This window comes from Enhydra lutris, unplaced genomic scaffold (assembly GCF_002288905.1).
Source record: "Enhydra lutris kenyoni isolate GAN:26980312 unplaced genomic scaffold, ASM228890v2 scaffoldscaffold98, whole genome shotgun sequence".
Lineage (NCBI taxonomy): Eukaryota > Metazoa > Chordata > Mammalia > Carnivora > Mustelidae > Enhydra > Enhydra lutris.
This window is the reverse complement of record NW_019154182.1, coordinates 11,578-144,165: the sequence shown is the minus strand read 5'-3', so window position 1 is coordinate 144,165 and position 132,588 is coordinate 11,578. Positions and strand designations below refer to the sequence as shown.

General features: G+C 42.4%; 6 protein-coding genes across 14 annotated transcripts in view; 2 read left to right on the top strand and 4 right to left on the bottom strand.

The window, feature by feature from the left end:
* Positions 1-27,902: 27,902 nt before the first annotated feature.
* LOC111139285 (solute carrier family 4 member 1 adaptor protein) lies at positions 27,903-61,555 on the bottom strand. The gene is made up of 14 exons (XM_022491520.1): positions 60,878-61,555; positions 60,472-60,664; positions 58,589-58,711; positions 57,333-57,393; positions 56,882-57,021; positions 42,221-42,381; positions 41,149-41,218; positions 40,151-40,337; positions 36,712-36,823; positions 35,174-35,417; positions 33,304-33,390; positions 31,944-32,011; positions 30,428-30,497; positions 27,903-28,233 (listed from the first exon to the last, which is right to left on the bottom strand). Exons 1-14 carry the CDS (start codon positions 61,538-61,540, stop codon positions 28,184-28,186), a joined length of 2,229 nt encoding a protein of 742 aa, XP_022347228.1. The 5' UTR covers positions 61,541-61,555; the 3' UTR covers positions 27,903-28,183.
* A 365-nt stretch (positions 61,556-61,920) lies between these two features.
* LOC111139289 (SPT7 like, STAGA complex gamma subunit) lies at positions 61,921-69,307 on the top strand. Of its 5 annotated transcripts, none has more exons than XM_022491526.1 (5): positions 61,921-61,986; positions 63,591-64,198; positions 65,754-66,078; positions 67,124-67,364; positions 68,643-69,307. In XM_022491526.1, exons 2-5 carry the CDS (start codon positions 63,786-63,788, stop codon positions 68,903-68,905), a joined length of 1,242 nt encoding a protein of 413 aa, XP_022347234.1. In that variant the 5' UTR covers positions 61,921-61,986; positions 63,591-63,785; the 3' UTR covers positions 68,906-69,307. The 5 variants fall into 5 exon arrangements, with proteins under 5 accessions (XP_022347234.1, XP_022347235.1, XP_022347233.1 ...); XM_022491527.1 differs by lacking the exon at positions 61,921-61,986 and adding an exon at positions 62,906-62,967 and having other exon boundaries at positions 67,127-67,364; XM_022491525.1 differs by lacking the exon at positions 61,921-61,986 and adding an exon at positions 62,906-62,967.
* A 3,232-nt stretch (positions 69,308-72,539) lies between these two features.
* LOC111139303 (GPN-loop GTPase 1) lies at positions 72,540-90,604 on the bottom strand. Its single transcript, XM_022491550.1, has 14 exons — positions 90,463-90,604; positions 89,703-89,796; positions 88,521-88,560; positions 87,438-87,504; positions 86,690-86,727; positions 84,987-85,065; positions 84,681-84,775; positions 83,610-83,655; positions 82,829-82,975; positions 81,629-81,711; positions 79,914-79,953; positions 78,989-79,079; positions 74,894-75,001; positions 72,540-73,661 (listed from the first exon to the last, which is right to left on the bottom strand). The coding sequence occupies exons 1-14, from the start codon at positions 90,571-90,573 to the stop codon at positions 73,576-73,578; spliced, it is 1,125 nt and encodes a 374-aa protein (XP_022347258.1). The 5' UTR covers positions 90,574-90,604; the 3' UTR covers positions 72,540-73,575.
* Positions 90,605-90,846: 242 nt separating this feature from the next.
* On the top strand, positions 90,847-93,380 carry LOC111139300 (coiled-coil domain containing 121). Its single transcript, XM_022491542.1, has 2 exons — positions 90,847-91,190; positions 91,663-93,380. The coding sequence occupies exons 1-2, from the start codon at positions 90,847-90,849 to the stop codon at positions 92,579-92,581; spliced, it is 1,263 nt and encodes a 420-aa protein (XP_022347250.1). The 3' UTR covers positions 92,582-93,380.
* Positions 93,381-96,847: 3,467 nt separating this feature from the next.
* On the bottom strand, positions 96,848-127,731 carry LOC111139298 (zinc finger protein 512). 5 transcript variants are annotated; one of them, XM_022491537.1, is made up of 14 exons: positions 127,651-127,731; positions 127,079-127,137; positions 116,415-116,599; positions 115,693-115,788; positions 115,312-115,395; positions 114,525-114,649; positions 113,915-114,001; positions 113,407-113,505; positions 112,614-112,781; positions 109,896-110,090; positions 104,248-104,349; positions 103,218-103,280; positions 102,123-102,221; positions 96,848-98,871 (listed from the first exon to the last, which is right to left on the bottom strand). In XM_022491537.1, the coding sequence occupies exons 1-14, from the start codon at positions 127,678-127,680 to the stop codon at positions 98,563-98,565; spliced, it is 1,701 nt and encodes a 566-aa protein (XP_022347245.1). In that variant the 5' UTR covers positions 127,681-127,731; the 3' UTR covers positions 96,848-98,562. The 5 variants fall into 5 exon arrangements, with proteins under 5 accessions (XP_022347245.1, XP_022347246.1, XP_022347247.1 ...); XM_022491538.1 differs by having other exon boundaries at positions 116,415-116,596; XM_022491539.1 differs by lacking the exon at positions 103,218-103,280.
* Positions 127,732-127,930: 199 nt separating this feature from the next.
* The window catches only part of LOC111139291 (uncharacterized protein C2orf16-like), a 13,707-nt gene continuing 9,049 nt past the window's right edge, over positions 127,931-132,588 (bottom strand). The window contains 7 exon segments of the mRNA XM_022491530.1: positions 127,931-128,008; positions 128,608-128,746; positions 128,986-129,394; positions 129,432-129,770; positions 130,179-130,451; positions 130,454-130,588; positions 130,591-131,972. Of these exon segments, the coding sequence (XP_022347238.1) occupies positions 127,931-128,008; positions 128,608-128,746; positions 128,986-129,394; positions 129,432-129,770; positions 130,179-130,451; positions 130,454-130,588; positions 130,591-131,972 (2,755 nt within the window).

Genomic DNA, 132,588 nt, shown 5'->3' with positions numbered 1-132,588 from the left:
ACAGGAGTGAGAGTGAAAGCAGGGGCAGTCTGCCCCCCCATCCAAAACACCTCTAGCCCTCCCTCCTGGCCCTAACTTGGGCTCCTGGCTGACCTGCCACCCTGCGTCTTTGAGCCTCTCTCTCCACTCACACTTCCTCCTTTTCCTTACAAATATACAATGATTTCCAAGCTGGTCTCTCCTGGCCTTAATTTAAATGCCTTCACACATTTCTCCATGACCTGGAAAAATGCTTCTGATTTGGTGCTACGTGAAAAAAAAAGGGACGGCATACAAAATTGTATCTCTACGGGAAAATCTCAACCCCCAAATATAAAACACATGCATATTATATTACACCACTTAAAAATTATAGATTTATATAGATGTTTATAGAATACTTTAATGTTTTCTCTGTCTGAAGACATCCTATTTCTCCACTTGGGAAAAAAGCTCAGGTGAGGGGCATTCTGGGAGCTCTGCAGCAGAGGAGGCACAGAGCTTGGGGATACCTGCTTGGCAGGGAAAACCACATGGCCCAAGACACAGAGCTCGTAGAGCAGACACATTCTGGACCTGGCAAAGGCAGCTCATCTGCCACTGGGCCCAGGAAGGCCAGGCCTTGGAAGAAAGGTTCCAGTTGATCAGTCCCTTCCAGGCAGGATCTCGGCCCATTGGGAACAGGGGGTGGGGTGAGTGCAGGACCCAGCAGGATCCAGTCCCCTTGCAGAGGGGGTGACAAAGGCTGGGTCAGCCCTGAGGCTTGGGGCTAAGCCTTTCATGCCTGCAGACCTGGGCCAGACTAGCTCTTTCCCCAGGAAGAGGCCAGCACCCAGGAAGAGGATGGGAAAGGAAGGACTACCCAGTCTTCTTGGGAAGTGGGAAGAAGAGAACTAGAAGCCATTTTCTTCTTTCCCCTCTGCAGGCTGGCTTCCAGCCTCACCAGTTTTCTGGAACCATACTCTTCCCAGAGTCCCACAGGCCTCCTTCCAACAGCACGAGTGTTAACACTACTGGTGTCCCTCTTCCTGGAACCATCTGCATCATTAGCTTTCCTGATCTTAAGCTCCTGTTCTTCCCCTGAACCCACCTGTTCTTCCTTCACTGTGCCCTTTCCAAGCCCTTCCTTCCCTGCTGGAGGCACCCCCCAAGACTCAATCCTTGGGACTCTGACTTCGTTCTCCATGGTGGGCTCCCTCAGAAAAATGAGCCCTCTCTGGGTTTCAGCTGATGCCTCTATGTTTACCGGCGGATAATTGGGGGGACATGTTCACCACTGGCTAAGGGAGAGATTCTTCAAGATATCATTCTCACTTTGCAGATAAGGAAAGAATTCAGATGACTTAGGTGACTCCCCTAAGGGTCATCCACCCTGGGTAACCTGGCCCATTTTACCACCTTCTCTTTCACTGTGGCCCTACTTCCACAGCTGGTGAGGCTACAACACAGGCTAAGGGAGCATTTGCAAAGTGAGGAGCCTGGAAAGGAAGCACCGCTTAGTCATGAGAAGTATGAGTGCCTGGGCTGCAGACACTGCCCCTGTCCAACCCCATGCCTCTGCCAGGTCCTTGCCAAACTGGCCCAGGTGTGTGTCCTGGTGACTCCCTGGCCTTAGGAGTTCTGAGCTGGCGATTTGACTTCCTCTTCCTTTTTCCCTCTGCCCCTACTGAGAGCATCTGGGAGGAGTTGCCTCTGTCAGCTGGTCCATTGGTAGGTTACTATTAAAATAATCATAGATAATAGCGGTATCTTCATTCAACTAATATCTGCTAAGTCAGCAACTACTATATACCCTGAACTTTCACAGATTCTGGAGATAACAGCAGTGAGCAGTACAGATTCTTCTCCCGCAGCATAATAGAAATATAGTGAACAAAGCATTTCCGCCTTCGATGACACATCCATAAACCTATACAGATGATGCTGGCCCAAATGCTTTCACTACAGAAACTTACCATTTTGTCTGCCCAGAACAGCACCTCCCTTCTTTAAGGGGACGGCTCCTTCCCCACAACAATCTGTAATTATGGAAGGAGCTACCAAACACGCGTATGGTTCCAGGGGCGAAGGCATAACCCAGGTGGGGCCCGTCACGGAACCCCTGGCCACTGATTGGTCTAGGAATAGTCACATGGCCCACGTTGAACCAATCAGAATGCTTCCATCATTTTTCCTCTTCACTTTTAATTCTAAATAAATTATACAGAAATGTTATCATTGAAAAAGTCAACCCTGACTGTCTGCTTCCATTCCCACCCCTAATCTTAGTCCCTCATCACTTTTTTGTAAGCATTTGAATACAGTGTGAAATACATGTGAAAAACATGCACATAGACATATCTATTATTATCTTGAGGTTTTGTTTTCATTTTTGTTTATGCTTGAGTGATACCATACTGTATGCCTCATTCTGCAAACTACTTTTCTCATTTACCAAGATGTCTTACGGGTTTATGTCAGTACATATTTCATTCTTTTTTAACAGTTTCCATGTTTTCAGAGTATAAAATATACCGTGGTTTAAAGATGGACATTTTAAGTTTTCCCAATTTTGTTCCACAAATAACATTTCAAATAACATCCTTGCATTTATTTCTTTATGCACGTGTGAGATTTACTAATCCGAGTTTTGAGAAGTGGCACCATCAGCTCAATAGTGCCCACATTTAAACTCTTAGGACATAGTGCCACATTTCCCTCCCAAGTGGCTGGGACAACTTACGCCCCCTCCAGTAGTGTATCAGAGCATTAAGAGGTCCCCATTTTCCCATCCCTTCAACAATAGTTGAGATCATCGAAGTTTAACATTTTTGGGAAATCTGACGACCAAAAAGTGGTAGGTCGCTGTTTGCTGAGACTTTCTACCTGAAGCTGGTGGGAAGATCTCTCTTCTCTCTGGCACAGCCCTGAGAGCTGTGAATGAACCAAGGCCCAAGAGGGGAAGGTGAGTCCCAAGGGTGTCCACTCCCGGAACCCAGTTGTTCCCTCTCTGCTCCACAGTCAGCTTATGTGAGCCAACACCTTTCCCTTGGGGGCTCAAGCTAATTAGAATGGTTCCTGTTACTTTCAGCCAACAGACCAAACTTTTTTTTTTTTTTTTTAAAGTAATCTCTACACCCCAAGTGGGGCTCAAACTCGCAACTCCAAGCTCAAGAGTCACACACACTCTTCTGATTGAGCCAGCCAAGGTGCCCTTGAACTTCTGATTAAAATGTATAAATGACCACTGGGTCTGTCACCCTTGTCCCTGAGCTCACAAGGCATCTGGGTAAGTCTCTCATTGCTCCCTGTCTTTTCTCTTCTTTCCTTTTCTCTTTCCTTGCTCTCTTTACTGGCACAATGCTCACCAGAGGCACCACATTCGTTGATCTGGATCACAAGGGACCTCTGAGGGGAGGGCAGGGCGGAGCAGCAGACAAAAACCCCAGCAACAGCAGAAGGAAGGAGAGCATTTGCCAGGCTCCCCAGTGGGATTCTTTGCAGAGTGAGCACCGGCACTCTTAGAACCCAGTTTATTTGCCTTGGCCTTGTCAGACATGGCCAAAGTCAATGTTAACAGAGGGGTCAACACCTCTGTTTCAAGGGAGAAAGAAAGAAAAAAGAAGAAAAGGAAGAGAAAGCAGGATTGAAAAGACCCAGTAGAGGAATCTGCCCTCCTTTTTATCATACTCCCCAGCACTGAGTGAAAACTCGTTTTGTTACAAATCTACAATACCGTTGCAGTTTAGTGACAGACACAACACAAACACAGAAACACAGGCTGTCAATGTTTTTTGATGGTAGTGTGTGTTTATTGTTTTATTTTATCAAGTGTGAGAAAAAAGGTGCTAAACTACATCCAGTTTAAAAGCGAACCTTTACTCCCACAGGAACATCATCTCCTGAGTTTATAAAACATGGGGCCTGGTCTGCCCCTAGCTAATCTAACATTGAACAATCAAGACACCATCAAGGGTGTCTCTGGTTGACCTGACCCACAGTGCTAGAGATCCGAGGAAAAGGCTTTTCAGATATGAGCTCATTTCACCCTTGAATAATTCTGAGAAGTGGAATGGAAATGGGATATAGACAATATCCCCACATCAGAAAGCAGGGGCCCTGCAGATCGAGGCCACGTTCTTCAAGGCTGAACAGTGAGAAAGAAATGAGACAAAAGCCTTCCCTCCCAAGATTGGAGTCTGTGCAAAACTGCAGGGGAAAGGCTGGCCAGACTAGGAGCTTGGGTCGGGAGGTGGAAGGAGGGAGGTGTGCCCCCAGGACGGCTGCAGGGCCATAGGGAGCCACGGGAGGATTTGCGTAATGAGGGGCTATTAGAAGAGCCATATTGCTTCTTGCCCTGTCCCAGGAAATCTTCAGTAAAATGAGCCCCCCACCCTATGTTTGATAGAAAAGGATTTTTTTCTGGAAGCTGGTAAGGGAGCTAAATTTGCTGCGGTCAAAATAGTCAGTGCACGAGCAAGAGAGAACACTGTGTGAGACAACAGAAGTGTGCACATCTATTCTATCCTTTAGTATCCCCAGGATCTAGAATGGTGTCTGGCATGTAGTGGATGCTCAGAAGATATTTCTGGAATAAATACATACAACTCCTCACATGCGCAATTTCAGCCCCACACACCACTGTCTTCCTCCTTCAAAGTTTGGTTCAACATTCACTGCACTCTGCTGTGACGGACCCACATCCTCACTCACAGCACTTAGCAATCCACCCTCCAGCCCGAGGGAGGTCCTCTGCACTGCCCACTCCATGCCCAGGAAGGGGTACAGATAAGATGTACCCTGGAAGAGTACCCTCTCCTTCAGTGAGAGGGGCCAGCCTGCCTTTTTTGCCTATGGCCACAGTAGGGCTGCGGCCTTGCCCACCTAGTTTTTAAAGTAAGGCCTCAGGCCTGCCCCCTACTGTGAAAATGCAGAAACTTCACCTAGAGTGCCGACTCCCACCCTTCTTGGAGCAGCAGCCCCATAGACCACTTTGCGCTGTGCTGGGGAGAGCCTGAGCTCTCTGGGCAGACTTAACCTCTCAGCCCCAGTTTGCTCATCTATAAAGGAGAAGGCGGCTGCAAATGCCCTCCTTGCTCACTTGACAAGGACAGGATAAGGGTCAAATGAGGTCAGACATGTGATAGCCCCTGAACTTGATAAAGCCCAGAAAATGGTTCTGCCATTTTCTATCAGTAGGCCTCTGAAACACAAACACTCTCCCCCCAACCCTGACCCCAAGACCTTCATCCCCTAGACCTAGGGCAGAGCTTACCTGTCCCTTTTCCTCCAGTCCTCTAGTCCCAGGCCTGCTGGGCCACCTCTTGGGCCTGAATTTGACACCCTGGCAGATGCTACTGAACCCCGGTACCTCATTTATTAGGTCCCATGATCAGAAGCAGCAGGCTGTCCATCCAGGTGGGGAGCCACTAGCATACAGAAGGCCACCATAGCTTGGGTTAGAGGCCTGCTGGGCTGAGCCAGAAGCTGGAGGCTATCAGGGACAGAGCTTGTCTCTCCAGGTGACCTGAGCCCCAGGGCAGGCTGAGGGACAGAGAGGTTGTTCTTAACATGGTCTCAGACAGGAAAATCCCCAAGGCCCTGGGATGCAGTGGCAGTGAGGCACCCCCAACGGTTGCCAAATTTAGCAAATAAAAAATAGGACGGACATCCAGTTAGACTTGAATTTCAGATAAGAATGAAATACTTTTAAAATATAAGTATATCCCATGGAATTTTTTTAAAGGATTTTATTTATTTTAGAGAGAGAGAGAGAGAGAGAGCAGGGGGCAGGGCAGGGGGAAAGAGAGTATCTTGAGCAGACTCCACGCTGCGCACAGAGCCCAATGCAGGGCTTGATCTCACGACCCTGAGCCGAAATCAAGAGTCAACGCTTAACAGACTACGCCACTCAGGCACCCCTCCCATGGAATGTTTGACATATTCTTATCCTAAAAATTATTTGTTATTTATCTGAAATTCAAATTCAACTGGGCATCCCATATTTTATCTGGAAACCTTATGCTCCCTGAAATCCCCAGGGTTAAAAGAGCTTAGGGAATCCGGCGCCTTCCCAGAGCCTGTAGCTAGAGCCCACTGTCTGTTCTGGAACTCTTCTGAGAGGCCACTTCCTGGCTGTCTACGAAGGCTGTGTCCTCACTTCCTGGGTGGTGACTCGTGCAGCCCCGCACTGGGTGGCAGGAGAAGGAACATGACAGAGGGAAGAACCAGGGGTCCCCCTGGGTCATTTGACCTGTGAACCTCTGTGAGACAGGACTAATCTCCTTTACAGGGTCTTGTCCTCATGGATGGAGGTCCCCGGTTGGCAGGTGCCCTAATATTACACCAGGCGTCCTCCTGAGTACTGTCGCAGGGTCTGTACCTGCCTTTGCTCAGCTCTTAAGTGTTGGGGTCCCCAGTGTTTCTCCCTCTTCCCTGAGCCACCTCATCTACCGCCTGGCTCCAGTCACCGTCTATCAAGAGATCTGACCTTTTAACATAAAACCTGCATCTACAACCAACTCAGGGGCGATACCACCCCAGAGCTGCTGTCACAGTCAGACCATCGGCTCTCACCTGAACAACAGCCAGCCTCCCAGCCTGCCCTGCTCTCTGCTACACCACACCCAGGGGCCCCTGCTCCAAAACCTCAAGGCTTTCCCACTGGTCTCAGGATTAAGTCAAAACACCTTGTCTGTCTCTGCCCCCATACAGCCGTATTTCTTGTTGTGTCACAAACCAGTCAGCACCGTCCCTCCTCCCCAACCTCCTGTCCACCCACATGCCTCACAGTTCCCTTGCCAGCTCTGCCCCTTCCTCGGATTGCCTCTGTCCACCCAGCCCTCAGTGCCCTCCACTAATCCTTTCACCATGTCCTTCGCTTCTTTGACTTCCCATGTCCTTCCCTGCATAGTGCTCCTATTTGCCACCCTGCCAGGCTTTGTAGGTCTCAGAGAGACTCAAAACTGAGAAAAGGGATGTAAAACTATCTTGTAAACTGGAAAGTTTTGTGAGAGGTGAAGAACAGAACGGCACCTGGGTGGTGTGGAGGAGCCCTCAAGCCTCCTTACAGGCTTACCTCAGATGAAATTATGGCAGTTTAAGCAGGAAGGTGTGAGGAGGTGGGTGGGCAGTGCCTGGGTGGGGGCCTTAGCAGAACAATCATAACCTATGCATGAGATCTGGACTGCATGGGAACCCTTGGAGAGGCAGGGGTGGTGATAGGGGTACAGGATAGTGGGGCCTTGGCTCCTTCCTTCCAGCTCAGCAGGATGAGTCATCCGGAGGTGCTGGCCCCAATCTCGCCCTCCTCCACTCAAGGCTGGGCTGAAATGGCCCAGAGGATGTGCCCAGAGCGTGGAGACGGCAATGCAGAGAGTGAGTCATAGAGCTGAGTCAGAGCCCACTCAGCCCTTTTCGGGGCTCTGACGAAGGCTGTGCTAGCAGAGAGGTATTCTTCCAGCCTTGCCCCTTTCCAAACACGCCCCCCCCACACCCCTCCCCCACATGCACAGACAGGCACACTCACTACTCCAGATCCATGAACTCACAACATGCTTCCCCTGACTGCTAGCCTCACTTATTTCAAAGTTTCAGTGAAATCCTGGGTCTCCCATATAATGGCCCTTCTTCACTCTATCTCCCTCTCATTCATTCACTTACAGTTTAGATACTAGGGATAAAAACCTAGTTCTTGTCTAAAAGGAGCTCTCTACCAGGCAGGGGAAACAGTTTTCATTCAGGCCCTGCACTGCAGAGGAGTGAGCCAGTATGGCCCTGGGAGAGCCATACACAGCACTGGCATCCTGGGTCCTAGGAGGGGGAATGAGGGAGCTGGTCCCAGACACAGCCCCGCAGTGTTGGGTTGGGCCAGGAAGTGACTGCTCAACATCCAGTCCCAGGACTGTGAAATCCAGGGCTCTTCTTCCTCCCCATGAAAACACTGAACCTTTAGGACACATCTACACAGATTCAAACAACTCTCTTCTTGCAATGGGCATGGAGACTTTGACATGTGCAAGCACAGCCTAAACTAACGGTTATAAAACAGGTTCTTGTCTGATCTATCCGTTTTCAGTTGTGAAGACTGACTTTTGGCTCCGAACCTGTAACAGAAAAAACCACCTGCTTCTATCAGAGAATACAGAATATCAGAACGGGGATGAGTTAGCAGTCCTCTCCTTCTAGTCTAACTGCTTCTTACAGAAACTGAAACTAAAATCCAGAGAGAAGAAAGGAAGAAAAGTTCTTTCACAATTTCCAACCATCTTCCAGCCTTTAAACAAATATAATTTTTGCTACAAAAATAAACCACATTACAGAAAGAGTGAAAAAGAAAAACCACATTAATCCCAACACTGTAATATAACCACTGACATCATTCTGCTACTATCTCTTTATGGTTTCTTTTACACAATTGCAATCATATGGGCATGTAACTGTGTGAACTACTTTTTTTCATTGGACTTTACATTCTAAGCATTTTCACCATGTTACTAGAGTCTTCAGAACTACCATTTTTAATGAGCATATAGTATTCCCACAAAAAAAAGCTGTCATTTTTTCCTATTTATTATTTAACCATTCCCTTATTGAAAGACATTTAAGTTATGCCCAAAGTTTGGCTCTCATAATGCTAAATATTACTTTTTCATTTATTTATTTGCGTGGGTTAGACTCCCACAGGTGGAATCATTCTGAGGCAGAAAGTGGGAACATTTTTTTAAGTCTCCCGATACATGTTAACAAATTGCTTTCTCTAAGATGGTACTCATTAAAGTGCCATCAGCAACGCGAGGGCCAATTTGCACCGCAGTCACCTTTCACTGCATACCATGGTTTAAGATAAAACCACAACTTGCACATTTCAGTGAGTGACCAAAATATAAGTGTTCATAACTTCTGGCCCACCAATTCCCCATGGGCATTCTGAAATGGTAATCAAGTGTAGCCTGCCCACACACACAGACGTCCATGGAAGAGCATGCTAGTGTGTGAGACCAGGCTTCTTAAAATGCAGAAGTGTGTCAAAGCCTATGCAGAGGCACATTGTGGGGAAGGACTTCTATATTTTACTTTGTACACTTCGGTGTTGTTTTAATTCTTCACAGTGAGCATATTACTTGTAAAATAGCACGATGACAAAGATATTTCTGGGCAATTTTGGAGGAAAAAAGCTGCCAAAACTAGCACCTCCTTTTAATCTGCAAAGTCCTGGTTCTGTGCACGAGCCCCTCAAGCCCTAAGCCTTCCCCAACTTCGAGTTTTCTGTCAAATGGTGGTGATACTACTAATGCCATAGGGTGATACTACTAATAACACACGTTACTGTGTCACTTCAGTGACATCATGCCTGTAAAATGCTTAGCACAATGACTTGCATTTAGTAAGTATTAAACAATTTTTTAAAAAGATTTTACTTATTTATTTGAGAGCGCTAGAGAGAGCACAAGTAGGCAGAGCAGCGGGCAGAGGGAGAGGGAGAAGCAGGCTCTCCGCTGAGCAGGGAGCCTGATGCGCGGCTCGATGCCAGGACCCTGGGATCACAACCCGAGCCAAAGGCAGACACTTAACCGACTGAGCCACCCAGGCGCTCTGCATTTAGTATTAACAAATGTTAACTGTATCATTATTTTTTTCTGACATTTCTTTTAGTCCCCTTCCTACAACCTTAGCCTATTTCTTACCACTTATTCAAATAATTCCCAGTCTCCAGGGAATAAAGTCCATGGGAAGCCATGCTAGCCACATAACGTTCCTGAGAATTCTGTTTGGCAAATCGTAAGCCATTAACCCCAGAGCCACACAGAGACATAACGCGGGAGGGAGGCAGTGGCGCACGCATGCGTGTGGGCAGCGCACTTGAGCATGAGTGAATGCCCGCTCCATTCCAGATGGTGATGAGGACGCACAGCATTTGAAAATGGCAAAAATGAGAGCACTTATTTTCAGGAGAGGAACAGCTGGGGGGAAAAACACCCAGTGAAGTAAAAATAAGAATATCTGATTTTTTAAAGAACTGAAATCTCCAAGCACCCATAACGCTTAGAATCTCAAATACCTTACACTTATTTTCGGGGGGGGGGGAAATTAACAAAACAAAGATCATTTTTAGAAAGAAAAGCTGTGTAGAAGGGCACTAAGCTAGGAGGCAACAGCACGTGAAATCCGGTAGAAAGGGGCCCTGCAGTCAGACCCCTGGGGCCCAAATCTTGGCTCTTCCACCTGACTATCTCCAAGAACATGGCCAAGGTAATTCATCTTTTTGTGTCTTAAGTTTCCTCATCTGGAAAATGGGGATAATAAAAGTACCTACTTTTCTAGTGGGAGGTTGTCGGGAGGACAGAGTTAGTAAGTGCCAGCTACTACTTCTGTATGTGGCTGGTGGTCTCAGGCAGTACTGTAGCAGTGGGCCCCTTGCGTGGCAAACCTCACAGCCAGTCTTTGTGAGGGTCCGCTGCTGTGGACGTGCCCACAGAGGGAGGACCAGCCCCTGTCTGCAGGCAGAGTTTATGCTACTGCTCAACCCCTCTGGAGAAGTGGTCCAGGTGAAGCAAAGCCTGCCCTGCCGGCCCTACTGCAGGCACCCCGGCTTTGAGAGCATCACAGAGATGGGGATGGTGCCTGGGGCAGGGGTGGTGGAAGGGTCACGCAGTCAGGCAGAGGGAGGCTGACCTTGAAGGCTGTTGCTCCTAGAGTGACCTCTGATTGGATTGCTTAGGAAGACACCAGGCCTCCAAGCGGCTTCCTGGGTAAGAGGGCAAGGTGCTTACAGCCCAGAGGCCAGGAGCAAAGCAGGCAGTCTCCTGGGGGAGACGGTAGAAATGGAGGGGCCGGTGTGGGAAAAAACAGGGGAGGGGAGGGGGAAAAAAAGGAAGGGTTAAGGGAAAGGTCGTGGGTGGAGGAGGAGGCTGGAGGCAGTGGGGAAAGTGGAAGACCAAAGTCAGGGAGGGGAGACTGTGGGGGAGAGGGAAGGAGGAGGCAGATGAGAAGGAACCAGCAGGGAGAGAGCGGGGCCCCAGGCCAGAAAGGGCGGCCCCACCTTCCCATCCTAGAGTGTGACTGTTTACTGAGCAGTCCTCCTTCCTCAGCAGAAATGCAGCCTCGGCCTTTCTGGCCTTTTCTGGCCTTTTCTGGCCTGACTGCATCCACACACGCCTCCAACGCACTAGTCAGGCAGCCGCTGGGGAGGACTCGGCAGGAGCCTCAAATGCCACCTACTCCCCGGCCTCTCTCCCAGTTGATGCTTCTATTTTAGGCACCACATTATTTCCTGCTGTGATTTTTTCAGCCTTCTAATTCGGGCTCTGAGGTAAGCCGTGACATCCGCTCCAGCTCCCACAGCCTCCCCCTCCCGCCCCCTGGAAGCAGCAACTCGACCCTTCCCAGGGTGGCCACCCCTGTGCCCTGCACTGCGCAGCACCCCGGAGACTTCAGGGACTCACCCCACCACAAGCGTCCCAAAGGAGGCTTTAGGAGGAGGGCCCTATACGCCTCTTCCCCACCCTGTGCCCGATGAAAGGCTTGCTAGAATGTATTTCTGGGCAAGGATTTAGAAAAAAATGACAGGGACCAGGTATAAATTATACCACTGTGTCCCTGTAGATGCTTCAGAATCCGTGATTTTCAACTCTTCTCTGGACAAAGGCCCCTTTGAGAATCTGATGAAAGCTATGCACGCTTTCCCCAGAAAGTATCTATGTGCAACGCCCTCCCCCTCAAACCCGCACAGACCCTGCAATTGTGCTTATAACGTCAGGGTTGTGCATGCAACCCTAGGAGTCCCAGGACCAGGTCAAAAGCCCCAGCTCAGAGACCCTGAGTATCCCATAGATCAGCTCCTCTTGCCAGTTTCCTCCCAAACACACTCACTGTTCCCTTCTTCCTTTCCTCCCCTCCCCTGTGATCTGCCTCTTTATATTCATTCAGTGTATGTTTTTAAAAGTGGCTTTGTATGTGCAAGGATTTCACCCCAAAGGGCCATGGGAGGTCAGTGTGTAAAGTGCTTACTTGGGATAGTGGGCATCCCTGAGCTCCAGTCTAGTTCATTCCCTGGGTCCGGCCTAACCGGTGGTGGAAAGGACGTCGCACTTGGACTTGAGAAGGCTTGCACTGGAATCCAACACTTAGTAGCTTTGATGCCTTGACTTCCCTGAGCCTCCACCTCACTGGCACAAAGGGAATTCTATTAATAAAGCTTCCCTCGCAGGACTACATGAGGCAGTGCAAAGGTGGGCAGCTCTCAAAGGGCTTTCTTTGTTAAGGGAGGGGCCAGTTTACTTCTCACTCAATCACTCAGACCTTGTCTGGTGCCCCTTCAGAACAGGCATCACCTAATAAAGTTTTTGTTTTCTTTTTTAATGCTGATTGGAAAAATGAACCCAAAATAAGTAAGCGATATGAGATGAGAATCTCCAGAATGATGAGTGAGAAGTCAAGAACCCATCCCCAAGCAGAGAGCAGCTACCATGGAAATCAGCCTTTGAAATGTGGCTGCTTCTGATTCAGGATCTCCCCTCTTCCCACAGGTGTTAAAAAAGATCCATCTTCAATCTCTTCCTCTCCATCGAAGCCTTCCCTACCACCTACAGACACGCTTCCCTCCCATCCCCTTCCCTGTTTCCTAAGGTGCCCTCTGCTTATGGTCTCAGTTCTTCCTCCCAGCCCTGTGAGATGTCTCCAGACTGCCAGAGTCACCTCTACCTCCTAAATATGCATTCTCAGTGTGATGCCCTCCTCATTGTCCACTTTAGGGACACTTACTCAGTCCCTGCTCTCTCTCAAATTCTGGACATGTTTTCTGACACCAGAGAGGGCTCTTCCCAAGCTTTCTTCTTCTGAGCTCCTACACAAATACCCTAACTTGGTTCTCTCTTCCCGCCTCTCTGATTGCTCCTTCTCTTTGTTGGCTCTCTTCCTCTTCTGCGCATTTTATTTTATTTTATTTTTTAAAGATTTTATTTATTTATTTGACAGACAGAGATCACAAGTAGGCAGAGAGAGAGGAGGAAGCAGGCTCCCCGCGGAGCAGAGAGCCCGATGCGGGGCTCGATCCCAGGACTCTGCGATCATGACCTGAGCCAAAGGCAGAGGCTTTAACCCACTGAGCCATCCAGGCGCCCCCTCTTCTGCGCATTTTAAAGGGTGGCTATTCCCAGGGTTCATCATGTTGCCATCAATTCCCCATCCTGTGCCCTCTGCCTTTTGGTGGCACTGATCCTGGTGGTGCCAGCTATCACCTCTAGGCTACCAGCTCTGACCTCTCTTGAGTTCCAGTCCCAGTTTCATCTGCCTGTTAGGACAGTAAATGTAAGCTCTGTTGTCACCTGGAAATGAATTCTTCATCTTCCCCCAAGTCACCTTTCCCTCCCAGCTTCCCTTTTCTGTTTGGGGCATGACATTCCCCTGGTCACCCAGGCACAAAGGTGCCATCAACTTGGACTCTTCTGCCCTCTCTGCCCACCTCCATGCCAGCACCAAATCCTGTCCATCCCCCCTTGGGATCTCCCTGGCATCCACCCTTCCTTCCCTTTCCCACCTCCATTCACCTAAACCTAGCTTTCAGCTCTGATGGCTGTAGTAGCTTCCTGGCTAGCTTTTCCTACTCATAGTCTCTCCATTTTTTAGAAGAGGTTCACCCGGGAGTCAAGACCCATCTCCACTAAAGCTTTCTCGACCATCTGAACTGCTTTAGCTCACCTTGCCTGTTGAATAGTCACTTTGCCAGTACATCTTCTCTTGCCAGCTAATACCTCTCCTATTCTTATTTAGTGTTTCACATTTTCACCTAAATGGAAGACCCTAGAGCTCACTCTCAGCTCCTAATCTGAGCCTACCAAGGACCAGCCAGGACCTCTGGTGTTGCACCCTGGTATTTAATACAAATGCTTCTGATTCCTCATTGTCTCCCCTCTTTGGTCTTGCTCACTGCAGCCCTCTTCTTTATTAAACGAGGAAGGTCCTTCACCATAAGACAGAGAACCCAATTCCAATGCCTGGAGGGGCCAGCAGGTCATGAAATGGGTGAGGTAGGCCAAGTACACAATGATAGGGTGATGGGAGATGGCATCTAGATCCCATGTCCCCAGTTAGAGGGGTTGCTCCTACTCGGTCCTCCTTCATTGCCACTGGGCGAGGTATAACTAGATTTTCCAGCTTTTCGAAAGAAACAAAGTTGGATTTTTATGGGAAATTTCCCAACTTTTAAAACATTGTGCAAGCCAAACAAAACATGGCCGCAGGCTAAATTCAGCCTATAGGTAACCCTGGACATAAAGGTTTCCTGCTTTGTAATTATTCTTGACACGGCAGAAACATTTTGGACTACAGGCTTCTAGTTACAGTTGTGTCAGTAACAAGGTGGGTAACCTTGGAACTCTGTTTCTTCATCTGTACATGAAGGATCCTATTAAATGATCCCCAAAGCTTTTTCAACTTGGTAATTCTGTGGTTCCTCAGTTTATCCTAAATAGTAGGAGAAATGCTGTTTAATTGAATTGTCTGGTTAATGAAGTTGCCCATACAATAAAAAAAATATGAGATTTACCATAAAAACATACTGTACATAGATTACTGCATTTCAAAGAACTGGAATACAATAAGGCATTAATTAACTGAAATTCTCCAAGGTTAACTGGAAAATCCCCTTATTATCAAGCTTATTGTTGAAAAACTTTCTGAAGTACCAGAGTCCAGTTTCCTGCCTTTCTAAGCACAGGAGATGTGGCAATGCAGGGCGAGGGGAACTGATGAGTCCATGTCTGGGATGGCTCTACGACCTGAGCTAATGGGGATGGCTGCCAAGCAGGCCAGGAGGTCCTCTCAGGCCACTCCCAGCCAAGGAGCTGCTCATGGTCTGGGACCCCTGGCTGAGGCCAGAAGATAACTACACCAGCCTCTTTGCAAGACTCAGACCCCTGGCTTTAACATCCACATTGGGAGGCTAACCTCACCCACAAGCTGGGAATTAGCTGAAAACCCAGCCCTGCGAATATGTGTTGAGGCTGAAAGTCATGACACTACCCAGAGCTCCATCCCACCAAAAAGAGTAAGAGCTCTGCAGCCCAACACATCTTAGTTAGAACCTAGACTCTTCCACTTTTTAGCTGTGTGACTTTAGGCCAATACCCTAACCTTTCTGAGCCTTAGCTTCCTCATCTGTAAATTGGAGGTAACAATGCTCTCTCTCACAGGCTTGTTACAAGGACTGGTGAAACAGCGTCTGCTAAGTGGCTCCCAGGGTGTTTGGAGTTCAGTAAGTGCTACATAAATGGAAATCATTATTCTATTAGGAAGTAGCATCTTTTATCATTTAAAATCCAGTCTGATCTCAAATCATAAGAGACTCAATCTCACGAAACAAACTGAGGGTTGCTGGGGGGAGGGGGAGTGTGGAGAAGGTGGCTGGGTTATGGACATTGGGGAGGATATGTGATATGGTGAGTGCTGTGAAGTGTGTAAGCCTGAAGATTCATAAACTTGTACCCCTGAGGCAAATAGTACATATGTTAATAAAAATAATTAATAATAAAATCCAGTCTGATTTTTTAGTTTTTTTTCCTAGTGTTAGAAAGTAAATACCAGTCATCTTCTACTTTCCACAAAGACACTTGAGAAACCCACTGTTTACAAAATTAGATGTTGTCTCCAGCTCCCCCACCCCTTTCATCCTGCCCTATTATCGTGAAATAGAGACACCAGCCTTACAATCTGAACCAACATCTCCATTTGCCATACTAATCATGGACTCAGTCAAGAATCATCAACAGATGGAAAAGTTTGGTGAGGGCAGAGTATTCACAGGCTTAAAATACAACCCCTTAAATTATTTATTAATTATAAAGGGAGATTCAAAGAGCTGGGACAAATAATCCTAAAATTTGTACGGAACCAGAAAAGACCCTGAATAGCCAGGGGAATGTTAAAAAAGAAAACCAAAGCTGGTGGCATCGCAGGTCCAAACTTCAAGCTATATTACAAAGTTGCAGTCCTCAAGACAGTATGGTACTGGCACCAAAACAGACACACAGATCAATGGAACGGAACAGAGAAGCCAAAAATGGACCCTCAACTCTATGATCAAATACTCTTGGCCAAAGCAGGAAATAACCAATGGAAAAAAGACAGTCTCTTCAACAAATGGTGTTCGGAAAATTGGACAGCCACATGCAGGAGAATGAAACCATTTCCTCATACCATACACAAAAATAAACTCAAAATGGATGAAACACCTAAATGTGAGACAGGAATCCATTAAAATCCTAGAAGAGAAAATAGGCAGCAAACTCTGTGATCTCAGCTGCAGCAACTTCTTGCTAGAACCATCTCCAAAGGCAAGGAAAACAAAGGCAAAAATGAACTATTGGGACTTCATCAAGATAAAAAGCTTTTGCACAGCAAAGGAAACAGTCAATAAAGCCAAAAGACAACCAAGAGAACGGGAGAAGATATTTGCAAATGTCATATCACATAAAGGGCTAGTATCCAAAATCTATAAAGAACTTATCAAACTCAACCCCCAAAGATAAATAATCCAAACAAGAAATGGGCAGAAGACATGAACAGACATTTCTCCAAAGAACTGAGATGCCTGGGCGGCTCTGTCGGTGAAGTGTCTGCCTTTGGCTCAGGTCATGATCCCAGGGTCCTGGGATCCAGTCCTGCACCAGGCTCCTTGCTCAGCAGGCAGCCCGCTTCTCCTTCTGCCTCTGCCCTTCCCCCTGCTTGTGTGGGCTCGCCCTCTCTCCCTCTCTCTCTGCCAAATAAATAAAATATTATAAAAAAATACAAATGGCCAAGAGACACATGAAAAAATGCTCAATATCACTTGGCATCAGGGAAATACAAATCAAAACCACAATGAGATACCCCTTTACACCTGTCAGAATGGCCAAAATAAGAAGTCAGGAAATGCCAGATGTTGGCGAGGATGCAGAGAAAAGGGGAGCCCTCTTACACTGTTGGTGGGAATGCAAGCTGGTGCAGCCACTCTGGAAAACAGTGTGGAGGTTCCTCCAAAAGTTAAAAATAGAGCTACCCTTTGATCCAGCAATTGCACTACTAGGAATTTACCCCAAATCATTGTAATCTGAAGGGGCACCCTCACCCCAGTGTTTACAGCAGCAACGTCCACAATAACCAAACTACAGAGAATGAAAGAGCCCAGATGTCCATCAGTAGATGAATGGATAAAGAAGATGTGGTATATATACATACATATATATATATATATATATATATATATATATATATATATATATATTTCTCGGACTTCAAAAAAAGAAATCTTGCCATTTGCAACTACATGGATGGAACTAGAGGGTATTAAGCTAAGTGAAATAAGTCAGTAAGACAAAGACAATTATCATTATTTCATACATGTGAAATTAAAAAAAAAACAAAACAGAGGAGCACAGGTGAAGGGGAGGGAAAAATAAACCAAGATAAAATCAGAGAGGGGGGCAAACCATAAGAGACTCTATCATAGGAAACAAACTGAGGGTTGCTAGAGGGGAGCGGGGTGGTGGGATGGGGTGACTGGGTGATGGAAATTAAGGAGAGCATGTGATGTAATAAGCACTGGGTGCTATATAAGACTGGTGCTTCAGTGAACTCTACCTCTGAAACTAATAATATGCTATATGTCAATTAATTGAGTTTAAATTAAAAAATAGGGGCGCCTGGATGGCTCAGTGGGTTAAGCCTCCACCTAAGGCTGAGGTTGTAATCTCAGAGTCCTGGGATTGAGCCCCACATCGGGCTCTCTGCTCAGCAGGGAGCCTGCTTCTCCTTCTCTCTCTGCCTGCCTCTCTGCCTACTTGTGATCTCTCTGTCAAATAAATAAATAAAATCTTTAAAAAAAATTTTTTTTTAAATAGAAAAAAATTATACAGGGAGAAAACCAGTAACTTTATCATGGAGAAACCTGGCAGACACTTCCTTAGCCAAGTGTTTGAAGCTCATGTCACCAATACTAGAACAAGCAGACAGCACGTGGTTCCTGACAGGATGCACTAAGAAGGACACAGCATCATTTCTGAGACTCCTGTCCACAAAAACCTAACCAGCATCTAATCGTGAGCAGAATCAGACTAGACCAAACAGAAAACATTTTACAAAATGACTGGCTTATACTCTGGAAAAATATCAATGTCATGGAGGAGAAAGAAAGGCTGAAGAACTGTTCTGAATAAAAAACGAAAGGGATATGATAGTTAAAAGGAATGTATGATCCTGGGTTGGATCATGGACTAAAGAAGTATCATTATAGGGCACCTGGGCGGCTCAGTGGGTTAAGCCACTGCCTTTGGCTCAGGTCATGATCTCAGGGTCCTGGGATCGAGTCCCACATTGGGCTCTCTGCTCAGCAGGGAGCCTGCTTCCCTCTCTCTCTGCCTGCCTCTCTGTCTACTTGTGATCTCTGTCAAATAAATAAATAAAATCTTAAAAAAAAAAAAAAGAAGTATCATTATAAAGAACATTATTGGAACAACTGGATAAATTTAGTATGGACTGTATATTAAGTAGTGGTATCATACTGATGTAAATTCCGATTTTGACTTTGTATAAAAGAATATCCTTGTTCTTGAGAAATTCACACAGAAGTATTTAAGGGCAGAGATGTATAATGTCTGCAATTCACTCTAAAAATCATCCAAAACAAGAAAATCGGTATAAACATGGAAAAACACAAGCTAGGAGAAGACAGAATATTAAAACAAATATGGCAAAATGCTCACATCTGGTGAACTTGAGTAAAGAGTATACAGGAGTTCTTTGTACTAGTGTTGTAGCTTTTTGGTCAGTTGAAATTATTTCAAAATAAAAAGTAAAAAAGAAGAAAAAATCAGTCAGGGGTGCCAGGCACAGAGCCTTGTGTGGTGAAGTGAAAGAGCCTTGACTCTGTCAGATGAGGTTCAAACCCAGCCCTGTGAACTACAAGATACTTACCATCCCTAGACTCTGTCCCTTCACTGCAAAATGTACATAATAATAACATCTCTCTCTTAGGGTTGTCAAGAGGATTAAATGAGGTAGTCCATGAAAAACAGCCAATATATTTTTCTCATATTCTACGAGTATATGCTGTTACGGGTCCAGAAATGATCAATGAGAACAGAACTCTTGCCCTCACGCTACCTATACTGTAGTCAAAATGGTGGCAAATAACTAAATGAACGGGCAGATGTAGAACTACAAACTACCAAAAATTCTGAGTAATGCAGTGTGGCAGGAGAGCTGGGGAACCCTACCACGTATACGGTGGTCAGGGAAAGCCTTATTGAGGAAACAACATTTAAGCTGAGACAAGGAACAAGGAACAAGGAGGGAGAGGTTGGCATTCTAGGTGGTGGGAGCAGCAGGAGCAAAGGCCCTGAGGTGGGGAACAACTCAGTGCATGTAAGGAACTGTGACATGCCCTCCTCTGCTAGAGCATTTAGAACTCCTTGAATGCTCCTTGAAGGAAGGGGCAGCAGAGCACCTAGCAAAGACTGGACACTCTGTTAAATGTTTGCTGAGTGAACAAGGAAATGGGTATCCCTTGGTTTTAGTATCTGCCAAGGGAATATCTCCCCTCTCCCAGCCCTTAGCTGTACCACATAGCAGAAAGGTTTCTTTTGAACTTGGAGCTTGGACACTTACCCCTGTGTGGGCAATCTGCCTAGATCGCAGAGCTGGAAGGGACCCCAAAAATCTCATGCTCCCACCTCTCATGTTGGAAGGAAGCAGCAGAAGCCCAGGCTCCGGAGAGACTTAACAGAACTAATGGACTGGGTTGGGGACCCATGTCTGGTGCCTTCCCCAGCCCTGCAGCCTGCCTTGTTTATTTGTTCAACAAGTTTGTTTCAGCCATGGCACAGTCTGTTCTGACTCTGGAACATTTATGAGATGAGCCAAAAAATCACAGAAAAATGGTCTGCTATTGGAGCTAAGGGGCGGGGCAGCCAGGGTGGGAGACAGGTTTCAGGCCAGTTCTGGGGCAGAATTTTGGCGTGTCCTTTGCCGTCTTTTTCCCTTCTGCCCTTGGGAACCAGAGGGACTCTAGTGGGATTTCCTGCCTCAGTTTCTCCAGGACCATGATATGGACAGACTAGAACATTTGACCCTAAGATTTCCAATTCTCATCTCCACCCTCATTAGCTCCATTCCACAACCCAGCTTCCACCCACTAAGTTTGTGTCACAGCCTGATCCATTTGATCAGCCCAAGGGTAGAGGGGGCACATACTGCAGCAACGTGGGACTCTTCTGCCCCCTCCGCCTGCAGCGCCCTCTTTCTCTCTGCTTATGAACTCTTGCTTATCCTTCAAAACCCAGTGGTTATGGTCACCATCTCTAAAACAGACTCCCCAGGTAGTCGGCCAGCCACGTTCCAAAATTTAAAGAGCTCAACTAGGATAAGCAGGATAGCTAAAAAGCTGATTACTTTGCTTTTGTTTACTCGGTGTGGTAATGCTGGTTATGACCTTGTGTTGATCAAAAACATTCACTTGCGGTTGCATAATTTATTCATGACCAAAAAACTCCGAAGTAAATAATTAATAAATGCAGTTTTTTGGGTGGCAACATAATTTATTGAAACCTTAATTAAGTCTAGGGTGGGAGAAGGGATGGGGTAAGGATGACAAAAGGATTTCTGTGCTAAAAACTTGACTCTAAGATCCTATGCAGCCCTTTGATACACATGGCTGCCTCGTTTCCCCGAGAAGCCTGGTACATAGTAGGTACTCAGAAAGTATTCAGTGAATGTATGACTGTGTGAGGATGATGATCCTTCCTGGCCCTGGGGGTCACTCCTCTTCTGCCCTTTTACTCCAGGCAGCTCCCAAGAAGCAGAGTCTGGCCAGCTATGGGAGGTGCTGTTCTCCTTCACTTCCAAGATTAGCTCAGACCTTAAAAATCACAGCCCGACGCCTGCTCCTTTCATGCCAAGGAAAACAGTAGATGTCAGAAGCCTCCTTAGGTATCTGGAAGAGAACAGCTCCTTCTGCTCCCTCCCTTCCTTGTATGAGGTCACTGAATCAGGATGACAAAGCAAACAGTGACATGTGTTGGGACTTGTTCCTGCCCTGATTCCAGGTTTCTCCAGCAACTCCTTCCTCCCAGTGGCAGACCTAGGTGTGGACAACTAACTGAACTGAACTCAGTCCTTGGAATCCATGAATGCTAATTAGGAGGAATCCTCTGCAGCAGTGAAGAGAAAGTCCTGGGGGTGCCTGGGTGGCTTAGCCAGTTAAGCGTCTGACTCTTGATTTCAGCTCAGGTCATGATCTAAGGGTTGTGGGACTGAGGGAGCCCCAGTGCTGGACTCCACACTCAGCAGGGACTCTGCTTAAGATTCTTGCCTTCTATTCCTTCCCCGCCTCGTGCACTCAGGCTCTCTCTCCCACATACATAAGTAAATATTAAAGAAAGAGAGAAAGAAAGACAAAAGGTCCTAGATAAACCTCGGTAAGACAGGGAATTGGGATATTAGCAGCACTGGACATTTGCACAGGGGTTTCCCAGGCGTCAGTGTGCTCTAATTTGTTCTCATTTGAGTGAAGGAGAGCAAGAATTCTTTTCTGACTGTGCAGATGAGAAAAATGAAGCCCATTTAGGGCCAGCAACTTAATCAGGGCTACATGGCTTGAGGGTCACGGAGCCAGACTTGAAATGAATTTTGTGACTCTAGTTACATCTTCCCATCTCACAGCAATTCCTTGAACTTGAATCACTGGTACACCTGCTTCATGGTCTTTGGCTACTGCATACCACCATACTACTATTTACTTAATACTTTTCTTTAAATAAACTCACTTAAAAAATTGACTTCATTCTAAGCAATAATACTTATGCATCTATATATATGTCTAAGTAATATATGTGCAACTGCTAAAATTAAACATTTTCATCCTCCTTCCTTAAAGTAACTCTCATAACACCAGGGATGCCGGTGCACTCTTTGAGAAACTGTCCAGCTGTCCTACATCGAGTCCACATTACTAAGGATGGATCTTCACAGACTGGCAGCCAGTGGCTGCCTTTGTAGAAATGGCCAGCCAGTGGCATTGCTCGGGGAAACCACTGCTGTTTTTAGGGCCGTGCCTCAAAATCAAAAGTTCCTGAATCGGGGAGGATAAGGGAGAGATCATGGAAGTCAACTCCCACAGGGCAGGGCCTTATACCACACACCCAGTCACAGTCCTAAAAATTAAAGGGGACACCATTCAGAGACATACAGATGAATCAGATGTAGTCCCTGCTCTTAAAAACTCAAGAGCTGACAAACATCAGTAACGGAAAGCTACAAAGAATAAGCAAAATATCTGGGATCAGAGAAACTCTAGACTTGGTTCCACCACGAACCTGGCAGGATGACATCTCTTCTTGTTACCTTTTAAGACTAAAAGGAGATTCAGATTTTTAAAATAGGCATGACATACCAAAATATCAAGTTGTGTATATTAATTATATGCAATTTTTGTCAATTACACCTCAACAAAGATGGGGAGAAATAAGTGTGAAAAATTCTCTGTAAAAAACCATAAAGCTGTAATATAGTGTGTAAGTACTAGATAGGCAGTGCCCAAACTCCTCCACAGAATATTTGCATTACTACTAGAGAGTGACTTTCTCAAGGTAAAATGAAGCACCAGCAACAACAGGTTGGGAAGAGATTTAAGGAGCACCATCTGGGGGTTACCAGCATCCCTGACTAACTTGCTGCTCTCAGGTCTTGGGCCCAGGAAGACACTGGTGAGCCAAACCAGCTTGCTTCCTCTAACTCTTTCAGAATTTTTATTTTCTTCTCTGATTTGTACTCTTTCTTCTGCTTTCAAACATGTTCTTGCTTTCAGCCCAGCGCGCAAATTGACTGCATAGTAATGGGTCTCTACTGTCCTCTTGTGGCCATTCTCTGACACCGCTGCATTGACTTTTGAAGGGGTGTGCGTGACAGCCTCAGGAAACCAGAGCCAACCCTCAGTATGAAGATTTTCCAGGGCCAGCAGAGGACTTAAAGCCCAAATTAAAGCCAGCTGCTGGAATCCAGCGCTTTCTGACGGGAAGGGGTAGTTCTGCCTGGTTTTGCCCCAAGCAGGACAGGAATCCAGGCCCTCTGCATTAACCCTACACAAATGGTCAGTTCCTGGATTGTCCAGTTTGTCTGGAGCAAGATCTTGGAAATGAAGGCAGCCCTGAGGTCTTCCTTCTCTGCCTGGAAATCCCAAGAGTAGAAAGGGCCAGGACCAGAACTTCCAACACCCACTCATTTCAAGCAACAATAAACAGAGTCCTCATTTTGTGAACTGGTAAGTGACATAGGTTAAGGGTGGGGTACAAAATAAGGTACATAATTCCTATCCTCAAGAACTCATAAAGTTTACAAATGTAACTAATTGAAGCATACATATAATTAACGGACATAGGGCCATCGGAGTAAGGGCCATCAGAGAAGTAAAACACAAAATGCTACAAGACTGGTGGGGAAGGAGAGATTCATGATGACCATGGGGATCAGGGTTTTCTGAAGGTAGTGAGACTCAAGCTGGACTTTGAAAAAAATGACATGAGCAGATGTGAACAAGGAAGACCACAGTGATACTAATAATAGCTACATTTGGGGGGAGCTGATTATGCATCAAGCACAGCTAAGGGTTTTGTAGGTATCTATTATTTAATCTCCATAATACTATGAGGCATTATTTTCTCTATTTGACAGACCAGGAAACCGAGGCTTAAGATCATGTACAGCAAAGCTTGATAGAAAATACAGGAAGAAGTAAAGGCAAAAAAATGTGTTTGGGGAAAGAATCTATTATTAGTAGAGTACCAGGTACACCTGGTGAGGTGGCAGAAAGAAAGGACAAGGGCATATGGGGTATATGATGATCATAAATTACAGAAACCCTATAATCAAGGGTTGGATTTTAAAGCCTCAAATGAACTTCAACCTCACCCTTCGGATACTGAAGAACCTTCCAGATTTCAGAGCACAGAATCCTGCTCAGGGATAATTCAGATGTGTGGAGGAGAGCACGATGAGGCAGAGACAAGAGGAAGGGAGCTCTGTAAAGAATCATGTGGTGAGGGGAGCTTGGGTCAGGGCAGTGGGCAAGCAAAGAGATGAATCTTAAAACTTTACACACGGAAATTGTTAAGAGTGACTTGGGGGATGAAGAGAATGGAGCTATCTTTGGTGGGAACCACTGTTCCCTCCCATGCTGAACCCTCCAACCCACCTCCTCTTACTGGGGGAAGGGAAACTTCAGGTCTCGCACAGAATGGAAGCCTCAATCCCACCCTGGATTATGGTTGTACCAAACCTCTAAGGCCAAACAAAGCAGGGCAAAGTCTACTCTGAGACCAGAGAAGAAATCTGGAAAATTGTTCTCAATGCCCACATCAAGTGAGGAATCTCAGGATCAAAGGGCAGCCTGTCACAGAAGAGACTACAGGAGTTTAATGCTGTGACCCACTTCCCAAAGGTCAGGGAGAGTTTTATGTCATTTCCCAGCAGTCTGTCCAACCTGGTTGGGTCCAAACAGGGCTGGACCAAACCCTGTATGGGAACACAGCTCCCCTGCCAGGGGCTTGGATTCCTGCTTTTGACTACCTCAGGGCTGGGCTGGCAAGCTTCCCTCTGGTTCCCACTTTCAGGAAGCCAGCCACAGCTGCCGGCTACTTGTCACACCCTATCCGGAAGGTGGCAGCATTTCAATGGTAAAGCAACAGATGCCCAGGAGGCGGCTAACAGCCTCAAAGTTTGTTGGGAATTGTGTCATATTTCCCAAAAGAGCTAACTCCATCCAGTTCCAATGAAGTGGTAACTGGTAAAGGCTTGGGTTACAAGGAGACAATGAGGCTTCGTAATTCCTATCCTCGACTGGGGCAATTTCAGGGAAGATGCTTAAGGCAGGCACTCAACATTTAAATGTACCAGGCACTATGCAAACTCCTTAGAAATGTCCTAAAGCAGACAAAGAGACTTGTTGTAATGTTAAATATTTATCCTTGACTTTTCTTTCTCTAGAACGCTGCTCACTGTGACACTTTTTTACCTTTTTTCTCCAATAAATGAGTACCCATACCAAAAAAAAGTGCCCCCCAAACCAAAGAAAGGGCAATCAGCTATCCAAGACTGGGGTGGCCTGCAAACTTCCTGCTTGCCTCCTGGTCTTTAACCCCTCACCCGCTGGTGCCCGGACTCCTAGGCTCACGTGGTGGAGACAGCAACTGCTCGCCAGCCCTCTCTCCTGCGATCCAGACTCCTGTATCCACCTGCGATCCAGACTCCTGTATCCACCTGCTTTCCTTACATCTTTATTTAGACGTCTCAGTGGGACATCAAACTCAACTGGTCCAAAACCGAACTTTTATTCTCCTCTGAGAACTTTTATTCTCCACCCCCTCCTCCCACCAACCCATCACTCAGTCTCAGCTGTTCCACTTTTCAAGATATTGCTAGGACCCATGTACCTCTTTGCATTTCGATCTCTACTTAGTGCAAGCTGCCACAATCTCTCACCTGGACTTCTGTAGCAGACTTCTAACCTGGCTTCCTGCATCCTCTCCCTCCTTCCTCCACCCTGTAACTTTCAGTATTTTTAAAAACCCAAATCTGATCATTCACCATCACTAACACCCAAATGGCTTTCCACTGCTCTTTACATATAAAGGCAGAGGTGGTACAGAACTCCTGGGGAGACCCAGACAGCTGACCAGGGATACCCTGCTTTTAGCTAACCGATTGTGTTCTTGCTATAACAGTATTTTTTGTAATGACTAAAAACCTTACTTTTCTGTGAAAAGAAAACTGGATTACCTTGATTTCTGGTAACATAAAACTGCAACCTCCCTGTCTAGGAGGGGATAATTAGCCTTTTGAACAGAAACTTTTCAAACATCCATTAACTGAGGCACACATTACTTCTTAAAGTTCTTGCAAATACCTTGAGCCAGTTGGGACCCTGAATATGAATTAGCTTAGAGCAGGGGTTGGCCAATGATACCCTGCAGGCCAAATCAAGCCTGCCACCTGTTTTTAGAAATATTTACTGGAACACAGCCCCACTCATCCATTTGTGTACTGCCTATGCCATTTGCCCCCCAGTGGCACAGTAGGGTGGCTGTGATACGGACTGCAGGGCTTGCAAAGCTGGTGTCCCTGGCCAGTAACGGAGAAGGTTTGCTGACCATGCTGTACAGGCTGGGCTGCACGTTAAAATCACCTGGAATGCCTCTTAAAAGGGATCACATCAGAGATTCCGATTAAAGAGATTTAAGGTCGGATCTAAGCATTAAAATGAAAAACTTAACAAATTTCTGTAGGTGTTTCTAATAGGTAGCCACAGTTGAGAACCACTGATTTCATCCCATCTCCTGCCTCACGAATGAGGGGCAGCCCCACAGGTCAGGATTTGTCTCCTGTTTGTAGTGAGGGACAACTACTAATACCTACAAAGCCCTATACAGCACATCCCTCTACACTATCTCATTCGATCCTTAGAACAAATCTGAGGTTCAAAGAGCAGGAAGCATTACTGTCCCTGCTTCACACATGACAGAACTGAGGCTCAGGGAATTTAAGTCATGTCCCCAAAGTCTCCTATCTGGTAAAGGGAGCTAAGACTCCGGCACACATCTTTTCAATCAAGGCCACCAAGCACTGATGTTAATTGTACAAGTGACATACTTCTATTTTATTTTGTCATGTGGAGTCCTATTTGCTTTCGGGGAGGTCTCCAGAACACTTAGAAATCTGCCTTCCTAAATTAGGATTCCTAAGGAATGCCGCGAGGGGAGATGGAGAGGATGCGTGCAGGGATGTATCTATCAAGCCCATTTCTGTGCCCACATTTAAACCACAGTAGATATATTTTTACCTGTTCAGACCTAAGGATCCCACATATGATTTTGATTGAATAAAGAGTTCCACCTTTGAAGACCACTGACATGGCTTGGACCTTTGCTTACTGTTTCAGTCCAAGATGGCATGGTCACTCTGCCCCCAGATTCCTGTCACTTCTTACATCAAGTTCTTCCCCATTGGTCTAAATGAAGCTCAAAATAGTAGTTTCTCATAATGCCAATATTGGTATTGTTTTTTGAGAAATCAAAGGCATCGCTTTCAGCAGACCAGACTTCCCACATCCGTCTGGGTAATTGAAGTTACTCATTACTGCTCCCTGCCTACTTCGTGCATACTATATAATGAAGAAAAAAAAAAAAAAAATATATATATATATATATACCATATATAAAAAAAGGAAAACATCACCCTCATCCACTCTCTTGCTAGGCCACAGCATTTCTCCTGCCTGCTCACTGGGTCTGCCTCCGGCCTAATCCACAAACTCGCCGCTTTGCTTCTACTCTTAGGGCTTCATTCCCTGCGGAGTGAGGTGTTCATTAATGTTTGTGGGGGAAGAGGGTGCACTGGGGGATATAAGACAACTTCTCGCACTTCTTTATGTTTCCAGAGAGGAAAACCTTTTAGTCTCCTCTCCACAGAAATGAGAAGCCCCACACTGGGCAAAACACTTCCAGCTTTTCATTCTATGACCCTATTTGCACCTTTCCTCAGGAGAAGGAGTGACTAATCTGACTGGTCAGAGTCCAGGACATTGAAAGGACTGAGTTTTTATCAGGACTGATGCCTGAGTGCACAAGGTATACTATGATCCTGACCTGTGTCCTGATAAATCAGGGTCTGTTCTCAAACCTGGCACAAGGTTATTAGTAGGAGGGAGTAGGAAGCCCCATTCTGTATCTGCTTTTAGTTCCAGGAATGACAGGGGACACCCAGGGTCACACTGTGGCTTGACCTCATATTTCACCACTTATTTGAGAAGGCCATGTCAGTGAAGTCTAGAGTCTAACTGCCAGAAGCACCCTATTCCTCAGGAGAAGCACAGTCCCTAAAACTTAATGAAAGACATCGTGGCCTTAAGCAAACATGAGACATCTTCACCTTCTCTTTTAATAGGGTCATGTCTCTCACTTTACCCATTCTCAAACTGTATGGTTTCTTTTTACATACATACACAAACACTTTAAAACATAAATGCCAAATTCAAGAGAATCAGATGAGCAGATAAATTTAGGGAGCCATGAAAGAAAAGGCCAGTCACCAGATTTTACAAAAGATCACCTGAACTCCTTCTCTGGACATTCAACTTGATATAGGACCCTACATATCCCATGTCACATGGTCCACAAGGTCTTCCTTTAGGATTCTGAAGCAGTCAATAGCCGTACTTGTCATTCAGATGGGTCCTGCCATCTCCACTTTGCCCTAGATCAGAGTATATAGAAAGAAACACATTCAATTTCCTAAAGTTGGGAGGGAAAAGATACCCAGATATCAGCGGGCTAAAAAGTAAAACAGACAAAAGAGGTTTTTTCTACTCTAGAACTCTGCCTTTTTGCATACAATTTCAAAATATGGTCCTCTTTTCATTTCTACCCTTATTATTTATTAGCCAATAAAAAGCAAACATTTCTAGTAACAAAATTCCTAAAATTTCTATTAACTACGAATATATTAGAAACCTGATCCATAGGAAAAGCAAGTTGTGATGAGCACATGGGAAACAAGCATCTCATATATTGCCTTAAGAGTGTAAGTATGAACATAAGCTGTATCCTCTCGAAAGAATGCAATTTACGATGTCTTAAAAATGTTTACAGCTTTGATCCAGCATGTTAACTTTTATGATTTTTTTCTACATATGCACCTCTATACTTGTAAAAGTATTAAGTTAGGGGTTGGTCATTGCAGAATTTTTTTTTAATTCAATTAATTAACATATAGTGTATTATTAGTTTCAGAGGTAGAGGTCAGTGATTCATCAGTCTTATATAATACCCAGTGCTCGTTACATCACGTGCCCTCCTTAATGTCTATCACCCAGTTACCCCAGCCCCCAAACCCTTCTCCTCCATGCAGAGTTGTCTGTGATGGCAAAACTGTAAATACAGCAAATATTCATTGAAGGAACTGGAAATACAGCAAATATTCATTGAAGGAACACTGAAGTAAATAAATAAGTAAAGGTATTATCTGTACCATAAAAAAGAACTATGCTACAAGGAAGGACAGGAGGGAGGGAGGGAAGGAAGGAACGAAGGAAGGAATCTATAAATAGCTATGGGAGGTTCTCCATACAGTGTTAAGTGCGAAACAGCAAGATATCGAATATGCTTCTAGGGGCACCTGGGTGGCTCAGAAGGTTGAGCCTTCAGCTCAGGTCATGATCTCAGGGTCCTGGGATCGAGCCCCGCATCGGGCTCTCTGCTCGGTGGGGAGCCTGTTTCTCCCTCTCTCTGCCTACTTGTGATTTCTGCCAAATAAATAAATAAAATCTTTAAAAAAAAAAAAAGAATATGCTTCTATTTGTGTAAAAACAATGGTGAAATATTATGTATTTAATTGCTCACACAGCATTTTATGTGACATATATAAGAAGTCACAAGAAGGTGATATTTGGCTGGCTTTAGAGGAATACACCAAGTAGCTAAGGCAGAGCCAGTAGTAGTTGTTTTAATACCTTTAAAGAAAATGTAAAAGACGTGTGGAAGTTAAAAAAAAAAATGTAATGAATCTCCATATACTCATCACCCAGCTACAACAATATGTGACATTACCCCCTCCATGCTCCCTCATCCTCTACTTCTACAGGATTATCTTAAGGCATATCCCAGATATTCCGTCTGTGAATACTTCTGTACACAGTCCTAGAAGATAAGGACTTTTTCTAAAAAATATAACATCATCCACATTTTAAAATAATTAATAATTTCCTACTATCATCACATATCTGGCTAGTGTTCAAAATTATCTGACTGGTGTATAATTTTTTTAATAGTTGTTTGTTCAAATAAGGATTCAAGCAGAACCTACAAATTGTATTTGATTGGTATGTCTCTTTAGATCTTTTACTCTGTTTCCCTAGAAGGGAGAACATTCCCACTACATGCTTTTTTTTTTTAAGATTTTTTTTTTTAAAGATTACTTGGTTATTTGAGAGAGAGACAGAGAGGGAGAGAGCATGAGCAGGGGAAGCAGTAGGGGGAGAGGGAGAAGCAGACTCCCTGCTGAGCAGGGAGCCAGACATGGGGCTTGATCATGGGGCTTGAGATCATGACCTGATGCTCAGTCAACTAAGCCACCTAGGCACCCCTATTTATTTTAGAGAAAGAAAGAGAGCACGCCAAGTGAATCGGTGGGAGGGGCAGAAGGAGAGAGAATCCCAAACAGACTTTGCACTGAGTGAGGAGCCCAACATGGGGCTCGATTTCACAACCCTAAGGTCACAACCTGAGTCGAAATCAAGGGTTGAACACTTAACCGACTACACTATCCAGGTGCCCTATCCCACTATATACTCTTACAAAACCTTTATTTTGAACCTTAAACATACATTACCTATTCAGAAATATAAATAAATAAGTCTTAGAAGAGAAGAAAACTAATAAAAACAATCTACCTTCAGGTGGGACCCACACACAGTAGTCTGGGTCATCTTCTGGATATTTGGAGGAAAGTGTTGCTGGAAGCTACAAAGAAAAGATAGGTTATTTTAGTCAAAAGAATTTTAACTCTAAGAATTATTGTCCCTATACCTGTCAGCAAATAAAAACTAAGAGGGAAAAGCTTCCATTAATTACCTTGACAAAGGTACCCAAAAAATGGTGGAACACACTCTCTCTGAACCTTGAATTTTTCCCATAAAGCCTCAACAAGCTGATTTTTAGCAGTGAGAGTGAAGTGAAGTTTTCTAAAAGGGACTGTTAACAGAGGTATGCGCTCTAATGGTATAACCCACATAGAGGGAAATTTGGCATTTGTCTTTTGATCTAGGTGCAGAAAAGAGTTAACAGGGCAAGCCTGACTATCCTTTGAAAGGCCTGTTTTAAGGCTGGCCCCTCGCCTGGTATCTGGGGACCTGGATTTCAGGAAGGTTCCTACTACCCTGATAAAAGTGGTTCACTGTGCCTAAACTGTCTATAAAAACAATACAGTTCGTGCTAAACATCTATCTTTCTTCTGGGAGAACAGAATTTGAGGGCATGACAGGCAGGAGATGCCTAGGTGATCAGTCCCCAATAAAAATCCTGGGCACTGGAAAAAAAAAAAAAAAAAAATCCTGGGCACTGAGTGTCTAATGAGCCTCCCTGGTTAGCAACATTTCATAAGATGTCACAACTCATTGTTAGGGCAATTAAACACATCTTGTGTGACTCCAGTGGAAAAGGACTCTTGGAAGCTTATGCCTGGTTTCCTCAGACTTTGCCCCTTGTGCCTTTTCCCTTTGCTGACTGTACTTGGTATCCTTTACTCTAGTAAATCATATCTATGAGTACAACCACAGGCTGAGTCCTGTGAGGCCTCCTGTGAATGACCTAGCCTGAGGGTCCTGGGGACCTCCTGACATAATCTAGCAATCCCACTTCAGGGAACTTACTGTATCCACATAAAATTATGCATACACAAGATTATTCATTATAGCACTGTTAGAGTACAAGATTAGAAACAACCCAAGTGTCCACCTATAGGGAAATGGCTAAGTTGAGTACATCCATACAGTAGGAAGCTCTTGGTAAAATGATAGACAGTGATTTCCACAATAGGTTAAAAATAATAAATCCTGACGTAGAATGTAGAACATTACATTCTATCTTCTGTGTAATAAAAATAGTCAAATAAGAATATATTATTCAAATGTATTTGTATGGCATAAAAGGATATGAACAAAGATTCACAAATTAATCAAAGAGGTATATGCAGAGTTATAGGGAACAGTGTGGATGGAGACAAGAATAGAGAATTGAAAACAAAAATTCAGAAATAAAAGAGAGCCTAGACTTCTAAAAGAGGGAGTATTAGGCAATTGGGAACTCTGCTAAGACAATCCCTAAAAATTCACTCTTCTAAGTGTGGTCCATGACAAAGGGATTAATTTTTACTTCTAGAGAGGTGAAGATTACAGCTAAAGTACTTACTTTGCCTGGACCGGGAGCTTTCTTTTTCTTCAATTCATCTCTGTTTTTCTGATATTCATTCTTTGATGCTAATTTGCGAAAAAGAAAAGCAAGAGGCAATAGCTATTTCAGAATAAGTAAAACAGAAAAAAAATTCCTCCTAAGAGATCATTATAAAAATGGAAAAAAACATGTAACCATCAAATTCTCAAAAATTCCTTCTATTATAGGGACGCCTGGGTGGCTCAGTGGTTTAAGCCTCTGCCTTCCCCCCAGGTCAGGATCTCAGGGTCCTGGGATCAAGGCCCACCTTGGGTTCTCTGCTCAGCAGGGAGCCTGCTTCACCTTCTTTCTCTGCCTGCCTCTCTACTTGTGATTTCTCTCTCTATCAAATAAATAAATAACAAAATCTTTAAAAAAAAAATTCCTTCTACTATAAAGACTATCTTAAGAGAATTTCCTCTCTGCTAATAACTCTAGTTTTCAATCCTAAGGCTGTTCTACAAGCTTGAATATAATCACACCATTTGAAAAGGGAAAGAAAAATGGGGCTGATTTTACCATTCTACAGTTCAACTGTTACAGTTAAAACAGTAGAAAAACAGTCCCTTTTTTTTTTCTGAAGGTTATTTATTGGGGCACCTGGGTGGTTTAGTCAGTTAAGTGTCCGCCTTTGGCCCAAAGTCTTGGGATCAAGCCCTGTGTCCCACTCTCTGCTCAGCAGAGAGCCTGCTTCTCACTCTTTCTCTGCCTACTTGTGCTCTCTCTCTGTCAAAGAAATAAATAAAATATTTAAATAAATAAATAAATAAATAAATAAAGGTTATTTATTTGAGAGAGCACATGAGTGAGGGGAGGGACAGAGAGAGATCATCTCCAATGGATTCTGTGCTGAGCGCAGAGCCCAATGGAGGGCTCGAACCCATAACCCATGGGATCATGACCTGAGCTGAAACCAATAGTTAGACATTCAACCAACTAAGCCACCAAGGTGCCCCCAAACCAGGCCTTTGAAAGGCCAACCTTTCAACCAATTTATCTTCATAGTTTTGGAATTGCTCCCATGATAGGCAGATTCATCTCTGGGAGATGAAAAGCTGTGGAGGGCTTTGCACAGGCAGAGGGAAGCACGAAAGTAGTAGGAATTTTGCAGATCAGGGAGACGGAACCCCAGGAGGCAAAAAAGGAATTAAGAAAGGCAAATGGGATGGCACCAAACATAACCTCTCGTATATTCCAGTTCTGTCCAGGGTCCTGGCAGAGCACCTCCCCAGTGTCTAAAAGGCCATTCTCTGGGCTGCCTCAGCTCAGCTGCCATCCCCTCCTGACACCAGCTGCTGCTTGTATGCAGAGCAGCAATGGAGCTGGCTGCACTACTTGCCTGAGGGTTCCTCACATGATGCAGCTGTTTCTCTAATCTCTTGATAATCGTTATTCTGTTCCACTTGGCTGAGTTGAGACATGTTTTCTATAAAATGCAGAACCAGAGCATATTGTTATTATTTAACTCATAGTGGGGAACCAAAAAAACAAAAACAAAAGCAAGAAAAGCTACATAAATACATAATCATCCAGCTTTGCTATCATTAGCTTCAATAACCTTAATTAGATTTTCAAAAAAATGTGCCTCCATATGTTTAACAGAGAAATCAATTTTCCACTTTAAAAACTGGCCAACTCTGAGTTAAAACTTTTCAGCACCACTTACCAAAAGCCTTAAAAATGTACATATTCCTTGGCCCAGAAATTCTATTTCCAGGAACATATTCAAAGAAAACAATCAGAGATGAGTACCAAGATTTATTATATATACAGTATGTTTAAGATAGCAAAAATAATAAATTATGTTCAGGTCTAACAATAGGGGGTGATTAAATAAATCACGGCACCAGCATGTGATGGACCACTGTGCTCCTCATGTGACTCCACATTTTAAAAGAGTATTTTAAGACATAGAAAAAAATACGTTATAAAACAGCATATACAATACAATCCTAACACTGAAAAAAGAAAAAGAGGCCTAGAGTAATCCCTAATCAACTGCAGATTTACTCAGTAATGTGTCTTTACCAAATTTTAAAATCTGCTATTTCTATACACATATTTCTTGTGGTCCCTGAACAAAAAAAATACAACCCTTATTCCTCGGCCTCCTGCTCATCTATTTATACGCCACCCTCACAAGGTATGGATCAAAGATTGGACTCACAAAAAAAGTATGTGTAAGTACCTGTTTGAAAAGGCTAAGCATTTTGCCAGTAACTAAACAAAGGAGCATGCAAAAACAAAAGAGCTCTTCACAGATGAAAAAACAGAAACTTTTCTTTCTCAAACAACTAAGAATGATTCAAGAGAAGGCCTCCATACCAGGCCTGGCCTTTATGAAGATAAGCCAGGTTTGTTTTGGAAGCAACATGCATGCATTCCCATGCATATTTCATGTCAGTTTTTGTTCTGTTTTTCCTCATGCGCCCTATTTTCTGTGAAGTCTTAACAATGCCAGACGGGTTGGCCACCCTGCAGGAAAGTAACTCCTGCAGTTGACAAGGGACAAGATACTGAAAAGATGAACAATGATCTCTGGGGGTATGACTGCAGGAGATTTCCCTTTTCTTCTTTGGACTTTTATGTGTGAGCCAAAGTTTCTAAAAATGAATACACCTTCCTCATAATCGGAAGAAAACATATTTACAAACCAATCACTTCCCTCTTTTGTCATTTGCCGTCAAATCTTGGCTGAGGTGGGTGAGTACGGTGTGCCAGGATTTCCGCTAGGTACCATGGACTAGGTACCATGGACAAAAAGATGAATAAGGCACTATGCTTCCTAAGAAGTGTGATGCTTAGCCTCTGTTTTAGGGATGGGGAAAATAATGACCAAGGGGACGTTTACCCTGAGACTACCTGATCAGGCCCCATCATGCACCCTCTTCCACTGCCCACCAATCACACAATGGTAGCAGCTCTGGGCTGTTCCACAGAAGCTGTGGTTTCAGATTCCACAGCTTTCAATGTTCCATAATTCTGGAATAGACTGGAAATGCCTGCTCTTGCTTTGCAATGAGGATAAATAATGACAAACAGTCAAAGAAAGACCAAGAAAGTATGTTTCCAGTGTCAGCTGTATCCCATACCATAAAGTGCCACAAAGTCAAAATACACAAGCAAGAACTGGCTCTGCTTTCCAAACCTAAGCACAATCAATGCAGACGCCCCATTGAACAGCATGGGAAGAAGGAGAAAAATACTACCATGGGCTTTTGTCTCTTTAGAACAGGTGAAGTCAGTGGGAGGCCTCACTTCCTGCACTGCATCTTCTGGCTCTGTCTCGCGCTGCAGCCTGCTGCTTCCAGCCTCCATTTTCCCCCTTTCATCTCCCTCCTTTTCCCCCTCCTCGTCCTCTTCCTCTTCCTCTTCCTCCTCCTCTTCTACTTCGGGCTCATCCTTCATTCTCAATAAAGCTGGAGGGAGTTCTGGACGCTTAGGGGGTAACTTCTATGAAAGAAACAAATCATGAACAAATGGTGCTACATAATGACAGAGACAAATCTCTTCAAGGAGATTAAGCTAAATATGTGAAATATCTAACCTCTCTAGGCTGATGAACCCTGCAATTCTGCTAGAGAGAGGACTTGCACATGAGATTTTGCCCATCTATGGACGCTTAACACATACCTCTATTAGTTTCTAGGGTCAAAAGAATATTAAGTATGGGACACTTGAAACAGCTTGTGGGAACTAACATTTATTGCAGGTGCCAGCTGCAGGAATTCTGTCCTGTCACCCCTCATGGTGTTAAAGGATCTTAATTCATTACAAAATCTTCCAGGGGTAAATCAGACACACATTTCTAAGAAACAGATCATTTGTGCAGCTTTTTCATTGTAGATTTAACACAATTTCAAAGAAATAAGACATGTAAATCAGTAAAATAGATCCTGAAGACATTTCTTTTTTTAAGATTTATTTATTTATTTTAGAGAAAGAGAGACAGAAAGAGAGAGAGCAGGGGGAGGGGCGAAGGGAGAGGGAGAGAATCTCAGGCAGACCCTGCACTGAGCTAGGAGCCTGACCTGGGGCTCGATCTCATAACCCTGAGATCATGACCTGAGCTGAAACCAAGAGTTGGATGCTCAACTGACTATACCACTCAGGTGCCCTCTGAAGACATTTCTTGAAGAATAAAGCCAAATATTCTAATCAAAACCTTTTAATAGGGGCGCCTGGGTGGCTTAGTGGGTTAAAGCCTCTGCCTTCGGCTAAGGTCATGATCCCAGGGTCCTGGGATTGAGCCCCGCATCGGGCTCTCTGCTCTGCGGGGAGCCTGCTTCCTCCTCTCTCTCTCTCTCCGCCTGCCTCTCTGCCTACTTGTGATCTCTGTCTGTCAAATAAATAAATAAAATCTTTAAAAAAAAAAAACAAAACCTTTTAATAAAATTATTAGAAAAAGAAAAGGTTGATTGAAGCTTAAGGAATGGAGAATACCAAAGTATATGTTGGGAATATCATTTTTTCCTCACCTGCGAGAGATGGTAATTGCCACACGTCACAAAGTGTTAGAGGGATTAAATGAAGTTAGGAATGCCATATGGCAGGGCCAGGTGCAGGGACTACATGACTAACAAATGTTAGCGGAGTCCGAATGTTACAATATCCACCCACCCGGAAAAGAGACATTTCTTAAATGCAACATTCATCACAAATTAATAAACTGATGTTCAATGTACAAATTAGTTACATGCAAACTGACTGAAGAGCGAAAAGTTTAACACCATGACCCACAACTTACCCCTACTGTTCCCGTTTTTAATTTGAATTTGCTTCCTCCTTTCATGGCACCAAAGAGAGGCAATGTAAGCTTTTTAGCTTTGTTTTCCACATCTGTAGCCTGACTTTCAGTCCTAAGAAGAAAGAACAATTATACACATCTATTCCGGTGAGGCCAAGATTTTATCCAAAACACCAGAAGAATCCTGCGTGGGTTTTAAAGACCCTTTGCCAAATACTATCCTTCACAGCCCCTCCCCAAAGGCCTCAGGAAGATTCTGGCATACACGGAAAAAGTCAAGAGCAACACAGATATTTTTCAGCTCCAATAAACAGCTTGGCTGGTCTGGAGGACAAGCAAAGACACCCCAGGGAGATGAAAAGGCAGAAGACGGGATCACAATCAAGAGCTGCTTGGGTCAGGGGAGAAAGGTGTTAGGTAGAAAGTTTGGAATTTCAATCCTCAAAAAGAGGAGGAAAAAGGTACACACATCTAAAGGCCAGGATCTAAGTAGGAAAGGGAGGAAAAACTAAGCAGACACACACACAGCAAGAGGGGAGGCTCTAGAGGACACTGACATACCCCTCTCACAGGGATGACTTACCAAGGGAAAGGATTTTGGAGTTAGAATAAAACTCACTGTTATTTGTTTACCCTGAACTATGCCTCAGGAGTTTTCATCCTTTCTCCACAAATACAATGTTACAAATAGCTGCTAGGTATAACAGAAATAGGACAATGGTGACAATAATAATACACATAGGCCAGCAGTTTGTCAAGTGCTATTCATGTCATTTTTCCCTTTTTAAGGGTTTTATTTCAGGAGCAAGAAAGAGAGCCCATGAGTGGGGGGTGGGGTGCAGAGGGAGAGAGCGAATCCCAGGACTCGCTGCGAAGCACAGAGCCCAATGTGGGGCTTGATTCCATGACCTGAAGATCATGACCCAAGCCAAAACCAAGAAACCAAGAGTCGGATGCCCAACTGACTGAGCCCCAGGCACCCCTATTCATGTCATCTTTCAACATCAATAGTACTTCTAATTTACAGATGAGGAAGCAAGGATCAAAGAAACTACATAACTTGCCTCTAAATGCCCAAAAATAATTCATAGAGCTGAGAGCGAAAGCCAGGGAGTCTAAGTTGAGTGCTAACCCGCCTCCTCACTATCAGTAAATGAAATACCACTTGGATGAGAGCCTTTGTGGACTGACCTACGAATCACTATATGAAATATCCAAACTACACATCAATCTTTTAACAAACCTGCTAGTAATTTGGGGATTTTTTGTACAGATGATCAAGGGCTCCAGGAACATTTTACCTTTACATCCCCATAAAAAAAAGTGCCGGGGCACCTGGGTGGCTCAGTGGATTAAGCCTCTGCCTTCAGCTCGGGTCATGATCCCAGGGTCCTGAGATCGAGCCCTACGTCGGGCTCTCTGCTCAGCAGGGACCCTGCCTCCACCTCTCTCTCTGCCTGCCTCTCTGCCTACTTGTGATCTCTGTCTGTCAAATAAATAAATAAAATCTTTAAAAAAAAAAAAAAAGTACCTCCCAATATCTAGATATTCATCTATGTAACACCCCCAGCATCAAATTACAGGTTTTGCACACATTTGTAAAGGGCTACATAAATGCTTACTGACAATCTAAAGCAGCACTGTCCATGGGGCACCTGGTGGCTCAGTCGTTTAAGTGGTCAACTCTTGATCTCAGCTCAGGTCTTGAAGTCAACTGAGGTCTTGATCTCTGGGTGGTTGAGTTCAAGCCCCAAGTTGGGCTCCATGCTGAGCCTACTTAAAGCAGCACCATCCAAACAGAACTGTTCTACATCTGTGCTGTCCAATATAGTAGCCACTAGCCACATGTGGCTATTGAGGACTTGAATTGTGACTAACTTGAATGAAGAACTGAATTTTTAATTTCATTTAATTTTAATATCACAGAAGACTACCGGGTGCTGTACAGGACAGCACAGACCAAAAGAAAACAAGAAACTTCCTAAGTGAGTTACTTGCCTTCATACATGAGTGATCCCACCTAGGCAATACCACTTTTTGAGATGCCTACCTGAACTGTGCTCCCTAGGAGTTGCTCATTTCCATAGCAACCTACTCAACATTTTCAAAATTTGTTGATACCACATAGAACAAAATTTGAAAATACTGTCAAATTGAAAGACTGGATCTTATTCTCTCTCTCTCTCTCTCTCTCTCTCACACACACACACACACACACACACACACCCCATACAAACATCCACACACTCACAAACATTAGCTAAATCTGGGAAAAACTATTCCCAAAATCTTGTTTACAAATTACTCAGAAAAATGGATTTAGGTTAATTTCTTCTAATAATTCTCACAAAATCAAAGTTAACTAATAAAATCAACTTTAGGGGATTATGCCTTCCCCCATTTTAAAAGAAGAAATTCCACTTTAAAAGTATTTAAGTATATTTAAAAAAAGAATTTAAGTATAGGGGCTTTTGGGTGGCTTAATGAATTGGGAAACCAGTTCTTGATTTCAGTTCAGATCATGATCGGTCCCTGTGCTAAGCTAGGCGCCTGACTGTCCCTCTCCCTCTGCTGCTCCCCTGCTTGTGTTCCCTCTCTTTCTCTCTCTCAAATAAATAAATAAATAAGATATTTTTTTAAAAAGGTATTTAAATACACTGAAGTTATCAACTGGTTCTTAGGAATGACAAACCAGGTGCAAAAATGACAATCTGCACTTGTATTTTTTTCATCTGTGGTTTTAAAATCATAGATTAAAAAATGGCATTACATTATTATATTTGTATTTCTCTTATGAACAAGATAGAGCATTTTTTAAAATACATTTAGGAGTTATTTGCATTTCTTCTCCAGTGGCCTGTCAGTTGATACCCTTTTCCCATTTTTCTCTTTGGTAGATGGTTGTCTACTTACTCAAGGTCTTTATATATTACCAAAATCAGCCTTTTGGCATGTTGCTCTTTAAAGAAATTTACTCTGCATTAAAAGAGCCTTGGGGCTCCTCTGCCCAGAGCCTTGGGGCACCTGGCTGGCTCACTCAGTTAAGGGTCTGCTTTCGGCCCAGGTCATGATCCCAGGGTCCTAGGATGGAGCCCTGCATCAAGCTCCCTGCTCAGCAGGAAGCCTGCTTCCCCCTCTCCCTCTCCCTCTGCACTCCCCCTGCTTGTGTTCTCTCACTCTGTCAGATAAATAAAATCTTATAAAAAAAAAAAAAGCCTTCCAATGAAAGAGGAATCACTAGAGTTTTCTCTAAAAGCCCTACAGCAGTCTGTATCTCACGAATGAAATGGCTTTGACTCTATGAAATCACTGCCTCCTGCGCTTTAAAGGGTTTCTTACATTTTATTTCTATTCTCTAATGATTAAGAAAATAACACAATTCAAAATGTTATCTATGCAAACATGCTTATTTAAAATTTCAAGTATAACTAAGACTTACTTTTTCAGCTCTGGAATCTCTGCTGGCTTTACAATTTTTATCAATCCCTTAAGTCTCTGTTGTTCTTTCCTCAGTTCAAAAGTTCTCAGGTGAAGTTTCTTCCGAGACACACCATCCAATGCACTCCCGGATTTCATTTCTGACATAAATGCCTCTAAAGAGTCCTGAGATGGTGACTCTGACAGGGCTGTCCAAGAAAGGAATAATATATGTTCAGAAAAATGGCCTCAAATAATTTAAAATTCAGCCAAAGTTTCCAGAGAAAAGTCACTAACAGGGGTGCTTGGGTGGCTCAGTCAGTCGAGCATCCAACTCTTGATTCTGGCTCAGGTCATGATTTCAGGGCCATGAGATCAAGCCCTGTTTCGGGCTCCACACTCAGCAGGGAGTCTGCTTGGGATTCTCACTCTCCTCCCTCTGCCCTCCTCCCCTGCTGCATACTCTTTCCCTCTCAAAAAAAACACAAATAAATCTTAAAAAAAAAAAAAAGTCATTCACATAAAACTGGTCAGAGAACACTACTCATATTGGGAATAAGAAAACAGGTTATAGCTTGAAGACCTTGAGACATCATTTTGCCTCATTGGGCTTCATTTTCCTCATCTATTACATAAAGAGTTTAAACGAAATAATTTATAATGTTCTTTCTAATACCAAGATGCTGTGTTGTTCCTTAGAAAGGTTCCATGTTGGGGTGCCTGGGTGGCTCAATGGGTTAAAGCCTCTGCCTTTGGCTCAGGTCACGGTCTCAGGGTCCTGGGATCAAGCCCCGCATCGGGCTCTCTGCTCAGCAGGGAGCCTGCTTCCTCCTCTCTCTCTCTCTGCCTACTTGTGATCTCTCTCTGTCAAATAAATTAATAAAATCTTAAAAAAAAAAAAAAAAGAAAAAAGAAAGGTTCCATGTTCTGTATATCTTATTAACTAGCTTCAGTGCTGGCAGAGGGCACTACATATGGCAGATGCCTACTACAGACTTATTTAATGGGTCATTAACTTACCTTTGCTTGAGGCTTTCAGTTTCTCAGAAATTTCAGAGAGTTCCTTTTCAGCATCATTTAACTTTGCAACCTGTAACACCCAAATTAACAGGGTCAGCAAATGTTTTTCTTCTTTCAAAACATGGTAGCTTTTCTGTCTTCCTCCTCTTATTTTCATTATTGTTACAAGGTTTAAGAGGATTCATTTAGAATTTCCAGTTGAATCTGCATCTTATGGAGTTAACAATTTTCATGTGCTTATTTAATCCGAATTGAGTTAACTTCTCAATTAACTCAGAATTAAACAAAATATATGTATAGAATACAGACTTGACATTACTCAAAAGAAAGAACTCATGGCATTTGTTTTCATTGATGAATCAAAAGAAACAGATGTTGGGTAATGTTTTAAAGCTCTCTGAATGTTACTTAATATAGTGAAAACACAGGGTAACTTACGATGGTTTCATGAAGGATATATAGTTTAAGACTATTACCAAACTATACTCCTCAAAATTCCTTTCACAATTCTTGACTGCCAAAAGTCTAAAGTTGATTTCACCTCAGAATGGCCCAATTTGGAACTTTTTCCTTTCTTTTCGTAGTTTTAACATAATATCCAAAGAATGCTCATTCATGCATCAATATCCACCTACAGGTGGACAGAGTCTCTAGCAGCAAGCCAAATTTTTTCCAACTTGGGTAATACTGTTGTTACAATCAAATTTAAAATCAAGAAAGTTGGGGTGCCTGGGTGGCTCAGTGGGTTAAGCCTCTGCCTTCAGCTCAGGTCATGATCTCAGGGTCCTGGGATCGAGCCCCACATGAGGCTCTCTGCTCAGCAGGGAGCTGGCTTCCTGCCCCACCCACGTGCTGCTCTGTCTACTTGTGATCTCTCTCTCTCTCTCTCTCGTTGTCAAATAAATAAATAAATAATCTTTAAAAATAAAATAACATAAATCAAGAACGTTATATTTCAGACCAGATTTCAATGCTACTGCTTTAAAAATTACAATTATAAAACAAATTTGAATAATACATTATCTTATTTAAAAATTAAACTACCACAGCTACTTCTATAAATAACACTTGCCAATGATTCAAAGGTCTCTGGCTTCTCATCGATCTTCCCAGCTTTTTTCATTCGGTTCAGACGCTTCTTTTCAACCAGGCCGGTTCTATCAAGAAAGGTGTCATCATCACTATCATAAAAGTCTTCATCTTCCCAGTTCTTGGCTTTCCTTTTCCGAGATACTAGGAGATAAAATAAATGGTAAAAAAAGAAAAAGGAGACAAGTAGATAAGTAGCTTAAAATATCACTATCAGGGGTGCCTGGGTGGCTCAGTGGATTAGCCTCTGCCTTCCGCTCAGGTCATGATCTCAGGGTCCTAGGATCGAGCCCCACGTCCAGCTCTCTGCTCAGTGGGGAGCCTGCTTCCCCCTCTCTATCTGCCTGCCTTTTTGCCTGCTTGTGATCTCTCCCTCTGTCAAATAAATAAATAAAATCTTTAAAAAAAATTTTTTAAAATCACTATCAGTACTGCAAGACCCAATAAGCTGTCAAACTACATATACAAACAAAGGGTTAAACCTGGAAGACATTAGGCTAAGTGAAATAAACCAGACACACAGGATTCCACTTAGAGTTAACTGGAGTAGCCCAATTCACAGAAACAGAAGGTAGAATGGTAATTACCAGGGGATGGAGGAAGGAAGAATGAGAAGTTAGCTTTCAGTGGGTATAAGAAACTTTTGAGAGGGGTACTAGTGATGGTTGTACAACAATGTGAATGTATTTAATACATTTAATGCTTACAGTGGAAAATTTTATATTATGTATATTTTACCACAATAAAAGAATTAAAACAAAGGGCTAATTTATTTAATGAGCAAGAAGTTCCCAAAAACCAATCAGTAAAAAAGGAAAGAGATAAGGAAAAGGCCAATAATCCAAAAATTTTTTAAAGGATAATGAATGCAGTTCAGAAAGAAATACAAATGGCCAAAAAAATCTTAAAGATGGGGGCGCCTGGGTGGCTCAGTGGGTTAAGCCTCTGCCTTTGGCTCAGGTCATGATCCCAGGGTCCTGGAATCGAGCCCCACGTCGGGCTCTCTGCTCAGCGGGGAACCTGCTTCCTCCTCTCTTTCTGCCTGCCTCTCTGCCTACTTGTGATCTCTGTCTGTCAAGTAAATAAATAAAAAATCTAAAAAAAAAAAAAAAAATACAAATTAAAATAATGAGATACCACTTCTTACCTACGGACTAGAAAAAACATGAAAAGATTAATAATGCCCAGTTTGGCCATGGTATGGGGAAATGGACTCTCAAACAGCTTGTGGGAATGTACATTGATACAATCTTTTTGATGATCAATCTCACAACATCTGTCAATAATAAAAATCCAACTGACCTAGCAATTCCACTTACAAGAATTTACCCCACATGTATCAGTGCAACATTGTTTGTAACAGTGAAAAATGTGGAAAGCTCATCAAGAGGGGACTATGGTAGCTACTAATTTTTGGTCTACTCTATGCCATCTTACTCCCCTTGTTCTGGTAAAAGTACCCCTTTTCTTCTAGAAAACTCTTCCCTCATTCCATCTGGATTAGGGGTAATCAAGTGACCAAAGCCAATCAGTAAGAGTCTCATATTTATATTAAATAAAAGGAAAAAAGGGTTCTCTTTCCAATGAGATTATGAAAGAGGGAAGATATAAATTCTGTATGCAGCCAGCTTTTCCAGACGAGGTAAGAATCTATCTGCAAAATAAAACCATGCACTCATGAAACAGATCACACAGATACACACATACAGCTTTTATGGCATCCTGGTGATACTGAGAGTTCTGGCTTGATAGGACCAGAACTTAAAGTTATGATTCATGCACTTCTTCTTTCAATCCTGTAAGCTACTCTTCTCAGGTTCTGGAGCCAATAACTCTTCTCCCTAAGCTAGTTTGAACTGGGTTTCCATTATTTACAACCCAAACAGTCCTTCTTAATATAAACTTCATAATTTCCAAGTTAGATGGTACACTGAACATATCTAATTTCACTTTCCCCATATCCTACTAACGCTACAATGAAAAGATCTTTTTTAAAAACATTAATCTGATAATAAATAAATGAATAAAAAAAATAAATAAATAAATACAAACACTAATCTACTGGGGCAGTTGGCTGGCTCAGCTGGTAGAGCATGCAACTCTTGATCTCGGGGTATAGAGCTTACTCAAAAATGCTGGGTACAGAGCTTACTTAAAAAATAAATAAATAAAAGTGAAAATGAACTTTTGGGACTTCATCAAAATCAAAAGCTTCTGCACAGCAAAGGAAACAGTCAACAAAACAAAGAGGCAACCCATGGAATGGGAGAAGATATTTGCAGATGACAGTACAGACAAAAGGTTGCTATCCAGGATCTATAAAGAACTCCTCAAACTCAACACACACAAAACAGACAATCATATAAAAAAATGGGCAGAAGATATGAACAGACACTTCTCCAATGAAGACATACAAATGGCTATCAGACACATGAAAAAATGTTCATCATCACTAGCCATCAGGGAGATTCAAATTAAAACCACCTTGAGATACCACCTTACACCAGTTAGAATGGCCAAAATTAGCAAGACAGGAAACAACATGTGTTGGAGAGGATGTGGAGAAAGGGGAACCCTCCTTCACTGTTGGTGGGAATGCAAGTTGGTGCAGCCACTTTGGAGAACAGTGTGGAGATTCCTCAAGAAATTAAAAATAGAGCTTCCCTATGACCCTGCAATTGCACTACTGGGTATTTACCCCAAAGATACAGATGTAGTGAAAAGAAGGGCCATCTGTACCCCAATGTTTATAGCAGCAATTGCCACGGTCGCCAAACTGTGGAAAGAACCAAGATGCCCTTCAGCGGACGAATGGATAAGGAAGATGTGGTCCATATACACTATGGAGTATTATGCCTCCATCAGAAAGGATGAATACCCAACTTTTGTAGCAACATGGACGGGACTGGAAGAGATTATGCTAAGTGAAATAAGTCAAGCAGAGAGAGTCAATCATCATATGGTTTCACTTATTTGTGGAGCATAACAAATAGCCTGGAGGACAAGGGGAGTTAGAGAGAAGAAGGGAGTTGAGGGAAATTGGAAGGGGAGGTGAACCATGAGAGACTATGGACTCTGAAAAACAATCTGAGGGTTTTGAAGGGGCAGGGGGTAGGAGGTTGAGGGAACCAGGTGGTGGGTATTGGAGAGGGCACGGATTGCATGGAGCACTGGGTGTGGTGCAAAAACAATGAGTACTGTTACGCTGAAAATAAATTTAAAAAAATTTTTTAAATAAATTAATTAATTAAATAAAAATTCTAAATCTGCAAAGAAGGGAGAATGGGAAAAGGGATAGCAACACCAAATTTCTGGAAATTAGAAAGCAGACAGACAAGCTGAAACTAAATTAGCAGAGCTAAGAAAGATAAATCCTAATCCAACAGTGAGGAAAGCAGAGAATCAGTCTGATGATACTGCAGAGTCTACAGAAGGATCTGGAACTAGGGATGGATAGTTGTGCTAAAATAAGCAGAAATGAGTAAAAGCTGATTGAGAAGCAGATCTTCCTCCCTGCCTACTTACCTCCTTCCCATCCCCAAAAAGAATCCAGAAGTTAATCTCTAGAAAGGGTAAGACAGTAAGTCTGTGCATTGTGGACTGACTGGTTGAGTTGAGGGCATATATTATTCTATTCTAAAAATAGTATTGTCCTGTGAATATCTCAGTATTGAGAATCTGCTCAGCCATCTTCCAGCACTTAACCCTAGACATCTCATGCAGGAGACTGGAAGAATATTCTCTGAGGAATCCTGCCAGCAGAAGAGGAAAAACCCAAGGAAATTTACATGAGCAATCCCCCTGCAAAAAAGGCCCACCAACATCATTCTATATTGTTGCTGAAAGTTAGTAAGTCCCACCTATATAATTCAAACTGTCAATCACCTTTTTGTCCCCAGATAAGAACTTACAATCAAGGACTACATAGCTGAGAAACACATCTAACAAGCAGGACAGAGACCACACAAACAAAAAGAAAAGACAACCTGGAGAGCACAGATTCGCAGTGAGATGAGATACTTACAATGGCATATTACATTTTAAAAATGAATATTCAGGCACACCTGGGTGGCTCAGTTGGTTAAGCATCTGACTCTTGATTTTGGCTCAAGGTCATGATCTCAGGATGGTGAAATCAAGTCCTGTGTCAGGCTCTGCTTCCCCCATGGAGTCCGCTTGAGATTCTCTCTCTCTCTCTCTCCCCCCTTCCCCTATCCCTCCCCCAAGTTGCACTCCCATGTGTGCACACGTCTCTCTGATGAACAAATCTTTTTAAAAATGTATATTTGAGGACAAAAATGAGCCTTGGAAGTTAAAATCTTGATAGCAAAACAGAGACAGAAAGATAAAGCTGCAGAAATCTCCCAGAAAGAACAAAAAGACATAGAGATAAAAACGCAAAGAAAAATAAAAGACAAGAAACTTTAGACAGTCAGTCTAAGATGTTCACTATCTAAAGAACAAAATTCCAGAGAGAAGGAGAAAACAGAGGGATAAAATGATTAATGGCATAATTCCAGAAATGTTCCTGAAGTGTCAAAAGATTTCCAGATCAGGGGCACCTGGGTGGCTCAGTCCCTTGAGCCTCTGGCTCTTAATTTCAGCTCAAGTCATGATCTCCGGAATCGTGGGATTGAGCCCAAAGTTGGGCTCCGGGCTCAGCACAGAGCCTGCTTTGGAGTCTCTTCCTCTGCTCCTCCCCTGCCCTGCTCACTTTCTCTAAAATGGATAAATAAAATCTTTAAAAAAAAATTTTTCCAGACCAAAGGACCCAATAAGTACCTAGAAAAATGAATGAAAATAGACCAACAGAAAGTTACATCATAGTTAAGTTTCAGAACCTTGAGAACAAAGGGAAACTCTGACGAACTTCCGGGGTAGAGGGGGTGGAAGGAATGACATATAATTGATTAGGATTCTGAACAGTTTTGGACTGTGAGAACAACACTGGATATAGGTGATAAGAGTAATACCTTCAAAGTCGTGAAGGAAATTATTTCCAATTTAGAATTCTACTCCTAGACCAACTATTAACCAAGAGTAAAGCTAGCATAATTATATTTTCAGAATGTAGAATTTAATAAAGTTTACTTGTTATACATCCTTTCTCAGGAATATACTAGATGATATCCACCAAAACAAGAGAGGAGGCCAAGAAAAATCAAAGATGTGAAATCCACTGAGGACTATCATCATGCATGCTTTCTACTTTTGTACCAGCTTTTTTTTTTCAACTTTATTTATTTGTCAGAGAAAGAGAGAGAGAGAAAGCAGGTGGAGCAGCAAGCAGAGAGAAGTGGGCTCCCTGCAGAACAAGGAGGCTGATGCGAGACTCAATCCTAGGACCCTGGGATTATGACTCAAGCCTAAGGCAGATGCTTAACCAACTGAGCCACCCAGGTGTCAGTCCCGCAGCAGGTCTAGAGAGCAGTAAGCCCTAAAACAATAGTGCTCTTCAGGAGAAATGTTTCCAAAAGTCAGAACTGATCAATTACTGAATGCGACTGACCATGCAGAAAAATATACTGAAAGGCTATTGAAAGGTGAGAGAAGAATGACCAAGAGCTATAAAATCCAAACACATGAAAAACAAACACAATTATTAACTTTAGGAAAAACAGAAAGAAAAAATTGCACAGTTGCGACTAATATTTGCATAAACATAATCACGGAAATACTAAACACTAATTTAACACAGTAAGTAGATAATGTTTAGAATACATGACTCAAGGTCAATAGCCCAAGATGGCAGAGGAGGAGTAGACCTTAGTTTCATCTGGTTCCTGAATTCAGCTAGACAGCTATCAAATCATTCTGAAGACCTGTGAACTCAACCAGCGATCTAAGAAAAGGATAGCTGCAACTCTACAAATAGAAAAGTGACTACTTGCTGCAAGGTAGGAGGTGTGGAGAAGTGAATCCAAGGCGATATATCAGAAGGTTTACCACAAGGGAAGGGAGCCTCCGTAAACTGGCACCAGAAAGTGATATAGCAGCAGAGCACAAAATCAGAACTTTTGGAAGTCTGTTCTGGTGAGGAACATCACTTAAGTGGCCAGGCGTGGGTGGAACCCTAGCTGGGACAGTGTGGTCTGAGGATCCCCATGGTCACAGGAAGACTGGGGGTACCTGAGCGTGACAGAGTTCCCAAGCACTGGAGCAGGGAAGCCAGCTGCAATCAGTGTGGCAGGAGTGGGCTCTAGCTCGGGGTTGCAATAAATCATGAACTGCAGTACAACTGGACCACTGTGCTCAGAACAGGGGCCCAGCAAGTGGCAGAACCACAGCGAGACACCCCATTCCCCCGGGAGGAGTGGCTGTGCACTGCGGGAGTCTTCAGGGTTTGGAGACTTGAAACAAAGTCAAATGCCTGGTACAAAAACAGTCGGTCACCAGCTGGGTGAGCACAGAGTGAGGACAGAGACCAGGGAGACAGGAGTGACTAACTGCTTTTCCTTAAGGGCACACTAAGGAGTGGGGCCCCAAGCTCTCAGCTCTGGGGCTAGAGACTGGAAGGCTGCCATTTTCATTCTCATCCTCTAAAGTGGCATGGAAATTCTTCAGGGAACAAAAGCCACAGGGAGCAATGTGGAGCAGATTACTTAGCCTGACCCCTGGCAAGGGCAGTACACAGGTTCCACAAGGCACAGACAATTAAGAATCAACACAACAGGCCCCTCCCCAAGAAGAGCAGCAAGAACACTGGTTAAAACCAAGTTTACTTATCATAGTAACCTGCAAAACTCCAGCGCTAGGGGAATACAATACATGGCTTTTTCCCCCCACGATACGTTAGTCTTTCAATTTTATTTTTTTCTCTTTTCCCAATTTCTGATTTCATCAACTCTTTTTTTAATCTTTTTAAATTTCCATTTTTACAGTTACAGTCTACCTTTCATGGTATTTTTTTTTATATATGTAAGTTTTTCTTTATTTACAATTTTGAGATGTAGTTTATTCTAACCAACAGACCAAAATATACTCAGGATATAGTGTATTGCTCTGTTTGTTCACCTGTTTATATTCCTTTTTTTGTTTTTATTTTTAATTGTCATTTTTACAGTTACATTCTATCCTTTCGCTGTATTCATTTTTGTACATATAAAAATTTTTCTTTCTTTACAATTTTGGGACCTAGTTTTATAACAAACAGATCAAAATATACACAGGATCTCAGTGCATTGCTCTATTCTGTTCACCCGTCTGATTATATTCTCTCTCTCTTTTTTTTATTTTGGGCCTCTTCTGATTTGTTTAGTGTATATTAACTGGGGTCATTGTTGCCATTTTAGTATTTTGTTCTCTCATGCATCTATTCTTCTCTGGACAAAATAACAAGATGGAAAAACTCACCTCAAAAAAGAGAACAAGAGGCAGTATGGACTGCCAGGGACCTAATCAGTATGGACATAAGCAAGATGTCTGAACTAGAGTTCAGAATAACAATTATAAAGATGCCACTTGGGCTTAAAAAAAAAGCATAGAAGACACTAGAGAATCCCTTTCTGGAGAAATAAAAGAACCAAAATTTAATCAAGTTGAAATTAAAAAAGGCTATTAATGCGATGCAATTGAAAATGGAGGCACTAACTGTGAGGATAAATGAGGCAGAGGAGAGAATTAGTGATATAGAAAACAAAATGATGGAGAATAAAGAAACTAAGAAAAAAAGAGATAAACCATTACAGGATCACAAAGGGAAAATTCAAGAGATAAGTGATACTATAAAGTGAAACAGTATTGGAATAATTGGGATCCCAGAAGAGGAAAGAGAAGTGAGGGGCAGAAGGCATACTGGAGCAAATTATAGCAGAGAACTTCCCTAAGTGGGGAAATTCAAGCCCAGGAGGCAAAGAGAGCCCCCCTCAAAATCAATAAACTACAGGCCAAAACCCCAACATATAATAGTGAAACTTGCAAATCTCAGAGACAAAAAAAAAAAATTGTGAAAGCAGCTTGGGACAAGAAGTCCATAAAATACAAGGACAGAAACATTAGACTGGCAATAGACCTGTCCAGAGAGACCTGGCAGGCCAGAAAAGGATAAGCATGATATATTCAGGGTGTTAAATGAGAAAAATATGCAACCAAGAATACTTTATCTAGCTAGGATGCCATTCAAAATAGAAAGAAAGATAAAAGGCTTTCAGGACAAACAAACTAAAAGAATTTGTGATCACTAAACCAGCCCTGCAAAAAATATTAAAGGGGATCCCTTTAAGCAAAGAGAGAGCCCAGAATTAACACAGACCAGAAAGGAACAGAGATAATATACAGAACAGTAACTTTACAGGTAATACAATGGCACTAAATTCATATCTTTCAATAGTTACTCTGAATGTAAATGGGCTAAATGCCCCAATCAAAAGACACAGGGAATCAAATTGGATAAAAAAGCAAGACCCATCATTATGCTGTTTGCAAGAGACTCATTTTAGACCCAAAGACACCTCCAGATTTAAAGTGAGGGGGTAGAGGGGTGTCTGGGTGGTTTAATCATTTAGCATCTACCTTTGTCTTAGATCATGATCCCAGGGTTCTGGGATCAAGTCCCACATCGGGCTCCCTGCTCAACAGAGAGGCTGCTTCTCCCTCTCCCTCTGCCTATCACTCCCCCAGCTTGTGCTCTCTCACTCTCTCTGACAAATAAATAAATAAAATATTTAAAATAAATAAGTAAATAAAGTGAGGGGGTGGAAAACCATTTTATCATGCTAATGGACACTGAAATAACGCTGGGGTGGCAATCCTTCTATCAGACAATTAGACTTTATTTTAAAATTTTTATTTATTTACTTATTTGACAGAGAGAGACACAGTGAGAGAGGGAACACAAGCAGGGGGAGCAGGAGAGGTAGAAGCAGGCTTCCTGCTTAGCAGGGAGCTCGACACAGGGTTCGATCCCAGGACTCCAGGATCATGACCTGAGCCAAAGGCAGATGCCCAATGACTGAGCCACCCAAGTGCCCCAGAAAAATCCGACTTTAAACCAAAGACCTGATAGGAGATGAGGAAGGACACTATATCATAATTAAAGGATCCATTCAACAAAAAGATCTAAGAACTGTAAATGTTTATGCCCCAAACATGGGACCAGTCAGTTATATAAACCAATTAATAACAAAAATAAATACATCGATAACGATACAATAATACTAGGGGACTTTAACACCCCACTCGCTGAAATGGACAGATCATCTAAGCAGAAGATCAGCAAGGAAACAGGGCTTTGAATGACACAATGGACCAGATGTACTTTACAGATATATTCCAAATATTCCATCTTAAAGCAACAGAATACACATTCTTCTCGAGTTGCACATGGAACTTTCTCCAAAACAGATCCAAACTGGGTCACAAATCAGTTCTCAACTGATACCAAAGGACTAGGATCAACCCTGCATATTTTCAGACCACAATGCTTTGAAACTGGAACTCAGGGGTGCCTGGGTGATGGTCATGATGCAAGGGTCCTGGGATCAACCCCCACATTGGACTCCCTGCTTGGCGGGAAGCCTGCTTCTCCCTCACACTCCACCTGCTTGTGTTCCCTCTCTCACTGTGTCTCTCTCTGGCAAATAAATAAATAAAATCTTAAAAAAAAAAAAAAGAAAGAAAAAGAAAAAGAAACTGGAACTCAATCACAAGAGGAAATCTGGAAAGAACTCAGATACATGGAGGCTGAAGAGCTTCCTACTTAAGAAAGAATGGATCAACCAGGAAATTGAACAAGAATTTTTCTTTTAAAGATTTTATTTATTTATTTGACAGAGAGATCACAAATAGGCAGAGAGGCAGGCAGAGAGAGAGGGGGAAGCAGGCTCCCTGCTGAGCAGAGAGCCCGATGCGGGGCTCGATCCCAGGACCCTGAGATCATGACCCAAGTCAAAGGCAGAGGCTTAACCCACTGAGCCACCCAGGTGTCCCTGAAGAAGAATTTTAAAGATTCATGGAAACAAATGAAAATGAAAACAACAACTGTTCAAAACCTTTGGGATTCAGCAAAGGGTGATCCTGAGAGGAAAGTATATAACAACACAAGCCTTTCTCCAGAAATAAGAAATACAACCTAACCTTATACCTAAAGGAGCTGGAGACAGATGAACAAATAAAGCCTAAACCCAACAAGAGAATTAATAAAGATCAGAGCAGAAATCAATAAAATAGAAACCAAAAGAACAGTAGAACAGATCAACAAAACTAGAAGCTGGTTCTCTGAAAGAATTAATTAAAATCCCTGAAACAAATAATACATTATATGTTAATTTTTAAAAATTTAAGAAAGAATTAATAAGATCAACAAATCTGTGGCCAGACTTATCAAAAAGAAAAGAGGAAGAACCCAAATAAATAAAATCATGAATGAAAGAAGAGAGATCACAACCAACACTGAAGAAATATGAACAATTGTAAGAAATATTATGAACAACTACATGCCAACACACTACGCAATCTGGAAGAAATGGATGCATTCCCAGAGACATATAAACTACCAAAACTGAAATAGGAAGAAATAAAAACCTGAAAAGACCCATAACCAGCAAGGAAACTGAAGCCATAATCAAAAATCTCCCAACAAATAAGAGTCCAGGACCAGATGGCTTCCCAGGGAATTCTACCAAACATTGAAAGGAGAATTAATACTTATCCTTCTGAAGTGATTTCAAAAAATAGAAATGAAAGGAAAATTTCCAAACTCTTTCTATGAGGCCAGCATTACCTTGCTCCTAAAACCAGACAAAGATCCCACCAAAAAAGAGAATTATGGACCAATATCCCTGATGAACATGGATGTAAAAATTCTCACCAAGATACTAGCCAATAGCATCTAACAGTACATTAAAAGGATTATTCACCACAACCAAGTGGATTTATTCCTGGGCTGCAAGGGTAGTTCAACACCCACAAATCAATCAATGTGATACACTACATTAATAAAAGAAAGGGTAAGAACTATATGATCCTCTCAATAGATGCAGAAAAAGCATTTGAAAAAGTACAGCATCCTCTTCACAGTGTAGGGATAGAGGGAATATACCTTAATATCATAAAAGCCATCTATGAAAAGCCCAGAAAGAATATCATCCTCAATAGGGAAAAACCGGGAGCTTTTCCCTTAGGTCAAAAACTGGGAGCTTTTCCCTTAGCTAGATAGTGAGGCACACTATCACCACTGTTGTTCAACACAGTAGTAGAAGTCCTAGCTTCAGCAATCAGAAAACAGTAAGAAATAAAAGGCATCCAAATCAGCAAAGAAGAAGTCAAACTCTCACTCTTTGCAGGTGACATGGCACTATGCGGAAAACCCAAAAGACTGCACTCCAAAATTGCTAGAACTCATATAGAAATTTAGCAATGTCAGAGGATATAAATCAATGAACAAAAATCAGTTGGATTTCTATACACCAACAAGATAGAAGAAAGAGAAATTAAGGAGTCAATTCCATTTACAATTGCACCCAAAACCCAAGATACCTAGGAATAAACCTAACCAAGGAGGCAAAGGATCTACACCCAGAAAACTATAGAACACTCATGAAAGAAAGTGAGGAAGACACAAAGAAATGGAAAATGTTCCATGCTCATGGACTGAAAGAAAAAATGGATTAGATGTGACCCCTATCAAAATACCATCAACTTTTTTCACAGGGCTGGAATAAATAATCCTTAAGTTTGTATCAAACCAGAAAAGACCCCGAATAGCCAAAGGAATGTTGAAAAAGAAAACCAAAGCTGGCGGCATCACAATTCCAGACAAGTTCTATTACAAAGCTGCAATCATCAAGATAGTATGGTACTGGCACAAAAACAGACACACAGATCAATGGAACAGAACAGAGAACCCAAAAATGGACCCTCGACTCTGTGGTCAAGTAATCTTTGACAAAGCAGAAAAGAATATCCAGTGGGAAAGACTGTCTCATCAACAAATGGTGTTCGGAAAATTGGACAGCCAGACGCAGGAAAATAAAACTGGACCATTTTCTTACACCATACATAAAAATAAACTCAAAATGGATGAAACACCTAAATGTGAGACAGGAATCTGTCAAAATCCTAGAAAAGAACACAGGCAGCAACTTCTGTGACCCTAGCTACAGCAACTTCTTGATAGACATGTCTCCAAAGGCAAGGGAAACAAAGGCAAAAATGAACTATTGAGACTTCATCAAGATAAAAAGCTTTTACACAGAGAAGGAAACAGTCGACAAAACCAAAAGACAACCAACAGAATGGGAGAAGATATTTGCAAATGTCCTATCACATAAAGGGCTAGTATCCAAAATCTATAAAGAACTTATCAAACTCAAAAAAAAAAAAGAAAGAAAAAGAACTTATCAACTTCAACCCCCAAAGACCAAATAATCCAAACAAGAAATGGGCAGAAGATGTGAACAGACATTTCTCCAAAGAATTGAGACACCTGGGTGGCTCTGTCGGTGAAGTGTCTGCCTTTGGCTCAGGTCATGATCCCAGGGTCCTGGGATCCAGTCCTGCACCAGGCTCCTTGCTCAGCAGGCAGCCCACTTCTCCTTCTGCCTCTGCCCCTCCCCCTGCTTGTGTGGGCTCTCTCTCTCTCTCTCTCTCTCTGCCAAATAAATAAAATATTATAAAAAAATACAAATGGCCAAGAGACACTTGAAAAAATGCTCACTATCACTTGGCATCAGGGAAATACAAATACAAATCAAAACCACAATGAGATACCACCTCACATCTATCAGAATGGCTAAAATTAACAATCAGAAAATGCTAGATGTTGGTGAGGATGTGGAGAAAGAAGAACCCTCTTACACTTCTGGTGCAAATGCAAGCTAGTGCAGCCACTCTGGAAAACAGTGTGGAGGTTCCCACAAAAAGTTGAAAGCTTTTTGAGCTACCCCATGACCCAGCAATTGCACTACTAGGGATTTACCCCAAAGATACAAATGTAGTGATCCAAAGGGGCACCTGTACCGCAGTGCTTATAACAATGTTCACAATGGCCAAACCATGGAAAGAGCCTAGATGCCAATCAACAGATGAATAGATAAAGAAGATGTGAGATATATATATATATTCATATATAGATACATATATTCATATATATATATTCATATATATATATATAAAATGGGAAATTATGGAGTCATCAAAAAATGAAATCTTGCTATTTGCAATGACATGGATGGAACTAGAGGGTATTATGCTAAGTGAAATAAGTCAATCAGAGAAAGACAATTAACATATGATCTCACTCATATGTGGAATTCAAGAAACAAAACAGAGGAGCACAGGGAAAGAGAGGAAAAAATAAAATGACAAAATCAGAGAGGGAAACAAACCATTAGAGAATCCTAACCATAGGAAACAAACTGAAGGTTGCTGGAGGGGAAGGGTTAGGGGGATGGGGTAACTGGGTCGACATTAAGGAGGGCACAGAATGTAATGAGCACTGGGTATTATATAAGACTGATGGATCACTGACCTTTACTTCTGAAACTAAAAATACATTATATGTTATTAATTGAATTTAAATAAAAATAAATACATGAACAAAAATAAAATAAATAACTCAAAATAAAGTAGTACACTCTTCCTTTTTGGAAATATGGATTTTTTTTAAGATTTTATTTATTTATTTGACAGACAGAGATCACAAGTAGGCAGAGAGGCAGGCAGAGAGAGTGGGGAGCAAGCTGAGCAGGGAGCCCAACGTGGGGCTCGATCCTAGGACCCTGAGATCAGGACCTGAGCCGAAGGCAGAGGCTTAACCCACTGAGCCACCCAGGCGCCCCGGAAATATGGATATTTTTAAATGCCAAAAGGAGTAACTGAAAGAGTTAAAAAGCCTTCCTTCTAAGGCTGAAGAATGAGGAGGAGCAGGGCAAGGAACAGGTATATTTTGTAATAAGCCTTTGGTAGTTTTAAACTATACATAAGTTTCTTTGCAATAATAAAAACTAATTTTAGAATAAACAAAAATATAGCATAAGCCTTTATTAATAAATGATGATATAACCAGACAGGTTTTTAAAATGGGATAAATTTAATGCAATCACACAGATAATATCCATGATAAATTCTTACATTAAAAATTTAAGTATGGGGGCGCCTGGGTGGCTCAGTGGGTTAAAGCCTCTGCCTTCGGCTCAGGTCATGGTCTCAGAGTCCTGGGATCGAGCCCCACATAGGGCTCTCTGCTCAGCAGTCAGCCTGCTTCCCTTCCTCTCTGCCTGCTGCTCTGCCTACTTGTGATCTCTCTCTCTCTTTCTCTCTGTTAAATAAGTAAATAAATAATCTTTAAAAAAAAAATTTTTAAGTATGAAAGAGTATAAGTAATATAAACGCATTTGTATATGACTGTTTGCTTTTTATTAAAGGATCTAGTTCTGAACACACATCTGTATTCATAAAACAATGTCTAGGAGAATATAAGCAATGGCTTCCTTTGGGTATTAAGATATGGAATCTTTTCTTTTCACTTCATAGAATTGTAGACAATTTACACTTTCCTCCTAAAAAGATATTTTATTGCCTTCTGTGTTAAATTTTCCTTTCTTCTTTCTCTCTGTCCATCTCATTGTATCTATCTCCCCTCTTTCTCTCCCTTCCTGCCTCCCTCTCTCTCTTTCTTTCAAGGAAAAGAAGCGTTCCCACATACCTGCCTCCTGCCGCAGCAATCCCAAAGTATCAAGGATTCGACAAGCTTCCAGTGAACACTGGATCATTGCTTCTTTTTTCTTTCCTGAATGAATGGCCTCAGCTACCAGCTGTTTTCCAGTTGAATCATCTACAGGTAATCTGTATTGGTTTGAAGGGAATCGTAGCACAGTATTAAGCTCCAATTCGCATGAAAAAAACTAATGTGCTGTGATAATAGTCATTTTTTGACATGCCTTTTTAATTTCTCCATTCATCTTGTTCTATCTTGCCAAGGTCAGACTTCAAATCTTTTCCTTATACCTCTGACCCATCCCACCCCACCTGCCAAATTATCAAGGCCCAAATTCAAGAACAGCCTAAAAATAAGGTTAAAGTCACTTTTTGGGTTTGCTGTATATAACCTGAACTGACCACTTTTCAAAATGGACATTAATGAGAACAGAACATACCTCACTCTACAGAGCCAAGTGCTATGTCCCTGTTCATCAAATTCATATTCTAATTCTTCTCCTGTGGGAGGAAGAAAGACAAAACAATTTAGTACCATCTGAAAACTACTAGTTGAGACAAAGGGAAAAGAGAGGAAAGGTTAAGTAAGAATATCAAGTTCTCATACTACACTGAACACTAAATTTCAAAGCACTTCACTTCTTTTTTTCCTAGGGATTATCATCTGATAATAAAATTAGGATGAGCTTGGGGAGCCTGTGTGGCTGGTTTAGTCAGTTAAATGGCCCACTCTTGATTTCGGCTCAGGTTGTGATCTCAAGGTCCTGGGATAGAGCCCCATGTTGGGCTCCACGCTCAGCAGGAAGTCTGCTTCAGGAAATCTCTCTCCCTCTGACCTTTCCCCTGCTTGCTCTCTCACTTTCTTTCTAAAATAAATAAATAAATCTTTTAAAAAAATTAGGATGAACTTGAGGCAAAGAAAACCAAACTCAGATCAAAACAATCAACTCTCCAAAAACAGCTTTGTCCATTATACAGCAGATTTCACGCTAGATATTTAAGTTGTAGGTGTAAGCTGTTAATTTGTCACAATTGCCTCATTTTTAGAAGCATAAATATTACATGCAGAATGCAACCAGTTCATATATATATCCATATACACACAGAGATGTTCTTTCAAAGCACCTCTACTGAAAGGATCCTCTGTGGAAACATTCTTTAAATCATATAAAGTGAATATCCATGTTAAGAATTACAAAATATCAGGGGCGACTGGGTGGCTCAGTAGGTTAAGCCTCTGCCTTCGGCTCAGGTCATGATCTCAGGGTCCTGGGATCAAGCCCCACGTTGGGCTCCCTGCTCAGCTTGCTCCCCACTCTCTCTGCCTGCCTCTCTGCCTACTTGTGATCTCTGTCTGTCAAAAAATAAATAAAATCTTTTAAAAAAAAAATTACAAAAGATCAGATGAATGAGAAACAAAAAATTTTACAAAGTTAGGTCAATCTCCCTACCACCCAAGTCTAGGATCCTTTGAGAAGAATGAGATGAGTAAAAACAAAAAAAACAAAAAACAGTCCCTTTTTTCCAACATGGGAAGACTTTTAACACTTTCAAAATAAACCTGAAGCAACTGACCACAAGGGAAGGAACTGACTAAGGAGAACAGTAGATAAAATACAGCATTTCTAAGTAAGATCTACAAAACAACACTGCTATGGATACCTTTTACTGGCAGGATCAGAATCTGTTTACATACCTTCTCGGTCAAAAAAACCTTGGAGAGCCTTTTTTGGATCCTTTATATAAAACGCCTCCCTTTCCTGCTGAAACTCTAAGACAATGGGGTTCTCTTCAGCCTCATCTTCTACAGCATCTTCTCCTACAGGATATGGAAAAGAAAGAAAAGACAGACATGGGAAGAGACTGTCTTAATGATGGCCACTTTCCATTCAGCCTGCATGAAGATACAGTTACCAATGAAAAGAAAGGTGGGGGGTGGGAGAGAAAGGGGCAAACACAAAATCACCAGTATAAATACCTTTAGTTTTTCTAAATTGTGTAAAAAATTAAAACTTGTTTTCATAGCATTTTGGGTTTTTTTTTTCTGCTTTTTTTTGTTTTGTTTTGTTTTTTGTTTTTTTTCCCTCCATCACTATATTTTAAAAACAAAATCACCTACCACATTGTCCATGGAAAAAAATCTAAGCTTCTTGGCTGGCATTTCTGCTCTAGATCACCTAGGTCTAATATTCTGTCTCTAATACAGTTTCTTAATATTTACTGTATCTGTCAAATAGATGGGTCTACTCATCACTCCCTTAAAATAATCAATCCTGCCCTGAAAACCATTCTCAACACTCAGCTTCCTGGGGGCTAATTTTCCTTTCCTTCAAGTTCCACCTCAAGACCTATCTGTTTGTAAACTTAAAAACCTTCCCAAATTTTAAGTCAGTGTTGCCCAACAGAAATATAATGAAAGCCATACATGATGTTTTTCATTTTCAGGGCATCTGGGTGCCTCAGTCTGACTCCTGATCTTGGTTCCGGTCATATCTCAGGGTTGTGGGATCCAGCCCCTCCTCAGATTCCACGCTCAGTGCAGAGTCTGCTGGAGATTCTGTTTCTCCCTCTCTTTCTGCCCCTCCCCATCCTCATGCCTGTTCTCTCTCTAAATAAGTAAATAAAATCTTGAAAAGAAAGAAGGTTTTCATTTTCTAGCAGACACATTAAAAAGGAAAAATGGGTAAAATTATTATCATGTAATCAGTATAAAAATATTATGACCATTTCACATTCTCTTTTTACACTGAGTCTTTGAAGTCTAGAGTGTATGTTACATTTATAACACAAGTCAGTTTGGACTGGCCATACTGTAAGTGTCCAATGTGTTACATGTGGGTAATGGCTACCATACTGGACAGTGCAGGTCTAACTCCTCAATGATTACTCCCTTCTCTGAACCTTTACTCTGGCATACTTATGGTTTCTAGCTTTTGTTTTGCCATTACAAAAGTAATTTCATAATATTTATCCAATCTTCCCAACAACATATTAAGGTCATCTTCTTTTTATATTCCTAGATCCTGAACACCCGTCTTCCAAAATGTCTGGCATTAAGGAAAATTCAATTCATTCCTCTGGCTAAGGGACAAGCTTTCTCTGATTAGCTATCTCACATTTCAGGGAATTTACATAAAGTACAAAAAAAATTTGAGTGACTATCCTATACTAAACATTCCATGTTATTTGATTGAATATAGTCCCATACCCTCCAGTGATGATCATCAAGATCAGTACTACATATATGATATATATAAAAATATATACATAATATATAAATATGTAAAGATATATATATATTCAAACAGTAAAAATAAATTAGTTTGTGCTGAGGAAGAATTCTGAACAAGGGAGTGCGCTGTAAAACGCATTAAAAGAAATCCATAGGGCCCCTAATTCAATTTTTTGACATCAGAAAAGTTAACAAATCTCAGTGGGTTTTAATAATCTCATGTCCAAACTGTATTTGTCTCACCTATCTCAAAAAGTCATGAAAAGCTGTATGACAGAAAACAATTAAGGATACCACTAGTCATGAATTTAAAATATTAACCTCTGGCAGCAACTTTAATTTCTTACCCATTCCCCAGGTGCAGCCCATCTCATCATCTTGACTACTGGTATTTCTCTTCCCTTCGGTGGCATCCATTTCCTCCTCGTCCGAGTCTTCTCCTAACATCTTCTTCTCCAACATCATTTGCTGCTGCTTTCGCAGTTCTTTCAGTTGCGTTACGGTCAGCTCGGATTCTGCTTCCCGGTCTTCCTCTGGTCCCTGACGAACCAAGCGAAAGAATTCTTTCAGAGCTCAGCATTGCTGGAGTCACTTTCAGAAGTATGGCAATGCATACAGAGGTCTGGAAAGGGGCCAGGCTCCACTTTTGTCATCGCTCACGGGGAGACTCGCCTTCCTCGGCGAAAGCTTAAGGAGCTCTGGAACCCAGCCCCGTGCACTGCAGAGATCGCAATCCTAGGTTTTTCTACTTACCTGAAGAAGAAAGAGCCGGGTGCTACCTCCAAAGCGAAGAACGTGCCCGACGTGGACGCGACAATAGGTGCGGGGTGGGATGCGAGTTTTGTTAAGGAAAGTGCCGTGAGTGCTTCCCAGATCGTAAAGGTAGAAGCCCGGCCCGTGGCCGTCGCATTCTCCTTCGAGGTCGGACGCCCGGTGCTGCAGCACGGCGTGGTACCGGGACACCGAAGGGTGCTCCAGGCACACGTCGCAGCTAGACAGCCTCCCGAAAAGGCAGCTACTCGTCCCTTTCAAGCTACGGGTGCCAAGGATGGTACCACCCTTGAGTGTCTCTAGGCTGTAGGGGGCTGTCGCGGGGCCGCCCCACGGAGGCTCTCGGTAAGGGGGAGCCCGGGCCGGGCCGCCGAGAGAAGGAGACGCTGTGGGGGGCTGCGGCTGCTCCTTCGGTGGACTCCTGGTGCCCCCGCTGTCCCGCCGCGGTGGCGGGACGTCAGGCTCCCCGGAATCGGGCTCTAGCAGCGCCGCGGGCCTTTCCTTCTTCGCCTCCTCAGGGTTTGAAGGATTGGAGGCCGGGGTCTTGCCCCGCACAACCGGGGGCACCGGTAACGTCGGCTTCTTGAAGTCGTCACTGAGGTCTTGCAAACACAGAGGCTCGGACTGAGAGGAACTGTCAGCCATCCTCGGTCAGATGCAGGCTCGAAATCTGTTCCTGGGAAACCTTCCCCTTCGGTCTCTAAGTTCCTCTCCACGCCCCCCCCCCCCCCCGCCTTTCTCTCTCTCTCTCTCTCTCTCTTTCTCTCTCTCTCTCTCTCAGCTCCCAGTAGCTTCTCTGGGCAGCAATAGCGGAGTTGCTCCCCCACCCACAAGGTGACGAAGAGGTGAATATCACGGGAAGGAAAAACAGAAAAGGGCCGCCAAGGCTCCATGGGAACGGGGACATCTTTAGAGGTTGCAACCGGCTGGTAATAACTTCCTGTGGCATACCCTGATTGAGAAGAAGCGCTTCCGGCGACCCAGGACCACTAATCATCAAGCCCGCCTTCCGGGCCCAAGGCGACCCTCGCCTCAGGCCTTTCGGAGTCACACGGTTGTCCCCCCAGCTCCTGTGACGCTGCGGTAAACAGGTGCGCTTCCCTGCTTCGGTCTAGGTACAGACCTCCTCGTCTCCCGGCCGCCCCCGGCAGCAGGTGACTCCAGGAGCCCCCGAGGGACCTGGGCATTCTTTGAACTTGCGCTGCTTATTCTTGCTCTTTTCGTTGAAATTAAGGAAGAGGGTGATTGGGTTGGGGGGGCGGGGTCCCTTCGTTGATCCGTTTCTTTGTTAACTCTTTGGTTGTTGTTGTTTCCCGAAACCAATTATTGAGATTGCATAGTGTAGTGGTTAAGAGCGCAGACTCTGGAACCTGTCTTCGTTTTCTCCTTCCCACATTTGTGACATTGGGCAAGACCGTGGGCCTCAGCTTCCACATCTAAAAAAATGTGATAATTGGGGAAATTGAATTAAAGAATAAAGGCGAAGCCTGGCACATAGTAAACACTCAATAAATGCCAGATATACGGTGTACCAGACACGGTACAAAGATCATAATGGGGGGGGCAGTTAATGGGAGAATAAACTCGATTAAGGTAAGTCCTAGTTTAAATCCAGGTATAAACGCTGTGATGGAGACATGGGAAGTGCTGTGAGAATATAAAGAACAGAGATTTACTGGGGAGGTGATGGAGACTGGTGACTTAAACTATCCATAAGGGTGAATACAAGTCTGCCAGGGATGTGGTGGGCAGCAGGGCATTTCTAGCAGAGATCACAACTTAAAGGGTCAACTGGAAATGCATGACATTTTCAAGAAATTGAATAGTATGCTATTGTTAGAACTAGGGTAGTGATTTCCTCCAGGAAGCTCCCTCTTTGTGCTTCCACTGTGTCTGTGTGGTTAGAACATCCCTTACTGCACACTTCCATATGGAAAAAATGTTGTTTATATTTCTCTCCCTCACCTCAGGTCAGGGATCTTGCAGTGGTCTTTGTCTCCTTCTATAATGCCTGGCATTTGATAAAACATTTGTTGAACTTGAAGAGACGTATGGGCAATGAATCTGGAAAGGTGGGTTGAAGCCAGATTGCAGATTTTGATGAATGGGAGGCCCAAGAATTCTGGCTGACTTTCTTTCCAGTAGGCAACAAGAAGCTATTAGATCTGATTTTTTACAAGATTAAGTCTGGCAGCACTGGAGAATAGATTATATACAAGCAGAGACTGGAGTAAGGGATACTAATTAGGAGGCAGCAGAAATCACTCAGATTCTCCCCTATATGTGTCAGAAGTTGAATGTGTAAGACCATTTAGATTACTGGTCAATAAATTTTCCATCAGGACCAGGGAAAGGGTTGCCTGTGTTTGACACACACAGAATTAAGAACCACCTCTTCCTGTCTTTAACTCTACTTCCGTTTCTCCTACTGATTCAGGACAGATGTGTCAAGATACTCAGAGAAATATTCCAGGTCTCATTTAAGTATCTTGCCTTGCAAATTGTTCAGGGTTGAGCATGATGATAGTTATAGTAATGAGACGGTAAACATGGACACTAGCGCTCCCAATACTGTTGCATCTTTTAGTCTACTAATGACCCAAATTCCACCTGGGGTTCAGTCCAGCAAGAATTGCCATTGTTTGTGACTGTGATGACTGGCATCTAATGGTTTTATTTCTCTTCATCTCTTCAGGGAGAACATCTTTGGTCCTACAGTGTTGCTGACCTTGACATTTTCTGAGTGGTCTTGCACAGCCTACTTTTTATATAAATAACTGGCAAGACTTCATATTTTTCACTACAGAAGCCTACATCCTAGAGATTTTAAAACACTGCTTTTAGGTTACAACTACATTTAACCTGAAGGCTCTTCCTTTCTTATTCCAAAATGTTGAGATACTGGGGAGAGATACCAATTTCATCCAGCCAGACCAACAGAAGTTCCTTTGACTTGCTCCCACGGGAATTCCGTCTGGTGGAAGTCCATGACCCACCCCTGCACCAGCCCTCAGCCAACAAGCCCAAGCCCCCCACAATGCTGGACATCCCCTCAGAGCCGTGCAGCCTCACCATCCATACTATTCAGCTGATCCAGCACAACCGACGTCTGCGCAATCTCATTGCCACAGCTCAGACCCAGAGTCAGCAACAGACAGAAGGTGTAAAGACTGAAGAGACCGAACCTCTTCCCTCTTGCCCTGGGTCACCTCCTCTTCCTGACGACCTCCTGCCTTTAGATTGTAAGAATCCCAATGCGCCATTCCAGATCCGGCACAGTGACCCAGAGAGTGACTTTTATCGGTAAGACGAGGCTTTGCTGTATCTTACTTTTCTCCAAAAAAATCTTCATAACAGCACTGTTAAGCATGTAATAATATTTCCATGAGGAAACTGAGGGTAAGGGTAATTGACATGGTTGAAGTTGCTCCGGTAATTAGGAAGTCTAATGAATCCTGAACTTCTAATCCTCCTTCCTTTTTTTAAAAAAACATGATATTAATCTTTTTTAAGAGTTCAGGTCATTTGGAATGTAGAATGCCCCACTCACTGGATATGCTGATTATTTCCTCAAGATTAGACTTAGGTTAAATATGTTTGGCAAAAATAAAAAAAATTAAAAATAAGTAAAATTGTATAACACTTATTGCATCTGCTATTGATGGTAGTAGTTACTACTATGTTAATTGTCCCAAATTAATGAGAAAAAGACAGAAACGGACTTAATATGTAAGGGTTGCAGTTGGGCCAGATGAAAACCAGATGATGTCCTGGTGCATAGTATAACTGAAGGTTCTGAAGTCTTGAAATAGTGGAAATGGCAGGGTTAATTGTACCATTACAGGCATGGCACATGTTTGTATAGATACGGCCAACTTCAAAAAACTTGTTCTGCACTGATTAGTACCATGTTTACATTTTGAAGGCAATTTAGCTTTAATAAAATAATATTGTCCATCATATTAAACTGATGGTGTTATTTAGAATTTTGTAGTTTTGCATCAAACTTCTAATTGTTTACGACCATCAAAGGGAGGCAGAAGATAGGAATTTTCAGGAGACAAGTAAATAATTAGAAGTTTACTAAAAGTTATTTTTAGGAGATCAGACAGCTTTTTGAATTTTCTTTTTCTTAAATTAAGATTTCTACAATAGTGAGTAGGGTAAAATGGTATATTATGAAGAACGTGGGATCTGAAGTCAGAAGCTCCACCTTCTGATAATACCAAAACAACTTGTGGCAGGTCAGCCCCTCTGAACCTCAGTTGCTCAAACCTGCCAGATGGGAATCATAATACGGACTTACTGCCCATTTCTGTGCACAGGAAAGGATAAAAGTGCTTTGTAAACTCTAAACATTTTAAATTGCTTTTTTAAAAATGAGTTGCTTTCCCAGTTTTACAAATGGCCTGCTGTAGTTGTGTTAGACTTTCCTAATTGGGACTGTGAATTTCTGAAACTCCGAGTATCATCCAGTAGATGAGGAAACTATGTTGTGATGGAATAACTAGAGCACTCTGGAGCTGTACCTGAGCTATCCTGTTACAGGTTATTATACCCTAAAAGTGATCAAAACTGAGCAGTTGGTAAAAGGAAACTTCGTATTCATCTGATACACTTTATATTGTTTATTGTAGACATGTATTGCCTATGAAGACTTTGTGTAATTGGAGGAGCTCAGAGAGGGCTGTGGGTTGTTGAGACACGCCCTGGCAGGATGAAACTGGGCTCTGTAGCTGCAGAGAATCCCCCTAGTAAGCTGAGCCAGTGGTTCGACAAATTGTAAAACTCCTAGGGAGACAGGACAGCTCACCCCTTTGCAAGAGCACTAATAACCCTGCCATGTCTCCCCTTTCAGGGGAAAGGGGGAACCTGTGACTGAACTCAGCTGGCACTCCTGCCGGCAGCTCCTCTACCAGGCAGTGGCCACAATCCTGGCCCACGCGGGCTTTGAGTGTGCTAATGAAAGTGTCCTAGAGACTCTCACTGATGTGGCACATGAGTATTGCCTCAAATTTACCAAGTTGCTGCGCTTTGCTGTGGATCGAGAAGCCCGGCTGGGACAGACTCCTTTCCCTGACATTATGGAGCAAGTATTCCACGAGGTGGGCATTGGCAGCGTGCTCTCCCTCCAGAAGTTCTGGCAGCACCGCATCAAGGACTATCACAGTTACATGCTGCAGGTGAGGTCACCCTGGGAGAATCGGGTAAACGTGTGTAATCCAGGGGTGTTCAGTGGGATCCCACACTTGCCCCAGAGAGTAGAGCATGGGGTCTTGGAACAGACTGGACGGATCTGCTCTCCTCAGGGCCCTTGGTGTGTTCCACTGCCTTCATCGCTGGCCTCGCCAGCCCCTGGGGCCTCCTTTAGTCAATGAGTGACCGCATTTATTGATAACGCTTCTGCTGGAAGAAATTATAGACAGGAATATGGAGTCTGAGAGCATGTGGTTAGCATGCTTTATTCAACAAGTAGTTACTGAGTGCCTACTGTGAGTCAGGCACTGTGGGAGACAGCAGTTAATAAGACAGATTCCCGGAGCTTGCACTCTTGAGCGGGAAACAAAAACAAGTAAGTAAATAATGACCAGAACAATTTTGGGTGGCATTAAGCACTATGAAAAGCAAAACCAATCAGAATGAGGTGATACTACCCAAGGGTAGAATAAGGGGTAGAGATACCATTTTTGGTTACAGCCAGAATGATCAAATCTCTTCAACCCTTGTGGCCTTCAGCAAGTCTTTTTTTTTTTCATTATTTTGGTTTCCCCAAATCAAAAACATGAAAAGGAATTTTTTTAACACCCCACAAAAAAGTCTTTGCTGAGTGATCCAGATTTCCTACACCCTTCATTATCCATGTAGGGTCCTATGTCAGCTGTTCGTTTTTACAGCCAAAAATGTGATCTTTTGTCCCCATTCTGATTTATCTTTAACAAAGTCTCTTTTACCTTTATGTAACTTTTAATTAATGACACACAGACTCTCTGCTAAACACCTTTTTTTTAACATGTCTCTGTCATTTACAAATGCAGACTCAACACCTTAAATTCCTTCCATGTGTCTACTATGCTCAAAAAAAAAAAAGTAAAAAAAAAAAAATTCTTCCTATTGGCAGTGGTTGCTTTATGCACATTCCTATTATGTTGGCTTTTCCATGGGATGCCACACGCTAACCATCTACCTTGCTTTTAACATGCCTTTAAAAAACTGACTCTTGCTTGCCAGCAGATTAGTAAGCAACTATCTGAGGAGTATGAAAGGATTGTCAATCCTGAGAAGGCCACAGAGGACACCAAACCTGTAAAGATCAAGGAGGAACCTGTAAGCGACATCACCTTCCCTGTCAGTGAGGAACTGGAGGCTGACCTTGCTCCTGGAGACCAGTCACTGCCCATGGGGGTCCTCGGGGCTCAGAGTGAGCGCTTCCCATCGAACCTGGAGGTCGAGGCTTCGCCACAGGCTTCAAGTAAGAGAAAGCAGCTGACTCTGATTCTGGGAGATCTGCCCGTCTCAGCACTTATTTGCATTTTGGAGTCAAACTCTGGAGATGAGAGAAAAAAATGGGGGTGGGCCAGAGAATGGCAAGTCTAAAAACAAACACAGCCTCACTGATCTAAATAAAGTAACATTCTTCTCTTTGAAATTAGTAAAGGGAGGACTAGCACAACCTTACAGGCATTCTTTAAAACAATTCCTAGTTAGGCTGTAGATGCAGTGTGTGTTCTCCTGTTGAATACTGGAGCTAATTTAGCTGATCTAGCTGGGTGAGCAGACACCCCTTCATCCCTTAGCGTGCTGTGTTTGTCTTTCCTGATGCTTGTACTAGTAAGACAGCTTCCAGATAGATGGAGGAAGGCTAATTGCTCGAGGCTGTTTGAATAGTTGGGCTTCCTTGCTAGAGTGCCCCCAAAAGATTGGAGCTGAAAGGGACTAAAATAGGGCTATCCAGTCAGAGGCAACTGGCCTCTTCTTCCAGACAGACTCTGTGATCACCTTGGGAACCAGGATGACTCGATCCTTAAGTCAGTTAGATTGCAAATTTGTCTACTCAGTTCTACACAAATATAAATTGTCATTTCATCAATGCACAAGTGATACAAGTAACATCTACACACCAAAGGCCACATTTTTTAAATTGTTGGGCAGAGAGCCTTTTACCATGAAGAAGTAATAACCACAAAACAGCATTGCCAGAACAGAGACAGGAGGGCCGAAGAGAGAGTGCTGCGGTTTTGGAAGCCATGCCTGTTTTCAGCAGTCTGGGAACGGCTGCCAGGGTTTTGTAGTGACAACTTCATAATGTGAGAGAGGACCAGGGACCCAAGCAAAAGGCAGGAAAACAGGACAGCGTGAGGGAAGGAAGAAATGAAGGAAAGAAAGGAGGAAAGGAGGGAGGGAAGGAGAAAGAAAGGAGGGAAGGGACTGAACCCCTGAACAAGAGCCTGTGGATGTGCCTGCCTTTGGGCCACGAGACAGCGAATCATTCCACCTACGTAGCTTTATCTCCCTGGTTTAGGCCAAATGTCAGGTGGGTGAGGTGGGGTAAAGGAGGGTGGAGGAAGTGGAAAAGAAAATATTCAGAGTTGGTAGTTTTTGGACCAGAGAATAACAACCATATTGTCCAGCCAGGCAGAGTCAAAGTTAAGTCTGAGCTCAAAGGCTAGGAATCTGCCGTGGGTGAAATATTTGTTCTGCTGTGTTCCAGCCGTGGCTTACCACTGGTTGTATTCTCTTCCATTGCTAGGCACAGAGGTCAATGCTTCCCCACTTTGGAATCTGGCCCATGTGAAAATGGAGCCTCAAGAGAGCGAAGAAGGCAATGTCTCTGGGCATGGTGTGCTAGGTAGCGATGTCTTTGAGGAGCCCATGTCCGGGATGAGTGAAGCTGGGATCCCCCAGAGCCCTGATGACTCAGACAGCAGCTACGGTTCCCATTCCACGGATAGCCTCATGGGGTCCTCCCCTGTTTTCAACCAGCGCTGCAAGAAGAGGATGAGGAAAATATAAAAGGAAAAGAGGAGACTTTGTCTTCAGACCTACAAGACCAAACAGAAAACCTCAATGCATTCAAATTTGTTTCCATACAGGGTGATTTGACTCTTAAGTCTTAAATACAGTGGATCTTCCTGATTTCATCGGAGGTGGATTTAACCAAACACGTTTGCATTTTACTTATACAGCCAGTTTTTGTACTTTTCCACAACCAGGCCACCTTTCACAGACAGTTCATGGTACTGGGATGGTAATCGGGAGACCAGAGTACTGTCCCTGACTGGTGTCTTTGCCTTCGCACAACTGAGAAGAATCACACTGCTCGGCTCCGTATCACAGGGATGTTGTACAGATTAAGATTCTCATCAGACTTCAAAGCTGTGCTTGAAAAGACTCACAAGTAAATATATACTGATATCAGAAGCCAGTTTTTTCATTGAATTTCCTTCACTTTGGGGTCAGATCATTGGGAACCCAGTACTAAAACCTAACAGGAAATAGCTAATCCCCTTATCCATCAGTAGTCTTTTTTAAGCAGTTTTTGCTGCTCATGTCTTAGGAAACCAAGGGTCTGTGGTGCTCCTTTAGACGGCCCTCCTGATCTTGTGCACATCGTTTCTTCTTCCTTTTTTTTTTTTTAAAGATTTTATTTATTTATTTGACAGACAGAGATCACAAGTAGGCAGAGAGGCAAGGCAGAGAGAGAGGAGGAAGCAGGTTCCCCGCGGAGCAGAGAGCCCGATGTGGAGCTCGATCCCAGAACCCTGGGATCATGACCTGAGCCGAAGGCAGAGGTTTTAACCCACTGAGCCACCCAGGCACCCCTTCTTCCTTCTTTATTAAGTAAACTCTGCCCCTCAAACTCATGACCCCAAGAGAGTCACATACTCTTCCAACAGAGCAGCCAGGCCTGCCCCTCGTCTTCCCTTGTTGCACTTAACTCCATCTACTTTCATCCTTTCTGTCATTTTATTTACATTCAGATTTTTTTTTAAGATTTTATTTATTTGACAGAGAAATCACAAGTAGGCAGAGCAGTAGGCAGTGAGAGAGGGGGAAGCAGGCTTCCCGCTGAGCAGAGAGCCTGATGCGGGGCTCGATCCCAGGATCCTGAGATCATGACCTGAGCGGAAGGCAGAGGCTTAACCCACTGAGCCACCCAGGTGCCCCCCATTCAGATTTTTTTAAAAGACTTTATCAGAAAGAGAAAAAGAGCAGCAGGCAGAGGGAGAAGCAGACTCCCCCCGAGCAAGGAGCCCAGTATGGGGTTCCATCCCAGGACCCCGGGATCATGATCTGAGCAGAAGGCAGATGCCCAACTGAGCCACCCAGGCGCCCCTCTGTTCAGATTTGTGAAAATGTTTCACAAATGTACCTTTTTTCAGTTGTTTCCTTCATCTCCTCCCTTGGAAATGTGCAACCAGGACCTGTCCAAGGACAGGCTAGAGCTGACTGCATTCGCTGCCTCTATTCTGCCATCGGAGGGCAGCAGGCCGCTCCTGTGCCAGAATGCAGCAGCTGCGCTGTGCTCCTGCGGGCTGGGCAGCCTCTCCAAGGCGAACAGTACACATCTCTCTCCTTCACATCCTGTCCTCAGCTTTACATTGTTACCCATCACAGAATCTGCCCCGCTTGGCATCGGATAGTCGCAGTCAGTGTTTACGAAGTGAATGATTCGCACTGGAATTACTAGGAGTAATGAGCAAATGTGTGCCTTGGTAGTGGGTGCCAGCATGTTAAACACTGCTGAAATTTGGTCTTGGGAGGCAGAATACAGTCTTTTGAAATTTACAGCATTCTTTCAGGAGACCAAAATCAAGGCACAACTTGAATTAATACATTATCAAAAGCCTTCAATGTCCCAGGCACTGAGAATAAAGGTGAAAGGAGGGGCGCCTGGGTGGCTCAGGCAGTTAAGCGTCTCACTTCAGCTCAGGTCATTGTCTTAGGGTCCTCAGATGAAGCCCCGTGTCTGTTTCTCCTCCTGCCCCTCCCCCTCTCAGGCTCTAATACTTAGAGAAAAAAATGAACCCAATAGCCATGAGATTACAATGTAAACTCTCAATTTGTAAAGTGGCTAATTGCACAATCCCTAGCACACTTCTCTAAACTCCCATTCCATGCTTAGCTTCATTTTCCCCTATTTATGAAAGTAAACATCAGGCAGTTTCATCTAGCATTTAATTCGTTCTTTAGCAAGCATTTATTGAGTACCCATCATATACTAGTTCTTGTGCAAGGGATACAAAGATGAAGAAGACTTTGTCCCTGTCCTACGGAGTGGAGCTTAAGGCACAGGCCAGACAAGTTGTTTTGTTGTTTTGTTTTGTTGTTAAATAGTAGTTCTATGCCTGGCATGGAGCCCAATGTGGGGCTTGAACTCATGACCTTGAGACCAAGGCCTGAGTTGAAGAGTTGGACGCTTAATCAACTGAGTCACCCAGGCGGCCCCAGACAAGTTTTATTTTTAAAAGAAGTATTCAAAGGCACTAAGGGGAAAAACCAAGTATGTTCTGAATCTTGCTCTGCAAATAGTTTCCTCTTGAAGAGGTTCAAATTTTTCTAGGTATAGAATATTGAAATTAGGGGCGCCTGGGTGGCTCAGTTGGTTAAGCAGCTGCCTTCGGCTCAGGTCATGATCCCAGGGTCCTGGGGTCGAGCCCCACATCAGGCTCCCTGCTCAGCCGAGAGCCTGCTTCTCCCTCTCGTGTGCCTGCCACTCTGCCTACTTGTGCTTTCTATCAAATAAATAAATAAAATCTTTAAAAAAATATTGAAATTAGTATCTATAGGTATAGTATCTATAGGTATATAATCTATAGGTACAGAACACTGAAATTAATACTTAATGGCAAAATTAAATACTTTTTAGACTATTTACATTGGAGTATAGGTACCAGATGGTCAAGGTTAGGTACTCTGATAAAGCAGGTCATTTTAAGATACCTGAGATTCTCCTGGCCTAGAACTGTCACAGGCTATTTTAGCTAGAGCAGTTCTCAAACTTAACGTACATGGGAATTCCCTGTAGGGTTTTGGTTTTTTTTTTTAAGATTTTATTTGACAGGCAGAGATCACAAGAAGGCAGAGAGAGAGGAGGAAACAGGCTCCCTGCCAAGCAGAGAGCCCAATGCGGGGCTCGATCCCAGCACCCTGGGATCATGACCTGAGCAGAAGGCAGAGGCTTTAACCCACTGAGCCACCCAGGCGCCTCCCCACCCAAAGGATTTATTAAAAGAGATGTCTAGGTACCATCCCCAGTTTCTGATTCAGGTCTAATTAATTCAATGACAAAACTAAAAAAAGAAAATTCAGGGGCACCTAGGTGGCTCAGTTGGTTGAGGGACTAATTCTTGGTTTCAGCTCAGGTCATGATCTCATGGGTCATGGGATCGAGCCCCACACTGGGCTCCTCGCTCAGCAGAATCTGCTTCTACTTCTTTCTAATTTCTTTTTTTTTTTTTTAATTTATTTATTTGAGAATGAGTGGGAGAGAGCATGAGAGAGGAGAAGATCAGAGGGAGAAGCAGATTCCCCAAAGAGCTGGGAGCCCGATGCGGGACTCGATCCTGGAAGTCCAGGATCATGACCTGAGCCGAAGGCAGTCACTCAACCAACTGAGCCACCCAGGCACCCATTTCTTTCTAATTTCTAATAATTTTCCAGGTCATGTTGATGCTTCTCGTCCAGTGACCACATTTGAGAACCACTGAATTGGGGTACAGATTAGGCAGGGATAAAATTCCTTAAGAGAAATGCACTATGTTCTAAGATACTATGAAGAATGTGGAGGCAGGGCAAACCTTACTAAGGCTATTATATATGGAATGTGCACCTGACCCAAATCCATGGTCTTTGAGTAAATCACAAAGGATACTTTGCCTTAAAGTATAACACAAACAATGCCTAGCTCTGTACCTGGTTACTTGGTATGTATACGTGGAGACTTTAGTAAACATCCCCTCTTTACTGAGACAGGTTTGGACATGTGGCTTTAAACCTCTGTGTTGAATAGAAGTGAACCTATTTGCAGTTACATAATTTTCTTACTGAAATTATGACAGGCAGGCTTACAATAAAGTTAAAAACACTTTATCCAAGTTATCATCCAAAACAGGATCTTATTCATTAATCACGTTTTGCTCACTTTTTTCAATGAACGTGTTGTCCTACAATGAGCTACCCCATCTGAGGCATGTTTTGTACACAACATTGATTGGTTGCCAAGGAGACTCCACTGCCACCCTGGGTAAGCTCATGTTTCCTCTCCCTTTCTGCTAAAAGAAAGGAAACTCATGGTATAATCAAGGGCAAGATGCTGGGAAAGTAGAGTACAGATCCAGCCTGATAGAAGTTTGAAGTGAATCGTGATTTCTCGCTGTTCCATCCACCAGCAGCAAAAGTACTTGAATTCAAATGATAAAACTTGAAGCTTCAGGCTTGAAGGGCTATCAGCATCCAAGAATAGTGAGAATATCCTTGATTGCATAAATCCAAGGGAAAGGCCAAGGGAATTGGCATCTACCTGCCAGGTCCAATGGTTTTCTATCCCTGGCTGCATCTGAGTCAAATTTCCCTGTAAGAGAAACTCTGCTACTCTGAACAAAATTGTCCTTTATAAGTAGTCCCCATCAGAGGTTAGGATAATTCCTTCACAGAGTTCCAAAATTCTGGACTTCTAGAAACTACTTGTTGTTTCTCTTCCAATACTGTGCCATTGATTCTTGCATAAAATTCTGGAATGCTGGCTCTTCATGGCTTTCTTCCGTAACTACAAGGAAAAAAGGTCAATTCTTTTAACTTTCCCATTAGACAGGTAGAAAAGAGTTCTGTCGCCAATCCATCACAAACAGTACTCAGCTTCTAATAAACTAAGTGTTCATTTCTCCCAGAAGCATGCTCTATCATGGTGCCCAAAATGTCGAATTCCTTTCATCTCTAAGTGGGGAGAAAACCGCCCCCTCATAAAGTAACTAAAACGAGGTCCCACTCCTACGTATTTTTAACCAAGAGAAATATATCCAGCAACTTTATTCATAATAGCTAAAATCTGGAAACAACCCTAATGGCAATCAGCTGATGAATGAATAAACAACTTGTGGTAAAAGCCATACCTTGGAATATTATTCATCAATAAAAAGAGCACACTTCGGATACATGGATGGATTGCAAAAGCATTACACTGAAAAAAGTCAAATCCAAAAAGCTAAATACTGTGATTCCAATTAGACAACATTCCAGAAAAGGCAAAATTATAGGAAAAGAAATCAGATTAGTGATTGCCAAAAACTAAGTGTGAGAGAACGGGACTGAATGAAAACAAGCATGAGGAACTTCTGGCGGTGGTGGAAGTATTCTGTATCTTGACTATGATGGCTGTTTCCAGGGCCCATATATTAGTTAAATCTCATCAAACTATACACTTAAAAAGGGTGGGATTTATTGCTAGTAAATTAGACCTCAATACATCTGAGTTAATGAGGTAATTTAGATGTTAGCATCCAGCACACTGGATGGTAAAGAGAGGTTTGCTCTTGGCCGTAGCTAGAACCATAAAGGTTGTTTCAAGAAACAGATTCTGTTCACAGCCCATAAAACTATGCCAGGTGGAACGCTTTTGGGTTTCCAGAACCATTCTATCCTCAGTGGTACAGTCCCTTTTAACTGGCTTCGGTCTGCCGAGGCCTCCTTATGCATTCTTTTTCCGTACCTCATGTATTCTTAAAACCGTTATTAAACCAAACAAACATCCTGGATTTCTCAAACTGAGTTAGGCCCTAATGATGAGAAGACAAGAGACTAATTAAAAGCCTGTGATGCGCTCAGTATTAACCATTCAGTAGACGGGCCAGGAACTCTTTCCTGCGGCTGATTCCGGGGCCACGTCTTCTCTCCCGATCACTGGCTGCACGGGTAAGGCTTCTCTCAGCAAGAAGCTCCTGAGCAAACAATGTGGGAGGAAGCAGCTACTCTCTTTTCACGAGCACCTCAGCCACCTCTCACCTCTGTGGTCAATGTCATCAGTATCGCTGTCCGCTTCCTCATCCTCTTCATCCAGTGTTCCCCGAGTCAGGATCAGGTCAGAAGCGTCCAGCGCAGGAGACAAGCTGTCTACAGAGAAAACCCCTGTCAGGAGCACATCATGAACCTCGGCCTCCTCAAACAGGTGTTCTGATTCAGTAACTATGATTATAAATTGGCAGGATGAAGGTGGTCATAAACATAAATGCACAATCTTACCTGTTCTAAATGTACTATTGTTAATACCACTTAATGTTTTTAGAGTAGTGTAGTCCGTAAAATGCTCTCGGGATCCCAGTAACCCAAGAGGTGCTATTTTTAAATTGAGGAAAATAATTCTCAAGGAGCTTGTCCTGGTAGTAACATCGTTCGTTCTTATTGCCTCACAGCTTAGAAGAGGCTGTAGTTTTCCCTCTGAAGACTAAAGGCATCGGAGTAGATGCAGCGGGCTGGGGAGTCAACGCGAAAGTACAGAGCACTAAGGAAGATTCCTGGGGGAAATGTGTTCTGAGGGTCTGAAGAAAATAGAGGGTGGAATGACAGTAAAGGAGTGAGGATATTATTCAAAAGAGGGAGGGAGGAAATGGGAAATTGAATATACTAATAGAGGCAAATTCCCTACTCTGGGCAACTGAACAAGGGCCGAGTGCCAATCAAAGTCAAATCACTTCATTCCTATGCAGGGGATTCGGCCTGCAAGGGTTGGGCTCTGAGAACCTAAAATGATGCCCAGTATCCTAGAGCTACCGGAGCACACAACCACTCTCCTCAGGAGCCTAGCTGGAGAGAAGTCAGCAGGGGATGAAGGAGGCCAACAGCAGCAACATCAAGGGGCACAAATCTCAAGGGGCCCATGGCCCTGAAGAGGGATGGTGACATGGCGTGCTAACAATCAGTGCTTCAGTCTGGGCCCCCTATACCTGTGACTGCCCCCAAATTATTTACTGCAAGCTCTCAACCTTCAACAGGTTATCTGAGTATGGAAGACCTTTTGCAGCAGATTTAACATCTGCTGCTTCACATATTCCTGAATGATGCGCACAGAAATTTATGTCACCGAGGTGCACAACAAGGATGGCCAGGCAAATTCACGCAACCGGTGAATCCAGCCAGTTTCTAGCATCTCCCCGTCCAAGCGGCTTTGCTGTTGTTGTCTAGTGCAGATACAGCAATAGCTTTCATGAACAGAACTTCATTCCTTCAAAAGACCAGTCCATCCATAAGTGTGGGCGGGAGGGGGTGTACCCATACTAAATATGAACGCCGACCTAGAACCCCTAAGAATCAATGACAAAACTAATCCAAACAATAAGAAAATTCAGGGGCACCTAGGTGGCTCAGTTGGTTGAGGGACTAATTCTTGGTTTTGGCTCAGGTCATGATCTCATGGGTCATGGGATCGAGCCCCACACTGGACTCCTCGCTCAGCAGAATCTGCTTCCAATTCTTTCTCTTGTCCTCCCCTCCTCCTCTGCCACTTCCACCCCAGGGGTGTACTCTCTTTTTCAAATAATTAAATCTTCAAAAAATATTTAAAAAGTGGGGCGCCTGTGGTTAAAAAACTAGTGGCTCAGTGGTTAGGCAGACCTTTTTTTTTTTTTTTTTTTTAAAGATTTTACTCATTTATTAGAGAGACAGTGAGAGAGGGAACACAAGCAGGGGGAGTGTGAGAGGGAGAAGCAGGCCCCCCGCTGAGCAGGGAGCCGGATGTGGGGCTTGAACCCAAGACCCTGGGATCATGAGCCAAAGGCAGATGCTTAACAACTGAACCACCCAGGAGCCCCAAGGTAGACTTTCTGAGAAACAGTGCAAGTACAACTGTTAATGAAAAAGGTAATACAGACCTATACTTTACGTCATACCCAGGTATAAACTCTAAATGTATCAGGGATCTAAATGCAGAAAATGAGGGTTACCTGATGGCTCAGTCAGTTAAGCCTCTGACTCTGGGTTTCGGCTCAGGTCATGATCTCAGAGTCATGAGATCAAGGCCCGCTTCAGTCTCCTCGCTTCAGGCTCCATACTCAGTGCAGAGCCTGCTGGAGATTCTTTCCCCTCCCTCTCCTTCCCCCTCTGCTCACCCACCCTGGTCACACTGGTACATTCTCTCTCTCTCTCTCAAATATATAAATAAAAATCTTTATATGTAGACAGTGGGGCACCTGGGTGGCTCAGTGTGTTAAGTGTCTACATTCAGCTCAGGTCAGGATCCCATGGTCCTGGGATCAAGTCTCACATCAGGCTCCCTGCTCGGTAAGTCTGCTTCTCCCTTTGCCCCTTCCCCCACTCGTGTTCTCTCGCTCCTCGCACGCTCTCAAATTATCTTTTTAAAAATAAATAAATAGGGGCGCCTGGGTGGCTCAGTGGGTTAAAGTCTCTGCCTTCGGCTCAGGTCATGATCCCAGGGTCCTGGGATCGAGCCCCACATCGGGCTCTCTGCTCAGCAGGGAGCCTGCTTCCCTTCCTCTCTCTGTCTGCCTCTCTGCCTACTTGTGATCTCTGTCAAATAAATAAATAAAATCTTTTAAAATAAATAAATAAATAAATAAATACAATGAAACCATACAAGCACTACAAGAAAACATGAGTGAATTCCTCTTTAACATAGTATAGGTAAGGGATTCCCAATTATGACTCAAAATCCAGAGGCAGTAAAAATGGGAAGTAAATTTGCCTAGATCAAAACAAAAGAAAAACTTACACCTGGCAAAATAACACCCTGGACAAAGTCAAAAAACAAGTGACAGAGAGAAAATATTTCTAACAGGCATCATAGAAAAATGGATACTACCCCTATTATATTAATGGATACTAAAACTAGTGGGTAAATGTGAAAATTAAAAGGATATTCATATGGTCTCAAAGAATCATCCAACAAAATACTTATTATAAGAGGAAAAATAACTTTACAATGAAAACCTGGCAGATACCACTTTAAGCAAGTGATCAAAAGTAACATCTCCAATGACAGGACAAATCTACATGGTGGGCCTCTGGATGTCATGCATGGAAAAATCACAGCTTCACTTCTGTGAAGTCCTGCCAACAAGGAGCCACCTGAACGGTGTCCCGAGGAAATACCAGACAGACCCAAACTGAGGAACATCCTATAAAATATCTGTCGCCTACACTTCAAAATTGTCACTGCCATGAATACAAAGAAAAATGAAGGAACCATTCCAGATTAAAGGAGCTGAGACAACTAAATGCAATGCAGATCCAGGATTTTCTCCCACTACACAGGGCAAATAGCTAGATCTAAATAAGGAACACATCAGACAACAGGATCAGAGTTAATTTCGTAACTGTTTAGTAATGAGCTTATATAAAATATCCTTGTTTTTAGGAAATACACACTCAAGTATTCAAAGAGAATAAAGTCTTATAACTTACTCTTAAATGATATTGAAAACAGGAATATATATATATATAATATACATTTTGTTTATAAATACATTTATAGGCTTATACATAAAGTCATACATAATGAGAAGAAGAGAAAGAATGAAGTAAATGTGGTAGAATGTTAACATTTTGCGAATCTGGTTGAATGGTATATAGTAATTCTTAAACTAGCCAAACCATTTTTCTGTTAATCGGAAAATAGGTCAAAATAAACAGGGAAAAAAAAGGGCAGGGGGTAGAGGGTAAAAAGTATTGAAGAAAACTGTAGATGGGAGGATGGGGTAATTGGGTGATGGGTGTTAAGGAGGGAATGTGATGTAATGAGTGCTGGGTATTATACGCAACTGATGAATCACTAAACTGTACCCTGAACCTAACAATATGCTGTATGTTAACTAGCTTTAATTTAAAATTTTTTGAAGTATTTAAGAAAAGAGAGAATATTAAGTGTCTTGCCGAAGTAAAGCAAAAACTACCTGAAGAGGAAGAACTCAGAGTGGTAGTTATATACAACTTTCACAAGTTTACCTTTCCAAGTCACAAAGTGTATCGATCCATCTCAAAACACATTATCTTTATCCTTCTCTCTCTCTTAAAGTTAAGCATCTTCCTGCTCAGTGGAAGTGAGCATATCCTCCTTTTAGTTCCTAACACCAAGAGACCCTCCAATACCTGTGGCAGTCCCTGTGTCCAAGGCTACAGAGCCCATATCTTTCCGAAGGCGCTCCAGCTGTTCCTTCTGCTGCTGGCTCTGTGCACTGGCCTGTACATACAGAGAAAAATATCTCCATGTTAAAGAAGGAGTCCTAGGGGCACCTGGGTGGCTCAGTCAGCTAAGCGTCCAACTCTTGATTTTGGTTCAGATCATGATCTCAGGGTTGCTGAGTGTGGAGCCTGCCTAAGATTCTCTCTCTCCCTCCATCCTCTCTCTCTCTCTCTCCAAATAACTCACTCTCTCTTCAAAATAAATAAAATAAAATCTGAAAAAAAAAAGGAGCCCCAAGTTAGATGCCAGACTTCTAACAGAGATAACTAAGTAAACAAATACTAGGGACTATTTGGACACTGGGGCAGGTAAGAGATGACGGATACAGAAACGCCAAGCGGTGTGGGCCCAGAGGAGCACAAGTTCAGACCAGAGGGCTCTGGAGACAGAATGAGAGGTTTCAGAAACTGGACATGAGAACACATCAAAAGAACCCTCAAGCAGACAGAGCAGTGGTAAGGGGCCCAATGCAGCTGATGAGGGCAGGCCAAGGGATTATTTAGAATAAGCACTGTGAACCACCTCTTTTTTCTTGAAATTCTATAACCAGTCCTTAAATGAGCCTTGGGAGTAGGGGTGGGGTGGGGCCCAAGACGTGCTTAGCAAATGTAACAAGAAAAATCAGACTTTAAAAGATTCAAATAAAGAGAAGAAAAATAATTAAGGGGCCCTGCTGCATCTAGACAGCAAACACACAGATTTACTAACTTAAGTAACAAACATCTACAACATACACTGATAGCCAAAACAAAAGCATTTACGGCAGGAGGATTAGTGCATGGTTTGAAGTTGTCTTTCAGTGGCCCCAAATACACAAATAGCCTATCTTACCAGTGACTTCTTCAGACGTTCATATTCAGGACGATACTCCCTGGAAAGAGAAAACACTTTCTAAATTCCTTTGTTAAATAATCTGTCCTGCCCGCCCCCATACCACTTCTATTTTCCTAGTTCCCTGACAATAACAGAAGACCTTACTTCACTGAACATTGTATGTAACAGGGCTTAATCAGTGAGATTCTATCCCTATGCAATTAGAAGTCAAGGTGCTTGCCCCAACCTGAAACCAGCAGAGACAAAAGACTGCTGGCCTGGAAAGATTAACTTTGTGGAGTCCATAACTCATGAGCTCAGCATTTGTTTGGATAAAACTGAGATGCATAAAAAAAGTGAGGCCTGGGGCGCCTGCGTGGCTCAGTTGTTAAGCATCTGCCTTTGGCCCAGGTCATGATCCCAGGGTCCTGGGATTAAGCCCCATGTCAGGCTCCCTGCTCAGTGGGGAGCCTGCTTTTCCCTCTCCCTCTGCCCCTCCCCCTGCTTGTGCACAGGCACACTAGCTCTCCCTCTCTGTCAAATAAATTAGAAAAAAAAAATTAAAAAATGGAGGACTGGTGGGCTCAGGAAGCCCAATATGGAATTATGTGGTTTATCTGGGCAGTAACAAAAGGATACAGAAGGGTCTATCCTGAGATTTTGGTCACACACAGAAAGACCCCTTATCTGATGAATCAAAATCAAAATAATGTGTCTAAAAATGACCATGTGGTGTTAGAATCTTGCTAAGTATGAAGCCAAAGAAACATGCCAGTAAGCAGCCAATTATCATGGCATCAGCCCAAGGAAAGTGCTCTGATTACACTTCCATGTAAGTAAACAGAATTCTAGTATTAACCATGATAAGAGTAGTAACAACCATTTATCATTAAGTGTGCTTGCTTGGTGTCAGCAACTGTGCTAGATGCTTGGATATATTTTCTCAAATAATGCTCCCAACAACCTTAACAATAAATGCTATTATCCCTGATCTACAAATGACAAAAACTTGCTAAGACCACTCATTTACTCAGTGGAGAACACAGAAATCCAACCCACAGCTGTCTGACTCCAAAGTCTATGTTCTTAATCCAAGGTCAGCCAATGTGGCGAAGTGGCCAAATCATGCCTATTTTTGTAAATAAAGTTTTACTGGAACAGTCATGCCCTTTCGTTTGCAAATTGTTTATGGATGCTTTACCCCACAATGACAGGTGAGCAGTGGCAACAAAGATCATATGGCCCACAAAAGCCTAAAATATTTACTATCTGGCTTTTTACCAAAAGAAAGTCTGAAGACTCCTGCTCTTAATCATTCAATACAGGGGCGCCTGGGTGGCTTAGTGGGTTGAGCCTCTGCCTTTGGCTCAGGTCACGGTCCCAGGGTCCTGGGATCGGGCCCCACATCGGGCTCTCTGCTCAGTGGGGAGCCTGCCTCCCCCTCTCTCTCTGCCTGCCTCTCTGCTTGTGATCTCTGTCAAATAAATAAGATCTTCAAAAAAAAAAAAATTAAAAATCATTCAATAGGGAGAAGGTTTTATACTCCTATTTTTAAAAAATAGTTAATGGGGACTTGTTATCCCTAAGTGTACACGTACAGATCCAGCACACATACATATGGCAAAAATAATACCTAGACTATGAGAACCAAAACGCTTTGCTGGCAAAACTGCTATCATATCAGATTACAGCTTACTAAAAATGTCATCATCAGGATTTTCCTTTATCCTCACCTTTCATATTCTTCTGCAGCACTGGTGACTTGCTCGAAGAGTTCATCTAAGCCTGTACCCAGAACAGCAGACACACCCACCACCTGTCAAAAGCATCAATGCCACTGAGGAAACTATATTTTCACATAGTGTATGTTACTTTGTTCAAATAATCATAAACTCTTCCTAAAAGCTGTTTAGATACTTCAAGAAGTCTCTGGAAAAGAGTGAAGCTAAAACAAAACAAAATAGCACATATACTCAAGAGCCATGGAAAGACATGTATGGAAAAGAAAGGACTAGAAAAAACAGAAGGAGGAGAAACACATAGCAAGACTTCCTATCTATTTACTGCCAATACAACCACTGTCTGTTCTCTACAAAAATCAGTATTGCAATGCCTTTGCTTGGCCAGTTACCATCCTCCCTGACACCCCAATGTACTTTTACTTATATAAATCGTACCCTTCCTGGGAGCCTGGGTGGCTCAGTCAGTTAAACATCTGCCTTCAGCTCAGGTTGTGATCCCAAGGTCCTGGGGTAGGGTCCTGCATTGGGCTCCCTGCACAGCGGGGAATCTGCTTCTCCCTCTACCTCTCTCCCTGACTCATGCGCACACTCTCTCTCTCCTCCACGCGCACACACATACACAAAAATAAATAAAATCTTTAAAAGAATAATAAAAAAACAAATCGTAGCCTTCCTACAAAGCATACCTCTAATGCTATATCCTCCAAAACCCCTCATTTCAAGAGTGATCTGCCCTTACCAGCATCAGGCCCAACCACCAATCTTCCTAAGGTCCTTATCCCAATACATCATGTTTCAATTCTGTATGTAGCCCTCTCTTCAAACTAAACCATAAATTCTGAAGGTAGGGTTTTTACCTTATTTTTTTTTTTAAAGTAATCTCAGTGCCTAACGTGGGGCTCAAACTCACAACCCCAAGATTAAGAGCCAGCCATATGCTCTACTGACTGAGCCAGCCAGGCACCTCTATTTATCTCTTAAACCTCCAGTTTTAAAACTGGCCAGCAACATGCAAAAGAATGAAAAAAAACCCCACAAAACTCCAATTTTTAATAACTAAATGCTTAAATGCTTAAATGCTTTTTTTTAATAAGGTAATGAACTTCTTTTCTAACACAGGTGCAAAGCCGGCCCTATGGGTTAAGAGGTCGTCTGAAGGGACTGTCAGTATAAGCAGAGGAGAAAGTTTACCCTAAGTGAGCTGTAAAACTCATCTAACACCAGGCTCATTGAACGAGTCAGGTTACTGACGTATGTAGTCTCTTGATTCAAGGCATCTTGGAAAGCCTCAAAATCTTGCATCCATTCCACTGCAAAGCTGTGGTCAATGATGTCAGTCTGTACCAGAGAGAAGTCAACTATCAGCACCCAGAGATGTGCTTAGGTAACAAACATTGAAAAAATTTTAATCAAGCAGCAACAACAAAGCAATTATTCATATATTTTTGCCTCCACTTCCCCCCTTCCCTCCTCCACTACAACAAACCATAAAGGGCCAAGACTATTGTATATAATGAAACGATGGTATGTGTTCTCTTAGTTGAAGCAGACCCTTCCCTATCCATTGCCAAGTGACCATGGCAACAGCAGACGCCAGCACATTCTAGGCTCTGAAGTCATGTCTCGAATCCCAGCTGTCAACCCAACAACAGTGAAGTTTTCTGTTTTAACTGAGACTGCTAATAAACTAGCAGTCCCTCCCCCATATACACAGTTGCAATTCTGAGGAATAACCTATACACTACAGTTGAGGGGCTACTCTATCTAGTTTAAAATTACTTTGATGAGAGCCAGTGATAAATATTCATTCAATCTGATTGAATCTTTTTCCTACAAGTGCTCATGACTTTGTTTCAGATAAGTTTGAATCTGTTCTCTGACTTGTGAAAATCCTCACCTACCCAAACCTTCCAGTAACCCAAGGTTCTGATGAAAAAGAAATACTGAACCACAAAAGAAAGGATCCACTTACTTTATTCATAACCACAATGAAAGGCAGCTTGGTTTTGTACAAAATGCTGAAAAGTAAACATCAAGACATTTTTAGTAAAAACACTTAAGCTCTTGCTAGCCCGGTGTCAATCTGTTGGAACCGAGTAAAGACAAGTGGAATGGGTTCAGACTCTACTTATAGGTATCCACTCTCACATGCCTTCATTCTTCTCTCCCAAGAGGAAAAACCACCATTACCATCAAGCAAACAACACACACACACACATGCTCGCTTTTTCTTGGAATAATAATGCTTTAATACTGATCTTGTTTTCTGTATGTGTTTTTTTTTGTTGTTGTTGTTTTGGGTTTTTTTTGTTTGTGTGTGTGTATATATGGTTTTTTTGGTTGTTGTTGTTTTTTTTTTTTTTGGTAGGGTTGTTTTTACCAAATAATTGTCTTTTAAACAATAAATATGGAAACAAAAAATGCCGTCAGTCCTCAGATTTCTATGTGGACTAGGATTTCTTACATCTAACAAGGGATGGCCCTAGTCATATTAGAAGGCACAAATGCTGGTAATGGCTTTTGTGTACCTTCCCCCCAATGAATTCTCTCAGATTTAATAATAGTTTGCCTTGCTCCTATGTCTTCTGCACTCACATACTCTAGTGAGGTATGGTCCTCCTGTCCCTAATGACACCAAGTTGGGCAAACTTGTGCTTTGTGGAATTACAGTAAATCTCTTTATTCATAATCTCTTGTAATTTAACTCTACATGTCATAACAAAGAAAAGGAGCATTTAGACCAGAGGGCTCTGTTCTATTTAGATTTGTTTCATTCATCTGGGAGCAACTACCAAAGGTTCATATTCATACACCACCCGTTTCTGTAACAAGCAAGGGAGGAAGATGAGAAGCTGCTCAGAGAATGCCAACACATATGCCTCTTTTCTCTTCTAACCTCTCCCCAGCTCAGAACTACTAAACTGAGGGCCACATATGAATGAGCACAATTCCAGGTTAATAAGTACTCGGGATTCAAATACAAAAGAGAAAAGAAGAGGCCTCCTCCCTGGATGTAACAGCATGCCTCCCAGCAATCAATTACCTGCAGGCATACAGCATATTGGACATGAAGGTCACTGGGTTGGTACTTCTTGATGTGTCCATTACATAAATGACAACTGTTGGAAATGAGGATGCCTAAAGCCACAAAATAATCACAGCCTTAGTCAAAGGGCTCATGAGCTATTCCCAAACTCTTTTTCTACCTTCCTTAGCAAGGGAGAACCGCCTTAGGCTGGGTATACAGAGCTGCCACAACTCCCTCCCATACAAGGTCCCATGCAATAAAAAGATGCTTAACTAGTCTAGCTCTCTAGTTACTCCCAGTAACCAGCCCTACAATACTCACCAGGGCCTCAGTGATGATTGTCCCAGAAGCTGACCACGTGAACACCTCAATCTGTCCAGGTGTGTCAATCAAGACGTATCTGTGTCAAGAACGACCATCAAAGAAGTATTACACTTGTGCAATGCTGAAAGATAGCACAGCACACAAAACACTGAGAGTCTGGTTATTCGGCACTGGAATAACCTCGTCACACTGTCAAGTCTAACTTCCTCCCACTGCCCTTAAAACGTACACCACATTCCCCCAGGCTTTGTTCAATGTCCAATATTCATGCTACCAGGCAGGAGCAGTAGTCCACAAACTGCTGCAAATTGATCACAGAGGAAACCGTGATAGTTTCAGAAACACACTGTACTGAAAATGAGAGATAAACAAAACCAAATTTCTTGGGAAACTATCTGGTTTCTTGGGGTGGGCGTGAAGGAAGGTGGAGGGGAAGGAGGAAAACAGAGATAGGGGAGTAATAGCTAAATACAGGGTTTCTTCTTGAGGTGATGGAAATATTCTAAAAGTGACTGTAGTTATGGTTCTACAATTCTGTGAATATACTAAAAGCCACTGGACTGTACACTTTAAATGATATATGAATTACATCTAAATAAAGCTGTTTTTAAAAATAAGCAAAAAATTTTGAATGGACATTTCTCCAAATATATACCAATGGCCAAAAAGTACATAAAATGATGTTTAACATCTTTAATCACTGAGGAAATATAAATCAAATCCAATACCACAATGAGACACCAATTCATACCCAATGACATGACTATAACCAAAAACAAGGATAATAACTAATGTTGGCAAGGATGTGGACCAGGAATCCTCACACAATGGTGGTGAAAATGTAAAATGGTACAGCCACCTTGAGCTGGGGCGAGAAGGGAGAATAACAGGAACTGCTAATGAGTATGGAGTTTCTTTTGAGGATGAAGAGAAAGTTCTGGAATTACATAGTGGTGATCAGTAAATGACTTTATGAATATACTAAAAACCACTATATCGTATACTTAAAAATTGGAATGGGCCTTTGTTATGTGAATTTATATCTCAACAAAGCTGTTACTTCTTTTTAAACTACCTCTAGTAGTTTTTTATAAAAACTGTCTTTTTGTGAAACACCTTATCCATCCATCCTTCTACGTATATATGCATGGAAACATGTGGAATGATAGTCGCCGACAGTAGTAATGACAATTATACCTATAATATTATATAATAATACTATATGTTATACATTATAAAATAATAGAACACAACATAATAGTAATAATGATAGTTGATTCTACTAGGAATCAGGGTGAAATAATTTCATCTCTTAAATATTATGCATAGTTGTAAATCTTTTTAAGATTTATTTTTAAACAAGGGTTAGAAAGATGTTTCGGAGATTTTAATACCCACAAATGTGGTTTTCCCAAGAGAAGGCAAGTAGACAACAGAATTTGGACAAAGTCTCAAAAATACTTCCTAGGAAGCCACGGACATATATGACAGTGATTGAGGGCAAAATACTAGTAAATTTAGCTCTTCACTCTATATGACCTTAATGTGGGGTTTTGGGGTTTTTCTGGCCTACTTTTTTTTCTTTCGCTTCTAATGGTTTCATCTCAATCTACATTCTTTCAGAGTCTGATGGTATCCTGAAATCCTTGAGACATGTCAACTACAGAGTAATAAATTGGTGTTAAACTGAAATTACTTACTTAGACATGCTCTGGGCCTTCTCGATAAATTTCATCACCTAAGAGAAAAAGATGCCGATTACAACAGGATCCATTCTCAACACAAAAATCACCCTTTCCAGGGTGGCCCAACTTATAGGCACTATCAACTATTCAATCTCTGTTCTCAATCTTGAGACACCAACTTATAAACTCCACGAGCTAAAGAAACACAGCCACACCAGCAGCCCTGCAACGCCCTGGAGTGTACTGCCAGGCCCTGAGAAGCTAAAGACGATCCGTCACTGTTGGGACGCATCTCTTGGTGCTTCAGTAAAATGTTAACAACCTGTCTCACGGAGTGACATTAGGGTAAAAAATGAGCGATTACAAAACACTCTTATGGAAATAGATGATAGAGAAAAACTTAAACAGTGACAATTATTTGTCACACGTAAAAAAGCCCATTATCTTTCCATTCCATATCCGCTAGCCCATCCCACTCCTCATTTGTCCACTCCATCCTCAAGGTGATACTCCAAGCGAAGATACAAAAAAAAAGAACCTGGATTTTTGTTTTATTGGCCATCACAAATATTAAATGTGAAGTGTCTCAAAACATGATCGTCCTTTCATAACCTCCTTCTCTGTCTACCAAAATGCTTATTTATTTTCTATGTATGTCCAGGTTTATTGCTCTTCTTTCTCAAAGTGAGCAAGCTAAGGCATTTAAAAGTCAAACATTTTTATTTTTACACAGCCATACCTATAAAAGCAAAGACAGACATACCTGATCAAATCTCGTAGCAAAGAGATTGAGTGACGTCACTATACCACCATTGGGCCCAAGTCCATACCTGGACGCTAAGTTGAGGATTTAAACTACTTACAGATCAAATTAGATGCTGAAATTCACACTAAGTCTATCATTCACACAAACAGCACTGTAACAGTAATGTTCCATGAATGGATGCTGGCAGCCTATCCTTGACATACCATACAACCTTAACCACACAAAGAATTTCATTATCAACATATTCCTCATATCTTTATCATTTTGGGGATGCCGAGGCCAAATGAAGACGTTAAAGTGACCAAAATGTAACAGAGAGATGCATGTGGAAGTGACCGCTTAATAGCATTAGTCATTAAGATCATCTTAAAATATCATTAAGACATCACACTTCCGGGTGCCTGGGTGGCTCAGTGGGTTAAGCCTCTGCCTTCGGCTCAGGTCATGATCTCAGGGTCCTGGGATCGAGCCCCAAATCGGGCTCTCTGCTTGGCAGGGATCCTGCTTCCCCCCACTCTCTGTCTGCTTGCCTCTCTGCCTACTTGTGATCTCTCTCTGTCAAATAAATAAAATATTTTTTTTAAAAAAATCACACTCCTTGCTCTGATCCTCACTGATCAAGCTAACTGCTGAGTAGAATTTGTCTATCCACCTAGACCTACCTACACGGAAAGTACACATTTCATACAGCAACATACTAAGAACTGATCCTACTAAATGAACCTGCTCATTTCTGAGTCTCCCAGTCAGAGGAGGCAGTGGCTTCCAAGGCGATACTGCTCTCTGGAACCAGGCCCAGCATCAGCTAGCCTCTCACTTTCCATGCTAACTACAACAGCCTGTGGTCTAGGAAGATGGTAAAAAAAAAACTGAAACCACAAGCTGAAACAGTATTTCTAATCACCTAAAATATCTCTCCTCACATTCATCTCTCTATCCTCAAAAGTTACTTAAAGCAATTAAATGCTTTTGCTAGTGTATTTCACAGAGAAATGGAAAAACACTCTCAAAGCCACAAAAAAAACAGACAGCAACCAGTCAGGGATGAGTCAGCACTGAAGCAGGTGCCAAAAAGGATACTGTTTCATGACTTCTTTATACTTCACAGTGTCACGAATATCTGTTCAGGGAAAAAGAATTCACTGGAATTTAACACATAGAAACAATACAGTTTGAGACTCTCTATCTATAATATACTCAGACAATGGACCCCTCAAGTCATCTCTGCTTCCTCCGAGGAAAAAAAATAAGTTTCTCTCTTGGCATCTCAGTTACTTTTCAAATCTGTTTTCCAAAATTTTAAGCTAAGGTCACTGAACTGTGATAGGGGAAAAAAGCCAGATGGTGAAGAGAACAAAAAGGTAGAAGTACATTCTCTCCCAGCAAGAAGCTAAAACCAGGCTTTCAGGCTTCTCTTATCAGCATTCTCTTCTACTAAATCCCCCCAGCTTCACCCTGGATTCCTTCTTTACAAAAGATAAGGGGGGTGGGGGGGCACACCCGGGTGGCTCAGTCAGTTAAGCGTCTGCCTTTGGCTCAGGTCATGATCCCAGGATCCTGGGATCGAGCCCCACATCAGGCTCCCTGCTCAGTGGGAAGTCTGTTTCTCCCTCTCCCACTCCCTCTGCTTCTGTTCCCTCACTCGTTGTGTCTCTCTCTCTGTCAAATAAATAATAAAAATAAACATTAAAAAAAAAAGATAACTGGGAAGTAACCCACGAAAAATGTTAGCTAAGAGCTCAGAAGTTATGGTAGAAATGAGCTCAAACAATGAGAAATTTTACTGGTTTTTGTTTTTTAAGTAATGTGGCAAGGCTGGGGTTATTTGGGGTTTTTCTGTTTGTTTTTCTTTTTTTTGAGTTTGTTTTTTTTTTTTAAACTTACTTGAGAAAGAGAGAGAGAGAGAAAGAGAGAGCCCATGCACAAGCCGGGGAAGGAGCAGAGAGGGAGGGAGAAGGAAAAGGAAAGAATCTCAAGCAGACTCCCCACTGAGCTGGAGCCCAGTTCGGGGATTGATCTCATGACCCTGAGATCATGACCTGAGCTGAGACCAAGAGTTGGATGCTTAACCAACTAAGCTACCCACGTGCCCCAGGAGTCTGCTTCTCCCTCTCTCTGTCCCTCCCCCTGGCACTTTCTCTCTCTCTCTCTTAAATAAATAAATAAAATCTAAAAAATGAAAATGAAAACATTAAGGACTGGTGGGCTGGGGGCTTTCCATATTCTGAGGGACTTCACACAGTTCTGTTATATTTTACTCACCAATATTGGCAGGAAAGGGTACTTCATGTACAGCTGGGTCCAGATTAATCACATAAGGTGGAGAGCCTTGGCTATGCAGATGTCCAGTAAGCCTCTGTAGAGATATAAGAAGAGGGATGGAGTGAGACAAAGAGGGAATAAGGGGCCAAGATTCCTTTATCCATCATACCTGAAGACTTCTGCACTTACATTTCCCTCTACATGAAATATTCGTCCCCAGTATCCACCTCCAACATTCAACTCTCATAAATGCTATATTTTTCTTTATCACCCATCTAACAGTCTCCCTTACTCTTGATCACTTATTTACTTGATTTTTGTGAGGTTTTTTCCTATCACTCCCATTAAAATATTAGCTTCAAAAAGCGGGAACCCCGTCAAATTCAATCGCTGTTATCTCCAGGGCTTGAAACATAAGAGCTGCGTAAGAAATAATTATTTAGTAATCTACACCAAAAGCCTGTGTGCTAACCCTGTATTAATTGCCTTCGAGGAGTCGGCAATTGTAAGACAATTCCAGAACAACGTGGTAAATTGTACCAAATATGACCTAAGGGTGCGAAGAAGAGAGCCTTAATTAAACCAGGCTAGAATCCGAAAAGGCCAGCCTAGGAAGGAACCGGAGATGCTGGCAAGCTCCTGAAAGCCACACGCGGGTCCACTCCAACTCTGAGAGACCTCCCTCTCCTTCTCCCCGGCCTTCCGCCCACCACTGACAACCTCGCGCGCGCACCGACTACGCCCGCGCCGTGTACGTCACCTGGACAAAGGTGGTTTTCCCAGATCCTGCCATTCCCAACACCAACAGACAAACTGGGGGCCGAGGAACCCCCGAAGCCTGCGAGTCAGCTGTCTCCACGGGCGCCGCCATTTTCCTCCTGGCTCCGCCCACTCTGCCGTAGAGACGCTGCGTGCCTAGAGAGGCTGCGGTGACGCTCGGGGCAGCGAGGGAGGCTAGAACCCGACTAGCGCTAAAAGCGAAGGCGAAGGGGCGGGACCGGCGCCGGAGCATCCTAGCCCCCCGGCCAACTAGCGACAGTGGCCAGGAGTTAGAGGCCTGGAGAGGGCCAGGAAAAGGGGCACTCACCATCGTAGGGGTGTTCTGGGAGGGGCAAAACTCTGATCCCCAGAAGGGCGAGACGAGATGGGGTCCCTAAGGGAGGGCACCCACGGGTCGAAAAAGAGAGTGCGTTTCTCTTTCGGCCCCCAAGGAACGGGACAACCGGCTGCTGGGGCTTATTCGGCAGCCGACGAGGTTCAGCAGCTCAGGGATGGACCGGCCGGGACTGGGGCGGAGTGCGACCCGGCGGGTTGCCGGGCAGCGTGGAGACCCATGGCGTACGGTACGGAGAAGTTGCGAAAACTCCCCGCAAGGGGACGCCATTTCCAAGTGTCGCGAGCCCCTGACACCAGCGCTCCCTCCTTAGCAGTCTCCTTCAGTGAATCAGGCCGTGAACTTGGAGGTGAACGCTTGGATTCCTGGAGCAAGTAGGTACTGAAGGGACGCTTCTCTCCACGGAAGTGTCCTCGGATACCGGAAGGGTGGTGGAAAAGCCGTGAAATTTATGGCTATTCTGGACCATCCCGGCTGTTCCTGTGGTCCTCGGTAGCTACTGTAGTGTTGAGTAAATCCTAAAATCTGGATTTCACACCCACACTCTGCCACTTGCTGACGGCATAAATCGTGGCCAAGTCATTTAAATTCTCCGAACCTGTTTTCTCCTCTTTAAACTGGAGTTAATACCTCACAGGACTGTAGTGAGTTAGCATTGTAAATTGTGAACTACACTCGTTCATCTTTATCCCTAGCTGTATTCCTTGGTGACTTGCATAGCGGCAGAACCATAATAGGTACTCAAAGATATTTCCTCGTATGAATTAAAGTATAATTGTGCATTTTGTATTTACTAAATGTTCATTAAGAATTGATGGGGTAATGTCTCACTTGTTCTTCCTTCAGGTTTGCTAAGGATTCTAGGAGTTCCCCTCCACCGTATCTTAGTTTAATTAATAATTTTTTCAAGCCAGGGAAGCCAAGAAACTCAGAGATGAGGTTTAAAGAAAAGGCAGTGGTGGAAATAGTGAGGCTGGACAACCAAATAAAACAAGCTCAAACCCAGCAAGAATTACTAATGGAGGAGACCAGGCAGCTCTACGCTGAAAAGTTCCTCGTCCAGAGTGAAAACAAATTCTTTCTGGAATACCTAACCAACAAAACTGAGGAGTATAGAAGGCAGCCTGAAAAGCTGTGGAACAACTATTTACAAAACAGTGAGGAGATTGAACAAAGGAGGCAAGAATCAGTCTCCGCGTATGCGAAACAAACTTCAGCGTTTAAAAGGGAGCTCTTGCAGAAGGAAAAGCTCCAGTTCAATTTAAAGCAGCAGTTGCAGGCACTGAGGAATATTTCACTCTTAAAAGAGAAACAGGAGAGAGAAATGCAAATGTTACAGGAGGAGAAAAAGAAAACCCAAGCTGAGACAGAGGCAAAGAAACAGGAACTCCAGGTCCAGTTACTCCAGGAAAAAGCATTCCTGGAGAAACAACTCAGTGAGCCAGACATGAGGCAGCTGGGAAACAGAAAAAGAAAGGCGCTGGACAGGAAGGCCCAGACCTTGGAGCTGGAAGCAAAGCAGTATACTTTGGAGTTCTACCGCAGCATCAGGAGAGAGAACTGGGAGTTACAGAAGAAATTACTGCAGCAAACTCAGCAGTGCCAGGACTTGCAGGCTATTAAAAGCCAGTTAAAAAATCAGAAGCAGCAGCTGCAGCAGGAACAGTGGTATGTGCAGTGCTTGATCCGGGGGAGGCAACGATTGCAAAGGAGGCATAACTGGTGCCCAAGACAGGATGCTCCCAAGGACCACAGCGCCCCCTGAGTATCAAACCAAGGATTAATCCAAAACAGTTCCTAAAATAACAGATTAAATAAGGACTGGAGTGAATATTCTTATGTGCTGTATACACCTGGTTAGGAAGGCTTTGGCATCTCAGAATGCTATGGTAAACATCCTCGTGATGTGTTTAGTGGGAAAGATTAGGTGCGTTTTTCCAGCAGTACTGCTAGATATTTGTGCCACCAGCTTCCCTTAATTAGGTTTTTCCTTAATTAGATCTTGTAATAAATGGGATGTTCCTCAAATCTCCAGATAACATAATACCATTTCCCAAACACGAGTACCTTAAACTAGCTCAAGAAAACCACCTTGAGGTAGTGAAAGGAAAACAGTTGTGTGATTTATTTCATCTAAGTAAGTTAGATTTCTAAGAATAGCATTTCAGACTGGCTTTGTATAGTGCCCCTGCTCTGTAAACCACCAGTTATCCTTATGCCTCTTGGCCAGCTGCACACAAAGAAGGCCAAGTGCTTTTAAAAGAGCTCTCTTGCAAGTCTGCACCAGAGGCCAGGCGGCTCCTTCTATGGTTTTGTCAAGAGTGGAAAAGTAATCTAAACAGCACGTTCATTAACAGCGAAGCTGGAGGAGGGGGCCGGAGCACTGCACAGAATGATCTTTTGTCTGATGCTCAGCCCCTACAGTGTTAGCTTTGAGTAAACTGAGAAGGGAACAGCAGATAAAGGGTATGTCTATTAGGTCAGCTCTTACTTTTGAAAATCTTGTCTGTGAAGAAATACCTCTAGCATTAATGAGGTCACTGTTAAGTTCAGGAAAATATATGAAAAGAAGTTTTTAACATATTGGGACTTTAAAGGGTCTTGTGCCATCTATTTCCCTAACAACAGTCTAAATTCTAAGACAAGTAAGATTAGTTAACGTTAGATGTAATAAGTACTTCAGTTTTAGGTCACTGACTACATTTTCTTACTATGTGTGCACTTGATAGTACATGAAATGCCTTTAGTAATTAATATGTGCCTTATATTTATGTCTGTTTAGGAGAACTGGGAATAATTTTAATTAGTATAGACTTTTAGGGTAGTTTTTAAAAATTTTTTGCACTTAAAGACATACTGATGGTTGGACTCTTTTATTTCTTTGCATGCTGAATCCCAGGTACAGGAATATAAAATAATCCCATATTTTAACATCACTCCTCTATGGGAAAATAAAGGTAACTTTATGTTTTCCAGAAATTGTCAGTGATGAAAAACTTCAAAATAATTTTCCTGAATTTTCAGTTTTATTCCTATGTAAAATGAATTCCTTTAAAATTGTGGAGTAAAATCTCTTTCTCCCTCAATGCCTTCAACTTCTAGCTTTAATAATGTTTTTGTTAAATATATAGTTTGTTATTAAAAATAAAAACCTTAGATTATAATGTATCTGTTGACTTTTTTCCCCCGGGGTATTTTCTACTTCATCACTCTTCTCTCTTCTACTGCTACTGCGTATCTTATTCTTACTAGTGTACACATAATAAAACTGCAATTTCAACACAGAAAATAGAATTTTAGATAGTATGCAGAGTACCTTAACCTGAATACTTCAGTTCTTGAGCTGAAAATACAGGAGGACTGAACTTGAAAAACATGGTAACTAAGACAAATTTGAACCCCTCATTCTCTGTGGATGCAAAAATGCAAAAAAGCATAAGAAAATAGATACTAAGACTGTAAGAAGTTGAAAGTAGGAGGGATTTGGAATCGTACTATTCTGCTGTTAATTTCCCTCCTGCCTTTGCTGTCCCAAATATCTAATTGGGGAGGGATAACTTCCATCCCATACATTTATTTTTAATTCCTATCATCCCAAATAATGAGTGGTGTATTGCTTTATGTCTGTCCCCTTCAGAGTTAGGTCTCAACACTTGGAAGATTTTAGAGGGTGGTGAATTATCTGATAAGGGTACCTTGAAATCCATCCGTGCCAAGGGAGCAGTAGGTTGGCCAACTAAACTCAACCTACTTTTAGCCCGCTTAGCTATGAAGAAGATGAAACAGGGTGATGTTACAGAGAGTGCATTTAGATGGAAAAGACCTCCAAGGTGAAATTTAGGTTAAGATCTAAATGATACAATAAAGCCCACCTTGCAAAAATCAGGGAAGAAGCCGCTCTGGGCAATGGGAACAATAAGGTAAAGGTCCTAAGACGGGAATGAGGCTTAGTAGGTTCCAGGAGCTAAAAGGTTAATGTGGCTAAAGCGCCGTTAGGGAATGGTCAGAGAAAAGAAGTGGAGTAGAGGGAGAGGAGGCTAAAAGGGTTAGCAGTGGGAGCAGAAAGCCTTAGGGGATAAAGAGGAAGTGACTTTAAGGGCTCCAGAAACCAGGCTTTTAGCAGGTGAATGAGGTCTGATTTACAATTTTAAAAACTCAATACAGCTGTTATGCGGCAAGTATCCAAGCCAATAAAAACCAGAAAGAAGCAATCAGGAAACTATTACGGTCTAGCCAAGAGGTGATGATGGTTCAGACTGGGGTAGCTGAAATAGAAGTGACTAGAAAGAAGAGCAGACTAAAGGGTAAAGGGAAAATGAAGGGTTAAGGATGAAGCACAAGGGAAATTTCTAAAGTGTTCCCTTTTAAGAAGATGGTGAGCAGCGTAAGTTGTGAGAACCGATTTTTAAAACGAAGTATTTCAGACACACAATATAGAAGACGAGAACAAACTACCTACAACCTTAAGAAATAAGAACTTAATTCACTTGTAGTCCCTCTGAATCCCAGAAGCACTGTCCTAAATTTGGTGTTTATCATTCCTGCATATGTAAATGTGATATTAAACTATAAATGTACACTAAATACAAATACTTATGTAGCATAGAAATAGATATTTTTATACACCCATAAACAATATAGAGCATGGTTTTTGTTTAAACCTTATATAAAATGGCACACTTCATGTCCACTGTAACTTGCTTTTCCCAGACATTATTTTTGAGATGTCTTTATGATACAAGCAGCCCTAGTTAATTTTATAAGCTGTACAGTAATCCAACGGATGACTCTATCACAACTTATCCCTTCTCCTGATGGACATTTAGATTAGTATTAAAGTAGGCTAACAAAGACACCCAAGAATATATAATGCCTCAAATAACAGTTATTTTTTTCTCTTTAGTAGTTTCAGACAGATGTACCTGGTTGGTAATTAGTCCTTCATGGGGGGATTCAGGGTATCACCTATTTTCCATTTTGTGCTCTGCCACCCCCCAAAGACACTCTATTATCTGCATCCAGCCAAGGAAGAGGAAAGAAAACATAGAGGTACATGCACTATCTTAAAAGTCTAGCCTGGATGTGATACATGTCACTTTCCTCACGATCTACAGCTGGGAAGCTGGTTGGCTACCCCTTCACTACAGGGTAGGGGGTTAGAGGGCTGGGAAACATAGCCTGACCACTTGTCCTATAGCCCTGTAACTGCAAGGTGAGAGCAGATTTTGGTGGACAGCTAGTAGTCTCTGCTACGTGTTGTAAACCATACCACAGTATCATTCTTTGTTTATGTCTCCTGGTACAGCTGACCAAGAGGATTTTTCTGTTATGTACCCAGGAATAAAACCGCTAAGTCTTAGGGCGTATTTTCAGCTTGACTAGATACTGCCAAATCATTTCCAAACTGATTGTACCAAATTTACGTTCCAAACCATCCATGAGAGTTCACATTCTCCACAACCTGGCTATACTCAGTATTGTCAAATTTATATTATCCCAATAAATTTGGTTTAAAATGTAAAGACTCAGTGGTATGAATAGGGTACTCTCTACTGAATCCTGCTGAGAACTGGCCTCAGAAAGGGAAAAAAAAAAATTTAAGATTTTATTTGACAGGGAGAGAGAGATCATAAGTAGGCAGAGCAGCAGGCAGAGAGAAAGGGGAAGCAGGCTTCCCGCTGAGCAGAGAGCCTGCGGGGCTCGATCCCAGGACCCTGAGATCATGACCTGAGCTGAAGGCAGACGCTTAACGGACTAAGCCACCCGTGCGCCTCAGAAAGGTAAAATTTTTTAAAGTGCCTGCAAGGGCCTTGGATGAGACTGGACAAGTTTTCTATACTAATTCACTTTAATCTCAAACGAATTACTCATTTTAACCAGCAGATTTCAGGGGCTAAAAAACTATCGCGACCCCTGCATTTGGTACTTATTTCAAACCCACTCCCATGTCTAGCCATTGTCTTACCCCCATACGCTGTGTCAGCAAGGAGTCGAGTAGCAGGTCGAAGTCAATGAACAACTGGAAACATCATTCTAACCGACAGTCATTTATTTCTTTTGTCATTGCCCAACATTCCCCAAGTCTTACTCACCAGAAATTAATATAGCTTCTTCATTTCTCCTCCCTGACAATCCTCATCTACCAAAAGGGTTTTTAAAGGTGCAACTGCCCAGGAAAATGTAGAGTGGACAGACCGCGTCCTTGACTTGTTTCAAAACTATCTATTCTGCCAGTATCCAAATCTGGTTTCAATGCTCCCTTGTTTGAAAGTGGTCTTCACAAAAGCCCACATTTTAAAGCTATGTGGAGCGGCACAGAACACAGACCTCAAGAGTAGTAATAGCCTTTCAGAATTTGAACAGGTAGTATTTATCCATATCAGGGTTCGGGGTCTTTGCTCTTTAGGTGGCATGTGCCACAAATATTGGCAAGAATATAGAAGACCAGTATTTGTGGAAAGGGGGAAGAGAATCTAGAAACACAGCAACAGAGCTGTTCTAAGCAACGCTCCAGAGAAAGCCAGCCTTAAAGAAAAGTAGCCCACCAGACATTTTTTATCAGGTAGGCGTGAGGTACAGTAAAGGAATTTTTCTTTCCAACATCAGATAAATAACCACCTCTAGTGTCAAAGTCTCAAGATATAAAGAGGATAGAACTCCACATATAAAAGAGGACAAACGACAATATTCTCAGAAAACTCCCAAGAGACAGAGGTTGGCTAAAGGGAGAAATGAAGACTTACAACGTAGAGTAACAAGTGAGGTCAAGTCCAGGGGAGAAGGAATGTGTACCTTGGCTGCCAATCTTAGTGGCATTACCGGGAACACTAGGGTTCTGTGTCAAAACGTCAAGTGCAATGTGATTATTTCTCAATCCTTAAAACGGGGGGGAGAAAAACAAGCTTCCAGAGGGCACTGATCATAACAACTAATGAGGCCTCAAGCCCCAAGAAAGTCAAGGCAGTATTTATTGCTGCTTCTACTTCCTTCTTTCCAATCATTTTCACGTTTGGGACGTGTTAATGTTTGGGCTGCTTTTCATGCTTGTGGGTCTAGTCAGTCAGTCACTGCTACTTGGGACAAACGAAACATTTCCCAGGAAAACCAGTGTAGAGAGGTTCTAGCTTTTTCATCCTAAATCCATTTTCTTACTTTCAATCCTAAAACCATATTGAGAGAACAAACAGCCTCCATAAAATCTGTTTCCCGAGGAGACAGGATAAGCTTATGACATGAGTGACAAGAGTTCTAGCTTCTAGGATTGTTATATCACAAATACAAAATGAGAAGTCAGTATGATTTTAAAAAATTAATTTGGAATTGTTTTATAAGCGAGATGATGGAATGACTACTTAATCAGTGGAGAGTCCAAGAACATTCTACAGCCCAGGAAGGAAAAGGACAACCAGACGGGTTTCTCAGTTTTGTAGAGGGCAAGAGGGGCCCACAGTTAACCTTAAGAGGGAGCTCTTTGGGCAAGAGAAGAGAAAAACAAGAGGACTCCAATGAGGAATAGCAGGAAAACCTACCCAAAAGGGGTGGGGATGGGGGTGGGGCCAAAGTGAATAAATAGGAAGAACAGTGAAATTTACACAGGAGGAAGGAGCTGAGAAAGTCACAGCCTCACAAAAACAGCTGGAAAAGGACATTTCTCCTCACTCAGCCCCCGTGACTCAGTCCTCCCAGCACAGGTCCCCATGACAACAGCATCACGTCCACCCTCCTAGGAGCTTTCGCACTGCCCGCCTACTTCCTTCCTCGTTTATGGTTAGTCTTTGGGGGCTTTGCTTTCTGGAACTGTGCCGGCACAGGCTCCTGCTCCGGTTCCTTAGAGGAGGCCGACACTAGCAATTCCTCATTACTCCTCCTCTGATCCTTCCCTACTCTAAGACTCAGCTCTGCCTCGGGAAGCTCGATGCCAGGCTGCTGCAGCCTTCGCAGAGACCTTCTGCTCCTGTGCTGCTGCCTCCGCTTTTCTTCTTCCTGCTGCCGCTGCTTTATCTTCATTAGCTTTTCAAAGCTTTTGGTTGTCGTCGGGTTTACAACGAACCAATCCTACAGAGGCAAAATGGAAAAACCATCCAGTCAATACACAGTAGCGAGCACAAAGAATGAGTGTGGGAAGACATTCTTTACTTTTTTTTTTTTTTTGAAGATTTATTTGAAAGACAAAGAGAGCATGAGGAGGGGGTGGGGCAGAGGGCAAGAGAGAATCCCAAGTGGACCCCCTGCCGAGCGTGGAGCCCAACACAGGACTTGATCCCACAACCCCAAGATCATGACCTGAGCTGAAATCAACAGTCCGCCAACTCAACTTCCCCTGGGTGTGGGAAGAATTTCTAAAAGGCATGGTTAGGGCAGCAGGCATTAAGAAGGAAACAGATAGGAACCATAACTTATAACTCTGTACTTTGAACTGGAGAAATTCAATACAGAGTAGTCATTACAAGCATTTACTATCTAAGACATGATTTGGGAGACTTCAGTAAGTGATCTACAAAGTCTGTTCATTTAGCATCATCCCACTCATTTATCTCCTTTAGAAAAATCTCATGAGCTAGAAAGCACTGGGCCGTAGGAGATTTTTATTTCATGGTAGTATGGTGGTTAAGGGTATGAACTTTGCAGCCAGACCGTCTAGGTGCAAATCCCAACTGTTTCTAGCTCTATGACCATGGGGAAATTACTTAACCTCTCTGAGACTCAGTTTAAAAAATTAAGAGTTGAGGAACATGGAATCCAAGTGTGAAACATTCTTGTGGAAGGAAGGAAGAGAGGAAGGAAGGAAGGGAGGGGATGGAAGGAAATGAATTTCAACTGAAACCAAGTGATCTGATCAGTCTTCTAGATCTAACTACCAATTTATAGGAAATATCTGAGAGAGGACCGAGGACCACCACCACAGAAATGCAATCAGCAAAACCCAAAAGGTGTGTAAACATATGTGACAAATGACCGCTTCTTCAGAGAAAAGGGGAAACTTCTAGACCTACGGTGTCCAATGAGATAGACACTAGCCACACATGGCTACTAAGCTCTTGAAAAATGATTAATCCAAATTGAGATATGCTTTCAGTATAAAAAATACACATTAAATTCCAAAGGCTTAGTATGAAAAAATGTGAAGTATCTCATTAATATTTTTGTATTGACATGTTCAAAAGATAGTATTTTAGGTATACTGGGTTAAATTAAATAAATTAATTTCACCCGTTTTCTTTATATTTTTAAGATGTGGTTACCAGAAAATCTTAAATTACATACAAGACTCAAATTACATTTCTACTGGGTAGCACTCTGGATTAAAACATGCAAAAAAAGAAAAAACAAACAAACAAACAGTATATGGACCTTTTTTTTTTCCTTGCTCCTGATTTGAACAAGCCAACTCTGAAAAAAATTATGAGGCAACCAGCGAATTTAAATAATTTAAATAATGACTGGGTATATAATACTCAAGAACCACTCCTAATTTTTTAGGTGTAATGATGATTTTTAAAAGTCCTTACATTTCAGACACAACATCAAAAGAAGCAGTAACAATTGACATGGATGTAGAATTTGCTTTAAAATAAGCCTTTAGGGGCACCTGGGTGGCTCAGCCGGTTAAAGCCTCTGCCTTCGGCTCTGGTCATGATCCCAGGGTCCTGGGATCGAGCCCCATATCGGGCTCTCTGCTCAGCAGGGAGCCTGCTTCCCCCTCTCTCTCTGCCTGCCTCTCTGCCTACTTGTGATCTCTCTCTCTGTCAAATAAATAAATAAAATCTTTAAAAAAAATAAAATAAAATAAGCCTTTAAGGGACAAGAAAAGTGGGTGTGATTATAAAGGAAAACAAGACTGGTCATTCAGTGATGTCTGCTAAGGCTATTCATTATACTATTCTGTCCATTTTCATGTATTTGAAAATTTCTGTTTTAAAAAAAAAAAGTAGTATAAGAAAATGTGAGGCCAAGAGGGAGGAAGAGAGTAAAAATGTTTTACCACCCCATATAATTCATAAATACAGGCACAAATCATCAAAGTAACACTCAAGGAACAAGCCCCAAACCAAGTGAAATTTGTTGGCCCCAACTTCTTAAGAAGAAACTGAAGAAACAGATTAACTACGTAAAGGCCAGATTTTGTCAGAAGATCAATTATCTTTTAAGTAATTCCTAAAATATGAAAAAGTACACTATTATTATAAAAAAAGATACGACTGCCTTCCGGAAGAAATCTCAGATATGCAAAGAGACTCACAAAGCTTAAACCTATAAAACAACAGGGACCACATTTGGTGACACTAACTACAGCCCACATTGTTAAGAATGTGAGGCCAGAGAACAGCTAAAGGTGCTCACTCTTTTTCCTTATCAGGCAACAACAGTTTCTGTAGTAAACTTCAGAAGTTTGATCCTTTGATAATTGATATTCCAAGAGAATGCACAATTAACTCCTTTAACTTCTGCAATACAGGTATTTAATTATGCAGGAAACAATTTCTCTATTCACCTGTATTACTAAAAAGTTGGCCTAAGAGAAAACTCTTGACTTTCTGAACCTTAAAGCATTTTAGTACAGAACTGATTCTTTAATTTTGGAAATTTACAAACCTTAAGAAAAGTGGCAAGAGTTCAATGAACCCTAGATTTGTACTAGGATTAACTTCTCTTCCCTTCTTCCTGCTTTTCTTCCTTTTGCTGAACCATCTGCAAATTATCTGCAGATTTATTTCATCCCTCACAACTTCAGCACAAATCTGCCTAAGAACAAGGGCTTTCTCCTGTACAACTACAATACAGTGATCACATTTGGGAACATGAATATTGCCTCATTACTATTATTTAATCAAGTCCATATTCCAATTTCTCCAGTTGTCTCACTAATGCCCTTTATAGTTGTTTCTTTGCAGCATCTGAAACAACATTAAAAACAGGTTGCTCAAAGACATTAGAATAAAAGAAAACAGAAGTACAGAGATGGCTATAAAACAAGAATTCCAAAGGTGTAAATTCCAAAGGTGTAAAACAAGAATTCCAAAGGTGTAAATTCAGCAAAAGGTGCCCAAGTGCCTGATTTCACTGAATTTAAAAGAATCAGAAGAGTTCAGGGATGCTCACACTTACAGTGAGCTCAAATGCTTTCAAAGAAAAATACAATTATGCACGTAATTTTACAAAGTATTTTAACTTCATCTCTGGTAACCACTTTTGAGTTACTTTACGACAGTCCTAGCCCATAAAAACGCACAAAATCCACCTTTCTTGGGGCATATGTATGGGTTCCACAGGACTACAAAAACATGGTGGGAAAGCAGGGACCTCACCTCGGCGTGGACAGAGTTGATATGATACTTGACACCACTCTCTGACACAAATTCTTTTTGACACAGAAGACACTTGTATTTTCCAGCCACAAAGTTTCCCTGTTTTCAAGAGAGAAAGAAAAGGAAATTACTGGTAAATTCGGGAACACATACCTGCGTCGTGTATAGGGATCATTAGAGATGCAAAAAGGGGATTTTACTGCCGCAAAGGTAGGAAGGAAGAAAATCCAAACAGCAATATATTTAGGAAAACCAGATTGAGCAGACTGTCACCATTACAAATCTATCCTAATATAACTCTACACGTAATCTTCCCACCCCCTCAACACAACCTGAAGTTCTCCTACTCGTATTATAGAACACGTCACACTTTTTTCTATCTTCCCTTGTTTCTGTCATTTCATTTCCAGGTTCTCTTGGTTCCTCTTCCCAAATGATCAAACTTCTGAAGTTCACCAGAGGCACCAATGTATATAATTCTTCCCACTATAATCCACTGCTCCAAAGAGTGCCTTGGACATCCAAAATTAGAGAAGTATTATCCATAATGCCCAGTTTAAGGACTCAGACACTAAGTGGCAGCAGTCCCCATAGCTGTGGGTTGTATGGCACCTGGGTCAACACAGAAAAGATTCAGTGAGGTGAACAGCTGTCTGCCTGACACCCAGGGACAGAGTCTACTTCTCGTCCCCAGAGGCCAGTACAATTCAGATGGGATTAGAGGCTCTTCACCAATCCAGATAAGCACAGGTAAAATAGAAAGTTTAAGGCCCAATAAGACGGGCCAGGCCCAAGGCAGGAGAGGCTCAGGTGGAAGAAGTTAAATCCTTGGTAGAGACTCAAAATTAGTAATATTTTCTTCCAAATACTTTAATTGATAAGATTTAAGGTTATGTTGGCTTTTTCTGTATCTTGGACATATGCTGGCATCCCATCCAGTAATAGATCAAGAATCTTGAGGACATAAAAAGCTAAACCAGCCTCTGAAGATAACAGCTAACAGGACAACTAGCTGTTCACCTAAACTGAATTCTCTTCCGTTATCAGACTACTTTAGAGGTCATGTTAAGATAAATTGTTCAGAAAGTTACAAACCAAGGTACAAGAGCCCAGGTGAGCTTTAAGGCCTGATACACTACTGTAGACAGCCTCACAACCCTGCAAAAGAGAAGAAGAAATAATATAAGACTATACGAAACCTCGTCCTTCTCTTAGCCACCTGCTCGTTTACACTGACCAACCCTACGTGTGGAAGAAGCCCAATAAATCGCATTGCAAACCGAACAGGAAAAGAATCCACAAACAAGCAAGCCACAAAAGCAAAGAGAAAAAAACAAACAAACAAGGAAAGATTTAAAAAAAAAAAAAAAAGTGGTGAACAAGCTGTTCAGAAAAGCTTTAGATACTCTCTTCTCTGGTACTTTTTCTTTAACACTTAGAGAAACAAAAATGCACAGTTCATTTTGTTTTGTTTTTGTTTTAATCTGCTTTCTTCAATACAAATGTGTCTCATATTTCTTGTTGTCTGCTCCTTACTTAGGGAAGGATAGGAGCATATATGAGCATATATGGCTCTGTGGTAGATTAAAGATGTCTGGAAATTCTCTGCCACTCTTCCCTGTGAGAAGTGGAGTCCACTTACCCTCCCTCTGAATCTGGGTGAACCCTGTGAGTCCTTTGACCAACAGAATGTCATGGAAATGATGCAGAACAAATTCTGAAGCTAGGCGTTAAGAGATCTTCAGCTTCTACCTTCATGTTCTTGGAATACTCTGAGAAGTCAGTTGCCATGCACCCTGCTGATAACCCGCTACACCCTGATGGAGAGAGGCCATGGGGACAGCCGAGCTCCCAGCTGAATTAGCTGCACGGGAGCTATCTTAGACACTCAGGTCCCGTCCCAGCTTGCAGCTAAATACAACCCACACGTGATCCCAGCTGATGCCATGTACAACAGGAGAATGTTCTCTGAGCCCCAGCAGAATTACTGATTTACAGAATTCTGAACAAATCCAATAATTGATATTTTAAGCCACTGAGGTTCAGGTACTTTGTCATGATGAATAAATAACTGTAACAGCAGTTTAATAAACATTTACTGAAGAAATGAATGAGAAAGAACCACCTGGTTAGGGCACTGAATGCGATGATATTTCTTGATATCTGACTTCCATTTGTGTAGGACTTCCTGGCTGAAGGTAGGTAGCCCAGGGCGAGTATATTTTAACTACAAGACAAGAAACATTTATTGGAGGAATCCAACTTCCAACCAAAATACCCCAAAAGTTTCACACCCAATGCTTCAGGTTATTTAATTCTGGAGTTCAACAAGCATACGTTCATATGCAAAAAAAATTATAGTATGTGAGACCGTGAAATACAAATTTACCTGAAACTGGTAAGTATAGCTGTCTATTGTTTAATGTTAGGATAGTCTGATTTTTAACAGAGGGCAGGAGCCTTTCAGATATAACATTTCATCTATAGTTTGAAAAAGCTAGTGACAGAGCATTTATACAGTTAAAACACTTGTTACATAAAAGGGATACAAATATGTACTATATATAAAATGTACTTATCACACGTATACTTACAGGGTACACATATATACACACATATATAATACATTCAGTAGAAATATATGTAGCTGGGGAAAAGGCTAGAAGGCTATAAATGAACATGTTACCAGTAGTCGTCTCTAGGTGGTGGAATTTTGAGCAGTTTTAATGTTTTTTCCCTGCCCCTCTGCATTTCTCCTTCTTCTTCAAAGGTGTCATGTTAATTTTGTTTTTTTTTTTTTTTTAAGATTTTATTTATTTATTTATTTGAGAGAGAGAGACAGAGATAGCGAAAGAGATAGCAAGAGAGAGCACAAGCAGGGGAGGCACAGAGGAAAGAGGAAGAAGCAGGCTCCTTGGGATCAAAGCAGGACTCTATCCCCAGACCCTGGGATCATGACCTGAGCGAAAGGCAGACGCTTAACCAACTGAGCCACCCAAGCGCCCCAATTTTTGGTATTTCAAAAATTCAAACAAAAACACTGAGGTTCGACCTGAAACAAAGATGTGAGAGAACTCTGGGGATGGAACACACAATCTTTCCTTCTGCCGCCCAAGTAGAATTAACTATTCCTCACACTTGCTCCATGTGCTTTGACACAACTTAGTCTCTTCTTATAAGAACAACTGTAGTTTCCAGAAAGGAGACAGCTAGCACCTGGAGAGACAGTTCTTAGAAAGTTCACCACAGGTAATAGCTATATTTCCAGGAAGTAAACGATCCTCCTGCTTGAAAAATATAAGTATCTGAAACAGATACTGAGACAGAAAAACAGAACCAAAGCCCATAGAGGTAAGAGGTAGTAAGGAAGTCACCCTAAAGAATCTCTGGGAAATCTATAAAAGGAATCAGAGCACAGAACTGGCTTTATATATATGCAGCTAGTATATATGGGTCCATCTAAAATCCTTTTATAGTGATAGCAGAATATTTATATAAGCTACTATATTCATATAATAAACTATCATATTTATGCGGCTATAAAAAAATGAGAATAATCTCAATGAACACATACGGAGTGAGTTCCAGGATATACTTTTAAGTGAAATAAAGCCAAGTACAGAAAAGTACTTATGTAAGAAAGAAAAGAATATAAGAAAATACGCCTCATCTGGCCATCCATCCCATAAAAATATAAGAAGGACAAACCAGAAACTACTGAGTGTGTTTTCCTTTGTGGGGAGCAGGGTGGGAACAGGATGGAAATAAAAGGGTTCTAGGAACTGGGAACTGGGAAGAGGGCAGTGGCCCTTCTCTAAGAAGACTTTACTACAGGTCTGACTTTTAGAACTATGGTAATGTTTCCCATACCCCCAAGATAGATGACTAGTTTCAATTAAACAAGATGTAGGGGGACCCAAAGTGTAATTAGAGTAACATATGAACCTAATGATTACAAATGAGAAACCTAATGGGGAGGGGGGGACAATCTAAGTAACTATAAAATAGGACTCCGATTATATAGGATGAGGCCAAAGATGAAAAGAACGGTAACGACTACTGTTCTCTAATTAGCAAATCTGTTTTTTACAGGGGTGTAGGTTAACAACTGTAAAACTGTATTAAACTAGAATTAGGCAAATAAGTAAATATATTGTACACAATGAGAGCCAGGTCTCTCACTGTTGGAGAAAGGAGTTACAAATAAGCACAGAGGAAGGCAAGAATGAAACTTGTGGTGTTGGACTGGAATTGAAGGTATCACGGCCTTCAATATGCATACAGACAGACGGAGAAATGAACACGAGAGAGCGTGGGCCTGGGTGGTGCACTCAGTTAAGCATCCAACTCTTAAGTTCAGCTCAGGTCGTGATCTTGAGCTCCGCACTCAGTGTGGAGTCTGCCTGTCACTCTCTCTGCCCTTCCCCACTTCACCCGCTCGTTCACTCCCTCTTTTAAATAAATGGATAAATGAAATCTAAAAAAGAAAAAAAAAAAAAAAACACAGAGTGTGTGTATGCACCCATGAATATATATATGGATATGCACAGACATATGCCCCATGGATACACACACACATACACACACTCTCTCTCTCATGTAACTTTAGCTCTATCCACCAAGAAGGCCCAGAAGCATTGACACCCCGGCAGGCATAAATACACCTAGCATTCAAATCTTGGTTTTTAAATATATTCTTCAATAAAAGAAATCAGCATTCCTTGGAGAAATGGTTGATTCCATGGCTAGGGCAGGGAGTATATGAGATGACCCTACAGCATCTCGTGGTATCAAAAATTTAAGAAGTACTCCAAAAAAAATGATAGAGGCATGTCCAAAAGACACAGGGGCCCACTTGGAAGTGCCCTTGATGGCCAACTCTGAGATGATTTGAGCCACAAAATGACCAACAATAACAGCACCATATTATGATGCTATAATAAAATATCCTTGAGTCCATACTGATATAAACAGAGTAACAGAAGAAAAGGACGTATCTTTCTCACAGAATTCCAATTAATAACTGCAGAAGAAACAATGGGAACACTAAACATCATTAGGCAAACAACCATTAATTGTTGCAGTGACGGATACTATGTTAAGTTGGCAGAAGTATGGTTAGAGAAGGGCAGTTGCATAGTGTAAATCCCCCCACAAAATATTCACTAATTATAAGGGGGAAAACTGTAATTTTGCCTTGGAGAAAAACTTGACCACACACCCTCATCAAGTGATCAAAGTTATAATCAGTAAAAAGACATTCCAATATCATAACCCTCCTGATACAGTGCACTGAGAAGGGCCAACACTGCTTTAGTGGTATTCTTCACAAAAACATATGACCCTCAATCTTATCTCGAGAAAAGACTACACAAATCCATACTGGGGATATTCTACAAATAACCAGCCCATCCTCTTGAAAAGAGTCAAGAGCACAAAAGACCCTCCCCCCCAAAAAAAGCCAGAATTGTAACAGATGAGAGGACACTAAGGAGACAGTAAAGAGAATTAAATGGAGATCCTGATGGTGTCCTATGATGGAATCCTGATCGGATACTATGTCATTCGTTATGTAAGGAGCTGGCATTAGAAGAAGCCAGGTAAAGAACATATGGGAACTCTGTACTAATTTTGCAATAGCTCTGCAAGTCTAAAATTATTCCCAAATAAAAAGGTTTTTCAAAATGGAATATATAATTTGTGAAATAATAAAAAATGTATCTTGGTCTCTGCACTCAGTTCCTGTCAGCACTTAGTCTTCGACCCTGGTTCCTGACAGAGAGGTCCTAAAACTCCAAAGTTCCTGAGTAATACGAGTATTTCACAGAGGTCATAATTCCTTGGAACATTCTGGTGACAGGAGTATCTTTTGTTCTAAGGAGGCAATTTTCGGTAGGCTCCTGGGTGGGAGCTAGTCACCAGAAAGGACCAAGCCATGACTTGAAGCTTGGAACTTTCAGACCCATTCCCCATTCTCTGGAGAGGGAAAGTAGCTAGAAATGGAGTTAATCAATCATGCCTATGGGATAAAACCTCCATAAAAATCCCAAAAATCCCAAAATTATGGGGTTCAGAGAACTTCTAGATTGATTAGCGTATAAATATATATTTGCCAAGGTGGTGGTGTACCCCCAACTCCACAGGGCTCCTTCTCCTCCTCCTGGGACTCTTCCAGACCTCACTCTATTTATTTCTTCAACTTATCATTCATCTATAGGTTTTTATTATATACTTTATAACAAACCAGTAAATGTGTTTCCCCAGTTCTGTGAGCCATTCTAGCAAATTATCGAAACCAAGGATGGGATTATGGGAACCCCGATTTATAGCCAAACCAGTCAGACACACAGGTAGCAACCTGAGACTTGTGACTGGCACCTGAAATCAGAGCAGTTCTGTGGGGGACGGAGCCCCTAACTTGTAGGATCTGACACCAACTCCAGGTAGATAATGTCAGACCTGAATTATCTGAGGGACACCCAGGTGGTGTTAGAAAATTGGTCTGTATGGGAAAAACCCCCACACCTGTTGTCAGAAGTTTGTTAAGCATGCAGTTGATGTGAGAGTAAAGGAAAACACAAGAGTTCCTCCTAGACAACACTGCTTGTATTTGTATCAGGAAACACTGGAATGAGACACTTGGGTGGCTCAGTTAAGCGTCTGTCTTTGGCGCAGGTCATGATCCCAGAGCCCTGGGATTGAGACCCACATCAGGCTCCCTGCTCAGCGGGGAGCCTGCTTTACCCTCTCCTTCTGCGGACCACGCACAGTGAAACCAGATGGTCTACAATATCACCATACACACACCACTGTACAAAATCCACATTTAAACTGAATTTAGATAACCATATACTTTAGCCTGTGACAGGAAGAAAGCAGCAGTAAGTCTAAAACAAGAAAGGATGCTCTGATATTCAAAAACAGGACCCTACTCCTGGGATACCTGTAGGACTGATTTTTAGGCCAAGTAAGAGGTATTAACTTCTAGGATTTGACCCATTTTCTTTTAACATATGACGTTCTTCTCACATGAGTCAAAGCCCTGAGCCGAATCTAAACTATTCTTGTCCATACCGGAGAGTAATAGGTCCTTAGCTCTAATCTCAATCCTCACTGTAGATCCTCCCAAGTCCTTCCCATGACTACTCCCATAAGTCATATACCCCTTGTCTCCTCTTGGCCAAATAATGTTCCTCTGGTCTATGATCTATTTTAAACCAAAGGCTTCCAAGCTGGGTTCTGTACCCCGCAGAAATACGCTTGCGACCATGGAGGGAATGATTAAAGTATCAAGAAGAAGGCCAAGTAGACAAGGCTTTGGGTTCACTACCCCGTGGTTATTCAGAGCGACTCTGCTGTCCGTTATTTTACATACTGGTGTTTTATATAAGCTTCCATTTGGAAAACAGAGTAGGAAGGGAGAGGAGTTCTGTGGCCAGAAAAGCAAGTTGCAAGCATTTATCAAAACTAAATATAAACCACTACACACAAACTAACAAAGTGGAAACACACTGGGCAACAACTAGGCAAAAAACTAATCTGGAAATGCCAATTCCCTCTGGAAGTAGTCCAAAATTAAGAAGGTTCCTTAAGGAACTTCTGAAACAGACTGTCTCTCTAGGACCCACAAGAATCCAAACACTCATGTTCCATCTCTAAGAATAAAGAAGCAAAATATCATTTATCGTGCACTCCAGCACATTCAGTTTTCCATACACAGTGAGCACAGAAGCAGACACGGTTCGACATTAATACTTAAAGTCTCTACTTTACCTTCCGGTCATCAGGTACCAAATCCTGAAGCACCTTCCTCTTGGGCCATTCCTTGGCCAGTTCAGCAGAAGCCAGCTCCTGCAGGTGGTATACAGCTATCTTGGCAGAACGCCTCTGAACTCGACCGCCACTCTTTGGCTCCAGGCTCATCTCCTTTAAGCACTCTGGCTGTCCTGACTCTGGAAAGAATGAGATCTGCAAGAATGAGACATAGCAGAACACAGGCCTGAGAAGTGGCTTCCATCAGAGCCAATGATTAAAGGCCATCCTTCCTACTCTAAGTATCAAAAGCTATTTACTAGCTTGCTAACCGTTAGCATAAAGTTCCACCACCTTAATGTGTATTTTGTTGGTTAAAAAAAAAAAAAAAAAAACTTCTCAGGATAAAATGTGTTGTTTTGGTAAGTCAAAGTGGTTAATTAAAGGTCAAGACATGGGGGCACCTGGGTGGCTCAGTGCTTAAGCCTCTGCCTTCAGCTCAGGTCATGATCTCAGGGTCCTGGGATCGAGTCCCGCATCGGGCTCTCTGCTCTGCGGGGAGCCTGCTTCCTCCTCTCTCTCTGCCTCTGCCTGCCTCTCTGCCCACTTGTGATCTCTCTCTGTGAAATGGATAAAATCTTTAAAAAAAAAAAAAAAAAAAAGGTCAAGACATGGCTGTGTGCAAAGACAGGAACCTCGACCCATATCTCATACTACATAAAAAATAATCAACTGAAAATGAATCAAACGTAAACCACAGAACTGTAAAACTTCTAAAAGAAACCAAGGGCGAAAATTTTGTAAGCCTGGGTATGACGGTTTCTTGATGTGTCACCCTGGCTAGGCTACAGTCATCAGCTATCCAACCAAACACTAATCTGCATGCTGATGGGAAGGTACCTTGTATAGATCTAATTTTTAAAGTCCAAAATCAAGTAGGAGAGGTGTGAGAGAAGAAAAGGCAGGAGAGATTCAGAGCATGAGAGAGACTCACTACGTCTGCTGCCATGACGATGAAGGGAACCAGGGAATGCACATGGCCCTCAGAAGCTGAGAACACTTCCTGGCCTATAGCAAGCAAGAAGTGAGCATGGAACTCAATTCTTAATCTTAAAGAGCCTCAAAACAGATTCTCCCCTTGAGCTTCCAGAAAGGAACAGCCCTACTGACACTTTGAGGCCAGCCTGGTGAGGCTCTACACAGGGGAGTCAGCTGAGCTGTGCTATACCTGAACTTCTGGCCGGCCAAGCTGAGTTAATACAGCTGTGTTGTTTAGGCCATTGATTTTGTGATTTTTTTTTTTAGAGCAGCAATAGAAAAACTGTACCTTGGGCTGGGCAAACATATCTTAGATACAATAAAAGCATTATCCATAAAAGGAAAAAAAACATAAATTGAATGAACTTTATCAAAGTTAAGAACTCTACTCTTTGAAAAACGCTATCCAAAAATGAAAAGCTAAGCTGGGAGAAAACATTTATAAAACATGTAGTTGGTAAAGGACTTCTGTCCAAAATACATGAAAAAACTCAGAATATTTTTAAACTTCAACAGTAAGACAATGAAACTCCAATAATAAAGGCTTTCAATGGCCACTTCACTGAAGAGGAACGACACTTCACTAAGGACCCACATTGCCAATAAGCACATGAAAGGATGGTTAATGTCATTAGTCATTAGGGAAATGCAAATTTAAACTGCAGGGAAATACCACTGCATACCTAACAGAATGGATTAAGAAAAAAATGACACTGACAATAGCAAGTCCTAACAAGGACACAAAAAACTGCAACTCTCATTTTGCCAGTGAGAATGCAAAATGGCCACTTTGAAAAACAGTTTGGCAGTTTCTTTTAAACATGTATTTATCATTTGACCTAGCATTCCCATTGCTAAGTATTTACCCAAGAGAAATTAAAATTTGTTTTCACAGAAAAGCCTTTTATGTGAATGTTTATAGCAGCTTTATTCATAATTGCCAAAAAATGGAAACAACCCAAATGTTCTTCAACTGGTGAATGGATAAAGAAACTGTGAAACATCCATACAATGGAATCCTAGACAGAAATAAAAAGAAATAAAATTAATGATACATGCAACACATGGATGAATCTCAACTGTATTATGCTAAGTGAAAGAAGCCAGACTCAAAAAGCTATACATTGTATGACTCTGTTTATGATATTCTGAAAAAAAGCAAAACTATAGGGACAGAAAATAGATCGGTGGTCACATCGTTCAAGATCTTGAATGTGGTGGTGACTACACAACTGTATATACTTGTCAAAACTCTTATGACTATACACTAAAAAGGGTGAATATTAATTACCATATGTAAATTATACCTTGAAATGGAACTCTAAAAAGAAAAAAAAAAATGAGGTAGGGCAAGCCTAGAAATCAAGAAAAAAAAAGTCAAGACAAAAAAATTGGGACGGAAGATCCAGCTGGACAGAGATGTCCACAAAATTTCTAGCTAAAGGGGAGCGCCTTAAGCTTTAGAAAGATAATAATGAGTCTACTTCTGCACAGATTATACACTGAACTTTGATTTCTCTAAGCTAATTATGTTCAAAAGGCAGAAAAAAGAGAACCAAGAAAAAACAAGAGAAAACAAAAGCATTCAAAGATTAAAAGGGGATACAAATGAGGAACCAAGGAGGTATGGGAAATGTCAGGGTTAGTAGTCACCACGAAACAGATCCCCCAAACAGGGTCTGGAAAGTAATCAGTACTCACAGGCCCATGCTCTGACCTCAGGTGATACGCAAGTCCAGCCTTCGACTTATATGGCTTTCCACAGTGGTGACATTTCAGGGTCATCTCCTCCAGCTCTGCAGCCCCTTTGCCACATTTTCTGACATGGTACAGATATCCCATGATGCTGGTGAAGCTACTAGAGCAACTCTGAACACAGGAGAGAGGCCTGAACTATAATCTTTCATCTTTTGACATGATCTCTCAATTTCTAAACAGCCACAAAAGACTCAGCCACCACATCCTATAAATAGATCCTACGACATGGCTAGACCCTCTCCAACACTTCCCGTTAGCACGACCCTTCCCTGTCCCTCGTCCCTGCCCTAACAGCTGTCCTGTCTGCCACCAAGAGCGACGTTCTGTCAGCTCAGTCAGCATCCAGTCCACTAGCACTGTGCGTCTCCTCTGCCGCAGAGGTTCCTCGCTGGCTCGGGACTCGACCCCACCCCAGCAGCAACCAAACAGCCAGCGATGCCAGAGCTCCTCACAGGGAGATTACCAGGAGCCTTTTCATCACACTAAAGAAGGGTGGGAAAGGAACCCCTTTGAACAAAGGAATAGGGGAGAAAAATAGGTTTGTGGAGATGCAAAAGAAAAATAAAGAACTATTAATGAATTCAAAACACCTGGAAAAGCAGGAGCCAGTCTTAATGCTGGAAGGTGACACAGAACCAGGTCTACAAGAGAGAAGGAGAAGAAATGGAAGAAAGTAACAGAAAGACAGTGACTCGAGACTCCAGGCCGAAGGAGATGCTGTCCCCCGGGCTCTTACCTCACGCATGCACCTGAGCTTGCCCAGTCTCTTCAGAACTGTCCGGAGCCGTTCTCTCTCACTTGGCTCGTCTATTTCATCCCCAGCCTTCAAAATGGGCTAGAAAGCAAGAGAAGCAAACGAGCAGATGATTCACAGAAAAGATAGATACAGACAAAAATGGTATCTTAGGAGAATCAAGGACTGGACTAGCACCTAAGCCGAGGCCCATGAAGCTTAGTTATCTGACTCCTGGCTTTCTCCATCTTCTAGACAGACAAGGAAGCAAATGCAGTGCAAGGAAGAGTTCAGAGCCTCTGGCTTCCAGGAGACGAAACTTTGGGGCTAACGTAAACACAAAAATACCCACCACAACGGTTTCACTGTACATAACTCTTCTATCAAAAGGGTGCTCTTACATGCCTGCAAAGCCCCAGAGCCTTAGTCACCCCCACGGGGTTATCCAAACTCATCTATGTAAAGACATGCGAACCCCCCGCAGGCTCATACGGGACAGGAGACACCTTACCAAGCTATTGTGATTTGCCATGACGTGATACTTCATCCCTGCCAGGGAACGAAGCTGTTTCCCGCAATGATGACAAGTAAACATTTCCTACGAGGAAGAAATACTGCTCAGTGCCAGGCTGTTCAACAGAGAAATAGAATGTTAAAAAGTCCTACTCAGATTCTCGACCGTATCTCCTTTCACTCCCAAACTCGACAGTCAAGGCATCTCAAAATCCCACCACCTCAGTGTCATGTCCTCAAGGACAAAGAAGGAAAAGCAACTCATTTTGAAAGAACGACCATTTACTAAGTGCCAATATTTGCCAAGTAATGGAACAGGCCCCTTGCATGTATTCTTTTTTTCTTCTCCTCTCAGGGACTGCACAAAATTATTTTCTCTCTCTTATAAATGAGAAAACCGAGGCCCACACATGAAAAAGTTAAATGACACAACAAATAAGTGGCTGAGTGAAGATTCAAACCCAAGTCTGTCGGACTCAAAAGCCTCTGTCTTTCTTCTAACACAATGCTGCTGCTTCTCCACAGGTATCAGCACACCCGACACAGAATAGAGAGCTAAGGTATGGGGAAAGAGCACAACTGTCACAAAATGCCACAAAATCTCTAACCTGTTTGCAGGTCTCCATGTGTTTCTTTAAGCCCTCTATGGTCTTTCTCCCCACTGCCTGGCAGGTAGGACAGGAGACACTGCCTTTATCCACAATTTCTAAGTACCACTGTTCCTCCAAACTGCCTACAAAGGAGAAAAAGGAACACCTCATAATCTGCAGAATTCTCCTGAAACAAAAAGCACAATCCTGAAACTTAGTAAAAGTACCATAAAAATGGTTTGTTCCCTTCCTGGGGAAAAGACTCGCTGCATATAATTTCTAGAAATATTTTTTTCTCAGTCAGTGAGGAAACACCTACTCATTTTCCCATGATAAAAACCATCTGGGCACCACTCAAAAGCCCAGTGGCTTACGGAACTGGGCAATGTTTTTTTTCCTAGCTTTACTGAGGTACAAGCCACAATGGGCAACACTTTCATAGCCGCATATAACAATGGGATACAGAGATATTTAACAGCCGGTTTGCTGAGTGTTTCCTGTGTGCGCCTGAAACTTTGTACAATGTTTTTATCCTATTTAATCTCAACGAAAATTCTGACTGCCTTCATTATCCCACTCAGAAACAAGGAAACCGAGCTTGCAGAAGTTAACTAGATGGTGGCAGGCCAGAAAACCAATTAAGAGCCAAACCTTCCACAAGAGTTTGACAGGCCTCCAAACCCATGCCCTTAGTAACTGCCTCCTTAAAGAAACTCTCTGCTACATCATCCCTTAACCACCATCACCAACAACAAAGACAGGGTGTGAGAACTAGATACCCCAAAGCTTCCAACAGAAAACATACCTGCTGCATAAGCTGGTGGTTCCTTCCGAATACGACGAGCCTGGGATTTGGGATTAGGTTGAGTTTTAGGCCGTTGCTTCCTCCCTGACGCAAGACAGAAACTTGAAGCCCGACATATCAACTTTGCTACCCCGTCTCTACTACCAAAATCTCCTCCCTCATCTTCTCAACACCCTGTGCCCCACTCCCTCAACCAACAGACTCCCTTAAGTTGTAACAAAAAAAAACTGGTAGAGTCAGGCAGGATGGAAGCCATTCCATGCCAAAAAATCAAAGGGCTCAACAGTGCTTTAAGGGCCAAAACCCAAGGTCTCTCTTGTACCTCTAAAGAATAAAGCCCAGGCACCCATGGAAAGAGAATGAGCAAAATTACTCCCTTACCATAAAGTTTATGCTTCTTCTGAGGAAATTCTCGATAGTCTTCATCTTCTTCCTGCCTGGGTTTCCTTTTTCCTTTGGTTGATACTCCACCTGACCCTGAAATACCATACAAAACAAACAAAACCCTCAGTGTGGTTTACAAGTGAACTTCTCTGGCCTGCCTTCAAAACTTCAGTCACAAGACCATCATAGAGGAAGATGTCAGTGAGCACAGGCCTCACAGAAGTGTCCGACATTTTTAGGGAAGTTGGTAAAACTTCACTAACTCACTCAACCTCCCCTTTTCCCTTTTTCTTATTCTCCACCCAAGTGATCAACTGATCCCCATGAATAGTAAGAGCCTTCTGGCAATGTGCTTTCTTTGATCTTGATTCAAAGCTAACACGGAAGTAGAACTGTTCCAGATAAAGGGCTACTAAGGACCCTTGAGACTATGCCCACCAAGACAATGATACCCAGAATCGCCCTTACACCAGCCCCTAAACTTCAGCAGAGGATCAAACCTGAACAATGGGAAAGAAGTTCAAATCATGTGAAGAGGGAAGGCTGACACCAGTCTAACCTAGAGGAGTGAGATCAGCAGAATTTCACTCTAAAATAGGAGAGTTCACAAAGTTGAATAGTATGTGGCAGCCTAGCATAAATGTGAGATACACATATGTGATTTACAACAGCTACCTAGAGAGTGCTCTGCCTTTGACCTAAGACAGAGATACTGATACCTTCGACACGGGAAGCAGCAGCTGGCTTGACCCTTCTCATCTTCATCCAGTAGGTAGATTTTCGGAAGGACGGTGGAAAATCACTCACTGGCTCACATGATGAGGCAGATGATGAACCACTTAAGGAGTCATCGTGAGGGATAGTGTACTGGAAACTATTATCCTTTATGGAGCACTGGGTCCTGCTAGTAATATGAAACAAATAGACATACCACAAAGGAGGATCTGGAGTAAAGTTCCTATTAATTCTTTATATCATAAGAAGACAAGTTGGTTACCTACGCAAAAACTAAAAAGCCTGATAATAAAAACAGACCTGAGATTGTACTCTAACAATTACAACAGTTATGATCAAAGGCAACATATAAAATTATTACACTTCATTGTAATAAAAGCAGTCCACATTAATGATCACTCTGGAGCCCAAGTAGGCACTCTTTTCTAGACTGATCAAAGAAAAGAAAGTAGGGAAAGTAATAGGGTGTTCTTTGATCCTTCAGAAGATCCTTCAGTAACCAGGTATGTCCAGGCCTCCCAATTTCTCTGACAGAGGGACAGTAACTAAATACTATCCCTGAGAACAAAGAAGGAAAAGCAGAGTTTGTAGGGCCCTAGTCTGATCCATCTTCCCTAAACACTGTGTCAGCACTATCCTGTCTTATTTAGGCAACAGGATTCTTAGCTCCCAGCCTTAAAGGGGCTACCTTATCTAAGGTAAGTTGGCTGGAGAAGTCTGGTATACAGCTGGATCCAAATTCCCAAATCTAAGACCAATCAGTATGTAGTTAAGAAACATTCATCAGTAACTAGGTCGTTCAGAATGCACAGAGGAGCAGCAGTTCTCAAAGTGTGGTCCAAGGACCTCGAGACATCCCTTTTCCAGCTGAAGATCCATGTGAGGCCTGCCTTAGGTTTATGGTTTAGAAAGACCACTCTGGATGCTGTATGGAAAATGACCCATGGAGGAGGAGTGAATACAGGGAGAAGGGCTAGCAGCTCAATGTAACAGTATGGATAAGAGATGATAAGGACCTGAACTAAGGTTCTGTAGCAGAGATAAGTTGACAAATTCAAGATAACACTTCAGTGGTAGAGCTGATAAGAATCACGTGGAGGTTTGAGATAAGGAGATGGAAGTAACACAGGTGACCATTCTTAAGAATGTATGTTAGTAAAATATGATACAGGCCCACTATGGAATACTAGGTAGTTGTTGGAAGCAATAAACCATTTCCACACATAGAGACGTGAACATAACCAAAAGAGCATACTGCTGAATGAAAAAGAAATAGGGTGCCTGGGTGGCTCAGTCAGCTAAGCATCTGACTCTTGGTTTCAGCAGCTCAGGTCATGATCTCAGGGCTGTGAGATGGAGCCCTGCACTGGGCTCAGTGCTCAGTGCTCAGTCTGCTTGACACTCTCTCTCCCTCTCCCTCTCCCTCACCCCCTCCTCCAAGTGTACACGCACATTCTCATTCTCGCATGCATGCTGTGTGCGTGCCTGCTCTCTCTCTCTCTCTCCAAAAAGAAGTAAGTCTTTAAAAGAAAAATAAAGAAAGAGCAAGACTTAATGTCAATTTGGTAAATTAAATACACACCATAAACAACACTGGCTATTTTATAAGGATTCATAAATATTTAAGGACAAATATCAAACTTGCTAACACAGTTGTCTCCGGAAGGAAATGGAAATGGAAACAGGGAAAACAAAAAACAACAGGGACTGATGTCAGCATGCTACGAACAGAGAAGAATGATTTTCCATTCTCTGCACATGAGATCCAAAATGACAAATTCCGCCGTGGTGCATAAGGCCACCACAGCTCATCCCTCCTGCTGACTACAACTGAAAATCCTGGACTCTGAAAAGTAAACAAAGTAGGTGGACTATAAAGAGGTGTCAAAACTGGGAGAAGTGACTCACATGGGTGTGTTGCCCCATTTTGTTTGTTTTCCCTCACATGCGGCAATGCAATAAGGGTGGGCCCCATTTGCAGAGTAGCATGCAGTCTAAATTGCAACAGAAACTCTCTTTCTGGCCACAGAAACCAGGAAAAGTGTCTCTACAGACTAAAATGTGTGAGGGAACTGTGAAGAAGAATCAGGCAAAGAAGATGATCCCATAATTCTGTGTACGAATCCACACAAATCACAGCTTAATCTGAACTACATATGTTTGGAGCATACCAAAACCAGCTTAGCAAAGGCTTTGAGAAATAAGATTTGAACAAACTGCACAAGTCTCAGAATAACCCCTGAACTGCTAGTAAAAGATAGACCCAACGTATCAAAAGCTTAGAGAAATGAAATAAGACTTGAAACACCCGAAAAAGTCTCAGTCAAACCCCTGCACTGTTCAAGACCGACCTAAACCATCATAGCAAAGACTCAAAAATGGAATTAAGACTGACCCAATGCCCTTAGAAAGCAAGACAGAACTTATGGTCTGAACAGTAAACAGGTTACTTGCTAAAATAAAAATAGCAGTGATCCCCCAGAAGATTCTAAAAAGACCCAAGGTCTATACAAATAACATTCACAATCTCGGGAATAAGTTGCAAAATTATGCAATACACAAAGAAGCAGGAAAATCTGCATAATTCCAAAAGGAACAGATAATGAACAAATGTCAACCTCAAGATGTTAGAACTATGAAAAATTTAAAGCAGCTATTACAGGGACGCCTGTAACACTGGGCGTATTACTGGGTGGCTCGGTCAGTTAAGTGTCTCCCTTCAGCTCAGGTCATGATCCCAGGGTCCTAGGACTGAGTCTTTGCTCACCAGGGAGCCCGCTTTTCCCTCCGCCTGCCTCTTTCCCTGCTTGCGCTCTCTCTGACAAATAAACAAACAAAATCTTAAGGGGAAAAAAAAAAAAGCAGTTATTATAACTATGTTCCATGAAATAAAGGAAAACACAATTCAAGTGAAGGAAAAGGTAGGACTTCTCAGCAGAAAAAAAGAAAACATAAAAAAGAATTAATTGAAATTTTAGAACTGAAAAAAAAAATTGAAATAATAACAAAATGGGCTCAATAACAGAATGGAGATGACAAAGGAGAGTGTGTGAACCTGAAGACAGAAATTATCTACTCTGAAGAACAAAGAGAAAAAAGACTGAAAAACAGTCAACGGAGCTTCAACAACCTATGAGTCAATATCAAAAGGTGTCACTTAACACCTTAAGGATATCAAAAGCTGGGGCACCTGGGTGGCTCAGTAGGTTAAGCCTCTGCCTTCAGCTGAGGTCATGATCTCGGAGTCCTGGGATCGAGCCTTGCATCGGGCTCTCTGCTCAGCAGGGAGCCTACTTCGTCCTCTTTCAGCCTGCCTCTCTGCCTACTTATAATCTCTGTCTCTGTCAAATAAATAAACAAAATCGTTTAAAACAAAAAAAATACCAAACGGTGTCCAGATGTAAAGGAAAAAGAAACTGTGGCACAAAAATACATTTGAAAAAAATAATGGTGGAAAATCACCCAAATTTAATAAGACATAAATTTACAGATTCTAGAAGCTCAACAAATACTCATTGGATACACTGAAAGAAAAACACACCTAGACACATCCTAACGACAATGTTCAAAACTGATATTAAGAGAGAAAAATCTAGAAAGCAGCTACAAAGAAATGACATGTTACATATAAAGAACAATGGTTTAAATGATTACAGAATTCTCAACAGAAACCAAGAAAAGAAGATAATGTAACATCTTTAAAATCCTGAGACAAAAGATCCGCCCATCTAAAATTCTATACTCAGTAAAAATATCCCTTAGACATCTAGCTTCTTCAGATTAAAAAAAAATTTTTTTTAAAGAAAATTTGTTGTCTGCTCTATGACCTGCTCATAGACCTGCTCTATGAAAAATGCTAATGGAAATTATTCCAGATATAATGAAGGAAAATGATACCCGGGAGAAATCTGGATTTTTCAGAATGAAGAAGAGCAAAAGAAATGGTAAATAGCTGGGAAAATATTAACAATGACAACAACAGGGGCGCCTGGGTGGCTCAGTGGGTTAAAGCCTCTGCCTTCCGCTCAGGTCATGATCCCAGAGTCCTGGGATGGAGCCCCGAGTCAAGCTCTCTGCTCAGCGGGGAGCCTGCTTTCCTTCCTCTCTCTCTGCCTGCCTCTCTGCCTGCTTGTGATCTGTCTGTCAAATAAATAAATAAAATCTTAAAAAAAAAAATACTGCTTTAAAACAAAATTTTGACATTATCTGGTGAGGTTTTCAAAATATGTAGATGTGATACATATGAGAGTGATAACTTAATGGTCAGCAGACAGGGGGCTGAGGAATTCTACAAGGCTGTGAGGTTTCTAGATTTAAGCAAAGTGGTAGTATAATAACTTTAAGTAACCTATGAAACAGTAGGTATATACATTTCCTAGAGCAACCACTACACACGAGAAAGAGAAAAAAAAGAAAAGTGAAAAGAGAGATTAAAAAATCAATAAACTAAAATCAGACATATTCAAATAACCCAGAACAAGATATAAAGGAACAATACACAGGGTACGAGAACCAAACTAAAATCCAACCTAACGAGAAGCAAACCTAAATCCAACCATATCAGTAATTAACTTAAATGTTTATGGTCTCAACACTCCAGTTAAGAAGTCCAAGACTGTTAAAGAATGAATAAAAAAGCAATACTCTAGTACAGTTGACCCCTGAACAACACAATCTGAACTATATGGGTCCACTTATACATGGATTTTTTTTTTTTTATAAATACAGTACAGTATTGTAAATGTCTTTTCCTGGTAATTTTAATATTTTCTTTCCTCTAGTTTATTTTAAGAACACCGTAGGATATAATATATAACATACAAAATGTGTTAATGGACTGTTTATGTTATCAGTATAGCTTCCAGCCTACAGTAGGCTGTTAGTAGTTAAGTTTTGGGGAAGTCAAAAGTTATATGCCGATTTTCAACTGTGTTGGGGTCAGCATCCCTAACCCCTGTGTTGTTCAAGGGTCAACTAACTGTATACTGCACCTACAAGAGGCACACCTTTTCTTTTCTTTACTTTTCTAAGTTTTATTTATTGAAGTAATCTCTATACCCAATGTGGTGCTTGAACTCAGGAACCCGAGATCAAGAGTCAGATGCTCTTCCAACTGAGCCAGCCAGGTGCCCACAAACTTTCAATATAAAGACATACACAGACTGGAAATAAGTGGATGAAAAAATTATACCTCACAATCAGCAAACACAAGAAGGCTGGAGTGGCTATTCTAATACCAGATAAAACAGACTTCGAGGCAAGAGTATCACCAGAGATATAAAGGGACACTTCATAATGATAAAAGTAACAAATCATCACAAAGACATTATTATTCATTGTATGCATCTAGTAGTACAAACTCAAAGTTCACAAAGCAAAACTGATATAATTAAAGCAAAAAAAATAAAACCAAACAGACAATTCTACAGTCTTAGCAAATCTTTAAGACCTCCTCCTTTCAGGAACTGGTAGAATAAGACAAAAATTCAGTAAGACATAAAAGATGTGAACAACACTATTAGCTAAACTACTCTAGACTCACTTTACAGAACTACATCCAACAACTACAGTATACAGTTTTTTCAAGTAAACACTGTGCATTCAACAAGACACAGTACATTTTGGGCCATAAACTTGAAACTTAAAAAGATAAAAATCATACATGTATTCACTGACCACATCAGAATTAAATTAGAAATCAAGAACAGGAGATCTAAAATAAAAAATAAATATGGAAATTAAACAATCTACTTGAAAATAATTCATAGGTCAAAAAGAAATCACAAGAAAAATTACAAAATATCCTGAAGTGAATAACAACAAAAATACACACATCAAAATTTGTGGATTGCAACTAAAGCAGTACCTAGAAGGAAACTCACAGCTCTAAATACTGCTATTAGAAAATTAGATCTATAATCAACGATAAGATTTGGGCAAAGTAAACCCAAAGTAAATAGAAGGAAAAATATAATGGAGAGGAGAAATTCATGCATTAGAACAGAAAACAGAGAAAATCTAGTTCTTTGAAAAGACCAACAAAATTGACAACTTTGTGGCTAGACTGAGATAATAGCAACAAGCAATTAGCAATGAACTTTAAAAAACAGTGTCATTTACAATAATATTTTAAAAACACCTAAGAATATATCTAACAAAAGATAACCAAGACTTTTTTTTTTTTAAAGATTTTATTTATTTGACAGACAGATCAGAAGTAGGCAGAGAGGCAGGCAGAGAGAGAGGAAGGGAAGCAGGCTCCCCGCTGAGCAGAGAGCCTGATTCGGAACTCGATCCCAGGACCCTGAGATCATGACCCGAGCCAAAGGCAGAGGCTTAACCCACTGAGCCACCCAGGTGCCCCAAAAGATAACCAAGACTTTTATAAGGAAAATTACAGCATGTTGGTGAGACAAGTTAGGGATCTAAATAAATGGAAAAATATAGCATGCTTATAAGTCAGAAAACTTGGTATTGTTAAAATGGCAATCCTCCCCCAAATTGATCTGCTGACTCCATACAATAGTGATCAATACTCCAGCATGTTTTTTATAGAAACTGACAAATTCTAAAATTTACATAAAAAGACGAAGAACCTAGAATAACTAAACAAATTTTTTTAAAGATTTTATTTATTTATTTGACAGACAGAGATCCCAAGTATGCAGAGAGGCAGGCAGAGAGAGAGGGGGAAGCAGGCTCCCCGCTGAGCAGAAAGCCCGATGCGGGGGCTTGATCCCAGGACCCTGGGATCATGACCTGAACCGAAGGCAGGGTCTTGAACCCACTGAGCCACCCAGGCGCCCCTAACTAAACAAATTTTGAGAAAGAACAAAAAAGAGTTAAATGACTTACCCTATCTGATTTCAAGACTTACTCTAACCCCACAGTATCAAGACAGTTTAGTATTGGCAAAAAGACAGATATATACATCAATGGAACAGAATAAGGAGTCCAGAAACAGACTCACACACATATATGTTCAAATAATTTCTGACAAAAGTGCCAATGCAATTGAATAGGGGAAGTCTTAACAACAGGATATACAAAATGAGAAGAAATTAACACTGACTGTTATAACACACCATGACCAAAAAATTAACTCTAAACAAGTCATAGACCCAAATGTAAAACCTAGAAAACTTTCAGAAAAAAACAAAGGGGAAAATCTTTGCAATTAGGGATGACAAAGTTTTCTCAAATGCAATACAAAAAGCATGAAACATAGAAGGAAAAAAAATAATATTTTAATCATTTTTTTAAATTTTTTTTTTATTTATTTGACAGAGATCACAAGTAGGCAGAGAGGCAGGCAGAGAGAGGAAGGAAAGCAGGCTCCCTGCTGAGCAGAGAGCCCACAGGGCTCGATCCCAGGATCCCAGGACCCTGGGATCATGACCTGAGACGAAAGCAGAGGCTTTAACCCACTGAGCCACCCAGACGCCCCTTTAATCATTTTTAATGATAAATTTAAAACTGTTGATCTTCAAGGCACCCAAGTGGCTCAGTCAGTTGAGTGGCTTCAGCTCAGGTCATGATATCAGAGTCATGGGATAAAGCCCAAGTCCAGCTCCACACTCAGCAGGGAGTCTGCCTCAAGATTCTCTCACTCCCCCTGCCTTCCCCCCTCTCTAAACTAAATAAGTAAATCTTTAAAGAAATAAAAATAAATAAAACTGTTGGTCTTCAAACATGCCATCAAGATATGATGCAAATCAGAGATTGGAAGAAAATATTTAAGACGTATCTATCAGACAAAGGAATTGTATTCAGAATATGATTTTTAAAAATACTACAATTCCATGGGGCGCCTGGGTGGCTCAGTGGGTTAAAGCCTCTGCCTTCGGCTCAGTTCATGATCCCAGGGTCCTGGGATCGAGCCCCGCATCGGGCTCTCTGCTCTGCGGAGAGCCTGCTTCCTCCTTTCTCTCTATCTGCCTGCCTCTCTGCCTACTTGTGATCTCTCTCTGTCAAATAAATAAATAAAATCTTAAAAAAAAAAAAATACTACAATTCCATAGTAAGACAAACAACTCAATTTTTTTACTTGGGCAAAAGATATGAACAGGCACTTCCCAGATGATGATGTATGAATGGCCAATAAGCACATGAACAGATGTTCTACATCATTATTCATTAGGAAAATGCAAATTAAAATCACAATGAAACACCCCTATACACCCATAAAATTGGCTAAAATTGAAGACTTATTCCCATACACTGGTGGTAGAATAGAAAATAATGCCACCAATTTGGAAAATAGGCAATTTGTTAAAAAGGTAAACATACTCCTGACATAAGACCCAATCAACCTAAGATGGTAAATCTTAGTAAATAAATACCATCTTAGGTATTTATCAAGAGAAAAAAGAAACATTTTTCCACATAGAGACTTGTACGTGGAAGTTCACAGCAGCTTTATTTTAATAACCTCAAAATGAAAATGACCCAACTATCCATCAAAATAGATGGCTAAACTAATCATGATATATCTATAATCAAATTCTGTTCAGCAATAAAAACTAATTTTCACTCAAAATCATTATTTTGAGTGAAAAAAATCATGCAAAAAGAGAACATATTATATGATTTCATTTATATAAAATCCTAGAACATGCAAACCACTATATGGTGAAAGGAAAAAGGTCAGTGGTGTCTGGGAACAGGAGTAGAGGAGGGAATGGATTGCAAAGGAACCCAAAAAATTTTTTCAGAGGGATGGAAATGGTATCTTGATTGTGGTGACACTGTTTTGGTTATTTACATATACCGAAGCTGATCATACTGTACACTTTAAATATGTATACTATAAATATGAAGTCTACTGTACTTCAATAATACCTCAAAAATATATTTAAAAATTTTTAATAGGAATTGGCAGGTCTCTAGGGACAAAACCCACCATCCAAAACAATGGCAACAATCTCTACTAGGAACACTTAATAGTATCAAGAAGCCATTAAGAGTCAAGTCCCATGTGACTCCTCTTGATAAACCGTCCTCATAGGAATTTCTTTACTGTCAGTAAAGACAGAAATTTCTTTACTGTCAGTGTAGGACTCAGATACACCCATATCCCCTCTCATGAATAAGTACAAGCACAGTAATAAGTAAATAAATAAATATCAATAGTTCATATAATCAGTATGATTAACATCTTAGAAATTAAATCAATGTGATTAGGGAATCCTTCCCTATAGGTCTCTCTTATTTCCAAAGGACTCAACAAAAACAATTTATCTAGTATTTTACAACACTTGTCATATGACAGTACTTGATTGCTTCTAAAAACCCAGATTAATTTCAAACTTCCCTCTCCATAATTATGGCAAGAGGAAGACTTTGGTTTAAAGAATATAATCATAATTGTAGTGACTTCATAATTTCTTGTGTGCAGCACACCTTTGGGTCTCAGCTTCTAACCACAAGAGTGAAAAGTTTAACCAATTTTCAACTCCTTTCTGATCTACGAAGAATTTTTCAGAGACCCTAGTTCATTCTCCAGGTGCAACTACTTAGACTTCATTAGAAAATTATTTCAGTTCATCTCAGTTTCCTTTGCAGCCTCCATTCATTCTGTCCAGTCTTTAAATGCTGATGTTCTCCAGGGTTGCATCCTCTAGCCTCTTTTAGTCTCACTTCTCACCAATGGTTCTCAATCTCTTACAAAGGATTCCTATGCCCAAACTCCAGTGATTCTGAGTCAGAATAATAGACAAGGTCCTGTTAACTTTCTATTTTTAAAAAATTAACACTTGCTATTCCATTAAAAGCTTTTATCTGTTCACATTCTACTCTCTATGAAAAAAAAAAAAAAAAAACAAAAACAAAAAAACAAACCTTTTCCTTCTGGCTAACTGGATTATTCCTTGACTTTCAAGTCTGTTTAGGAGCGACTTGCTCAGGCAACTCTTCCCTTCTGAACTATCACTCCCCTTTCCCCAAGTGCTATATTAAATTCCTGTTTAAAAATATTTACTTACACCTTATCATGTTGATGTACTTGCCTATCTCCCCTTTTAGACTATTCTGTGCTTTTCTTGTCTGTATATCTAACAGATATATGTGTTATAGCACATGAGATATTCAGCAAATGTTATCTGAAGGAAGGAATTCCTTTCAATGAATACCTAGTTAATAAGAATCTCTTTTGTACCAACAAATAAAATACGGAAAAAGTTAGCACATTCATTCTACGAAATAATAAACCCGCCTTAAAGCCAAATAGTCTGAAAATAAAAGGATTTCTTACAGCCATTTTTACCAGTCCTTTCCATGTTCATCAATGTATTCATGAGTATATACTTGATGTCTGAGGACATGCGGGGCTACACTGCCAATACGTTCCATTTTTAATATAATTCATACTTTGCAAGCTAGGTTCTTCTCCCCTACATTAGGTTTAGACCTGCACTGTCCAATCAGGTAGGCACTAGCTACAGGTGGCTATTAAAATTTAAGTTAAGATTAAATACAATTGAAAATTCAGTTCCTCAATCACACTGGCCACATTTCAAGTGCTCAAAAGCCATACGTGGCTACGGTGCTCAACAGTGTGGATACAGAACATTTTCTCATCATCACAGGAAGTTCTACTGGCCAGCGCTGGCGACACAATTATAAATGGATCCCAGAAAACCTCACTTACTTCTTAGCTCCCACGATCTTCGTGCTCCTCTGCTGCTTAAAGGATGTGGGTTCCGGTGTCTAGCAAATCGCAAGCACATGAGTGAATGCTAGGGACCTCTGAATCCTGACCACCAAAAGACGAATCCCCCTGTGCCCAGAGAAATGTAGCTCTCCCCCCGCAACTACCTCCAACGGAAAAAAGGCAAGACTTTTTAAGAAAAGTGTGTCGTCCTGTCTTCCTACAGAGTTAAGGCAGCTGACAACACCGTAGTCTTCACCATTCCCAAAGCCCTGTCCCAGATAAAGGTTCTAAAGGGAGGCGAAAAGAGAGGATACGGATATGGGAGGTACTGGGGATATAAAAGGAACAGAAATTAATGGCAATCGGGCGAGAAACTGAGTCCAAGGAGGTGGGGCAACAGTCAGCGGTAAGTGGGGGGAAAAAAGGGAGAGAGATCTGACCTAGAAGGGTGGGGCCTACTATGGGCTCTGATAAAACCAACTCTGAGCACGGGACAAAAGCGAGGGACCGCGTGTTGCGGGCTCCACAGCGCTACCCCTAAGGCATAACGGCCAAACCAAGAAACTCACAGCGGGTACTGCACCGAGTCTGGAAGACATCACTCCCTCTCCACGCCTAACAAATCCACCCAAGGGCTCCGGCCAGACCAACGCCACTTCCGCTCTCCTCTCCTCTCCCGGATGTGGAGTCGGCGCCGCGGATCCCAGGTCTGAACGTCTACTTCCGCCTGGCAGCTTCGGAGGGGGCTAGGGCCAGAGTGAGTCACGTGACACAACTCCCTCCCTCCGAGACCCCGCCCAGGGAAGCTGTAGGTGGGGTTTGGAGCCCCAAACCTGGCTTCAGGGCCCCTTATTCGGGGTCCATCCGTTTGCGCGATACCAAATGTCCCTTCACCCTCCGTTCCCCCATCCAGCACGAGTGGTCTTTCTAGGTGGAGATCAATTATCGCCCCTTTATTTATCTTAGAGAAATTACAGACCCATTCCCGCCCTTCCTCCCTCCCAGGTAGAGAGGCTTAGAGGCTCTTTGATTGCTGAGGGTGCAGGTATCCGAGGCAGTGGCTGAGCAGGAAAGAAGTCAGAAAAGGGGCAGGTCGGTGAAGGCTTGAGCCAGTCAGTGAATAATGGGGACGAATCTCTTCTCATCTGTTGGCTTCAGGCCTCTAAACTTGGCCTGTTTTGGAGATTTTGTGTGTGGTCCCTAGGAGACGTGTTTGAGGAGCCCTTGCAATCTTCAGACAGACCATGTCTGAGCCTCTCCCTAGGGTAGCTGTGTTTGAGTCTCTCCTTAGCAGGACTGTGATGGGTTCTCGCAGAGGGACTGAGATGGGTTTTCGCACACCAACTGTACTGGCTCCTTTCAAAGTGGTTCTGTTGGCTCTGCTCAGAATGACCGTGTCTGTTCCTCGCAGAGCAACTGTGTCCATTTCTTTCAGAAGGACTACAGTTAGTTCTCTCTGAGGAACTAAGACCGCTCCTCTCAGAGGGCCTGTACTGTCTTCTCTCAAAAGGGCTGTGTCCTCTCACCTCTAAGGGACTGTGATGGGTTTTCTGAAAGAGACTGCGACTGCTCCTCTCAAGGGAACTGCGACATCTCCTCTCAGAGGGACTGCGACATCTCCTCTCACAGGGACTCTGATGGCTCCTTTCAGAGGGACTGTGATGGCTCCTCTGAGAAGGACTTCGATGGCTCCTCTCAGAGGGACTGTGGTGGCTCTTCTGAGGAAGACTTCAGTGGCTCCTCTGAGAGGGACTGTGATGTCTCTTCTGAGGAAGGCTTCGGTGGCTCCTCTTAGAGGGACTGTGATGTCTCTTCTGAAGGTGGCTTTGGTGGCTCCCCTTAAGGGACTGTGATGTCTCTTCCAAAGAAGACTTCAATGGCCCCTCTCAGAGGGACTGTGACGCCTCTTCTGAGAAAGACTTCGGTGGCTCCTCTGAGAGGGACTGTGATGTCTCTTCTGAAGAAGACTTCGATGGGTCCTCTCAGAGGGACTGTGATGGCTCTTCTGAGAAAGACTTTGGTGGCTCCTCTCAGAGAGACTGTGATGGCTCTTCTGAAGAAGTCTTCGGTGGCTCCCCTTAGAGGGACTGTGATGTCTCTTCCGAGGAAGACTTCGATGGCTCCTCTCAGAGGGACTGTGATGGCTCTTCTGAGAAAGACTTCGGTGGCTCCTCTCAGAAGGACTGTGTTGTCTCTTCTGAACAAGACTTCGATGGGTCCTCTCAGAGGGACTGTGATGGCTCTTCTGAGGAAGACTTCGATGGGTCTTCTCAGAGGGACTGTGATGGCTCCTTAGAGAAGGACTGATGGGCACTCTCAGAGAGACTGTGATGGCTCTTCTGAGGAAGACTTCAGTGGCTCCTCTCAGAGGGACTGTGATGGCTCTTCTGAAGAAGTCTTCGGTGGCTCCTCTTAGAGGGACTGTGATGTCTGTTCCAAGGAAGACTTCGATGGCTCCTCTCAGAGGGACTGTGATGGCTCTTCTGAGAAAGACTTCGGTGGCTCCTCTCAGAGGGATTGTGATGTCTCTTCTGAAGGCGGCTTCGGTGGCTCCCCTTAGAGGGATTGTGATGTCTCTTCCGAGGAAGACTTCGATGGCTCCTCTCACAGGGACTCTGATGGCTCCTTTCAGAGTGACTGTGATGGCTCCTCTGAGGAGGACTTCGATGGCTCCTCTCAGAGGGACTGTTTTGTCTCTTCTGAAGATGGCTTCAGTGGCTCCTCTTAGAGGGACTGTGATGTCTCTTCCGAGGAAGACTTCAGTGGCTCCTCTCAGGGGGACCGTGATGGCTCTTTAGAGAAGGACTTCGAAGGCTCCTCTCAGAGGGACTGTGATGGCTCTTTAGGGAAGGACTTCGGTGGCTCCTCTCAGAGGGACTGTGTTGTCTCTTCTGAGAAAGACTTCGGTGGCTCCTCTCAGAGGGACCGTGATGGCTCTTTAGAGAACGACTTGGAAGGCTCCTCTCAGAGGGACTGTGATGTCTCTTCTGAAGAAGGCTTCGGTGGCTCCTCTCAGAGGGACCGTGATGGCTCTTTAGAGAAGGACTTCGAAGGCTCCTCTCAGAGGGACTGTGATGGCTATTTAGGGAACAACTCCGATGGCTCCTCTCAGAGGGACTGTGATGGCTCTTTAGAGAAGGACTTCAAAGGCTCCCCTCAGAGGGACTGGTATGGCTCCTTTCAGAGGAATTACATGGGGTTCTCTCCCTTAAGAAGCTATGGTGGTTTTGCTTCTTGGTTGTGAGTTTCTTTTTAAGGTGACTGTGTGAGGTTCTCTTAAGTAAACCATGTAGATTTCTCCCTCTGGCTTGAACTCTGGTTCCTATTTTGGAGCTCTTGGACTCCTGGCTAGAGATTTCACATCTGTAGGAGTTTTCTTACCTTTGCTGCTATTGTCGTTTTGAACAATAACCACAGCCTGTCTGACTGAAGTGGTTTTGAAAATAGCACTTCTTTGGGAAACTATGGGCTTGGCTCGTTGGGTATGTCTACGTTGGAAAGAGCTACTCTTTTTGGTTGTTGAGCCGATCTGAATTGCTGTATTTCTTCCCATAACATCTTCTCCTGCTTAGTGGTTATGTCTATTGGCTTTAGCTTAACAACTGACATCCTATCTCTTTTGATATCTCTTGATGAGGAATAATCTCTGGCTTTTTGTTTTGGATGGTGGTTTTTGCTTGAAAGCAAACAGTCTGGCCTTGACCTGTCCTCAGGCTTCTGTCCAGCAAAAGCCATAATTCTGCGTGCTGTCTGAAATGCTTGCTTTAGACCTTGAAAAAGCCGTTGAATGAATTTGGGTTGGGAGGATTTCTTAGATTGTCTTTTTGAAGAGGCAGTGGTTGTCTGAGATGCTCCATTCCTCTTCCTTCTTAACTGGGCTGGTAAATCCCAAGAAGAACTCCGTATTGTGGTTCTACCATTTGTGTAGAACTTTGTGTTTTGTGTTCTGCCTCCCATAGTGATTCTTTTCTTTGGGTATTTTGAACTACAGGTCTTTTTTGTTCACCTTTTAGCCCATTTTTCATCCTGATTGCTTTCAGAGTCACTCTCTGGTAGAGAGTGAACTTGAGTAAACTAATAGTGCCCTGGCCCTCCAATTGTCATCTTTCCTGCTAGGGCAGGGCTCCTATACTGTCTTTGCCTGATGTGGACTTGTACAGGAGCAGGAGACTGGGAAGATACAGACTGGAAATCCACTGTAGAAGTAGGACTCTTGGAAGCTCGAGTATAGACTTTAGCTTTCCTTAGTGATGGTAACATAGAACTTCTTGGTGTGATGGATCTGTCTCTTCTGTGATACTTTGGGACTTGGGATCTTTTCCCAGTTTGCAACCTAAAGCCAAGACACAACTTAATCTCTCCGTGTCCTTCGGGAGTGCTTACAAGGTGGAGCTATGGGTAGATAAGAAGGTAAGGCACCAAAGTGCCCTGTAATTTATGACAGCAATTAAATCCTACACATAGGCCACACTGTAGGCAGATAGGGTATTTTAAAACCAGACCTGAAGTTAGAGGTGGAGGTGCATTGGGGGGTATTTGACTCCTTAACAGTTTTGCTGCCATTTTTAGCCACAGATCTTGTAGCAACTGGAACTGTTCTGACAAGTCAGTCTTGGCCTGGGGAAGATAACTTGGCTTGAGACAATGTTGGGACTCAAAAATCCTTTTCTGTGAACTCTGTGAGTTCTCACTCTCTTCCATTGGAACAGAATCTTTCCTAGTGAAAAATATATTGAAGGAAGACTCTAAATTTACTGGGACAGGAGGCTGGCCCTCTGTACATGAAACAGGCATGTGCTGAATGACTTCCTGGGATATATCACTAAGCTTCGAACTTTTCTTTATTTTCGCGCTAGCCCCAGAGTGTTGCTGTATTATGGAGGACATGGAGCTATGTGTCCACATCCTTAAGGCTCCTCTTTGTTCGTGACCATGATATGAATGTGTCTCTGAATGTAGTTTTTGGACACTGAAGTCTCAGAAATAATACTTCGACTCTTCTCTAGCAGACTCTTGGAACGTTCCATCAGTTCCGCAGGAACCCCAAATAAATTCTGAATAGATTGACAGATATCTGCAGTGGCTCTTTCCGTTAAAGATGTTTGAGAACAAAGTTTCCTTTCCATAGTGGTCCCCAAGACATTCCCTAACACTAGCATCGTGGAGAGATATTTTCTGGGTAGTTGCTGTCTCCAGGAGTGATTCTCCCAGACATTCTGTTGTCTGCTCAAGACAGACCAGTTAAGGCCTCTTTGAGTTCCTGATCCTGACCCGAAGGTCCTAGATGGTAATCTCCAGCTTTGCAGTGGATGTTGGGATAGGCGCTGGAGTGAATTCTCTAGCTTCTCCACCTGCTTCTTATCAGTCCTCTTAGGACACCCACTCCTGGGATCTCAAAATGTGGGAGATCTACAATGTTAGCTATCTTATCAGAGGGTTGATTGTGAAGGGACAAGGGAAGGGTTGAAGTTTGTATCATAGTAGGGTCTATAAAGTATTCTTCAGAC

Bases quoted from the DNA above. Each gene is read 5' to 3' on its own strand.
- LOC111139285 (XM_022491520.1), bottom strand. From the start codon at position 61,540: ATGGCTGACAGTTCCTCTCAGTCCGAGCCTCTGTGTTTGCAAGACCTC. The intron at 57,394-58,588 runs GTATGTAAACAG...TTCCTCCCACAG, and splicing joins AGGTTTTTTTGACCGAGAAG to GAGAAGAATTAGAATATGAA. The intron at 42,382-56,881 runs GTATGTGGGAAC...TTTATCTCCTAG, and splicing joins ATTGCTGCGGCAGGAGGCAG to TATCTCGGAAAAGGAAAGCC.
- LOC111139289 (XM_022491528.1), top strand. The intron at 64,199-65,753 runs GTAAGACGAGGC...CTCCCCTTTCAG, and splicing joins CCAGAGAGTGACTTTTATCG to GGGAAAGGGGGAACCTGTGA. The intron at 67,365-68,642 runs GTAAGAGAAAGC...TTCCATTGCTAG, and splicing joins GGCTTCGCCACAGGCTTCAA to GCACAGAGGTCAATGCTTCC.
- LOC111139303 (XM_022491550.1), bottom strand. From the start codon at position 90,573: ATGGCGGCGCCCGTGGAGACAGCTGACTCGCAGGCTTCGGGGGTTCCT. The intron at 88,561-89,702 runs GTGAGTAAAATA...TTCCCTGAACAG, and splicing joins ACCCTTTCCTGCCAATATTG to ATATTCGTGACACTGTGAAG. The intron at 81,712-82,828 runs GTAAACTTTCTC...TGCTTTTGACAG, and splicing joins AGTTTTACAGCTCACTTAGG to GTGGTGGGTGTGTCTGCTGT.
- LOC111139300 (XM_022491542.1), top strand. From the start codon at position 90,847: ATGGGGTCCCTAAGGGAGGGCACCCACGGGTCGAAAAAGAGAGTGCGT. The intron at 91,191-91,662 runs GTAGGTACTGAA...TTCTTCCTTCAG, and splicing joins CGCTTGGATTCCTGGAGCAA to GTTTGCTAAGGATTCTAGGA.
- LOC111139298 (XM_022491537.1), bottom strand. From the start codon at position 127,680: ATGTCTTCCAGACTCGGTGCAGTACCCGCT. The intron at 114,002-114,524 runs GTTAGAGATTTT...TCTTCCTCGTAG, and splicing joins ACATGGAGACCTGCAAACAG to GAAATGTTTACTTGTCATCA. The intron at 112,782-113,406 runs GTAAGAGCCCGG...TCCTGTGTTCAG, and splicing joins AGCTCAGGTGCATGCGTGAG to AGTTGCTCTAGTAGCTTCAC.